Source organism: Protomyctophum parallelum (assembly GCF_964188405.1).
Source record: "Protomyctophum parallelum genome assembly, chromosome: 16".
NCBI classification, from domain to species: Eukaryota; Metazoa; Chordata; class Actinopteri; order Myctophiformes; family Myctophidae; genus Protomyctophum; species Protomyctophum parallelum.
The window spans coordinates 24,489,937-24,606,647 of record NC_139711.1 but is presented as its reverse complement, the minus strand read 5'-3'; the positions used below and the strand labels follow the sequence as shown (position 1 = coordinate 24,606,647).

Sequence of the window (116,711 nt, the reverse complement as noted above, 5' to 3'; positions counted from 1 at the left end):
AAAGTGTGTACCAATATATTGTCAATTATTTGCATGAGACGAGGCAAGGTGGTGGAGTTTATCTACTATCTACTAATCTAATAAAACGTAAGGTTTTATTTAAAAAAATTGCATGAACCTTTTGCCAATTATTTGGGTGCCCACTTGCTGTATATGGACAGTATGGTCATTCCTCCAACCGGGCCCACAGGTGGAGAAACACCACAGTGAGGTGTAAAAGGTGACCATGCAGAACATGGACGCTGTGCTTCATTAGTCCAGAGAGAATGTGAGTCCAGTTTGGCGGAACCTCTGTTGACCGAACGGGAAGGTTTCGGTCTCTCAGTCTGTGTCCTTATAAACCTTGTAAACTAGTCAGCTGTGTGTGTGTGTGTGTGTGTGTGTGTGTGTGTGTGTGTGTGTGTGTGTGTGTGTGTGTGTGTGTGTGTGTCGTGTGTGTGTGTGTGTGTGTGTGTGTGTGTGTGGCCCCCCAGCAGTAAAGAGTATTTTATTGGAGTTAACGCTGAGGTCAAATAAAGTAGATTTATTTCTAGGGGTTACTAGCACTCTGCTAGCCAGTCTATAAAACAGAAACCAATCACTTCTCTCTCTCTCTCTCTCTCCCCCCCCTCTCTCATGGTCTGTCTGTCTGTCTGTCTGTCTGTCTGTCTGTCTGTCTGTCTGTCTGTCTGTCTGTCACACACACACACACACTGTGGAGAACAGATATCATTCCTATATTGTGTTGAAAGAGCGTATATTCTAAGAATAAGATGATACACTCAACCATTTCACAGCCAACAAGGCCTTTAAAACTGTCTCCAAGAGCCTTGGATTTTCCACCCAAAATCACATGTGGGCATTTTCCTCGTCTGTCCCCACAAAACCAGAGGTTTCACACAGTTTAAGTTAGAACACTTGTTTCCCAAATACTGGGTCGAGACCCATATGTCGGTCGTGGACACATTTTTATGGATTGTGAGTAAATAGTAAATACCCCTTTATCTTTTAGTTCACTACATTTTGTTACCATAATTACAGGGGCTTTGTTTTTGGAAGTAGTGAAAATAGCAGATCTACAAGTTCACAACACGTCACATCGCGACGTGTTGTGCAATGTGCATAGATCTATTGTCACTATAGTTTGGGTGCCGGGGAGACATAACATTTATGCGTCTCGAGGAGTCGAGTAGTGTTGATTTCGTCGACTAAAACTAAGACGAAAATTGTTCGTAGACTACCTTTTTCCACTGACGAAAACTAAATGGAAACTAAATGAAAACTAAGCTATGGTGAATAAAATATGACTAAATATACTGACAATTTCGTCAACAAATAAAAACTAGACTAAAATGTTAGGAAGGGACTAGTGGACATTACAAGAGATCCAGTATAAGTCATTTTACAAATAGTTGCATGCTGAAAATAGACAATCTAGTGTGTGTGAAACAAACAGTCATGACGACGGCATCAAGGCCCGCCAAAATACATTGTGTTCGACTAAATCAACTGTAGATTTAGTCAACTAAAATCTTATGATATTTAGTCGACTGAAACTAGACTAACATTAAAACATTCCAGGTGACTAAAATGTGAAAAATATTCAAGAGACTATGACTAAAACTAAAAGTTTGGAAACTACTGGTTTGGAAGAGTTTGGATCCCAAGACAATACACGCTTCAAACAATTTACGTCAAAAGTGCTCTAAACAAACATTAAAGTCCATAGACTTGGCTGGCTCTAAAGTGTTCTAACCCATTCTGACCTGACATCAGATTCATACGAGGTTTCCGCCGGACACACACTGGTCTGATGAACCCATTCTGACCTGAGATCAGATTCTAAAAATGTCAGTCACTCTTCGATTTTTCAAAAATAGCAGACCTACAAGCTCGTATCGCGCCACTCGGTGGCGCGATATGAGCTTGTAGATCTGCTATTTTTAAATAGCTAAAGCATAACATGATGCTGACACCAAAATGGGTGCCCGGTCAGAATGGGCTAATCTAAACAAACATTGTAATATCCTCAAAATCCATAAACTTGGCTGGCAAAGAAAACATAAAAAAGTGCTCTAAAAGAGCAGTGGTTCTCACCATTTTCAGGCCGTAACCCCCCAAAATAATCATATTTGAACTGCAGGGGACCCCATTTTGTTCGACTCAGTTCCACAGATAATTGGACACCAAACATAGCCGATCTATAAGCTCAACTTGTAGCTTGACCTTTTTTAAACAGCAAAATTATAACAAGGCAGTTAAGCAACTTCTTTTTTTCTAAACTTGGTTGATCTTTCAGTGCAAATAAAATCATCGATCTGTAGCCTATGAATGAGGCATGCAGGCGTCACCAAAATAAAAGATTAAACTAAATTGCGTGAACTGGGGGTCTGTTGCCTAATACGGGGTCTTGAATTAAAAGGTTTGAGAATCACTGCTCAATAGGTCTATGAGAATTCAAGCCCGGGAGGGGAAATTATTGGTTTGTTGATTAACCAATTAAAAACCAGCACAATCGCATCTGTGTGGTTTAAACCTCACCGATTGGCCGCTGTAATGTCTTGCTTCGTCAGGAGCATGACAGCTCATAAATATTGATCCATTGGTAAACTGTGTGTGACTGTGTGTGTGACTGTGTGTGTGACTGTGTGTGCGTGTGCGTGTGTGTGCGTGCGCGTGCATGTGCGTGTGCGTGTGTGTGCGTGTGCGTGTGTGTGTGTGTGTGTAGAGGGGAGAATCCTCAGATTAAGTCTCATATAACTTCAATAGTTGTACACAAGTTGTTATAAGGCAGGCTCACAATAGAGATCAGATGGTTCGTTTGTTTGAGGGTTTGCCACATTTTCTGCTGTTAAAACTCAATGTAAAAGTTGTTGCAGAGATGTTTAAAATAAATGTAGAGCGAAACATTTAAAACACTAGTATAGAGCCCTGAGGGACTCCGCTTAAGAACATAATTATGGGGTTCAAGTGGTTAACTGCTGTGTCAGCATGCAGGCTGAACCTCTCTAGACAAAGAGGTCTTCCACTGCAACCCTGAGATCCCTTATCGTGTGTGTGTGTGTGTGTGTGTGTGTGTGTGTGTGTGTGATGGAGAGGCTGTGTAATGGCACAGGAAGTCTTAACACACTGGGTCCCTCCCTTGTTCAGAACCATGAGTGTTAATTTAACTCACACGCGCGCGCGCGCGCGCGCGCGCACGCACGCACGCACGCACGCACGCACGCACGCACGCACGCACGCACGCACGCACGCACGCACACACACACACACACACACACACACACACACACACACACACACACACACACACACACACACACACACACACACACACACACACACACACACACACACACACACACACACACACACACACACACACACACACACACACACACACACACACGTCATAATAGTCTTTGGAGACATCAGATTTAAGCGCCCCAGAGAATACACTCGCCACTACTGTATGTTTACTCTGCTCTGTGTGGTGGTGAGATAGATACAGTGTAAAGTTACAGTATACCACTAATCAACTCAGAAATTACATATATACATACATAGACATATGAGCATATGACGTGATGAAGATATGTACCAATGCCAGGTATAATTGCTTATCGATTGTGACTTAACAATGACATGTTTCAGTGTCGGGTGGACTAAATGTAATACCCCTATGTATACATGTATGTAATACGACGCCACTGCCATAACAGGCATAAGTAATCATTACGTCATATGCTGGCACGGGACATACGGAAGCAGACCGTGCAGGTATGTTTTCCGTCATGCTACGAAGCGTATGTCCCATGACGTGATGAAGATATGTACCAATGCCAGGGTATAATTGGTTTACGATGGTGACGTAATGATGATATGTTTCAGTGGCGGGTGGATTAAAGGAAAGGCCTCTATGTCGAGGTACTGTATGTAATTTGTGAGTTGATTAGTGGTATACTGTGGTTACTCGGGCGGTTTGATGCGTATGTCCCTTTAATCCACCCGACACTGAAACATATCAAGATGGAAGTATAAACACCTTCATGTCCGGATTAGGCATTAAACAATTAATCACAAATCCAACTACAGATTACGGAAGTATTTTAGATCATGTATATTTAAATAAATATGAAGATTATCATTACAAACATTGAAGTTAGAGACACCTATTACTCAGACCATGATTTAGTATTGATATCACTAAAGTGTAAGATTAAGAACATTTTAAGCAATGTTATTGAGAGTTTAAAAAAATATATATTATACTGCATACGTGACAACATATATTTTTTCGAATAATATACTTTTTTTTTCATCCGATATCCATTTTTTTAGAAACTACAAGTGGATCCTGGACACTTGTAGTTTCAAAACGATGGGACAGTATTTCCTTTGTAGATAGATTTTACCATACTTCTTACAATACTATACCATACCTCCAAAAGCAAATAGCTAAACCTAATAATTCAATATGTTCTTTCACAGAGAGGATGAGATTTGAAAGTTTGTAGCGGTCTACATACAGTACTTGCACGCTCTGCTTGCGCACTAGTAGTGTGCAACAAGCAAGTAGTGCACTCGACAGAGTGCAGTTCTAGTTGTGTCTGTGGTTTGATAAATATTTAACAACTACGGTAAATAACTACATTGGATCCATTGAAACAACAAACAAAGGTATGATTTTGGGCATACTTTAGTTTTCCACTGAACAGTGACAATATAAAAATGCATATAATGGACATTAGTGATGCTACCATGTGAAAGCTGTGTGTTGTCCCAATGTCCCCAACTACACCCACACACTGCCTCACGTTGCTTATTGATGTTTAACCTCTTATAGAATGACATAAAAGAGTGCAGTGTCTGTTATCACATATAACACTTAATGAGACTCACTCTCTCTCTCTCTCAGTTCCGTTTATTTTCATGGTTTCAAATTTAGAACCCCTCCTCCACATTCACATACTCGTTTCAGCAGTAAGAACCCTCCCACATTCTAACGCACGCACGCGCGCGTGTGCGCACGCACACACGAGCGCACGCACACACACAACCACAGATCCTATCTGACCCGAGGAATTAATTAATTATAGCCCCCCAAATATCATAGATTATTAAAAATAGCATAACTAATAGTGTAATATCTCAAACTGTCGTCTTTAATAGTCAACATTGTGTGTGTGGGCCTTATCTCGCGCCGACAGACGCGGTCGCTATTGATTCCTGTTCATTTTAGCTGTCAGGGGAGCGGGCCACCTTTTTACCACTAGCAGCTCATTTGGAATCGTTAAACTCAACTGCCTGCCTGCCTGCACTCTGTCTCTACTCATCTCTATCTGTCGCTCTATCTCTATATGTCTCTCTGTCTCTCTCTCTCTCTCTCTCTCTCTCCTGTTTCACAGCCTTTAAACCGCTCATCTTCTCACTCTTTCGCTCTCCATCCCTCCCCGCCTCGTAACCACATCATATAATTTGTCTCGCCAGAGAAATTACAAGAAGCTGACACCCCCACTATCTCTCTCTCTCTCTCTCTCTCTCTCTCTGTGAACTAGTGGCCTTCTCCATCAAAGCTGTTACCTGCATGGTGTTTGACTCATTCACTATAAAACAGTGTGGTTCTCAAACATTTCCGTGTCAGGGAGGGACCCCGATATTGATATGTAGGCCTATTTGGTTCGCATTCGTTGTTTTTTTTTTGTGTCAGATCTTCCTATGAGAGAAGATCTGTGTTGTCCTCATTTTTTTTAGATTCTTCTAAATAAAAAACTAAAAACCAAATAGGCCTCATTTTGGTGGGGACCGCTTGGAACCCCCTCTCAAGGACCCCTATGGGCCACCGGATGCCACTTCTAGAAGCACTGCTATATAAATGCACCAGCTCCTCTTGACTATTGTATTGAGTGTAATGAAGCGATGCTAGAGAGACACTGGCAGGATGGAGATACATGGACCCCCACAGATCAACGACGTCTTTGTCTGTGTGGCTGGTCGCATTGTGTGTGTGTGTGTGTGTGTGTGTGTGTGTGTGTGTGTGTGTGTGTGTGTGTGTGTGTGTGTGCGTGTGTGTGTGTGTGTGTGTGTGTGTGTGTGTGTGTGTGTGTGTGTGTGGAGGATGGAAACCTTGGGGTCAGGCAGATAACAAGAAAACAAATGGAAAGTACTGGTGGTCACACCTGCTCTGAAAAATGGCCAACAGCAAACATGGATCACGGACATGTGCTCTTGTACTGTACCTGTCTTATCTAGTTTTAATTCCGCCACAGTACAGCCAAACATCCTTACTTACAGTAACGTACATGTGTACAGTACATTTAATTTAAGTTTGTTATGTTATGTATAATTATATTTTATTTTGTGCCATATCATTTATTTATTATTTTCAATTATGTCCTTTTTTAATTTCTTAAATTGCGTTTGATTCATCCTAGCCATTTTACGACACAATTGTCTGAATGAGCTCAGTAAGGCAGCTTTTATTATTATTTTTACTAGGGATGTACCGAAAGGGACATTATTGTCCGAAACCAAATACCGAATATAGGAAACAGTTGGCCGAAAACCGAATATGATTACCATTATATATCATTATTTGTTTTAACCAGCTATTGTAACATTGCTGGATTGCTGCCATAGTACAATAAGGTAACCCCTTCAGACTATTCAGCTTCGGCTCTAAAATCAGCCAAACCGAATACCGGATGTGCATTTTCTGCCACTATCCGGCCGAATAGTTTCGGTGGCCGTATTGGTGCATCCCTAGTTTTTGAGTGGTGCAACCACTCCTACATCCAGCAATGTCCGTGCACCTAGGTAGGTAGGTACCTGTATGTGTACCTGTATGTATGTATAAGTGAGCACGAGTATGTTACTAATTTATACCAGTAGGGGGCACCAGAGTACAGAGAAGAAATTGGAACGATACAGAGAAGAAATTGGAACGATACAGAGAAGAAATTGGAAAGATACAGAGAAGAAACTGGAACGATACAAATTGGAATGATACAGAGAACCAATAGACGGGAGTTGCACCACTCGGTTCACACTGGTGTGATTTTTACATGAAGGCATCGTATCCTAGGGCTGCCGGTAACACCAGTTTCATCAAGATGAACTATTTATTGCAATGATGTCGCGTAACATTTAGCGGCGTGACTGTGACTCAGATATCACAGATTATCTGCGCAGGCATGACACAGAATCTGAGATCACAAACATCCCTGAAGCAGAGCCTGCATTACATGATATACACACGGATATAACATGATTGCAATCCACAGAAATACATACAAGTAACATAATGACACATTGAAGGCCTATAATGCCACAGGGAGGAGTCTGGGGGTTTGATCAAGCATGCAGAAGAGGTGCTGTGAGTTATGCTCAGTGTAGCCTCGAAGCTTACTCATCTGCGAAGGTAAAGCCTGGTCACAACCTACGGCAGAGACGGTATCGGTGGAAGTGTCGGCCGGAACATCCGTCAGATGCATTTCCCGCGGATACGATATTCCTTCGACCAATCACAACACTTGTTTCATACACAAAGAATGTAAACTGATTTGTAAAGCGTCGACGTCATTTCCTTGAGCGGTACTTCAAAGGAATCGGCCATTCAAAGACCCTCCCTGGACCTGACGGTATTCCTGCCATGGAAACATCCTCATGTTCTATGGAAGCATAAAGCTGCCAAAATTTGAATGAAATGGCAAATAAATCTAAAATGCAATAGCATTTACATTTAATCTACAGATGTGCTCATTCTATGACACAATTAAAATTATAAATAAATGATTTGATTTTCAATTTTCAAAACATGCCACGCTAATTAGTGGACAATATAAAAATGAAAATGCAATTTAGAAAAATGCTTTTTAACCTTCAGATAATGAGCGCATTTAAGTGAATATATAATGCAATAGCATTTACATTTCATCTTCAGGTGTGCTCATTCTATGACAGAATGCAAAGCAAAAGCAAATAATAATTGCATTGAGAATGCAATGTGACTTGCTTTTGCTTTTTCATTCTGTCCTATAGAATGAGCACACTTGGAGATGAAGCAAATGCAAATCACATTGCATTTTCAAATCGGATTAGAAAATGAAACATTTTCAAAAGCATTTTTCAAACTGCTCAAAATGGTGGAAACAAGTGCCATGAATTTTGGCCAAACAAAGCATGAGTTATGACTCTTCAAAGATTTCTGTTGGAGCCAAATTGCCTTCCTATTTCATTTCATTTTGTTTATTTAAATGAATGTTGTGAAATAGCTAATTAATGACATCATGTCACTCATGTGTCAGTCAGAGGGTGGGTGGTTACCTGGGTAACCATTATTACCTGTCAGTTGGGTGATGGCACGCAGGTGTGCAATAGGTGAAGCCAAACAGTTTTCGACCGTGACACTATATGCTGTATGTTGTTGGTGGCGTTCATGTCCTGTTACATCAAGTGAGTTTATCTATGGCTTTATGTAAATAAATCGAAAAACTGTAGAACTCTCTGGACATTGAATCTTTATGTGCACATGTCAAACTTAAGCCAATACTATTGCCCCTCGCTGTAGGACCTATTGGTGAGGCTCTATAGTTTCATTTAAAAAGAATTGGAGTAAGACTGCTTTCAGTGCTATTTGGCATGACCCTATAGTACTGTACTGTAAAGTGACATAAGCATATGACGCTGCATGTATGTGTTATAGGCAGAAGAAGAATTTTCACAAACCAGCGATTTTCAGTGGCTCACAAAAGTCAGAACACGAAAGTTGTTCGGCATGAGGAGACACATGTGTATCAAAGTGTCATTGCCAACGTTCAAACGGTTCATGAGCTATGTACGTTCAGAGTTTGCATTTTCAATTGAGTGCTAAAGCGCCACCCTTTGGCCAATGGTCATGGGCTTTGCACAGTCACCGTTTGGCATGGCCCTCTACCGTGTTGCCACGTTTAGCGAAACCCGACTGCACGGTTCAGCCAGAACAGCTATTTTTGGCGGAAGGTGGAGGAGAAGGGAAAAAAAACACGAAAACAATAAGTGACCAAAGTCAGAAGGAAAAAAAAACACTTTGTGTGACAAAAAGTCACTTTGTGTGACCCTAAAAGAAAGAAAGAAAGAAGGAAAGAAAAGGCCTACAATTCTTTGCCACTATGCCAGTCATGAACCAATACAGCCACACTGTCACAATATCGAACCTCAGCAACCACAACAACACAACACAACACATGACCTGTTAATCAGTCTTCAATTGAGAATTTACATTTTGGAATTGTTGGCTGTAATGTCAAAGCCCAAAGCCTAGCTCGAACCAAAAGGAAATAGAAAATTCACTCATAGGATTAGGCGGCTATTGAAGTGATCAAGAGCCACATATACTGACCTCAATGGCAGAATGGGCAGATACACAACAAAAACTGTAGATTCACATCAGCATTCAATTCCAGAGCCACAAACAGTTACTGAACAACATGTTATCTTGCCACCCAGTCATTTGGTACCAAAATAACAGTACACCACCTTGAATCACACTAGTATAGCAGCAGCAGCAAAGAAGCAAAAAACAAAGTTATTACCTTGAGCCGTTTTCTACGTGACTTCCTCATCTTCATCCCCAACATCTTCTCACTCAGACTTGGATGTTTAGTACTGCACATAGCATTCTGGTAGTGCAATGGTCAGGGATTCAGGGCATGCTCTAGGAGGAGGCCAGCATTCACAGCATGTCACAGGAGAATGGACTCAGGGCTGAGAAGAAGCTTAGCTTGGGGGACGGTCTGCGGTCAGTGGTCATCACCCTGTCTCGTGTACCTGTGGAGCAGGTTGAGAGAGACACCATAAGCTTTGAGTATAAGTAAGTATATGGCAGAAAGACAGAAAGTGAGCTGACCAAGAGCCACATACTGTACTGCAGTGGTTCCCAAAGTGGGGTCCGGGGACCCCCAGGGGTCCTTGAGGGAGTTCCAGGGGGTCCCCAGCTAAATGATAGTTTGGATCCAAATGGACCCTTTATGGGTCTGTAACAAGTGTACAAATGAAACCGTCCATTTGGTTCCATTTGTACACTCTCAAGAGTTAAATTAACATTGATTTAAAAGAAATTACACTATAAATTTGGGTCGCAGGATAGAAATGCCATTAAATGGCAAAATGGGGGTCGGTAGACAAATATGCATGTCAAATTCAGGGTCCTTGAAATTAAACGGGTTGAGAATCAATCTTCTCTTCCTTCCGTCCCCTTGGCATATCATTTCAAATGGGGGTCCGCGGGCTAATGAGTATCAATTTGGGGGTCCTTGCATGAAAACAGCAGACAAACTATACATGATGTAGCCTATTACATCCCGTCACAACTCACAACATACAGCCGAGTAGTATACGTAGGTACTGTACGTATACGTAATGTTTAAATCAGATAAATAATACATTTTAGGAAGGAAGCTGTGGAAACTTTGGACATGCCTGGACTAGGGTAGCCTATGCCTTGAAATAAATTGAGAGAAAGAAATGTGTGTAACCCTCGTTACGAACTAGTAATAGAGAACAGGTAGGAGTGATCAACAGAGTGTTTGTCTATACCTGGACTAGCATCAGTGCAATGCACATCAATAATGACACAGACAACAATGAATTTAATTTGTTATGTGGCCACTTGTTATTATTGCCAATTATGCACATAGGAAATATTACAACAACTGCAGTATATGAAAAATAACAAACAAAAAGAAAAGCCTGCAAAATATGAAACCCTATATAGTTCCCAAAGTTTTTGCTTGGTTTGTTCGTTGGGGCCCTTTACTCTGTATTCATAGTGTTCTGATTGGTCCTACGACACGATCAGTGAGGGAGGGGAGAACACCTCCAGCATCCAGACTGGGATCTGTAGCTCGCCACCCAGTATGCACTGGGAATCTGGGGAATCGTTGCTGTTGGAGACTATGGAGTCTCACATGCACCTGGGTCCATCAGTGAATGGGAAGGGATGCGTTGTCCTCTTCTCCACGTGACACTCCAGGGGATGAGGATGGGAATATGAATCACCCAATCTATAAAAACCTGACCTATAGTAGATAAGACAAGATCCAATGGCATGTGTTATTCACACACACACCGTGTAAACCATGTTTTTATATTCCCATGAATTAGTATACATTAATCACTTTTTTAACTTGCATTAATTAACTTAATCATGTTCTCATCTCTTTCATTTTCATGTATGTAAAATACATTGAAAACATTCAAAATGTTCAAAGCGCTTATTTTCTTTTACAGTTTAAATTATTGAATGAACCGTTTTCTTTCTTTACAACAAATAAAAATAAATGAAATGCTCCTTTATTCATCACAAATGAAATGAGGTTGTGCAATTTACCTCATGCACTCTCAGTAACCTACAGGGTGTTTTGTGCTGTAACTTCGAGGTATGTATGGCTCAAACGTGCTTAGTATCTCTCCCTGGCTAGCAACAGGTAAGAGATGCACTAAAAATGTACCTTCAATTACTAATAACACAAAATACTCATGTACATAAATTATATATCCTTCAGTAACAACAAAATAAAATCAGTGTTTCAAAATGTGTGTTTTATGTACACACAATGACTAGTTGGCACCTTGTGGCTAAACTAACCATCCACTGTTATACATTCTCACTGCAATCACCTGGCTGGTCGGTGATTGGCAACATTCGGTCAATACTGCTCTACAAAAGTTAAAATGACACAATATACAGATCAAAAGCTGTCCAACAACATTTAGAATGTGGAATGTTGGTTTGGAAGATTATTCTGTAATCTTACCAAGCGGATTGCAAAGGATTCTCTCTCTGTGTTTGTGTACTACAGCATAGGAAGGAAGAACCACCATGTGTTTCATTGAACAGGAAAAGGAAGTTTTCCTGATTAAGTACTGACAGGAAGTAGCATCACTGGTAGGCTGGACATAAACTCTTACAGGCTCACTGATTGGCCAACTAGGGTGGCAGTCACAGAGCCTTTTGCTGAAATATGCTAGACACCCTGGTTTGTATGTTTTGTCCTTTCATGTATATAGCTTGTTTTACATTTTAAACAGACTTGCAGAGCAACATTGTAGATGTAATTGTATAACTTAAATGTGTGTTATTTCAAAGCATTTTAGATTGTTTCTAACACTTTTAAATCAACTGAAAATGAACTTATTTATTCATCCATCCCATTAATTATTTTAAATACAGGCTGCTGATTCCAAGTATGTGCAATATACTTAGGGTTTCATACAAGGATTTGGTGCTCCTCCAGTCCTCCCTCCCTCTCTCTCTCGCACGCACGTTTTTTATTTTTTATTTTATCCCACGATTTTGTAACCCAGTTTTCTTTTCACCCAGTGCCAATTATCTAATGTAATCCTGGGCGCTACACTTCCTCTGCCAACCTGGGGGGGGCAGCGGACTGACCTCATCCCTCCTTCTATGCATGAGGAGTCCAAGCTGCTTCTTTTCACCTGACAGAGGGGAATTTCCCCGGCCGGACGTAGCGCGTGGAAGGGACACGTTATTCCGACCAGTTCCTTTCCCCTCCATCAGGCGCCCCGGCTGGCCAGGGGGAGGTAGTTTTAGAGACCAGGATTACTGCATGTTTTTGTGAGGGTATCTACCCTAGGGGACACGGGGAGAACATGCAAACTCCACACAGAAAGGCCCTATCGCCAACCCCTGCCTCGGGTATGGGCACTGATGATGCACCAGTGCCCACAGCGTCCCCAGCGGGAATCGAACCCAGGACCTTCTAGCTGTGAAGGTCACACACGCACACGTTAATGATTACTGCTTAGCATAGGTAGCTATTGCTAACTCACCTGCAGAATTAAAAAAAACGACGAATATTAATTAACTACTTTTTCTAACTGGCACACACTTGTGACTGAGCGGTTTTCACTTCCTAACAACCCAGGCTACTGTAGTCCACTCAAGGTCCATGAGGTGTACTGTAAAGTAAAGTTACAGTATACGAGTTGTTTATTATTTCACTCATTGCGAGTGTCTGTTTTTGGAGGCGGAGGGGCGGAGGGGCGTGGCTACCGGAGGATTTTAAAGAGCCTGCCTGAAGCCTGTTCAGGGAGTGTCTACCGGTGACCAATCCTCCAATTCACTGTAGCCAGATTCCCAGAATCTCGGCCGAGCGGTCTGGTAGCCTACACTCGATCACTCCAGCATGGCAAAATATGGTGAAATTGGTGACCTTCCAAAATATGTGATCAATGATCATCTTGTGGACTTCACACAACTTGGAAGTCTTTAAATACTGCTAAGGTTAAACTCTGCCAATGAACAAACTGCAACAATTTACATTCGACATTAACATTATGTGATTGTCTACATACACGATTGTCACATATTTCAGCAGGTCACCAATTTCATCGTAACAACACCATGCTGGAGTGACCGTGTGAGTCAGCGAGTGGCCGAGATTTGGGGTATTTTAATTTGGCTCGTGTCTTTCTTTCTTGCACCCTGATATCCTCCCTTTTTACCTTTTTGTAATGCTCGGATCACCCCTCTTCTTTCTTGATAAGAGTCCATTTTGGTCAACAACTCTCCTGGTCTCTCCATCATTTAAATTTAAACTGCTGACCACCTGGAACCGCCCCCGGACCACTGGTTGACTTGTCACCACCACTAGCATAAAGTAGGCCTATTGAAACATGGACCTAGTCAAATAAAGAAAGAGGAGCTCAAAATTGTACTTGGATAAATGTACTTAGTTACTTTCCACCTCTGCAGACTGCAGTCTACTGATGTATGGGGCCAGCCATGCAGCAAGTCAGCAACAGAGCATTACAGCAGGCAGTTAAGTGGTTAATTATAGTAATTATGATTCAATACAACTGGAGATTAATTTAATAATGCACAGACTGGACAGAGCTCATTAACCTTCATTAGAGTCATTATTGACACTCTCTCCCTGTCTCCCTGTGTCTCTCTCTCACACTCCCTGCCTGTCACACAACACTTGTTTCGTACACAAAGAATGTAAACTGATTTGTAAAGCGTCGACGTCATTTCCTTGAGCGGTACTTCAAAGGAATCGGCCATTCAAAGACCCTCCCTGGACCTGACGGTATTCCTGCCATGGAAACATCCTCATGTTCTATGGAAGCATAAAGCTGCCAAAATTTGAATGAAATGGCAAATAAATCTAAAATGCAATAGCATTTACATTTAATCTACAGATGTGCTCATTCTATGACACAATTTAAATTATAAATAAATGATTTGATTTTCAATTTTCAAAACATGCCACGCTAATTAGTGGACAATATAAAAATGAAAATGCAATTTAGAAAAATGCTTTTTAACCTTCAGATAATGAGCGCATTTAAGTGAATATATAATGCAATAGCATTTACATTTCATCTTCAGGTGTGCTCATTCTATGACAGAATGCAAAGCAAAAGCAAATAATTGCATTGAGAATGCAATGTGACTTGCTTTTGCTTTTTCATTCTGTCCTATAGAATGAGCACACTTGGAGATGAAGCAAATGCAAATCATATTGCATTTTCATTTTCAAAAGCATTTTTCAAACTGCTCAAAATGGTGGAAACAAGTGCCATGAATTTTGGCCAAACAAAGATGAGTTATGACTCTTCAAAGATTTCTGTTGGAGCCAAATTGCCTTCCTATTTCATTTTGTTTTGTTTATTTAAATTAATGTTGTGAAATAGCTAATTAATGACATCATGTCACTCATGTGTCAGTCAGAGGGTGGGTGGTTACCTGGGTAACCATTATTACCTGTCAGTTGGGTGATGGCACTCAGGTGTGCAACAGGTGAAGCCAAACTGTTTTCGACCGTGACACTATATGCTGTATGTTGTTGGTGGCGTTCATGTCCTGTTACATCAAGTGAGTTTATCTATGGCTTTATGTAAATAAATGGAAAAAAACACTTTGTGTGACAAAAAGTCACTTTGTGTGACCCTAAAAGAAAGAAAGAAAGAAGGAAAGAAAAGGCCTACAATTCTTTGCCACTATGCCAGTCATGAACCAATACAGCCACACTGTCACAATATCGAACCTCAGCAACCACAACAACACAACACAACACATGACCTGTTAATCAGTCTTCAATTGAGAATTTACATTTTGGAATTGTTGGCTGTAATGTCAAAGCCCAAAGCCTAGCTCGAACCAAAAGGAAATAGAAAATTCACTCATAGGATTAGGCGGCTATTGAAGTGATCAAGAGCCACATATACTGACCTCAATGGCAGAATGGGCAGATACACAACAAAAACTGTAGATTCACATCAGCATTCAATTCCAGAGCCACAAACAGTTACTGAACAACATGTTATCTTGCCACCCAGTCATTTGGTACCAAAATAACAGTACACCACCTTGAATCACACTAGTATAGCAGCAGCAGCAAAGAAGCAAAAAACAAAGTTATTACCTTGAGCCGTTTTCTACGTGACTTCCTCATCTTCATCCCCAACATCTTCTCACTCAGACTTGGATGTTTAGTACTGCACATAGCATTCTGGTAGTGCAATGGTCAGGGATTCAGGGCATGCTCTAGGAGGAGGCCAGCATTCACAGCATGTCACAGGAGAATGGACTCAGGGCTGAGAAGAAGCTTAGCTTGGGGGACGGTCTGCGGTCAGTGGTCATCACCCTGTCTCGTGTACCTGTGGAGCAGGTTGAGAGAGACACCATAAGCTTTGAGTATAAGTAAGTATATGGCAGAAAGACAGAAAGTGAGCTGACCAAGAGCCACATACTGTACTGCAGTGGTTCCCAAAGTGGGGTCCGGGGACCCCCAGGGGTCCTTGAGGGAGTTCCAGGGGGTCCCCAGCTAAATGATAGTTTGGATCCAAATGGACCCTTTATGGGTCTGTAACAAGTGTACAAATGAAACCGTCCATTTGGTTCCATTTGTACACTCTCAAGAGTTAAATTAACATTGATTTAAAAGAAATTACACTATAAATTTGGGTCGCAGGATAGAAATGCCATTAAATGGCAAAATGGGGGTCGGTAGACAAATATGCATGTCAAATTCAGGGTCCTTGAAATTAAACGGGTTGAGAATCAATCTTCTCTTCCTTCCGTCCCCTTGGCATATCATTTCAAATGGGGGTCCGCGGGCTAATGAGTATCAATTTGGGGGTCCTTGCATGAAAACAGCAGACAAACTATACATGATGTAGCCTATTACATCCCGTCACAACTCACAACATACAGCCGAGTAGTATACGTAGGTACTGTACGTATACGTAATGTTTAAATCAGATAAATAATACATTTTAGGAAGGAAGCTGTGGAAACTTTGGACATGCCTGGACTAGGGTAGCCTATGCCTTGAAATAAATTGAGAGAAAGAAATGTGTGTAACCCTCGTTACGAACTAGTAATAGAGAACAGGTAGGAGTGATCAACAGAGTGTTTGTCTATACCTGGACTAGCATCAGTGCAATGCACATCAATAATGACACAGACAACAATGAATTTAATTTGTTATGTGGCCACTTGTTATTATTGCCAATTATGCACATAGGAAATATTACAACAACTGCAGTATATGAAAAATAACAAACAAAAAGAAAAGCCTGCAAAATATGAAACCCTATATAGTTCCCAAAGTTTTTGCTTGGTTTGTTCGTTGGGGCCCTTTACTCTGTATTCATAGTGTTCTGATTGGTCCTACGACACGATCAGTGAGGGAGGGGAGAACACCTCCAGCATCCAGACTGGGATCTGTAGCTCGCCACCCAGTATGCACTGGGAATCTGGGGAATCGTTGCTGTTGGAGACTATGGAGTCTCACATGCACCTGGGTCCATCAGTGAATGGGAAGGGATGCGTTGTCCTCTTCTCCACGTGACACTCCAGGGGATGAGGATGGGAATATGAATCACCCAATCTATAAAAACCTGACCTATAGTAGATAAGACAAGATCCAATGGCATGTGTTATTCACACACACACCGTGTAAACCATGTTTTTATATTCCCATGAATTAGTATACATTAATCACTTTTTTAACTTGCATTAATTAACTTAATCATGTTCTCATCTCTTTCATTTTCATGTATGTAAAATACATTGAAAACATTCAAAATGTTCAAAGCGCTTATTTTCTTTTACAGTTTAAATTATTGAATGAACCGTTTTCTTTCTTTACAACAAATAAAAATAAATGAAATGCTCCTTTATTCATCACAAATGAAATGAGGTTGTGCAATTTACCTCATGCACTCTCAGTAACCTACAGGGTGTTTTGTGCTGTAACTTCGAGGTATGTATGGCTCAAACGTGCTTAGTATCTCTCCCTGGCTAGCAACAGGTAAGAGATGCACTAAAAATGTACCTTCAATTACTAATAACACAAAATACTCATGTACATAAATTATATATCCTTCAGTAACAACAAAATAAAATCAGTGTTTCAAAATGTGTGTTTTATGTACACACAATGACTAGTTGGCACCTTGTGGCTAAACTAACCATCCACTGTTATACATTCTCACTGCAATCACCTGGCTGGTCGGTGATTGGCAACATTCGGTCAATACTGCTCTACAAAAGTTAAAATGACACAATATACAGATCAAAAGCTGTCCAACAACATTTAGAATGTGGAATGTTGGTTTGGAAGATTATTCTGTAATCTTACCAAGCGGATTGCAAAGGATTCTCTCTCTGTGTTTGTGTACTACAGCATAGGAAGGAAGAACCACCATGTGTTTCATTGAACAGGAAAAGGAAGTTTTCCTGATTAAGTACTGACAGGAAGTAGCATCACTGGTAGGCTGGACATAAACTCTTACAGGCTCACTGATTGGCCAACTAGGGTGGCAGTCACAGAGCCTTTTGCTGAAATATGCTAGACACCCTGGTTTGTATGTTTTGTCCTTTCATGTATATAGCTTGTTTTACATTTTAAACAGACTTGCAGAGCAACATTGTAGATGTAATTGTATAACTTAAATGTGTGTTATTTCAAAGCATTTTAGATTGTTTCTAACACTTTTAAATCAACTGAAAATGAACTTATTTATTCATCCATCCCATTAATTATTTTAAATACAGGCTGCTGATTCCAAGTATGTGCAATATACTTAGGGTTTCATACAAGGATTTGGTGCTCCTCCAGTCCTCCCTCCCTCTCTCTCTCGCACGCACGTTTTTTATTTTTTATTTTATCCCACGATTTTGTAACCCAGTTTTCTTTTCACCCAGTGCCAATTATCTAATGTAATCCTGGGCGCTACACTTCCTCTGCCAACCTGGGGGGGGCAGCGGACTGACCTCATCCCTCCTTCTATGCATGAGGAGTCCAAGCTGCTTCTTTTCACCTGACAGAGGGGAATTTCCCCGGCCGGACGTAGCGCGTGGAAGGGACACGTTATTCCGACCAGTTCCTTTCCCCTCCATCAGGCGCCCCGGCTGGCCAGGGGGAGGTAGTTTTAGAGACCAGGATTACTGCATGTTTTTGTGAGGGTATCTACCCTAGGGGACACGGGGAGAACATGCAAACTCCACACAGAAAGGCCCTATCGCCAACCCCTGCCTCGGGTATGGGCACTGATGATGCACCAGTGCCCACAGCGTCCCCAGCGGGAATCGAACCCAGGACCTTCTAGCTGTGAAGGTCACACACGCACACGTTAATGATTACTGCTTAGCATAGGTAGCTATTGCTAACTCACCTGCAGAATTAAAAAAAACGACGAATATTAATTAACTACTTTTTCTAACTGGCACACACTTGTGACTGAGCGGTTTTCACTTCCTAACAACCCAGGCTACTGTAGTCCACTCAAGGTCCATGAGGTGTACTGTAAAGTAAAGTTACAGTATACGAGTTGTTTATTATTTCACTCATTGCGAGTGTCTGTTTTTGGAGGCGGAGGGGCGGAGGGGCGTGGCTACCGGAGGATTTTAAAGAGCCTGCCTGAAGCCTGTTCAGGGAGTGTCTACCGGTGACCAATCCTCCAATTCACTGTAGCCAGATTCCCAGAATCTCGGCCGAGCGGTCTGGTAGCCTACACTCGATCACTCCAGCATGGCAAAATATGGTGAAATTGGTGACCTTCCAAAATATGTGATCAATGATCATCTTGTGGACTTCACACAACTTGGAAGTCTTTAAATACTGCTAAGGTTAAACTCTGCCAATGAACAAACTGCAACAATTTACATTCGACATTAACATTATGTGATTGTCTACATACACGATTGTCACATATTTCAGCAGGTCACCAATTTCATCGTAACAACACCATGCTGGAGTGACCGTGTGAGTCAGCGAGTGGCCGAGATTTGGGGTATTTTAATTTGGCTCGTGTCTTTCTTTCTTGCACCCTGATATCCTCCCTTTTTACCTTTTTGTAATGCTCGGATCACCCCTCTTCTTTCTTGATAAGAGTCCATTTTGGTCAACAACTCTCCTGGTCTCTCCATCATTTAAATTTAAACTGCTGACCACCTGGAACCGCCCCCGGACCACTGGTTGACTTGTCACCACCACTAGCATAAAGTAGGCCTATTGAAACATGGACCTAGTCAAATAAAGAAAGAGGAGCTCAAAATTGTACTTGGATAAATGTACTTAGTTACTTTCCACCTCTGCAGACTGCAGTCTACTGATGTATGGGGCCAGCCATGCAGCAAGTCAGCAACAGAGCATTACAGCAGGCAGTTAAGTGGTTAATTATAGTAATTATGATTCAATACAACTGGAGATTAATTTAATAATGCACAGACTGGACAGAGCTCATTAACCTTCATTAGAGTCATTATTGACACTCTCTCCCTGTCTCCCTGTGTCTCTCTCTCACACTCCCTGCCTGTCTGTCTGTTTGTCGGTCTGTCGCTCTCTCTCTCTCTCTCTCTCTCTCTCTCTCTCTCTCTCTCTCTCTCTCTCTCTCACACACACACACACACACACACACACACACACACACACGTGAGAGAGAGATTGTGTGTGGAATCGTGGAAGTGTATTATACGGGTTCATATGTACATTTACTCATTAAGAATAAGTATGATGGCCCAGGCCGTAGCGTAACGGTCTGGGCACCGGACTGGTGATCCAGTCGCGGTGTGCCGCGGGTTCGACTCCCGAACCCGACACGGCCTTTACCGCATGTCATCCCCCCATCTCTCTCCCGTTTCCTGTCAGCCTACTATCTGTCCCTTTAAAAAATCAATAAAAGGCGTAAGCCGCAAAAAAATCTAAAAAAAAAAAATAATAATAAGTATGATAATGACTTTCTCCTGTCTCCGCAACTATCGATTATTCTTTGTGATTGTTCTATTGATTACTTTTTCAGTTAATTGAATAATTGAGAAGCACATTGTTTCAACGCGCACGCACATACACACACACACACGCATCTTCATACGCATACACATACACACACAAACATACATACACTGACAACACAAAATGTCAATATAAGTATTTAACACCGATTCAAACCCTGCCTCAGTGCCTGGTCTACTGCACGGGAAACGGTCCCCATTCCCATGCCAAAGTCAACATTGTATCCACTAGCCTAAAAAGGAACCCCCTTGGGGAGGTATTAGGCTTTTTGGTCTTCAGGCGGAGGCTCTGAACCATCTACATATGGATAAAAGCCCTTTTGACAATATGTTTCTTAATCAAAGTGAAACAGTTCATATTTTACACTTTATATTTATCTCACTTTACATGGTCTGTCACTGAGGAGTTTGAAGGAACATATTTTTAAAATATTTGGAATTTGTGATTTAATTACCAGCCATGCTTGGGGTAAAATGACCAGTGTTTGGAGTGTGGTTGTTCCAACTAGCCGACACATGCAATCAAACAAATGAATAGAAAGAGAAGATCGAGGCTTCTCTTATGTTGAAAGTCTACATGTAGTGTTTCTTGACATGGGGTCTGACTCTGAGGTCCACCCAATTACTCTGGGGGTCCATTTTGGTTCCATTTGTGCACTCTCAAAGTTAAATTGGTAGAGGTTCCACACGTAGCAAATGGTATCAAACGGGGGGCCTAATGCTTATCAAACTGTGGGTCATTGAAATGAAAAGGGCTCAAAAATACTGTCCTCGTGGACACATGGTTAAACACCCAGGATGTGGGTGCAGGTCAGAATGTGGGTGCAGGTTAGGTTACAGAGCTGTACATTTTATTAAAGACACAGAGAGGGGCAGGGGATAGACAGAGAGAGAGAGAGAGAGAGAGAGAGCAGAAAGGGTGAAATTGTAATTATTCCTCCCCCTCCCTGCCAGCTGCCAGAGGGACAGCAGTGGCGCTCAAACATGGTGCAGGTTAATTAATTTCTGCCACAAGGGAATATTAGCGTAAACAGATAACTATTATGATCATTATTATTATCAGTGGCCGTTGAGATTAAAATAGACAAGGTTGTGTCGGCTCTTAATAATCTGATCTAATGTTATCGGCTCGCTGGGCCGACAGCCCACTGGGACTATAAAAAATGTCATTATAATGTCACTATTATTATCACGTCTGGAGTTCAAATGTAAAACAAAGCCTATAGGTTGATTTTAACGTGAACCCTATAGCGTGCCTATTTTGAGGTACACGTTTGAATAATAGATCTGCAAGCTCACAACGTGTCCCAGCATGATGTATTGTGAGATTGCAGATCGGTTATTTTAGGTGAAAAGAACCTTGGGGGACTCCATTCAACAAAGTATAAAGGGTTTAAGTGGTTAAGTTTGAAGGCTTATACTGTAGATGAATCAGGCTAAATAAGGAAACGTATTTGCAACAAATCACCAATCATTCTATTAAGTAACATGAAGACTGACCATGTTAGAGGGTGTGGAGGGCAGACATGCCAGTTGGAATGGAATCTGACAAACCTCCAAATCTGATGATCACAAGAAAACTCCAGAGATGATGTGTGCCAAGTGTGAGTTTTGTACACAATATTGGGCTGTATTTTGCGTGTCTTAAGTTACGTAGCAGGTCTTATTCCCTAACTTGAGTAAACTAAAGACCTGGAGGCGTGATCAATGCCATTTGGCTATTCTGAGTGGCCAAAGAGCATTGATCACGCCTCCAGGTCTTTAGTTTACTCAAGTTAAGGGAATAAGTACTTAAGACTGGTACTGGTACTTAAGACACGCAAAATACAGCCCATTGAATCTGTGTAGGAGTAGTAGCAGAAAGTAGTCAAATCATTCTTCCATTGCTCAATGGCCTTATGGTTTGAGTTTGAGTATCCTGAGACTGAGTTTGATTCCCCATGGCAGTCACACCAAACACTATAAAAATTGGACCCAATGCCTCCCTGCTTGGCAAGCATTGGGGGCATCAAGGGGTGGATTGTGGTATTAAGTGACAAGTCCCTGTGACATACTAGCGTCATGTGCAGGGGTTGTACTTGCACATCAAGTTGCGTCACGCTACAGAAACAGGAGATAGGTTATTGCCGTATGCGGGCCTCATGGCTCGGCAAGGCACCTCTTCCGTGCAACGTTTCACACATAGTTGGTCCATTGACGGAGATTAGCTGCTCACAAACACACACACGGACGGACAGGATTGAAACCAGTCTATATACGGCATTCGGCCATCCAGCACTGGCGGAGACAAAAAGGCTTGTATGAGATTATGATCTAACAAATAAGAGTCAACCTGTTTATTATGTGGAGGGGGAAATGCAGATTTGTTGGAGCCGCATTCTCCACAGATTTCCAATTTTCTAGATTTCCAAATGTCCTTCCTTTTTATAGTCACTATAGTGGCGTGTGTTGGCCGTTTAATGCTTTCTTCCGACATCGTTAATATGCAAATGTTTGCAGAGGTGAATGGAGAAAATGTGACCGCTGAAACGATATTTCATGAATGTAATGTTTTTAAACATAATAAGCCATAAAGCAGCCCCTCTTCCATTATTGTGGGAGGAGCATCAGTTCCGGCCTCGCGCCTGCACGGCGGAAGTACGGAATAGATCATGGAGATGCAATAAGGCTCGCGCTCCCCTGGGCTCAACTCTGATTGGATAATCACATGCAGGGCGGCAAAAACGACCGCTCATTATTCCAGCCATTATTTTTTCCACAACTTTTAATTTCTTGCTTCTAAAGGATCATTGACCAGGCTAATTATATGGAGCTGACCTTGTGTACAAGAGAAAATATGTCCCATCACTTTCTTCTCTCTAATATATATATATATATATATATATATATATATATATATATATATATATATATATATAGTGCATGGCGTCGATTCCTCTCTGTGAGTAAAATTTAGAGTCAATGGAATATTAAGTCCCCCAGATTAGAATAAACACGTCGCATGTTAAATCAAAATCCAATTCTTTGGTCTATTATTTTCTGGCATAGTAATGACTGCCAAGTATTAGGAATCAATATTTCACTGCGGCGGGCGGGGGCATTACCGAGTTTATTCAGCCAGTAATTGAGTTTTGGAAGGAGAGGGAGTCCTGCCCCTGTCATTTGCATTACAGATAAGAGGGGAGGTAGCCATGGAGTGATCTGGGTTTTTATCAAGCAGATGTATTGCAGAGTTAATGTTTGCAGGGGACAGAGCTATATGAATAAATCGCATCCAGTTACATATTAATCTGTTGTTGGGCAGAAACCTCCTATTTCAACTTTTTAACCTCCCCCTCCCTGTAAGTTTATATAGGCTATAGCCTACTTTGTCTTATTACAGTGTCACACAACAGCTACATTAGCTAATCTATACATACAAACTCACAATACATTGTACATTGTACTATACATCTAGATTTTTTTGCTATTTTTGAATTTGTTTTAAAATGAAAGTTAAAGTGTGTTTTTTATTCTATGAATGTATAGCGTTTTTTAAATTAGTTCCTCGAATAAGAACCTTGAAGTTGAAATTGTAAAATGATAGTGATGAACTTGATACATGCATCCAGATAGCCATTGTGAATAAGATAACAAAAAAAAGTGCTAAGCATGGGAATTATTTTATGGTGTAGGTTGGAACACTAAAGGAGGAGTGTGTGTGTGTGTGTGTGTGTGTGTGTGTGTGTGTGTGTGTGTGTGTGTGTGTGTGTGTGTGTGTGTGTGTGTGTGTGTGTGTGTGTGTGTGTGTGTGTGTGCCTGCGTGCGTGCGTGCGTGTGCGTGTCGCAGCAGACGACAGATAATAGGCTATTACCAGAAGTGGGATTAATTTGTAGCCAATTACACTCTGGAGTGGCGAATAGGAATGAATGCATAAATAAAGTGAGCAAGTTTAGAAAGAGAGAGTGTGTGTGTGTGTGTGTGTGTGTGTGTGTGTGTGTGTGTGTGTGTGTGTGTGTGTGTGTGTGTGTGTGTGTGTGTGTGTGTGTGTGTGTGTGTGTGTGTGTGTGTGTGTGTGTGTGTGTGTGTGTGTGTGTGTGTGTGTGTGTGAGAGAGAGAGAGAGAGAGAGAGAGAGAGAGAGAGATTACGGGAGAAAGAGAAAATAAAGAAAGGGAGAGAAAAGAGACAGCATAGCAGAGCAGAGCAGAGGGAGAGAATATAGCGAGCGTGCGCGTGAGAACTCGAGTGGTCCGTGAAACCCAGAAATGGAGTTGTGGGCTTGTGCAGAGTGGCGCTAAAACAGAGGAGGAGATAGAGGGGGATAAACACAGAGAGAGAGAGCGAGAGAGAGAGAGAGAGGCTGACCGGAGGAGCAGAGCAGGCAGCGCTGCACGAGAAGAGTCGACAGGACACTGACCGTCCGCATGCACGGCACGGCGCGCGCTGTCCGACGATGACAACCTTCCCCGTTCATGGAAACACCGACTGTGGTCCTTGTTGTTATTATTATTTTATAAACGCATAACAGGACAAAAAACTAATAGCTAACCTATAAACAACGAGACGAGACGAGACGAGAGGAGAGGAGAGGAGAGGAGAGGAAATAGCGGCACGAGACTTGGAAAAAAGAGGAGAAAGTTATACGCTAGACAGTCTGGACACAAACCCCACCGTGATCTGATCTGACCTGACCTGCCTGGCGGGACGCTCCGACTCAACTACACAAGAAAGCAACAACTAAACAATAACAACAACTAAACATCAACAGCAACAACAACAGCAATTGGACTGACGCGAGATTTTTGCGAAAAGTGCAAAAGTTTATACGCATAATTATCTAATGGAGCATCCTCCTAGTGAGTTTTGCTGTGACACTGGAGTTTGAAATGACACAAACGAACAAATGGGACTGTAAAAATCGTTTAATCTACTACTAACCAAATATATATATAAATTATTTTTTAATCAATTTGATATAGTAGTATATTAATTGGAACTGTGTAGTACAATTCAATATATGGGAGATCATATGTCTGGTGTAATTTGACGCTATGAGCCGAGATTTGAAGGGTGACAGTGTGGCTCAATCTACGGCCACGGTGATCGTGGTCGGGCCGGACAGTGGAGACATGCTGGACGGGACCACAGCTGTGGACAAACAGCGGGGCTTCTCCTGTCCGGTGGCCGCCTCCAGAGAGCCTCAGCCCGGCGGCAACCATACCGACAGCCCGCCGACCCGAGCGGACCTCCTGGCTCCATCACAGCAGGTACGGGACCAAATAAATAAATAATAATAATAATACAAACAGAAAAAAAAAAAAAAAACAGAACGTCACTCCCAGATTATAAACAAAGTGTAACTAAATGGACCCATTTGGTTACACTTTGTACTCTGGGAGTTACAAATCAATATATTTCGTCTAACATCATCACGTGTATTTGCATAGGCTACATTTGTGATTTATAATAGGCCTGCACCTGCGGGTCCATTTGGGTTACATTTTATACACTGGCTTTATAACTTATAAATCGATATATTCGTAACTTGTATACTGTAAATGCATTTGTAATCTACAATGCACGCGTTTAGGCTACATTAGGCCTATTGGTAAATACTTGTGTATTTGTACATTCTGGGATTTAGCACCGAGGAATTAGTGCTGTGTTATTGATGTTTCGATTTGTTGAATTTCGTCTTATCGAATAATAGGGCAGGGTAAAACATGAAAAATGATTCAAATGCACAACATTATACGACATTTTCATTATACGAAAAAGAATCACAACAAAATGTTATAAAAGTATATGGCCTAATTTAAGTAAATGTTGCAACATGTAAAAGTACAGTCCGACTTAGAAGTATAGGGCAGGCCTATAGCTTGTAAAATGATGATCACTTTGAAGGGGGGAAAACTGCATGGTGAATTTTTTTTAATACAAATTGCATGCGATTCCTTCCAACACAACCATTGTACATCAATACAATTATCCCATTTCTATTGTTTCCGTGAGATTCGGTAATATAAAAGAAATCAACTTACATTATTAAATAACTATCCATTGAAAGCTGCTTCATTCGGTGTCAAACTGTTTATAAACTATTATACCAACTATTATTCAAATGCTTGCTGCATTCATGAGGATTGTGCCTCTCAAGTTGTTTATGGCTGTATGTTAGCCAGGCTATATTATTTATTGGTAGTCTTATGATTATTTCTGTAAATTATACAGTAGGTCCATACAGGACGCCAGAGAAGAGAAGGCACTGAAAAGACTTGTTTTCACCGCCAGTATATTATGGGATTCATTCAAATGGGATATCAACAGAATTATTGGAGGTTATTCCAGTAATAGGCTAAATTGTCAACAATGACTCCGATTTTGCTTGATGTAGTAGGCCTATATTTTGTATAGCCTAATACTCGCCTATTACTAATAATTATAATACTTATAATTATACACAGGGGTCTAGTGGACACAGAACAACCTCCTTCTCGGTTCTGGACATTTTGGATCCCAACAAGTTCACGAGCAGCCGAAGACATCACGCACACGCGCCGGGATCACGCACGGAGCACCGGGACACGCACGAGGAGGACCTGCACGAGCCGCCGGACACCTGCGGGGACGGCAGCGCGTGCACGAAAATTAGTAAGTTTACAATCAATTCGTTTTTTTTTACTAAGGTCACGCGTGTCTAAAATAATAAATGTATTCTTAATTTTGTAATCGTAATTTAGTATAAAGAAATGTACTGTGATATCAAATGGACTTTAATTTGTCTAGCCTATATATAACTTTAGTGTTGCAAGTCTTTCTACGCTTTTCTAAATTAAAATCTGTATATCAATTATCTAAATTTCTGGGTTCTCAACTTGGGGTTCGGGGACCATCAGGTGGTCCAAATGTGACCCAAATGAAGAGTTTGGGATCCCAGAGAAGGGTCCAATAGCTTATCAGTGATATCAAACTGGGGTCATTTAAATCCTCCCTCCGTCTCTTCGGAAGAATAAAGAAATAACAAACTTACCGGCAGTTCTGTCTGTCTGTGCTATACCTTTTAAAGTTGATAAAAGTATGTTTTGGCCTTTCTATATGGCGCTAATATGCTCTCTTTGTCCCATTTCGCTGTAGTCAATATATAGCCAACATTTTTCATTTTGTGCACCATATTTGACTCGATCCGCACAGCGAGCCCAATTATTAATCGCGAGGTGTCATAACTGTAAATGCATTCAATGGGCCTTTATAACCTAATAGGCCACCGGATAAAGATCCAACTCATTCCTAAAGAAAAACAATTAAAACCATTCGATGTGAGTTTTAATTGAACCCTAAACGAGAGTGCGTGCGTGTGCGTGAGACAGACAGACAGACAGACAGACAGACAGACAGACAGACAGACAGACAGACAGACAGACAGAGAGCGATCGATCGATATTCCATTATTGAACGGTGAATATCTGTTCCAGCCAGCTGCTACAGCGGGCAGTCAGCTATCGTCGCTGGAAACCTTGTATGTCCTATGCTATACTTTTCATTAAATGGGGAAGAGAACCCGTGTTCCAATGGACTTACAATTGTTTAGTCACAGAGGCTCTTGTTAATACTTTTCATTGGTTCAATAAAACACTTAAACTTTCAAAGTCAAAGATAGACAATAGCATCACAAAATCGGATCCCTAAGCTCAGCTCAGTGCATTGCAAGAAAAGTTACAAAATGGAGATAGGAGGTTTTTGCCGGATTATACCGACGCTATGTTGATAATGACAGCCCATTATACAGCCGTTTTAACTCACCAAATTTAATGTCTTCACAACTAATCATTATATAATGTATTATTTAAATTAATCTTACGATTTATTTCTATATGTATGCATGCATGTTCAAGCCTGTTGTGGAATGTTGGCTATCTATGCCACTTATATTGTTATAGTGAGCAGGTGGGTCACGATTACACACGGATTAAGGCGGATTTGGACGGACATAAATTAGACCTTCTCTCTATGCTCATCCAGAGGACATTCCGTTCGCAACTTCGCAAGGCAAACAAAAAGACAAATATATAGGCTACTATATAGGCCAGTCTATTTCATATATAATGTCCATAAACTTAAATAAACTAAAATAATAGAATATAAAACATTCTGCCCGCTATTAGCCAATACTGCTAACATGCACGCATTTTTAGGCTTATTAGTTGGCTTGGCTATAGCTATACATGTTGACCAACGGATGTAAAATGATCATTTTCAGGTTAGGAGTCAATAGAGATGCTGATAATGAGGCCATTGATAGCATTAAATATTGACACTTTTGGACGATTTGATTTGACTTGTAGTTCCTTCCATGTCACAGAAAATGTCATTATTCGATATAGTTGTCAAATCGTTCAACAAATTGCAGTGGCAGTTCAAACTTATCCGAAATTGAATGGATTTCTTATATTTTCTCTACCAAAAAAAACCGTACGGCCGGTAATTACTAGCCTAATATTAATAATAATAATAATAATAATACTACTACTACTACTACTACTACTAATAATAATAATACATTATTATTATCATTATTAAACAATTGATTAGTTGAACATCAGAAGTCAAATAATATGTATTTATAGGGTTTGCATATTTTTTGATATTTTGACGATGGTTTGCAGACCCTCGTGAATCCTTAATTCTGAGTGTATCATGGATACAAAAAGTATGTATTAAATTACACAATCTAATCTTTATAGAATAACTGAGATTTTACACTGTAGATCGAGGACCAAGAAAAAAAGGGGTATAGGCTATACTATAATAGCCTAATTTATATCACAACTGGGAGTCATTGAACTGAAAAAAGTTTGAGAATAGTTGATTAGAAATGTCCATTGTTTTCAAACAATCAACGCGTCATTTCACGGCACAACGGCATTCATTAAAGTGGTTTAATTAAACAATTCCATTTCACGTGTAGGCTCTATAGCATGATGTCATGTCACTTGTCAGTATAGGCTAAAATGTTGAAAACCTAAGCAAAACGCGGCAAATAATATACGCTAGCCCATGTGAATAAAACTTGTCAGGGCAGGCCATATAGGCTATACTTCGCCAAAACTAAAACGCAAATATACCGTTATCTGCCGCAGTGTCACGTATAGATGAGATAGGCCTATATTAAAATATTACATTTAATACCGATTTATTGTCACCGAGTTTATAGGAGCACAGACAGACAGACAGACAGACAGACAGACAGACAGACAGGGCCATGTGCGGTCACTCACGGAATTTGGATTAAATTTTATTATTAAATCAACAGTGTGCAGCAAAACTCCTCACTGTTAATTGATTTTTTTTGTAAACGGCCAGGTCCAATTGACATTTGTAAATTGTAGCCTATACTATACCTCAGATTTAACCACTTATAGCCTATTATGCCGGAGCCCCACCCCATAAGGCTCTTTGTACTCGGACATTGCATTGCATTTTATTTTATTTGAACGGTCATTGCTGCTTTTAAAACTACAACAATTTCCCCCCCTTTATTTAGAGGATATTTTTTATATCACCTATACGCACAACATGAAAATCTAAATATTTACATTACACATTAATTTATTAGGCCTAGTAAGCTTTACCTAAAACATCTCTAATCTTATTTATACACTTCATTTTATTATGTAATTTAAAATAATTTCCAGCCTTTGTAGCCTTATATACTCTATTTCCCTACAATGATAACCAGTTTTAAAAGGTTGACAAATAGAGAAAATACAAAGTACACTAAGTGTAATATTTGTAATATTTCTTCTTACGAGTAACAAGGGTCCGTGGACCATGCAGAGGTCCAAATGGACCCTTACGTCTGTAAATCTGTCAAATGGAACCACTCTCAGAGTTAAATAAACACTTTCTGTTTAAGGATGTAGGAGGAGTGAATTTGTATGGAAGTGGGGGGGTCCTTGAAATGAAAAGGCTGAATCAGGGGTCTAATGAGGGGGCGTGGCGCTCAGTGTCCTAATGACAGGAATGTCACCTAAAGATGACATGCCAATAATCATTACATTTCAGTGATGGACAAATCACTAAAGTAAATACTAAAATAATTATTCAATTATTTATTTTTAATATCAACATTTTGTTTTAAAGCACGTACTTGATTAATTTATACTTTACTCTTGCATATAGCCACTATATGCTACAACAATTTCACAATCTCTGAATGCTTTGCATGCTAAAACTTGAGAGGATACAGTAGTCGTTTCCATTACGACAGATTGAAAATAACTTAATACTTAATTGACATAACCACTTGAACCCCAGCATCCCTAAAATCCACCAAAAATAGCAAATCTACAAGCTCACAACGCAACACAATGTTGGCACGTAGTGAGCTTGTGGATCGGCTATTTTATCTAAGTAGGGTCTCAGTCAGGGGTATTCAACTGACAGTCTATACGGGCCAAATGCCCCCCCCCAAAAAAAAAAAAACCCACTTTGTTTTAATGCACGTACACTTGATTAATATAACTTGAGTACAAATTAAAAAGGAGCAACTTTCACTTAGATAGTAATATTTGACCAGCTAGAGTTATACTTTACCCCCTGAATGCCCATTCCGGAAGCTGTCTGTTCGTCATTTCCGTCCCATTTTCTTTTAATTAATTTTGAATTTCCATTTCTGATAAGCAAGTTACTGCAAAGAAATGGAAGTGGGGACGAGGCTCCCGCATGGTTTTCAGCGCTTCCTTTGCACAGACATTTGAAAATTGTGAGAGTCAATGGTCTGGCTGTAGAGTGAGTCTATCTCTGTACCTTAACTCAAGTACTGACCACTTTGATCACCACTATGCTGTGATGAGACCAGGCAGGTGGTTGGACTACCTCCAAACAGACATGCCACCCCACCACCCCACCTCCCCCTCCCCGTGATCTTTGGCGTCCCCCCAGTGTAGGAGAAACACTGGTCTGATCAACAGATGATAACAAGATCAAACTTGATTGATCTCGAGAGACATTTGGACACCCGTTAAACAGAGATATACAAAAGGAGAGAGGTTCATATTTAGCATAATAGAAGCACATACAAACCTAACACACATGAGAGCAGAAGTTCTGAAATTACTGTAGTCCATGTATTTGGGCCGCGGACTCGCATGTGAAAATAGTTGGTGCCGTGCAGAAACCGCCACAAGATTTGTGTTTTGTGGGGACCCTCCAGAACCCCTGCATTAGAGTGGAAGAAGTACTCTGATTATTTGAAATGAATAAAAGTAGCAAAACCACAATGTAGAAATAGCATTATTGGTTTCAAAATATACAGTACTGTATGAAATATAAACATACTCATTATGCAGAATGTACCACTTCACAATCACGTTATTGGATTGAAATTACTACATTAATGTATCACTATAATGCTGCCACTAAAGATGGGCTGATTCTAATCACTTATGTGCTGCTGGGATTACACTGTATAGACCTACAATACAAAATGTAGTCATCATGTATCACTTAATGTAAGTTTTGTATTAATCATCTAAATCTGAAAGGTAGTAATTAAAGATGTCAAATATTTATTATGGAGCAAAAAGTTGAGGAGAAGTACAAAGTATAAAACAATGGAAATAAAGTAAAGTTTAATTGTAATCAAGAACAAAACTTGAGTACCGGTAAATGTATACTGTACTTAGTTTATAATGTATACTAGTACTTAGTTTCTGCCACAGAGTATGGGTAACGTTCTGCTTTAGGATTATACCTAATCGAGCATTTCCACAACAATCGTAGAGACACAACCAAAGAAAAATGTCCTGATAGAATTGAAGTTGCAATGCGAAAATGGAAGCCATCGTTCTCACGATAATGAAAATCGGAGGACGGTTTCTAAACTGCCCACAGCTCTCCTATGAGACACAGACTGAGTAGAAAACAATTGTGCCATTTTATCATGATTATTAGTGAGGACCTATTATATGAAGATAGGTTGAAAAGTGGTGAAGTGTTCTTTCAAGTTCTCACAAGTGGATGAATGGACACATATAATTTCATGGTGTGTGCGTCACATGCCATCTCTGCATGTGGGGTACAACTGTAAAACAACAGCTTAGTGCTTAGTGCGCACGAGGACTCCACATTTGCAAAGCAATTCGTCACAAAAAAAGTGTGTCTGCCGTCATTTTATGTGAGATGATGAGATACTACCATTTATATCCATAACATTTGGTAGTCTGATTTTTTTTGTCTAGCTTGCACAGAAAATATTGGAATAAAGATTTCGACACAATGGTGTCTCCAATCCATGTGCTTCGCAAATGTTTTTGTCTCAGGTCACCCCTGTAAATAACATTTTCATTAGTTACTTTATAGAACCTTACATTTACTCAAGGAAAACTTGAGAGAATGCGGTAGTGTTTCCCATTACGACGGATTGAAAATAATTTATACTTGACATAACCATGAACCCCAGCATCCCTATTCTGGGTAGAACATTCACCAAAAATAGCAGATCTACAAGCTCACAACGCGACACAACGTTGGCACGATGTGAGCTTGTGGATCGGCTATTTTTGGCGAGGAGGTTTAGTGGTCCTTCTCACTATATAGAGGGTATAGAGCTATAGACTATAGATAGAGGGGCTCGGTCAGGGGTATTCAACTGACAGCCCGCGGGCCAAATGCCCCTGGAACAATTAACCCATTCTGACCGGGCACCCATTTTGGTGTTGGCATCATGTTATGCTTTAGCTATTGAAAAATAGCAGATCTACAAGCTCATATCGCGCCACCGAGTGGCGCGATACGAGCTTGTAGGTCTGCTATTTTTGAAAAATCGAAGACACTTTTAGAATCTGATCTCAGGTCAGAATGGGTTAATAATGAAACTGTCAGGATGTAATAGACATTTTTAGAATCTGATCTCAGGTCAGAATGGGTTAAAAAATAATTAATAATAATAATAAAACAAAACATTTTTTGCTGGCTAATGAAAGTTACAGGTATAGTGTGTGATATGAATTGATGATATTCACGTGTGTGTGTGTGTGTGTGTGTTTCCCTAGAGGAGGGCTACATGTACAGGGGCTCTGAGGACGGTGGATTCCACCGTGCGCCGTTGACTCCAGACTCAGAGGCCGTGGACGAGCCGTACAGCAGCGAGGAGAGCAGCTCGGCTCTGGTCGGCAGCGGAGACGGAGACGGCAGCATGAGCCACCACGAGGACCCCGACAGGGACAGCAAGAGCCCCTCCGGAGGAGGGGGGGGGTCCAGCCTCCAGTCCGGAGGCAGCCAGTCGGGCGGCGGCAACAAGCCCAAGCGGAAGCGCTCCGGCTCGGACTCCAAGTCGGGGAAGCCGCGGCGGGCCCGGACCGCCTTCACCTACGAGCAGCTGGTGGCGCTAGAGAACAAGTTCAAGTCCACGCGCTACCTGTCCGTGTGCGAGCGCCTCAACCTGGCCCTGTCGCTGTCGCTCACCGAGACCCAGGTCAAGATCTGGTTCCAGAACCGCCGGACCAAGTGGAAGAAGCAGAACCCGGGCGCCGACACCAGCGCCCCCACGGGGGGCGGGGGGGGAGGAGGCCTCGGCGGCTTGAGCCCGCTGAGTCCCTCGCCCCCCATGGGCGGACACTTGATGCACACGGGCTACGCGAGCCACCACCATCCCTCGGGAGGTCTGGTCCAGCTGCCGTTCCTGACGCCCGGCCACGCCGCCGTGCTCTCGCCCTTCATGCTGGGCTCTCAAACCTACGGCGCCCCGACGTTCTACACCACACACCTGTAGTGTGTGGGCTGGACACTCCTGCTTTTGTACCGAGGACTGACTCACGTGTGCAGAAGGCCCCGCTTTTTATACGTTATGATGAAAACACTATACCGTACACTGAAATGTCTACCCATGATACCACATGCTACTCATGTAAGACTGGACACACAGCCAACAGCCATGCGAGTGCACACATACCCCCCACCCCCACTCCCCACACACACACACACACACACACACACACACACACACACACACACAAACAATATATATACTGTAGCAAAACATCATCGACCCATGATGCCACATTTATGTATAGGAGTGGACTCACACCAGCACATACTGTACTGGCAAGAACATGACAGGCGAAGTATGTGCGTGCGTGCACGTAGATACAGTCAAATACAAATAACAAAAAAGTTGGACTCATTCATAGTTTCAAAGGCCTCAGTTCAGTTGATTTTATATTGACCTGTATTTCAGTTCAGTTGAGCAACCAACCAGCTTACTGTCAGCAGTGTTGCTTTAAGTACCTCTCTTCTCATAAACTGGACAAACTCTGGAGTCTTGAGGTAAAAAAGGTGCAGTTTCTTTTGTTTTATATGCTTTGTTGCATATAAACATTGCAGTGATTTCAACTTATTTTGATAGAATGTGAATATTTGCCAAACTCGGTGGTCAAATGTATATAGAAATGCTGGCATAAATCTATGTTCTAGCTTTGAATTCTGAATGCAGTTTGAAATGAAATAAAGAGACCCTGTAAGTTGATTTCTTTTAAAGTCTGTATAGAAACCGATCGTTCATTTACAACTTCTGGAATGGCTTGAACTATTGTAAGAACTGTGGAACTGCAACTGTAAATGTTTTTTATTTCTCTCTCATTATTTATTGAATTTGTTGCCATAAAGTTATTTAATGTATTGAGTCCTGATCATACACCTCTTTTGATATTTCAATAAGACGATAGTAAAATAGTAAGAAACACAAAAGACTATCATAGTGCAGACTTATTATCTTAATTAGAATATTGAAAAGTCTTTTTTTATCAATCGGAATTATAATTTTATTGTTTTCCGATTAAAACAACGTTTGGGAACTGAATATTCATGGGCTGTTCATTTGTTCATTCAAATACTTTTGCAGCATTCTCAGATCTTTATAGAAATGTTTTGTTGCTATAGTGACATTTATACTAGATTCTGTCCCAAGGTTAGCACACAGTGAGCAATACATAATATTCATCATTATACTGTAGGTTATTATCTCCGCCAGGCCGGAAGGCAGAGACGTAGAGATAAACTTTCACAATATAATTAGACTATTTTATGTAGACATAACCCTAGATTACTAGGATGCGTGATTTGTTTTAGCCTACAGGACCTATTGACCACTTTAAACCTGGCTACCCTATTTTGAGTCTCCCCAAATGTCCAATTAGTAGATCAACAACCTCATCAACAACAAGCAACACATTATGAGCGTGTAGAGCTTCTATTCTCACTATTCTGGAAATAGGGCTTAAGTGGTTAGTGGCTGACCTGATTTTGTCCTAAAATATCTGATATTGATGTCAACAATTCCCTCAGCACAGCTAGAGCCTTGTTGTGCTTTGTACATTTAAATTCCATTTCATTGTATATAGGCTATTATCCATTATCTGCCGCAAACCTGTATTTCTGGCGGTGGGTCAATTCTTATCAGCTGGAAACCTTCCAGATGGGATTTGATTGATTTCAGATTTATTGATGAAGACAATCGGCAAAAGAGAGCTCAGTTTATCGATTGTTGTCCCTGCCCGGATAATTGAAAACATCAACTTGTTACACCATACCGTCATTTAAAACCCTTTGCTTTGTCTGACTGTCTTTCTCTTGACAGGATGTGTTTTTGTTGCTTTTTCAATCCAACTAATGGCTTATATTTTCCCCCGTGACATTGTTCAAACTAGAGAGGCTTTAAACCACTTAAATCCTATATTTAGTTGAGCGGATTGTCAAGGGTGCTGTACTCAGTTGACCGGATTCTGAAGGACTCCATGTTAAACATGTTTGCGGAAAATCATGCATTTTCAAAACCTTGAAATTAAAAAACATTTAGAATCACCATCTAGAGTTTAACATATCAAACAAGAATATGAAATAATAATGATAATAACCACACTCAAAACCCACCTTTTCAGACTCAAATTCGCAACATAAATCCCAGATCCCTTTTGTTGACTAGTATTTCCTAATAAAGTTGTTGTAATTGTCCTACAAAACGACTTTGAATACATAGAAAAGCGATGTATAAATTGCATGTATTATTATTAAAACAGTAGCTGAAAGATGTTAGTTTAAATGTTAGTTTTGGTGGAATTGATTGGTTGTAATTTGACTGAATTAGCATCTGATCCTTAAAATCCTTATTACTAGTCCAAGTATTAACAGACTTCGTGTTATGTGCTGTACAGCAACAGTCTCAAACCTTTTTGGCCCAAAGGACCCATTGCAATATTTTCAATAGGATTACATTACCAACCACCCACAATGTAGGCGTCAAATTGTGTGTTGACGAAACAAAGTATATTGTACTTTATAGTTGCCTAATTATGGAGATATGGAATGAGTAATGTGACTGCATCTCATCTCGTTGAGACTTTGATGAGACAGGGGTTATGAGTTGGTGTCACATTAGCTCTGTGTAGAATTACTGGTCTATGAGTTAAGCCAGGCCAGGTTATCTCATTTCATCAGCTCGTTTACTCCGTGACATTGTGTCTAACGTTGGGTTTGAACCTCCAGCATTAGTGTTATTATTATAGTGTGTGCAGTCGAAAGTATTCATAGACTTTGGTTTATCACAGTAGCCCAGTGAAAGTTTGGGAGACCTATTTTAACACAGGGAAAGCACACACACAGGGAAAGCACGCACACACACACACACACACACACACACACACACACACACACACACACACACACACACACACACACACACACACACACTAACACACACACACTTGCCGCTAACCTGTCAGCCAGGTCTGCACTCTGCGACGGCAATAGTATAACTCTACGCATGCGCAGTTTGATATCCCATAGCTTGTGGGGCTGTAACCATGGAAACAATAGGTCCCATAGTCCAAACTCTGGGATATAAAAACTAGGGCTGTCAAAGTTAACGCACTATTAACTAGTTAACTCACAATCCTTTTAACGGCACTATTTTTTTTAACGCACAATTAACGCACTGTAAAGTTTGACAGAATGGTTGAGAGACACATGGCAATTTTACACTGAAGAGTTGAATAATTGTTAAACAGCTGCATTACTTAAGTTAATTTAAGTCTACACAATTAGAAAACTTAGAAAACATGTTATTTTGATCAACATGGCCTGTTATCTCTCGTAATGGTACCATTGGCCAACATCAATACTGTTCTTTAGTTTGGGTCTGGAAGGCTAAATGTCATCAAATGGTGGTCCGTGGCTCAAATGCAGAATAAATAATGGACCTTGATATGAAAAATCTTGAAAACCACTGATTTAAGGTATATTTAGAACGGATAAAAAAATATGCGATTAATTTGCGATTAATCACAGTTAACTATGGACAATCATGCGATTAATCAGATTAAATATTTTAATCGATTGACAGCCCTAATAAAAACACATAAAAGCTGAAAAGCACACAAACAACTTACTTTTTGAGAAAGTCAAATTATTACGCGCGTCATTATTTGGTGTATGCTAATGGTCGATGCCTGTTCGATGCCTGTTCAGATAAATTGCTCCAGCCACTGAGGAGAAGCGGGCAGAACAGACAGGGTTTTGAGGACAGGGTTTGAGGACAGAGGTTTCCACTATTATACTATATAGGCTATTTGTATATAGGATACCGGTATGTAGGATGTATCGTAGTTACGGCGGGACCCAGCAGACTATATGGATTTAGTTTCTGATATTGTTATCAAATTCTACTAAAATGTTTTAAATTACAATTTACAATTTAGGCATTTAGCAGACACTCTTGATCCAGAGCGACTTACATTTAAGCAAAAACAAAAGCATGTCATACATCACATAATAAAAAGTAGTTATCATGAATCGTGTATAAACTAAGAACGTAATAGTGGAGTAACTATGTCAACTATACATACTATACTATATTATACAATATGTGTACTATAAAGTGCTATGACTACATGAAATGCAATTCTAGAGCTGTCTACATAACGAGCTATAAGTCTGTCCAAAATACTATCTAAGTCGACATAAAATGCTATCTAAGGAGCTAGGCTAGGGCAAGTGCCATGGTGGAGTCTGAAGAGGTGGGTTTTCAGACTACTGGCGGAAGATTGGGAGTGAGGCTGCAGTTCTGACTGTGATGGGAAGTGCATTCCATAGTTTTGGAGCCATGGCTGTGATGGATTTGCATCTTCAAGAGCGTATCTACCTTGTAGGAGATGGCAGCAGGACACTGATTATAATGTAATGTAAATGTTGCAATACTCACCAAAACAAAGACTGTTGAACATCTACTCTCTGTGGTGGAAACACTCTCAGCCTCCCACATTCTGTGTAAAATACACCTTTTGACCAGAAAAGAAAATATTCCACGGCATGGAATTTTTTTTTAGTTACTCCACTGGTTTACTTTAAATTCTGTCACATTAAACTGCTAAAATCAAGAAAAAGAGAAAGAAAAAAAACTAAAGAACAAAACAGCCTTAGGAATTCACAATTAATTTATCATCAAACACAATTTTAGTCAAAACACTGCTCAAATATAAATACACTTATCTCATTCTCCACAAAGGGAGAATGACAAAACAGGACAAAACATCCACAATCTCAAATCTTAACAATAAAAGGATATTGACTAAATCAAGTGAAGATTCACACGCGTAGCCAGACAACTATTCCACAATCTCAGAAAATATCGAAAATATATCTTAAAATAAAATAATGTCCATGTCCGCTAAGCAGCAATCTATATTATGCTAAGATGATTTTGATTTATATTCGGATACACTAAAGATGACACGGAAGTGGGAAGGAGGATGTCAAATCCTCTATATGGCTTGATCATTTTCAGAGCTGTATGACGGAAGCATTTGAAAATTGTGGGAGGCAACAGTCTGCCTCGATAAAGGCACCCACACAAAACTACAATCTCATGTTGTTGAGATTGTAATGTAGATGTGCTATTTTCACTATTTTTGAAGGATTTCAAACATTTTGGAACAATTTCACCTATAATGACACTCCCACAATAAACCAAGTGGTTTAGTGTGTTTTCATAAATATTGAACCAATGAAAAGTATTAAGGGTATTAAAGGTTATTTCTTTTCTCCATTTCCTGAAAAGCAAGTCTTGGATATAAGTACATACTTCCACATTAAAGCGACAACATACACATGCATGAAGAGTCTTGCTGCTGTGGCCACAAGTTGGCACGGAACAGCATTTTGAGGGGGTTCCCAGCTACAATTTCTAATATACCGTGAGAATCAGTTAAACCACTTTAACCCTAAATTCATCGATATTTGAAAATAGCTGATTTACAAGCTCCATGATCTGCTATATATATATATATTCTTTTTAAATGACAAAAATGTTGGAAAATGTGAATACTTTTTGAAACAACACATATTTTGAAACGCCACAATGGTGCTTGTACTGTATGGGGCTCCCTGGAACAAACTCTTTTCAGATGAGGTGTCCACTGTGGGGTCCGTGGCATGAAAAAGTTTGAAAAGCACTGATCTTGGTTGTGACTGACGTGAAGGGATGGTGTGTCACTGACGTGAAGGGACGGTGTGTCACTGACGTGAAGGGACGGTGTGTCACTGACGTGAAGGGACGGTGTGTCACTGACGTGAAGGGATGGTGTGTCACTGACGTGAAGGGACGGTGTGTCACTGACGTGAAGGGATGGTGTGTCACTGACGTGAAGGGATGGTGTGTCACTGACGTGAAGGGACGGTGTGTCACTGACGTGAAGGGATGGTGTGTCACTGACGTGAAGGGATGGTGTGTCACTGACGTGAAGGGACGGTGTGTCACTGACGTGAAGGGACGGTGTGTCACTTGAGAGCATAGTTGAACTGGTTGGAAAACTTGTCATGCTTCCTGCTGTCAATTTGGGTCATTACTGCTGTGACCCTCCTCATGGAGCTCCTGAGATAGAGAGAGAGCGAGAGCACTTTTGAAATAGGGCTTAAGTGGTTAATTCACAACATTTTGTTTGGCTCCCGGGAAGACACAAAATTAGGGATGCTAATTGACATTAACCGATGGCAGTAGCCGATATTTATCTGTTGTTGATAAGCCTACATTTAGCATTGGCTATGTTGGTGTGTTGGTTATCTGTAGCCTACCAAAATGTAGATTTGGAACAGTTGTTGTATTGAAGATGTCATTTGTTTCCCTGGCACAAAAGGGGGAAATAAAAACAACAAAAACGAATCGCTATCGGCCAAGAATTTCCATATCGGTGCAACCCTACAAAAAATGCATCATTTGTGGATCTCTGTGTTAAACCTTCCAGACAACTATACACAACACACACATTACACTACATACTATATACCCGCAAAGGAGAAAGTCTGCAATGTAACATACTTCTAAAAAGCTTCTGTCTAAAAAGTAACATACTTGTTAAAAACTTTTTTCTCCAGGCGTGAGCGACTGGTGTTGGCACTCTGTTTTAGATCACTGAGGTTCGGGTACTTCTTCTTCTTCTTTCCTTTGCCTTTGCCCCGCCCCTTCCCTCGGCCAAAGACCCTATCGGAGCCCAGGTCCTCCCCGGTCGCCGCCTCAATGTCTCGCATCAGCTCAGGGTCGCGCCAATCTGAAAGAGACACGTGAAACATCAGCTCAGGGTCGGCCAATCTGAAAGAGACACGTGAAACAAAGCACTGCTGAGTTGCGGTAGAGAACAGCCTAGCTTGAGGAATGCCAAGCAAGGATCTTTTCCTTTGGGCTGTTCCCTTCAGGCGTCGCCACAGCCAATCATGATCTGCCTCCATCTCACCCCGTCCTTTGCCGCATCTTCTTTCACACCAACTAACTTTATGTCCATATGATCCATAAATCTCCTCTTTGGACTTTCTCTACGTCCAAACCATCTCAGTGTCTCCGGATTTATCATTTATCATTTAACATACATAACATGCGCTGTAGTTCTGACTCGTTCCTGATCCTATCCATCCTTGTTACTTCCAGAGAGAACCTCAACAATTTAGTCTCTGCTACCTGCAGCTCTTTCTTTTCCTCTGGAATATTGACCACAAGTACTTAAAATCACATGTCTCCGCCAGGTCAGGTAGGTTAATGTGGGCCAGCAATGTTCAGAATTCAGTCATTATAGAGGTGAGTGGAATCTGTAGAATTTGAAGATTAATGTTGATGAAGTTATTGCACAGACATTCAAACTTTAGATGCCAATCTTAGCCAATCAGGATGGAATAAGAAAAATCGAAAAAAAAACTGTCTTGATCACATGACTATAGTGATAATGTGTACCGATTTGCATGATGTTTTGACGAAATATGTGGAAGTAATATCAAAAATCACAACCGTGTGAAGTGAGGGGCGCTAATATATTAAAGTCTAAATCATGTTGATTAGGTGATGTAATGGTGATGTAAAACAAACGGTGCCAACACAAACATTAAACGCCATTAACAATAAAGAGACAATATGACGTAATGAGTTACATTATGATTTTCCAGTCATTGTCAATGGCGTTTACAAAACAAACATTGAACTAAAGACAAACATTAGACCTGTGTATAGGCTAATGTGAAAAGGGTGTGCATTTCTTCCTCTGCCTAGTCACGGGAATGTTCAAAGTTCCAAGGCTATCGCCGCCTTCCTGATTTGAGCAATTATGTTCAAGATGGCAATTCTTGGAGGAGGGAATATAAACAATCAGACAGATCCGTCTTGATCACATGACTATAGAAATAATGTGTTACAATTTGCGTGATGTTCTGTAGGAGGAATACAGATTTTTTTTTTTTTTTTAAGATCGGCCTCCTGGTGGCGTTATAAAAGGAATATGTGAAAAATGCAGGGCAGAGGTTTTTCTTTGGCCTCTAGGGAGTGTACAGTAGTGCAAAGTTTCACACCAATCCGTCCAGTTACAGGTAAAAACACTAATCTGCCCATTATAGCACCACCATGAGGCTGAAGACAGCTTTTTCTGTAAATGGCCCAACTTCGTGGAATGAACTCCAAAACTCTTTAAAACTGAGCTCCCTGCCATCCTTCGGTCAGTTCAAAGGAATGCTCTAGAACATTTTTCACCATGATTGCTCCTGCTTCAATTTATCTATTTTACTGATGGTTGTTCTGGATAAAGTTCCTTTGTAATTTATCCTGATTTATAATGTTTATGTATTGTTTTCTTTTACTGTATTTTGTGTATTGTAAACCTCGGCTACATTGGAAATGAGGGCTTGCCCTCAACTGTATTCCGAGTATAAATAAAGATGATGATGATGATTGAAATGGGATTTCTTACTTGGCATTTTGTTCAAAACAGACCACTACTGCAAACTTTTGAAGCCAATCTTGGCTAGTGGAATATGGAATATGAAAAATCCCACAGATCCGTCTTGATCACATAACTATAGAGATCATGTGTACCGATTTGCGTGATGTTTGTACAAAATCTGTAGGAGTAATGTTTTGCAAATATTGGCCTGCTGGTGGCGCTATAAGGAGTAATGTTTTGCAAATATTGGCCTGCTGGTGGCGCTATAACAGACGATGTGAGATATGTGGGCAACTGGTTCTGCTCTGTCATCTAGGGAGTGTCTTTGCACAGTTTAGTGGCGGTTGGTTTGGTCCAACGGTGACACACACACACACACACACACACACACACACACACACACACACACACACACACACACACACACACACACACACACACACACACACACACACACACACACACACACACACACACACACACACACACACACACACACACACACACACACACAGAAACATGCACGTTAATATTTTGACGCTAACAGAAAGATGTCATACCATAAGCCATGGTAATAAAGCATAGGATTAGGTAATGCAGAGTAATTACGACCTAAATGAAAAGACAATTCCCGGTAATGACGCTGTATTGCATTTAATTACAGATAAAGTGCTTGTAATGCAGAGCAATTAGGATGTAATTAGGATGTAAATGAAAAGGCCAGTTGTCTGCTGGCTCTCTTCCACTACTGTCTAAACAATGGCTCAGGGTCAATAACATGATGACAGATTTGCAGGCTCTGTGCTGTGCGTGTGTGTGTCAGAGAGGTTATTAATCAGCTATTTTGACTCTGTGTGTCCCTGGACCTTCAATTGTCTTCATCTCGCGCGCACACACACACACACACACACACACACACACACACACACACACACACACACACACACACACACACACACACACACACACACACACACACACACACACACACACACACACACACACACACACACACACACACACACACACACACACACACACACACACACGCAGCGGTTAAGCAGCTGTTGTGTTTAGGACAATCATTACGGACTAAAGAGGTGCACGCACACGCGCACGCACGCACACACACACACACACACACGCGTCGCACACACACAGCAGTCAAGCAGCTGTTCTGTTTAGGACAATCATTACTAACTAAAGAGGTGCCGCTCAACTCACGCACACACGCACAGTGTATGCGTGTGCATGTGTCCTCCATTATGTGGCCTCTGTAATCTTAGAGTGGCTTAAGTCGTCTCATTTGTCTGCTCTCATTCTCAAAGCCAGAAAGAGAGAGAGAGAGAGAGAGAGAGAGAGAGAGACAGAGACAGAGACAGAGACAGAGACAGAGACAGAGACAGAGACAGAGACAGAGACACAGACAGAGACACAGACAGACAGACAGACAGACAGACAGACAGACAGACAGACAGACAGACAGACAGACAGACAGACAGACAGACAGACAGACAGACAGACAGACAGACAGACAGACAGACAGACAGACAGACAGACAGACAGACAGACAGACAGACAGACAGACAGAGCGAGTCTTATGAAGTTAATCAGTGCTACAGCAGCGCTCTTCATTCTGTCAACACCTCTGAGCTGTTCCAGCTGGAGCCACACACACCACATCACGCGCACACGCACACGCACACACACACACACACACACACACACACACACACACACACACACACACACACACACACACACACACGTCATTCAGAACTCGTTCTCGGGCAGTGCCTGTCAGAACATTGTTCGACTGTTCTTGCACCTCCGAGATGTTCTGACTATAGCCGAAGAAAGTTTGGATGGTGTGAGTGGTCAGAACTTGAGTTATTTCCGTTTCCGCATTTAATCAGACCAGTGTGTGTCCAGTGGAAACCTCGTGTGAATCTGATCTCAGGTCAGAATGGGTTAAACAAATGTTGGACAGTGGGTTCTCAAAGCGGGGTCCAGGGACCACCTGGGTTCCTTGATGGGGTTCCAAATGGACTCGTATAGGTCTGCAACTCTGAGTGTATGGCATGGGGGTCCTGGACTCTGAGTGTTTGGGGGTCCTGGAAATTGCATTAACCCATTCTGACCTGAGATCAGATTCATACGAGGTTTCCACTGGACACACACTGGTCTGATTAACCCATTCTGACCTGAGATCAGGTTGATTTTTCAAAAATAGCAGACCTACAAGCTCGTAGCGCGCCACTCGGTGGCGCGCTATGAGCTTGTAGATCTGCTATTTTTCAATAGCTAAAGCATAACATGATGCTAACACCAAAATGGGTTCCCGTTCAGAATGGGTTAATAATTGCTAATGTGTAGGCCTACAGAAGGTCCTTGTTGACTGCCGTGTTTTTTCCGCATATTCCAGTGTTTTTCTTTTACCCTTTTTCCAAAATAATGGACCTTGAAAACAGTCGTGCCACATCAACTGAAGCAATTAAAATATGACTGTAAATGAAATATCCTCACGTGATAAATTACGTGATATCGGAATGGCATAGACTGGCATATACCAGCATTTTATGCGCCATTAACGGCAGCTTTTCCGATACTCGCTAGGAGGTACTAAGTAAGTAAGTAGCCTAAGTCAGAGAGGCTTATTGTCGGTATCAGCTAGGGTGTTTTCCCCGTTTCAATGCGCTAGAGTCTAGCGCTAGACCAATGGGAGATGGAATGCTGAGGTGGAGCACAACACCTACCATCAGCTCCCAGCACTTACTGTCCCTTTTTGGGGGGCATGTCATAATAGGTGCTATTTTTTGGTGTGTGAAACCGGTGTGCAAGCAAGTATAAATCTCTATGAGACAGTGAATATAAATACTGAAACAGAGAATGTGTCTCAAATCTAAAGGGTCCATCAACCAACCAGAGTCCATCTCTCCCTCTCACCGTGACATTGATTCTCCAAAACACACACACACACACACACACACACACACACACACACACAGAGGTGCTATTGTGGACAGTAAATGTGGATGGGTGTGTGTGTAGGTGTGATAGATGGACTGCTGGATCGATAGTGTAGTTAGTAACAAAAGATGCTATTTCACAATTCACTGGACAGCTCGCCATGGCCGCACGCACGCGCACGCGCGTGCGCACACACACACACACACACACACACACACACACACACACACACACAGACACACACACACACACACACACACACACACACACACACACACACACACACACACACACACACACACACACACACGTTAACAAGACACTGCAGGCAGCCAGTGGACATCCTGCAGATTGCTGAATCTCTTCTGAAGAGATTCGCACGTGCGAGCTGCACACACACGCACAATGCGCGCGCACACACACACACACACACACACACACACACGCACACACGCACTCACACAAACAGAAATATGATTGTTGTCCAGATGGGTGCAGAACAGACTATTACCAGATGGGTGCAGAACGGACTATTTTGAAGTATAACCAGGTAGGTTGCTGTTTTGTTACACAGTGACCTTTGTAGGGGTTTTTATGATTAATTTCAAACCTTTAATGGTGGAAACCATGGGGGCATGATAAGGTCATGTATGAATAGAAAAGAATGGTGCTGCTACCTAATTTGTGGTGGCGCTACCAACTGAAAAGGTAGGTGGCACCAGTTGGTGGTAAAAGGTAGGTGGCACCAGTTGGTGGTAAAAGGTAGGTGGCACCAGTTGGTGGTAAAAGGTAGGTGGCACCAGTTGGTGGTAAAAGGTAGGTGGCACCAGTTGGTGGTAAAAGGTAGGTGGCACCAGTTGGTGGTAAAAGGTAGGTGGCACCAGTGCTACCTGAGAAAAAGTTAGTCTGGAATCTTTTTTTAGATTTGTTTTGGGGCTTTTATGCCTTTATTGATAGTGAACAGTACAAAGGGGGAGAGAGAGAGATGGGGAGTGACACGCTGCGAAGGCCGTCAGGCTCGGCTCGGGAGTCGAACCCGCGGCATGCCGTCCGGCTGGCTTGGCAGCCGAGGTGCCCAGACAGTTGGGCTAACCGTCCGGGCCACAATGCCTCATACGTGCGTGTCCATGCTTTTTCTGATCCATCCGAGGTTCGGATGCAATTTGTGTTTTTGTCTCGCATCGCTCCCGCCATGTTAACGTTTCTGGTAAGGCGATCGTTACAATGGCGGCCTCCAGGTTCAGGTCCAGCTCCACAGTGAGAACCACAGTCAAAATGTAATCTCGCCTCATGGCGGCACGCTTAGATATTGTTCTTGCATTTGTTCATGCTTTACTGTAAATACCTCTGGATTAAGAGTGTCTGCTAAATGCCTAAATTGTACTTGAGCGGTGCCAGGCCTACTTGGAACGATGCAAGTTGGAAATGGATGCCCCACCCAGTTACTATGTCTGTGTCCCTTTTATACGCATATATGGAGTTCTTTGTCATGCATGCCCAAATATGGAGTCTATGCAGATGTCAGAATGATGTCAGAACAGGTCAACTCCATATCTGGAGATATAGGGGTGTCCAGAGCCTGCATGGGCAGAGGCTTTTGTGCTGGTTCTGGACAACCGGCTATCCGACGGACTCGACACCGGGCACTGCACTCCCTGAGGTGGTGTGTCGAATTTGAAGTCGGTGGGGCAAACGGCTCTCGAGTTACGTCGATTACACACACACGTACGTACAGACAGAGACTTGGTGCATTTATAGATAGATAGAAGATAGATAGATAGATGTACATAAACATCATGAATAAAGGTTCCTTTTCAGGAAATGGAAAACTGAACCTGCGTGCGAGCACACATTATGTGTGTGCGTGTGTGGGTTTCTTACCAGGCTGCTCCTCTCTCTTCCTTCTCTCCTCCCGTACTCTGTCCTCCGCTCTGATTGGTCGACCCTGGGCGTCACGAGGGATGATCACCCCATGAAAAGGACACTGGTTGGACAGACAGACAGACAGACAGACAGACAGACAGACAGACAGACAGACCGCCAATCAATCCCAATTCAAAATTCAGTGGAAGGAAGTGAAGCCGAATCAAATGTCAGTCCTGGCAGGAAACCCTGAGGTCTCGAGCTAAAAAGTTTGGGAACTGTGTGTGTGTGTGTGTGTGTGTGTGTGTGTGCGTGTGTGTGTGTGTGTGCGTGTGCCCCGGTACCTTCAGGCGGTCCTGCCTCTGACACAGCGTGCCGTTGGGCAGGGGTGCGTGGCAGTAGTGTCCGACGGGGGTGAACCTCCCGGGGAAGGAGATGAACCTGCTCCTGCTCTCGGCCTCCAGCTCCTCGTTCACCACCTCCTGGCCCTCCTCCTCACACGGCACCCAGAACTGATGCTGAGCTGCTGACCTGGAATTGCATCAGCACAATCATGTTGTCTAACTGTTGTCTTTAACCCAATCTGGGCAGGAACCCATTTTGGTGTTTTAAGGGGATTGTGACATAAAAAAAAAGGTTTTGGAATTGTTCTTATTTCTTTTATGTTTTCTAATCTCAATTGCACCCAAAAAACATGAACTTTTAACATTCAGTAGATTTTCTGTGATCTGGGGTTTTCTGGCTCAAACAGGTGCTCTGATTTGCCGGCAGATTGTGATGTAAGATCCTGCAAATCCCATATATGTCAATGGGATTTGCCAGCAGATGTCACTGTTTTCACTGTTTTGCCTGTTTTCATTGTAGCTCAAAAGGCTTCCAAACCCCAAAGAAAACTTCAGACCACAGAAAATCCACTGAATGTTCAAAGTTCAGGTTTTTTGGGTGTAATTGAGGTCATAAAACCTAAAAGAAAAAAGAAAAAGAAAAATAAATGAAAATGAATGTCATAAAACCTTTAAGCATTATGTTATGCTTTAGCTGTTGAAAAATAGCAGATCTACAAGCTCATAGCCAATGTTTCCCGTAAGGTGCGCCCGTGCGTGCAGCCGTGCACATGGCCAAATGCTCTCGCGCGCACAGACACCGACGCTGGTGTAAAAAAAAAAAGTTCTTCACAGTTTATTTAGATTACACAGGCGAGGCGACAGACAGGTCTCCTCCCCTCCTTTTTTGACTCTTTGGTCTCCTCTCCTCTCCTCCTGTGTATGACTGCACCGTCTGCACGGCGAGTGAGGACCTTAGGTGGAGACACAGGAGCAGGCAGCACTGCAGTCAGTGTGAAACCACAAGAACCAGATGAGATTGCGTTGCCTGGAGCCTTGGACCCGTGCGTTGATAGAACCAGATGAGATTGCGTTGCCTGGAGCCTTGGACCCGTGCGTTGATAGAACCAGATGAGATTGCGTTGCCTGGAGCCTTGGACCCGTGCGTTGATAGAACCAGATGAGATTGCGTTGCCTGGAGCCTTGGACCCGTGCGTTGATAGAACCAGATGAGATTGCGTTGCTTGGAGCCTTGGACCCGTGCGTTGATAGAACCAGATGAGATTGCGTTGCTTGGAGCCTTGGACCCGTGCGTTGATAGAACCAGATGAGATGGCGTTGCTTGGAGCCTTGGACCCGTGCGTTGATAGAACCAGATGAGATGGCGTTGCTTGGAGCCTTGGACCCGTGCGTTGATAGAACCAGATGAGATTGCGTTGCCTGGAGCCTTGGACCCGTGCGTTGATGGGACATTAGATTTAAAAAGCGAATGGATGGAAGGGGGGGGGGGGCTGCTGACGTTCGACAATCTGAGAAACTAGGAGTTCAAAGACACACCAACAAACTCGTCTTAGTGTGTGTGTGTGTGTGTGTGTGTGTGTGTGTGTGTGTGTGTGTGTCTTTACGTTTTCTCATGCCCCCCATGTAATGCACAATTGAGTATTCATATACCAGTCGTTCTCAACCTGTGGGTCCCCACATGATTTGGGGGTGGAGGGAGGACCCCCAGATGACAGTTTAAGACTTTTATAATACCTCAAAGGCTCTAAAAGAAAAAATACCATTACTGCATCAAAAGTAATCAGCAAACCATGCTATAAAAACTGGTCAAACATTGGCCAGATTATTAAATGATAAAGAAAGAGGCAACAATTGTGAAAATAGCCGATCTACAAGTTCACAACGAGCTTGTAGATCGTCTATTTTCACAATATTTATCTGTGGAGCCATTCTGTTGCTTGTCTGGGTGGGGGGTCCCCAGTTCAAATATGATTACTTTGGGGGGTCACAGCCTGAAAAGGTTGAGAACCACTGATATAGACTAACTGAATATTCCTAAAATTGCTAGCCTACCACCTTGATATAAAATAAAAATGTTGTAACTTGCGTAACCTTATGTAACTATTCATTGATTCACTCATATACCAAAATCCATTTGGAAAAAATAAAAATAAATCACACCTGTGTGACCTGTTCACATTAGTTGCTGATGTCTGCTCAGGAGGTTTGAGTGTTTGCTCATAGCGCTGCACCGAGTGCCGCCCTATGAACTTGTAGGTCTGCTATTTTTGAAAGATCGTGAAAATGTGGCGCAAATCTTTGAATACATATTCTTTCAGAGCGAACGTTTTTAAATCTTTGCTTCTGGGGGGGTCCCTGGATTTGAAGATTTTCAGAAACCTTAGGTTAGGCTTTAGAAGGTGTTTTTAGAATCGGCCTCAGGCCTAAATGGGGTGAAGTAGTGAACAAATATGATTAAAGGTCTTCATGAAAGAATATTTTTGAATGAAATTCACAATGTGTTCTGGTTAGATCTACAATATAAAACATGGTGTACAGTATGTCCCATGTTGACTATTGGTTGTCATTCTGTTTCGCCCTCTAGTGGTCAAGCACCCACATACAAATGACTCAACTGCCTCCTTTGTGTCTGCTGAGTGTGTGTGTGTGTGTGTGTGTGTGTGTGTGTGTGTGTGTGTGTGTGTGTGTGTGCAAGAAGTACCTGATGATCTTCCCAGCACTGGGTTGCTCCGCCCCCCAGTAGAACAGGTCCAAACCGAATGGGACGACTGGAGCGTCGGGGACGTCCTGCCTGGACGCTGCGCTGGGAGGACAAGACTCACCTCTGACCTCCTCTGATGTGCTACTGGAGAGAGAGAGAGAGAGAGAGAGAGAGAGAGAGAGAGAGAGAGAGAGAGAGAGAGATTTCGGGCTATTGACACTTTTTTGTTGCAATATCACAGCACAGGCAGTTGGTTGTGTTTGCCATCTACTTCTAGATCCAATTGTTGCAAGTAGTGCAGTAGTGGACTCTAGCCAACCTGTCTGTCTGTCTGTACCTCCAATGTCACTTATGGTGGAGTACCACACAAAGCTTAGATTGTAACTCCAACTCTGGTTGTTTTTGTTTCTTTATTATCGATTTTTCCTTTAGGTTTTTTGACCCAAAAGTTAACCATGTCTTCAGGGCAGCCTTCTGATCATTACAGCAATACTATTGCTATTATTATTAATCGTTACACAGCTTGGTTGAATGATTGATTCTGATTGGTTCACTGGTGTGTTATTCCTCAAAAACAGTTAATTACTTTTGTCCACTTTTATCCAGATCAGATTCATAACCTTCAAGTCTGAGTACATACTTTAAGAGCTACATTTCTTTCCCTTTTTTTCGGTCTATAGAATGACCACATGAAGTAGCGTAATTCAATCAGCTCCATCTTCATTAGCTGCAACAGTAATTCGGTTAACCCTTCATTTTTGTGTTATCCTTTTATCATAAACTTTGACGGAACTACCATTAACATTGTTAAGAAAGTATTCAATCAATCGATCAATCAATCAAATCACAGTGGCAAAGAGCCCTTTCTTTGGGACAGCAGGGACAGGAGTGTACCTTGGCTCTGCCTCCTGTGGGAGGCGCTGTCGTAGGAGGCGCAGGGTGGCGGCGGCGCGTGTAGGGTCCTGCTCCTCCTCCAGAACCCTCTTCAACTTCCTGTGAAGGGCGGGGCCAGAGGAGGAGGGAGGAAGGGCAGGTTTCCTTTTGGCGGTTGGTGCAGTGGAGGTGGACGGACTGGGCTCCAGACCTGGTATAGGAATACATAGGATTTGTTTCATGCATGTTGTCGACTTAAAAGAAAAATTTCGTCGACTGCCTTAAAAAAAAAAAAAAAAAAAAGCTATGACGACTAAGACTAAATCAATATATTGACAATTTTGTCAAGTAAAATATAGACTAAAATGTTAGGGAGGGACTAGTAGAAAGATACCCTGTATACACTTATACTGGTTACTAGGGCTGTCAAAAGAAATCGATTCGAGTTAGAATCGCGATTCTAATGCCGTCCGATTCAGAATCGATTCTCATTTTCCAAAAAAAAAGATTTGCACAGGTACTACCTGTGCATGCAATGCATTATGGCCTGGGTTTCTGCATAGTGCATTTACTACCAGCTAAGCTAAGCCTGCCAATTGTATTTATTTTACACCTGTTTTAATACTAATGTATTGTTCTGGTATTGAGTGAGAAGAGATTTTGTAACTTTTGTACTGGTTCAAATTTGTGCAAGCTAAATAAATGAGACATGTTCTTACTCTTGGATTTAAACTTTGTGTGTTTAAATCATTCAGTTGATAAAACCTTTACAATTATACAAGCTTTTTACTAAATGTACTCTGCTTTCATGCCAGAAGACTGGAGTAGATCATGCTAAAATTCTATTTAATTGTTTTTAATAAAAATAAAAAACTGCTTTAGAATCAGAAAAAAAATCTTTTTTGAATCGAGAATCGGAAAAATCGAAAAGATCGTTTTTTAATCGAATCGTCACCCCAAGAATCGGAATCGAATGGTGGGACACCTAAAGATTCGCAGCCCTACTGGTTACTGTTGAGTGAGGCCTCATACACATGTATCAAATGGATGTTCTGTGCTCTGTCTGTGACAGATCACCCAAGATCATTTGGTGTCCCGACCCCCAGTTTGGGAACAACTTGTCTGTACTAAGCCCCCTCCAAACATAGATGATCAACAAGCTGACAGCGTGTCACATTGCAACGTGACAGCTTTTTAAAACATGCTTCTCGATTATCCGAAAAATTGACGCCAATAAGATTATGGATAGCTGCGGCCCTACTCCCTATACCCTACTGCCTATCTCTCCTCTTTCCGCCTCCTCTCTACAGGTGAAAGCTGCGGCCCTACTCCCTATCTCTCCTCTTTCCTCCTCCTCTCTACAGGTGAAATACGAGCAAATCCTCTCTACTGGCTTCAAATGGATCTAACATGGCAGAGATTTGTCTGCAGCCCAGGAGGCTGCAGATGTTAAGGCCTACAGATCAATGGACACAAATAGAGGGGGAGGGAGGGCGAGAGACAGAGAGAGAGAGAGAGAGAGAGAGAGAAATGGGACACGGAAATGGCGTTTGTGAGAGAGAAAGGGACAGATTGAGACGGAGACGGGGAATGAGAGAGAAAGAGGGAGAGAGTGAAATATTGATTTGTCCAGGCTTGAGCAGAAGCCTGTAATTAAAATGTTAATTTGAGAAAAGGAGAGATAGTGTCCTGACAGCAGAGAGAGGGATAAGAGGACAGATAGAGTATCTATCGGAATGACAGCAGAGAATGGAGAAGGTGGAGAGAGAGAGAGAGAGAGGAGAGAGAGGGAGAGAGAGAGAGAGAGCACTTGTAATGAAATGATTTTGCTAGTGGAAAGAAATGTAGGAAAGAGGAAGTGCCTGTGGCTGTTGAAGATAAACACGCTTTTGACATGTTGATGCATTATAGTTCATTACTGATACTTATCATAGAATATAATTACTGTCAACCTTTTTCATTTCAGGGACCCCCAGTTTGATATGCATTAGGCCACGGACATTTTCTGTCTCTGAGGGGACCCCTTTAAAATCCTCAGTGTTTATTTAACCCTGAGAGTGTACAAAATATACAGTACACTTGTAAATTGTACATTTGTCCAATCTTAGTTAAAGACCCTTAAGGGTACACTTGGTTCCTAACTATAAATCATTTAGCTGATTTACCCCCTACAACAACCCCTGGGAGTCCCAACAACAATAATTACCATAAAGTTCACCCAGTCATTTGTTTCAGGAAGTTGCAGTATTCCTACATTTCCCCATGGTGCATTATTTCCCTGGGGGAAGAACTGGCCTGGCCCACTTTGCTTGGCTGGGATGGCTCAAGGTTTAAGACGGACACTGTTCCTCTGAATATTTTGTGTACTGTACTCTCTATGTAACGACTTCTCTAGTCAGAGATGCCCATGGAGGGAGCTTCTCTGACCTTGTTCCACCTGGATTCACAGAATGTCCGATACTCCATCCAAATATAAAATGGTCCAAAAAGAATGCCTGTCCTCAAAATACAATTGAGAATATTATCCCCTACTAGCTTAGCTTTCCGCCAGAGAGTCAAACAAAGAACTAACTCCCTCAGCAAGCTCCACGGAAGGAGCTGCGAAAGTGTTACAGCATGTGGTCAGATGGGTGGGCCGCATGCATGTTTATTTCAATGATCAATCAATAGATTGTGTTCCTGCTTTGGGGTCAACGGAACCAACGTGGTTGCTATGTATTGGCGTCACGATGAAAACACATTTTTCAAGTTTTTAAAGACAAACATTATATGTATTTTCTTTTTTTACATTCACGTTTTATTTATTTTAATTTACATACCGGTATTAACCCATTCTGACCGGGCACCCATTTTGGTGTTGGCATCATGTTATGCTTTAGCTATTGAAAAATAGCAGATCTACAAGCTCATATCGCGCCACCGAGTGGCGCGATACGAGCTTGTAGGTCTGCTATTTTTTTTTAAATCGAAGAACGACTGACATTTTTTAAATCTGATCTCAGGTCAGAATGGGTTAATCAGACCAGTGTGTGTCCAGTGGAAACATCGTATGAATCTGATCTCAGGTCAGAATGGGTCAATGTTATAATTGTAGTGTTCTGACAATTACTTAGGGGCCGACTGTTGCAAGTCGGCCCTGGTATTCACGTGCATAAAGTGAGTCGAGTGGCAAAGTGATAACGCTGTTAAATCAGCAATCGGAGCTTTCTGTTTGGATGTTATGGGCTGTCAACGCCAGAAAGTAGTTTTTTTGCCACTCAGTAGGCATGCCCGCATAACTTCCGGGTACGTGCAATTGCGCATACCCTCTACGCTAGGTTGGGAATAGCCCAACTGGTTTTGCCTCTCCAAGTTGAGACACGACATGACTTGAGACACGAAACGTAAATGATGGCAGTGAAAAGAGCCAGAGTTCTGCTTCTAATGAATCTACTTCTGCTTATGATGTTTCAATGGTAGAGAAATCAAGGCCCTGAATTAGACATTTCAGTACAAACGCTGTGTGTGTGTGTGTGTGTGTGTGTGTGTGTGTGTGTGTGTGTGTGTGTGTGAGAGAGCTGGGGTGCGCGCGTGTGTGTGTGTGTGTGTGGGGTGTAAATCTGGTCTCAGGGCTAATGTGCAGCGATAATGGGAGCTCATTAAGGAGGTTGCATTGTTAATTTGGCATGGCCCCTGAAAATCATTACCTAGCCCACTAATCACCCTGACACACACACACACACACACACACACACACACACACACACACACACACACACACACACACACACACACACACACACACACACACACACACACACACACACACACACACACACACACACACACACACACACCACGTCTGTTTTGGGAGCATCAGATACCATCTAATTACATTAGCGTAGAATTGATTCCTAACAGAAAGGAGGTGGGAGGAGGAAATAAGAATAGCGCAGCGCTAACAAGTAGAAAAGGTTCCTCAATCTATCAACACAGACTTGTGCTTCTGAACAGAGCTCCGTGTGCCTGCTTGGCGGCAGGTCAAAGGTCACCGCCACAGCGACACTCAAACATGGCTGACCCAGCAAAGCAATTAGGGCACTGGTTCTCAACGTGGGGTCCGGGGACCACCAGCGGTCCAAATTGAATGGACTCTTACAGGTCCAACCCTGCAACCCTTCCCGCTCACTCAGATCGGCCAACACAGGAAAGCTGTCTGAACCATCCCTAAAACGCCCGGGACAACGCTCCACAAGTTCTGTTCTGGCTCCCAAACTGTAGAACAAACTCCCCATTGTAGTCAGAACTGCACACTTGCTTCCAATTTTCCGCCTTAATCTGAAGACTCACCTCAACCTCACCCCCTAGTACTCACCTCGTCAGACTCCACTTCTGTCCCTAGCACTTCACTCTCCCTGTACCCGTCCCTGCCTGTACTACGACTGATGTTGACCAAGATACGGTATGTCTCTACCATGCAGACATGTGTTGGTCACTCGCTCTCATGTTTTTGTTATTACTTTTTTGTTTTCTTGACCACAATGTTAAGAATGCAATTTAGATAGCATGTTATTTAATCAGATGCGTTCATTGTTTATCTGGTATCCTACAGTTTCAATGTACAGATTGTTATTTTGATAGCATAATATTGTTTATTGGTTTACCTGGGATCCTAGTTTCTTAAGGCTCTACACCTTCTCTCTCTCTGCATTCTATTTCTATGTATGTGATTACCTTATACTTATTGTAAGTTGCACCAGATAAGAGCGTCTGCTAAATACCTAAATTGTAAATTGTATGTGGGGAATATGGCTGACTTAGCAATAACCAAACTAATGTCCTTCATGGCGAGGGCAGATGGGAGCGGTGGTGCGCTGTTGCCCGGAGCACTGCACTGCAGGCCGGCTCCACAGCGACACAGACAACATTTCTAATGACAATGTGTCAATAGGAGATAAACAGGCTGCACTGTGCAGGACACACAGTAATAACACAGCCAATAGGCTGGTTAATGACGAGAACATTTGACCTGTGACCTAATCCCTACCGCCTGAAGGCTACGATGTGCAAAGCTAGCATACATTGGAGGAATTCAGAGCTATTACAATACCCATTTATTATACGTATAGCCTAGAACTACCATAAGGTGCACGCACAGAAGGAAAGAAATACATCTGTAGTCGTCATTTAACTCCAAGAGTGTACAAATGTTACCAAATGGACCCACAGGACCACATTAACCATTTTCAACCTGTATTTTCAAATAATTGGTCTTCACAAATGCTCATTAGTGGTGGGTGGAGATCTTATATCTCCAAAACCGTTACTTTTCAGGTAATGTAAAAAAGTGCGTTTCAATGGATCCAATGCAGTTATTATTTAGTCACAAGCTCTTGTTCATACTTTTCATTGGTTCAATATTTATAAACCCAAATATACCCAAATTTGGAGATACAAGGTTCCTGTCAGACAGTAACGCTATGCTGTTAAACCACACATACAGTACAGGGAAACTGGAACAGGGTGAAGTTCACACACAGACATGAAAATGCTCAGATTGTCTCCATTTAAGACTGAGGGCAATATATTGAATTCTCAAATGTGATAGAATGAGTGTTACGACAAATTCAATATCACTGGGGGAAAATAAATACATCTCCTCATCTCATCTTCCAACAGCGTAAAGGAACGCTTATTTTATGTCTCGCCATAGTCTAATCTAAGGAAACAGTAAAGCTGCAAAAAAAAATAAAGACATAAAATAGAGAGTAAGAAAATGACTTGGGCGTTCTGGAGAAGAAAGAGTCTCCGTTTTTCTCTGTCTGCTTCACCTCAGCGTTGGTGGATTCTTGTTGCACAAACCAGCTAGCACCGCACCGTGTGCAGGCACACGTACGCACAACACACCCATGACTAATTAAAAGACCCATGTGTGCCTTGCGCCTTATAGCACGTGGCCATTCTTTATTTTCATAGGTTAAAGTTCAAACAATTTAACGGTTGCTAACTCCTGGCCAAGAGCATTCAAATAAATAATTTGGATCATGCATGTCTGTATAAACACGCGCGCGCGCGCACACACACACACACACACACACACACACACACACACACACACACACACACACACACACACACACACACACACACACACACACACACACACACACACACACACACACACACACACACACACACACACACACACACACACACACACACACACACACACACACACACACACACACACACACACACACACACACACACACGATGAGCAGGGATAGAAGAGAGGTTTTAAATAGTTTAGCATAGGTTTATTTAGACAAGCACTGATGAGGCTGTGTGTGTGTGTGTGCACGCGTGTTTGAAGTTGATCTCAGGGTTTTAGGGGATTAAGTGTGCAGTGGGCTTTTATTAGTATTTATACACGTGTCTTTGTATTTGAAGTGTGTGTGTATTCACGTGTGCCTTGTGAGTGTTTGTGTGTGTGTGTGTGTGTGTGTGTGTGTGTGTGTGCACGTGTATGCGTTTGTTTACATATATCTATGTTTCAAGTGGCTCTTTGTCTTTGAACTGAGAGTGTGTATGCCTGTGCATATGTGTGGGGCATGCGTGCATGTGCGAGCGCGCGAGCGTGTGTGTGGTCACACTGACCGTACTCCTCTCTGAGGTGTTCAGGAATGTGAGGTTCAAATCCCTCTTTTTCAGGAACCTCTTCAAAGTCATCATCCTCTTCATCATCATCCTCATCATCATCACCCTCTACGGCAGAGGCCTTCATCTGAGGAAGAGGAGGCAGAATATGGTGGAAGATCTTAGTGATCAAATACACATGGATGGATATGGTCATCTCTGACAGATATAACCCATTCTGGGCGTGCACCCATTTTGGTGTTGGCATCATGTCATGCTTTAGCTATTGAAAAATAGCAGATCTACAAGCTCATAGCGCGCCACCGAGTGGCGCGCTACGAGCTTGTAGGTCTGCTATTTTTGTAAAAATCGAAGAACGACTGACATTTTTAGAATCTGATCTCAGGTCAGAAGGGGGTAATCAGACCAGTGTGTGTCCAGTGGAAACCTCGTATGAATCTGATCTCAGGTCAGAATGGGTTAATAAATAAAAAAACTTAGATTTAGTTGACCGGGGTATCCCAGTGCACTATTCTAGGTCCACCTTTTTCCCCCCTCCATAACAAATCTGATCTACAACTTATTACGTGTGGCATGGTGTTACATTGCGGGGCGACTGTGGCTCAAGAGGTAGAGCAGGTCATCCAATGATCCATGGGTCGGCGGTTCGAATCCCGGCTCCTCCTGTCTACATGTCGAAGTGTCCTTGGGCAAGACACTAAACCCCCAATTGCTCCCGATGTGCTGGTTGGTACCTTGCATGGCTTCCGCCGCAATCGGTGTATGAATGGGTGAATGTAATGCACAATCTATGTAAAGCGAAATGCACCATTTACCATTTATTTCAATTAGGGGTTAGCCAATGTGCAAACTTCCCAACTGCCCACACCAGTTTGCATGTATTAGCTTGAGACTGGTGGTTCTCAAAAGTTGGGGTCCAGGGACGCCCAGGTGTCCCTCGGACCCCACTTGTGTCAACGATATAGACACACATATCGTTGCTATCGGGCAGAAACGTTGTATCTCCATATTTCAACTTTTCAAGTTTTCTTTCCGTAAATGAATGCCCTACTTCGTCACACTACAGACTACAGTGTCACACAAAACAGTGTTGTAAAGTAACTAAGTACATTTACTCAAGTACTGTACTTAAGCACAATTTTGAGGTACTTTTACTTCACTGGAGTATCTCCCATTTCCAATACTTTTACTTCCACTGCACTACACCTCAGAGACAAATATTCTACTTTTTACTCCACTACAATCATTTGAAAACTTTAGTTACTAGTTTTTCTGTAGATTTTAATTATTACAAAAACATAAATTACACACTTCCGCCATATATAGATTTGAAAATAGCGGATCTACAAGCTCACCATGTGTCGCAATGCGACTCATCGTGAGCTTGTAATGTAGATTTTGATGAATTGAACAATGTGGACCCTGTTGTAAACAAGTGTAATGCTTAATTGGGTCGTCCACTCACAGTTAACAGTCTTTGTATTGAGTTTGTGCTTGAAATGTACTGTAATTCTGCAAACTGTTAATAAATATTTCAATCAATCAATCAAAGATCTGCTATATTCAAAAGTTGTAAAACATTTGAAAACTTGTGAAATGAGATATTCATAAGTACTTTCTACTTTTTACTCAATTAAATTTAGAATTAAAAAAAAAAAAAAAAAATCTACAGTATTTCTACATTGCAGTGTTGATACTTTTACTTAAGTAAAATGCATTAGTACTTTTTCCACCACTACACGAAAGTAGCAAAGATTACAGATCTATGATGCGAATTGTTGTGACATCTGACATCGGTCGGGCTCTAGACACACCGTCACGTCCATATCCTCATCTCTCTCTATCTCTTTCTCTCCATTCTCAGTGGTGTGGTGTCATCCTTTCTGCTCAGGGGAGAGCACCATGTGTGTATTGGCGGGTCTGCAATCAGGCGCACACGCGTGCGTGTGTGTGTGAGTGCATGTGCAGGCGCGCGTGATGAGCTGCTATCAGCACTAAGCAGAATTTATGGTTTTTAATTTTCTGGTGAGGTAGTTAACCATTGGTTGGGCTACAATGCAGAACACAATACTCCTATACACACAGGGGTCATTTTCAGTGTGTGTGCTCGCGTGTGCGCGTTTGCACTGCTATGTCCTTCATTGCAGAGGGCATACAGCTAGTACCGATACACACACACCACACACACACACACACACACACACACACAGTTGCACGCGCGTGCATGCTCAAGCTATTTTTCCTGCTAGATGGAATGGACTTGTTCCATAGGAATCCTCCTCAGTGCTCTATAGCAGTGTAATCATCACACTGATTAGCTTTATGAGCGGCTGTAAAACCAACGCTAAGCCCTCACTGCTCACCGCCGCTTTTTCATTAACATATAAGACCATTGAGTGTGCGTGTGCATGTGTGCGTGTGCGTGTGCGTGTGTGCGTGTGTGTGTGTACTGAGAAATACACATTGTGAGGACCATTTTCAAGGTCCTGCTCTGTGTTTTAGATATATTGAATTAGGAAATTATTAATGGTTTGGATTAGACATTTAGACCACAGGATAGAGTATTCCCTACCTTATACATAGGTTAGGGTTAGTGCTGCGATGTGACACACCGGAACATAGCAGTACTACAAGCATCTGATATGCTATTTTTCCAATGCGGTCCTAAAATGTTGATGTCGTCAAGTATAGTAATACAAACCTGTGTGTGTGTGTGTGCTTGATTGTGTGCGTAAACTACAGCATCGCTGATACAGGACACTAGAATTGTATAATTAGTGTAAATTACAGATTAGAGGTATGGCTCTCACTGACAAATGCTCTCACTCTCACTCACACTCACGCGCACACACACACACACACACACACACACACACATGCTCTCTCTCGCTCACACACACACACAGACAGACACACACACAAAAGCTGGGGTGGGATGGTAATGAAGTCAGAGTGTAAAATCAGTCACCCGTGTCACAACCCTGCATTGCTAGACGGACAGCAAGACACACACACACACACACGCACACACACACACACACACACACACACACACACACACACACACACACACACACACACACACACACACACACACACACACACACACACACACACACACACACCCACACACCCACACACCCACACATCCACCCACACATCCACCCACCCACCCACCCACCCACTCTCTCTCTCTCTCTCTCTCTCTCCATTGAGCACACATATAGGACAATTAGTTCATAGTACAATCTTCTCTATTAAATTAACGCGCAATTAAACGGTTTAAGCTCGCTGCAGCAAAATCATGAGTGTTAATTTAACTCTTGGGGCTGGGCTGGTACTGTGGTCAGGAGGCAGAGCAGGTCGTCCAATGATCCATGGGTCGGCGGTTCGAAACCCGGCTCCTCTTGTCTACATGTCGAAGTGTCCTTGGGCAAGACACTGAACCCCAAATTGCTCCCGATGTGCTGGTTGGTACCTTGCATGGCTTCCGCCGCAATCCGAGTATGAATGGGTGAATGTAATGCACAACCTATGTAAAGCGCCTTGGATAAAGGCGCTATATAAATGCACCATTTACCATTTATTTCCCTATTTTTGGCAAGTTATGCTAAAAACTATTATCAAAATGTAGGGATGTCCCGATCACGTTTTTTGGCTCCTGATCCGATTCCGATCATTTGATTTTGAGCATCTGCCAATACCGATTTTTCCCGATCCGATATTTATATTTTATATAACACGTTTATGCCATATCACAATAGTATAATATCCCAAATCACAGACAATATCCAGTCTAATATCATGATATGGATATAATATGATACTAGGGATGTCCCGATCACGTTTTTTGGCTCCCAATCCGATTCTGATCATTTGAAAATGACGTGATCGGCCCCGATTTCTGATCACCCGATCCGAGATTGGGAGAACCCTATCAAAATATATCATATCAAATTGTTCACAATTTCTCACACACACACACACACACACACACACACACACACACACACACACACACACACACACACACACACACACACACACACACACACACACACACACACACACACACACACACACACACACACAGTGCGCCGGGTGTTACGTTCCAGAGCGATAGCAGGTGTTAATATATGGAGGTAACCCTATTTTGGACTCATTTTAAATATATGAAGGTATTGCGGGCAGGGATTTTTACAAAAAAGCCCCCCCTTTTAAAATACATACACACATACATACCTACATACATACCAGAAGTTTTAGCAGTTTTTAAGGACCCACTTTTAGGCCAGTGCACCAGAGCAAACTCTTGCCTTTTTTTAAACCCTACCCATTTTTACCAAATACATACATACATACATACATAATTGCTAATTTAATCAGATCAACAATGAGTGGAATAAGAGAAGTTTTAAAAAATGACCGTATGCGAACAGGGCAAGGCTATCTGCAAGAGAACCTCCACATATTGAGGTAAGATTGCTGCAATGGGAAGCTGTAAAAAAACAAACAAAGCCGCTATCTCTACAAATTCTCCTTCTAATGTAAAGAGATTTTTACAAATAGCCTCGCTGAACACAGGAGCCCACTGCTTTAGAGGAGCGTATCGGTTTCATAGGAAGGAAAGCAGAGTGCGTGATGGTAAATGAAACCAGATTTACTAGGTTTAAACACCTTCCAAACCCTCTCCATTACTCTGCGTTGCTAAGGCTCCTACACTTATTTCACAGTCTCACACACACACGCACGCACGCACGTCGCACACACACACACACACACACACACACACACACACACACACACACACACACACACACACACACACACACACACACACACACACACACACACACACACACACACACACACAGAGAGAGATAGTCTGTTTAGTTTTTCTTCGTTGTCTATTGTAATCCCAGGGCCAGTTTTATTTGGTTCTGATCAACGACCTACGACTCAGGACTGATCGCCCTGCGGTGCAAAAAACCTGCCCTAACGTCATCGCTTTTCGCCCCCGCTCACCCACTTTTGTCTCTAATTCACCTTAATTCAGCCTCGATAACATCAAGGCCTGTCGGTGCAGCCTGGCAGAGCTGTAAGTCTCACCGTACCGGGGCAGAATTAACTTTCCCCCAGAAACATTTTGCTGACAGAGCGCGCGGCTAAAATATGGCCCCCATTCTGCTGCCGAGTTGTGTCTGCGGGCCTACTTTGCATTTAAACACAACTTTGGTTTATTCTCCAGGGGGGAGATCCTTCCTTCCATACGCAGTAACAGAGTTCCCCTGAGGAGATAAAAAACGGGTTCTTTAACAGAAACTAAAGGAATGGAGAGTGCAAGATAAATTAGAAGCAGTGGTTTAAGTAAAGCAGTGGCTATGTGTTATTGTAACGAGGTAAAAAACACACGGCCAAAGATAAATAGGACATATTTGAACAGAAATAAAACAAACTAAGGGATACAGCAGTTCTTCAACAGAAAATAGAGTGACAAAGACAATAGCGTTGTTTCCATAAAGCAAGTCCATGTGCCACTTTCTGTGATAGCTATCTTAGCTCTATTACATCCTAACCTGTGTACGGAAAACTGATTCACCGATTAATTAAAAAAAAAGAAAAGTCTATTGAAAAGGAAAATCGTGAAGAACAGAGATAAGTACCTCTTTAAACAGTAAAACAACGACAAAGATTCAAAAAGGTTTTTCACTTAAGAGAGTTAACTCTGTTAAGGTAGCTAAAGTTCAACTTTTCTTGTTTGGATTTTACTATTTTACCTTTTCTATATAGTTCCAATTATTTTATCTGTGGAACTTAATTGAATAAGTGATATTATACATTTTGTGGTTAATTAATACAAAAAGTAGTGTCTCCCCGTCTCTCCCGAAAATTTCATTTTCGGGTTGTCAATTGCATCCAATCAAGATAGTAGGCTATAGGTAGTAATTTATCATTTATCAGCATCAATTATAGTGTCCCAGATTGTTTCCATTTTATTGTTTTCCATTTCTTTGTTCATTAACACGTTAAAAACTTGTCAATAAGTTATTGTAACACAGTGAGAGAATGTGTAAGAATGACTGTTAAGCTGAGTTACTCTCTCTCTCTCTCTCTCTCTCCACTTTCATCTCTCTACCTACAGAACAGACAGTTGTACCTTATATCTTGTCAAGACATTGTTAAATCAAACTCCCACCCTGGAACCCTTTCACGGACCCCTGGGTACCCCTGTACCCCACTTTGAGAACCACTGATCTGAACACTATTTTGGACAGAGAAGGGGAAGATATACGACTAAGGTCTTGGGCCAGATTCAAACCTAGAGCCCACATTTACACCAACATTAAAGAGCTATCTCCATCTCATTATGCTGTATGGATAAGGAGGCCTCATTTATATGAGTTCTAGTTATCTTGCATTGTGTACATGGTGATCTGACCTCATTTTTCACACACACGCACTATACGCAAAACAGGTCTACTAAGGTGAAGCAGTGGCAAGATAGTGTATAATAATTAGGCCTGCCACAATTATTACAAAATAATCCGCTGATTGCAATTATTTGAGATAATATAAAGATATTACATAATCGCCAGACTTTTTTCCGTTCACCTGTAAAAATGAATGTGTTGGGAAAAAAATGCTGACAATATCAGCATTGTAACCATTTTTTTAAGTTTAAAATGATTAAATGCATGTCCTGTGGCCATAGCAGCCATTAGTCATTAGTGGTACTGTACCAGTCGTCATCAGTAATGTATTTGTATATTCAAGTTATTTGTCATATCTGCCCTGTGCAGTTTACAAAGCCTAAAAGGCAAACACAAATGTCATGTTGCTTTATATGTTGCAATGTCCAATGCCAAAAACACAATGAAATATCTAATTGCAATTACACTGCAATTAATAGTCAACTACAATTTGATGACGGTGACAACCCTACTGTATGACAACAAAAAACGATATGGCAGGTGAAAGGTTAAGGTTAATTTCCCGTGGTTATTTAATCCATTAAATCATAGCGCCCAATCGATTTATAGCAACAGAGCACTTTTACCGATGGACCGGAAGTAATACGGGATGTGGCTGTAGCAGCTAAATGTAGCCAAAACACTCTAAAGGTGATCGACAACAACGGGAGGCATGATTAAATCTAACGCGACTAGCGACTGGACAGCGGGGGCCGTCTATCACAGGATCTTTTCTTAGAATTGGACGGGATGATTTAGATCGCGAGTTATTAACGTTTTAAGATTTTCAACGACGTCCCACTGCAACATCGATGATTGCGCAACAGGCGCTCCTAGGCTGTGGAGTGATGCGATCGGTTTTCATATCAATAAATTTCGTCTTTTGGATAAAACTTCGTCCTGGGCGCTGGGTGTTACTAATAGAAAGGACAGTGAACTTCGTCCTGGGCGATTGCATAGCCAGCAGTTACATTTTGTAACTTTGTCATCTTCCATCATTATGGTGTATATAGTAGATTATCGCTGTCGGGCAGAAATAAACCGTATATGCCGAGACCTGGACACTCACTCACAGCACAGCGGGGAAAGACCCTCTACACAAGAATGGTACGGACGACACTCGATGTCATACCGATTCTGATGTCACATAGGCGGAGCACATCAGAAACGTGGACCTCTGCGGAGGCCTCCCGCGGGTCTCGGACAAGGTCAGAGAGAGAGAGAGAGAGGAGGATGAGGCTAGCAGGGCACTGCGTCAGACACCCGGAAGTGGCAGCGAGCAAGCTGACACTGTGCGAGCCAACCCAACAGGGGAAAGAGGGAACATGCTAAGAATGTTGCTTGGGAAATCTTCTGTCATGGGGGAACTACGGCAAAAATGGGGGCCAACGTAAAAGGACTCTCCAAAATCAGTGTCCAAAACCATGGCATCCGTCGAGGGCCGAGGCTCCAGTGAGCACTTTCACTACAATACCATCAATGGGCACAAGGTTGATAATGCAAAAAATCGCTTCCTATTACAGCGTAATTACAGCGTGCTCAGCGTGCTGTGAGAGTCCAAGTAGAGCTTATATCACTGCTCGCTCTGTGTTGTCTCCAGTCATACCCCAATCCCCCCCACCCATCCCGTCATTGGCTCCCCCTCCCATCCTGCCCCTTGGCTTCACAGCTTAACTAAGTCTCTTATCCCTTTAAAAAATGATTCGGGGGGGCAGCGCCCCGGACAAGTGGTCTCTGACTTCATTTGTCTCTTGGCAAGTTTGATGGCCGTGCGTTTAAAAACCCATTCAATCTTATAAACCAAAAATTAAATGTAGTCGGCTGTGATGGGCGCGCGCTGCATCTGCTATTTATATGCTAATGTACTCGCTGCGCTGCCAAGGTCTGGCAAATTATTACTGCACACCCATAAGTCAGGTGTGTGTGCGTGTGCGTGTGTGTGTGTGTGTGTGTGTGTGTGTAGGATTAACCATCACGCACTAAGAGGAAGAGAGAGGACATTAAAGCGCAGGAGAGAGAGCAGGATGTGAGACGAAGAGGAGAGAAGAGGTGAGGAGAGGAGGAGAGATGACAAGGAGGTGAAAAGGCTTTAGAATTGTCTCTGTTCGTAACTTAATACACCTCTGCACCTGACCAAACACACGCACACACGGACACACGTGCGCACACACACACACAGTCACACACACGCGTGCATGCACCCACACATCCCTTCATTCTAAGTGACAACAGTCGATCATTTCATTCCATTGTGAATGCTATAATGCAGCCATTATGTAAAGAAGTGTAGCTACTAGGCCAGAGGAAGACACCCACCCACATAGGAACACAGAACAGTGTCTAACTTAATGAATACATTACACACGCACGCACGCACACACACGCACACACAGAGTGTATTGGATACTGCAAAGCTCTAAAATGATATGAATTTAGATAAAAACTAGTACTTGCGCGCTCTGCTTGCGCAAGTAACTAGAAATGACTGGGACGCCTGCTGGCCTAGTGGTCCAGGCGCATGCCACATAGGCTCTGGCCTGACGGCATGTTGCGTGTTCGAGTCCCGTTCATGACGACCTTTGCTGCATCTCTCCCCTTCTCTCTCTCTCTCTCTCTCCCTCTTTCCTGTCAGTCTTCACTTGAAACTATCAATGAAGGCAGAAAAGCCACAAACAAATTTAAAAAAAGAAAGTTCAGCAATAGCATAGATGGTACTCAAATAATACAATGAGTCGATCTGTTCAGATGATGTGACATGTCCTTATAAGGATCCCTGGCTAATAAGACGTATATGCCTGAAAAACATTATACTTGGGGCTGGTCAAGGTCTCAGGTTCCAACTCCGATATTTTTGATTTTCCCTCCTGGACCCCCCCTGGGGTTTAACTAACATTTAAAAAAGAAAATCACACCCGTGTGAAGTGAGGGGCGCTCTTATCATCGTATATCATCATGATGATTATGCCCATTTGCACATATGACGTAAATTCTCCATTCATTGTCAATGGGAATTGAATGTTTGTGTAAGACGAAAATCTAATAGCTGAATATAGGACACCTTAAATATTTTAAATGTCGGTCTTATGACTATGTTGTCCGTCGGCCAATGAGGAATTGGCTGATGTCGTAACTAAGGTATGTTTGGTGATCGGCTATGTATGTATGTATGTCGGGGTAATAATGGTGGTCCCTTATTGGCTGTTGATGGTGATGTAACTAAGGTACGTTTCAAGGTTGGTATAAGGTCAATAACGGGCCTAAAGGAGTTAGAACAGCAGTTGTAATAAACATTAGTTAGTAACAGTACTTGCACGCTCTGCTTGCGCACAAGTAGGCCATGTATGGCCTACTTATGCGCCTACTACCCTAGCCTGAATGTAGCCTGAATCAGATCTGTGTCACTTAAAGATAGAAATCCGATTTACTTGAATAAGTCTAAATGCAGACAGGTCACATGGAATACGATTTTTTCAAATGTGACTTGAGTCACATCCAGAGGTGGTTTCAAATCTGATTTAAATCCGATCTGAGGAGATCTGGCTCAGTCTGAATGCAACGACCACATGAAGTGACCCGAGTCACATGTCAAACTGTCCAAACGTCACTTGCAGCGCGACCCGAGCAAACAAGAGAGAGAGAGAGAGAGAGAGAGAGAGAGAGAGAGAGAGAGAGAGAGAGAGAGAGAGAGAGAGAGAAAAACACCCAAACGAGAGCAAAAGAAAGAAAACAGACAGATCGGATCTGGTCACTTGCAATCGGTAGTGTGAATGACCGGGCCAAAAGATCGGATTTGAGAAAAGAAATCGGATTTGAATCGGATTTGACTTGATGTGACTGCAGTGTAAAGCTAAGTGACTCTCTCTCTCTCTACACAGTGTATGTATGTATGTATATATATATATATATATATATATAGCGAGAGAGAGATATTAAGTATATTCCATATAACCCTATAAATATATTCCATTCCTGGTGTCTCAGTGTGTCTCTAGGGAGCAGTCAGGTTGGATGACACTCTAAGTGACATCTCTATTGTACTAACATAGCCTGGCAGCTCTATTAGCTAGCCACACGTCTCTGTCGCCCTTTCAATCAACTGAACTATCATTGTCCGTCTGCGGCTGATGCCACATCCACACATCATCCGTACAACCACAGCCTCAGTTACACTTAGCTGTGTGCCGCACTTGTGCTCAGTAAATGAATAGCAGATCTATAGGCTCACAACGTGTCACGGATGTGACGGACTATGAGCTTGTATATCTGCTATTTATGGCATGCAACACCAACGTGCAACTAAGTATAAATCACGCTTACTACTAGGGCTGGATTTGCAGGGATGATGTTAGCGCGGAGGCAGGGTAGCTTAAGGATATGTAGGCTGCCTGCTCTGTTTGATATTTATTTATTTCATTTAGAAATGTATTAAAAAACAAAACAAAAAAGTTAAACCCAGAGTAATTTGGGGCAAATCCTCAAAATGTTTAGAACATATAAACAACATTTAAACAAAATCCTACACTTTTTTAAATAAAAAAATAAAGGGGAAAACATGCCATAAGTTTATGTGACCTTGTAGATGTTTTTTTTTTTCGCTATATCGTATGACAAAGTAAATAGGGCTGTGGTTAAGTGGTTAAGAAAATTCAACCCTGAAAACTAGAATGGAGAAAAGGGAGTCCCATTTAAATCAACTGTCTTCTGCTCCAATTCTGCCAAACTGGGAGCCAGTCAGTGCCTGATCCCCACAGAGAACAAATGGATCCAAACGGCAGTCTTATTCAAATCAGGCCATTGGCTCCGTTGTGTGACCTTATTGCTTTAGAGTGGAATGAGAGAAGAGTAGCGTTGCCACTTTCTAAAACACTGCCACAACAATTCCTGATGTGAGTTACCGGACATTTGTCAAAACTGATAATTACCACCAAAGACTGGCCTATAACCAAATAATTGAGAATGAATAGAATTTTATAATCGACTAAATCGTTTAGTCTGATTAACCACTTAACACTGTATAATACTTTGTTGTACAATGGTGGTGTAGAAAAAATACTAACAAACGTGTCTATCTTAGCCCATACCTTATGTATAACCTACTGTTTCCCCAACTGGTTTGTTGTTCTTATTTTGCTCAACTCTCGTGACCTCCTTCTGGGTCCGGACCCACTAGTTGAGAAATGACAAAGCGATTTTCAAATCAGGTTACAGTATGAGCCCAAAATGAAGTTATGGGTTTTTCATGTAAAGACTGATATGGAACGCTGTCTGTCCTCCTTAGACATAAACATATTGACTTAGAGGTAGTTTATTGTATGTGAAAATGTTTGGTTAAAACAAAATGAGACTTCTCTAATCACTATTAAACACATATTTGTGAGTGTGGGAGGCCGACACTGGAAATGCATTTATTTTGTATCTGACGAAGTGTGGTTGCTTTACCAAAGGTGCTAGGAAGACCCTTCAGCATTCTTTTTTCCCCCCAACATTCCTTCCTTCCGTACAGAAAAACTCTATTATTACAGCAGAGCTTCAACGGGTGTCGCTAAAATAGACTTACAAAAAAAAATGTTTTACACAGTACGACTTTAAGTTTTTATGTGAAGGCGCTGATATGGCCCGCTGTCTGCCCCCATTAGATCTAAACATATTAACAGCCATTCTAGATGAAGACATCTCATTCTCTGTCTCATTAGGTGGCATTTAAAGCTTTAATATGTGGTTACTTAGCCAGCTCTGCTCTCCCCTCCTCCTAATGAAATCAGACTTTGGCTGTCTCTAATGACGCCGCGTTCGCTGGTGGACGGCCGGTCACAGGCGGGATTTTCTATACGCACAAAACGTCGGTTTTCTAATCGTTTGTGGCACTTGTCTTATCGTCTCCTTGCCGTCAGGAACCGTGCGGGCGTCTGATCTTAACCCTCTGTGGCACCGATCGGATCGTACAGTGACCGCGCAGCCGGAGATTCCAATAAAAAAAACATTGGTCTGGGCTTTTTTCTTCCCCACTCCGGTGAGGGCATCTTGTGTTGTCTGCAATCTGTAAGATTGTTACTACTGCTAAAAGGTCTTCAACACATGGAAAGATTCTCTGCGTTAATGCAACTCTGAGACTGTACAAAATGGAATCAAAACAACCGTTTTGATGACATTTCTTTCAGTCTCAGAGTTAAATCGACGTTCAGGATTTGATAGTGCGTGTGCTCAGTGAGTGGGGCTCTCCCTTAATGACACGGGACGGCCCCTGACAGAGTGTGTTGTCATTAATGGCTTCTTGATCCGTGTGTGTGCTGTGATTGAGACGTCACCTCCGCTCCGCTGCCCCGCGTCCCTCTGTCATAATGGGACTTGACTCGAGCACTTCTGTGGCTTAGCGTCAAGCAGGCGAAAAAGCCGCTGAGGCTGTGCTGCTCATCCGTACATCTCCTCTCATCCCTTCTGCCCCTATATACAGTATGCTTTGGAATTTCAGTATCATTAAAGGTAGGAGGAGTGATTTTTGTAGTTGTTGTAGGTTAAAACAAAGATGATTTAGTGAAATGGTTAACGCTCTATATTCAGAACAGTAAATTCCTCTTCTTTCGATCTTTCGATCTCTTTAACAAATAGAAAACAGTGGGTTGCCAATTTCATCCAATCAGGAGAGAGTACCATTTATCAGCTTAAATGTTGTAATGTTCAAGTAAAAAATGTGTCTGCTTCTTTGCGTCATCACTTACTATTTAACTTACTACTGTACCTTTAACAGCAGATACATTTGGCCCTAGACAAACAATAGAAAAGCAAGACACACCATCTCCGCTTTCCTTCCCGATTCTGTATGACGTGAACTCTTTTGGAGACCAGAAGTAGGTGAGTTTCTCAATTCCAATGGGAGAAATGAACGTGAACACAGCCTCCGACCCATGCTTTAGCCCCATGGTCAGTGGTCACTGAACTAAATATCGCCATTCACAGATTTGTACTACGTATATACGGGTTTAAGTTTGTGTATAACTCCAAAAAAAAAGTGTTGAACTATCTGAGAGTCAGTGTTAAAACATTTGCCTGCTGGGCTTGGGGGAGAAATCACATGCTGTGGGTTGTCGTACGAGTTATGCTTTGCCATCTGTGGTGATTGCGCAGGGCAGCACACATAAACCTAACCTTAACCCTTAACGCACCCCTCACCAACCTTTATCCGGTCGTCTTAACGCAACCGAGACCAACCTTAATCAGGTAGTTTTAACGCACCCCTCACCAACCTTTATCCGGTCGTCTTAACGCAACCGAGACCAACCTTAATCCGGTAGTTTTAATGCACCCCTCACCAACCTTAATCCAGTCTGACCAATGCCATGTCTAACCAATGCTATGTCTAACCAAAGGATGCCTCCCGTTCTCTGGGTATTTGTGCATGTCCCCTTTAACAACTTAAACCCCGTACTCAAGGGGTCTCCACCCGTTTTTATTTATCAAATCTCTTTGCCGAAAACAGCCAATCTGCAAGCTTGCAGATCGGTTCGCATATTACGACATGCTGAGCCATAAGGGTCCATGTGGTTAATTGTTATTATCAACAAAAAAAAGGAATCCTCTGCTGAAGCTTTGAGGTAATGTGCTAGTTAGTGAACTGGGAGCGCTGAAGAGAACAGAGGGAGACAGATAAACTATCTGCACTCATCTTTAATCTCTTCCCTCTCTGGATAGATTATCCAGGCGGAGGGTGGGGGGGGGGCTCCCTGTGGTGTGAACATGATAATGACGTCTAGGGGGGGTTACATTAGTAACTCATGGCTGGTCTACAATGACTGATTATCTGGCTGCTCTGGAAGCCCATGACACACATTCAGGAAGACAAATTAGCCATGTGAAGACATGCTCAGGGATTAAAGCGAAAACAACTCTCACGACTGAACATTTTTGTTAGGCCAACCGAGTCCCAATCTGTGATCTGTGAAATGCAGTGAAAGGAGAGCTTCACACTAGTGCTGTGCTTCCTAAACAATATGTAGAATGTTCAAGTTCAGGCGAAGCAGATGAAGAACTTGCAGATTGAGGGTTTTTATGGAAGATGTTTCTGAACATCAATTTAAGCTATAGAACATGTATTATATTGGCAGTTTGGCCCATTCTTTGACAACCCAAATCCATGCATGTTTTTTCTTTGCATCCTCCTCTTATTTCTTCATTAACTCACACTTTTCTTTTCTATTCTTCTTGTGTCACTGTTGTCAGTGACACATATTTTCTAGAAGGAAGCGAGGTGGAGGCGAGATTGAACCAAGCATGCCACCAAACACGATGGGAAGACTCGGAGAACGAGAAAGGTAACAAATAGACAAATTCCTTTAAAATTAAAAAAAAATAATAATAATACCATGAGAGAGGAAATAGAAACGGCCAACGACAAATGCACAAAAGAGAAGAAGGGAATGAGAGAGGGAGAGAAATAGAGGTAGAGTCTCTCTGTGTTTATCTCCAATGAGAAAAACAGGCAGCCACATCCATTGTGCGCTGATAAGATTCCTTATCAGCGGTAAACAAGACCCAAGCCTGTATGAATGGAGCCCAGAATGAGTGAACACATACTTAAAAACTCAGGATACATCCCTAACTAAACGCATACAGATGTGTCAGGCGGGAGAATTAGAAAGATGGCTTGCTCTTAATACATGCCCCTATCATTTTAACTTATCTGTATGTGGTCTGTTGGAGAACTAGACCACGACTGACAACATGGGTTCTGGTGTCTTGTGGTAATCACGTTTTGGTACACCAAGTATGCCAAGATGTTTTCCGTAGATTTCTTCAGTGGCAACAAAGCCTGCCGTTGCTATTCTATGTGATAAGGAGGGTAACATTTGGTGAAAACAGAGGAACATTTAATGAAGCTTGGATATTTGGGAAAAAATAAGACAAGCAACCTCTGTCTGATTTTGGCAAAAAATAGAGCCACATAACCACATCATTTGATAAAGATTGGGGAACGTTTGGCAGAAACGCCAATACGTAAGGAAAACCAAATAAATGAAACCGATGAACAAGGAAAGCAATGTTATTGAATTTAAAATAAATAATATTATACTGTATACGTAACATATTTTTTTTCAATTAATATATTTTTTCATCTGATATCCATGACTTATTTTTCTTTGAGAAACTACAAGTCGATCCTGGACACTTCTAAAACGATGGGACTGTATTTCCTTTATAGATAGAAGATTTTACCATACTTCAAAATGCTACTCGGGTCTCTCAACATCATATAATACCCTTCGCTCAGGTGACCCAGCCGGGGGTGATCAAGTCCCATTAGGGAAAGACAGGGCCACACAATCCCATGCTCCGGAACTACTCTGCAGGAACTGGCGCGTGGGTGGACTAGGCTCTGTGTGTTGACTCCTGTCCGGGCCCCTCCTACGACTCACCAGGTCCATTCCTGCACTCACCAGGTCCAGGACCTGTGCGTTGCACCAGTCTCCCAGCACCATGCACGTCATTCAGGAGCGGTGGATTCTCGAGCCGCAATGGTTCTGCATGGAGCATGCTGCTCCCGGGTGCCGTCTCTACATTCCGGCTGTCACCCGTTTCTCCGGTGGTCACCAGACTATTCCTGGTTGTCACGTAGTTCTCAGAAACTGAAGCTCACACTCATTCGTCAAAAGACCTCTGACCTTTACATCCGTCCGACTCTGGTTACGGGACTACAGCGTTGACAGACAACCCCTTCAGCCTAATCCAAAAAAACTGACGTCATCTCCAGTCTACCCGCTCCATGTCAACCCCACACGAATGAGCTGGTTTGAGCTGAGCTAGGGCTTGAGTAGAATAATTAAAACCCACATGGGCAAGCCGAATTATGGTGTTTGGATGTCGCATAAAATTACCTAGTTCGGGCACAGTAAATGCGCACATAGAACCAATTTAACACCCACATGAGTAAGCGACTCATTGTGTGTATTGTGTATATATAGATATTTTCTCTTTGGGCTTGACCCCATCTTATAGCTGCTTTCAGCTATATGTATTATTATTATTAACACCCTGAGGTCTCCGTCCTATCAAATAGTAACGCTCGACACTCCGTCCATCCGATGTGTCCACACGTCATAGGGAATCCAATCGACGGATGCATTGGACGTGTGTAGTACTTTGTACACGTCCTAGCCACCGCGTGGCGCGCTATGAACTTGTAGGTCTGCTATTTTTGAAAAATCGTTAAAATGTGCCTCAAATCCTCAGCATATGGTCATGATTTAGAAAACTTTTTTCTTTTTAATTTCGACGTCAGGCCTGAATGGAGGGGTGTGTGAAGTGAGGGGTGCTCTAATCATCATCATACATCAACTCATTCCGTCTAATCAGAATTTGCATCCTCACCTTCGTCATCAATGTTTGTGTTACACAATGTTTAAACACTCAAAGACACACACACACAAAAATGGTATCAAATGAGGGATCCATGGCTTGATGCATATCAAAGCGGGGGTCTTTGAAGTGGAAAGGTTGACAATCACTGCACTCCAGGGCTACACTCATTACTCAACTTTATTTTCTCTCTCCTTCTCCCTCTCTACATGTATCCCTCGCTTTCTACTTTCCACTCTCAGTCTCTCTACTGCTCTCCCGCTTCTCCCTCCTCTCTCAATATCACTCCCTCTCTCCCCCATGCTCTCCCCCTCTCCCCCTCCCTCCCTAACCTGCCTCCTGTCCTCCTCGGCTCCTCCCCACCCTTCTCTCTCTCCCTCTCTCTCTCACTTTCTCTCTCTTCCACCTCTCCACCCCTCCCTCTTTCTATCTCTCTGATCTCCCCCTCTCTCCCCCTTGTCTCCCCCCCTCACACACCCACACAGGGCCGTGTCGAGGGGGGGGGGGGGGGGGGGGATTGAGAGAGAAGCCAATCGCGTTGGTATGTCATGGGGCTTATAGAGAGGCGATCCAGTAATGGAAGGCCTTTTAAGGCTAAAAAGGAAAAGCTAATTATGATAAAGGGGCTCTAAGTTGTGTCGTTATCGCGGTGCAGGGCTGCTGGCGCAGGGGACCCCGTCCTGACAGTGATAACCAGGCAGAGAGGGATGCACAGCACTCTGTCACTGTCACACACACGCTCTCTCTCTCTCTGTGTCTCTCTCTACTGTGTCGGTGTGTGTGTGTGTGTGTGTGTGCGTGTGTGTGTGTGTGTGTGTCTCTCCACTAGACCACTTTGATGCCTCTTTATTTCTTTCTCTATTCCTGTCTTTCTTTGAACAACAACACGTTGGTGCTTCTGTTCCTTCAACCACTTAAACCCTATAGTACGTCGTTACAAGGAATAGCACAAATTATTTTTAGAAGGGGTCTGTGGCCAAATATAAACTCCTCATGGAAAGTTCGGAAACTTAACTTTGGTTGATTATTTCTTCCCTTTAATAATACAAATTGTTGGTATTGTATTTTAAATAGTTTTTATCGTTGATTAGTCACCTTTACAGCTTGTAAGGACTAGGCATTTGTGGAATGAGCAACACAGCTAAACATGTACTGTAGGCTGTAGCACCCCCATAACATTTGCCAAAATGGCAAATGGATGGTATTCACCCTTGCTTTGAGTTGCTTAGTGGATTGGATTGAATTGGTGTTAGGGAACTCAGTAGTGTGTGGAAGATCCATACGCAGCAACAGCTCAGAGTCAGCCGATTGCTTAACCGTTCGCAAACTTCTGGTTAAGACAGGTCATTTTTGTCCCTTGAATAAGGCACCTCACTGAAAGGACCTTTGGCAGGGAAGGGACACAGACTGAAATATATGGCAGTCAGGGAGTAACAGGGAAGAAATAAATCGACAAAAGTTATGTTTCCAAATGTTTTGTGAGGAGTATATATACATCTGAGGGTCCTTGACGTGTAAATGTTGAGAACCACTCAATTATGTCTATGGAGTCCTAGTCTCGTGTAGCCAGACAACTATTCCACATATTTTATTCTATTATATTCCACTATATAACATTCTCCGAATGCTATATAGAGTCTGGAACTACATCTCCCGAAATCTGAGTAAGGAAGCTGCCATTTCCGTCCACGAAAATATATTTTAAAATATCTTTACATTTTATTTATTTTATTTCCCTTTCTGCTAAGCAACAAGCTATTATATGCTTAGATAATTTCTATTGGGATATTATTTGGGTGACTGTAAAGATGAAATGGAAGTGGGGAGGAGTCTCCAACTCTCCACTTCTCCACTGCAGTGGTGAATCAACATGTCTCATACACACACACACGCACACGCGCACACACACACACACACACACACACACACACACACACCTGTTCAGTCATTCACTCGCCTGCTACAACTGCTGCCTGTGATTTCTAATGCATCGCAATGCTTCCCCCTGGTGGAGGAGTTATATTGTGTCTTGCTCAAGGACACTTCGACACTACCTCTGGGGGAGCCTGGGATCGAACTGGCCGTTGTACCTCCTGAGCCACTGCCGCCCCAGCAGCAGGTTTGCACAGCAGCAGCAGCCTACCTTGAGAAACGGACGCGCTTCGGCACGTAGGCCTTCCTCAGCGTTTAAAACTAAAATGCATCACATAGCTATACAGCTGTGTCTCATTAGTGAATATAATTTACAATACAATCATATTTACATGTAAACTGTAAAGCATCATAAAGAGTACCTGACTGTATTTTACAGTTCCCACAACCATAACATTTATTCGAAATTTGGCATAATAAATGGGTCATCTTGTGATCATATGGCAATTGCTAGTCTTAACTGTAGTTATTTTAAACTGCTTATAGATAGAAAATTAATTAAAAAGTCCCAATTCTTAGGTCGAATTTTGGAGAGTCCTAGTCCTGATTACCAGAGTTTCCACGCATAAAATAAGAAAGAAAGAATTATAAAAATCTTGAAATCAATCTGAAGAACTTTGATTTGATAAAAGTCTATATGTTTTAGCTTTGAAGTGAGCTCGAGCAAGACAGCGAAGCCATGACCCCTCCTTATGGGTCCATTTGGTGTCATTTGTACAGCGCATACACACTTCAGAAGAGGAAGCCATGACCCCTCCTTATGGGTCCATTTGGTGTCATTTGTACAGTGCATACACACTTCAGAAGAGTGTGCCAAGAGCATGCTTACCAATGTATGGTAAACTGCTGCCACCTGCTGACCAGGGTCTGTCAGAGCAGGAAGTGAGTTGAAAGATGATGCGACCTACTACCCAACTAATTCACTAATCTCTCAAGACAGATTCAGAGCTCTGCAGCTGAATCAGTCGGCCATTACAATGTGTAGTTTGTTGTTAGTAGAAATTAAAACAAACACGCACCACCGGAAGGAGAGGGCTGAAGGAGAGTGAACATCCGGTATTGTTATATATTTTCACAACTTACAGAAATTGTAAGCCAACCACATCATGTCCTTTAAGTGGATGGCTCAGATAAGCTATGAATAAGAACATTGTAGTATTTTCATTTCCATTACAGTATCTAGACGTGGCGGTGCCCCCAGATTTCTTTCTTGTTATTTTTTTTGCCGATGGGTTCCCAGATTGCATATTTACTAACCCCACCCTAAACTGCTAGGATGGATTTTTAACAAAACATTTACTATGTTGTTCATATCGAAGCCAAAGTAAAACCTTTAAGCTATTCTGCACTAAAGAGATGTGTTTGGTGTGTTGAGGGACTCAGCCCCATCTGTGTGTGTGTGTGTGTGTGTGTGTGTGTGTGTGTGTGTGTGTGTGTGTGTGTGTGTGTGTGTGTGTGTGTGTGTGTGTGTGTGGGGGGGGGGGGGGGGGACTCACCACTCTGCGTCGTCTCTTCTTATACTCGATGTGCAGCTCTTTGTGCTTCCGTAGAGCAGCTTCCAGACACTTCTTCAGCTCTAACACTTGCCTTAACAGCTGCTGCTCCAGACCTGACTTACTCAGCACCTGCAGAGCATATTTATTCATTCATTACAATTCAGTCATTAGCCCAGAGCGAATTGCAGTAAGCAATGTAAACACGAGGTAAGACATAAAATGCATAGAAATATGCATAGGTAAACCAAGAGAATCTATCATCATGCTAATAAAATAAATACATAACTCATCTGGACAATTGAAACTATACACACTATAGGGACTCATAGGTATTCTGGGTTATTTGGAGGGCCTCAGTAAAGTTTTTGTGTGATTTAAATGTTTATATATTTTTCAAAGTGGTACAAAATGCAACCCCGGTACAATGCAGCACAACCAAACCATATCATAAAGCAGCCAGTCCAAGAAACAAAAGTAAAGAGAAAAGGAATCCCCCCCCAAAAAAGCACTGAAGTGATTACATACAGAAGCTCTCAAATTGTCCGGTTTTCATATGACTGATGTCTGGTGAAGGAGCTGGGCTAATGCGCGTGCACGTGTGCGTGCGAGCGTGAACACTAACCTGAACCCAGCTCTGTACAGCTGGTAAGTGTTTGGCTGTGATGAGTCGATGGAGGTCTATCACCGTGGAAACCACTGCCTCATTGTCCTCTGTCTCTTTAACATGGATTTCTGAGAGGAGAGGAGAGGAGAGGAGAGGAGAGGAGAGGAGAGGAGAGGAGAGGAGAGGAGAGGAGAGGAGAGGAGAGGAGAGGAGAGGAGAGGAGAGGAGAGGAGAGGAGAGGAGAGGAGAGGAGAGGAGAGGAGAGGAGAGGAGAGGAGAGGAGAGGAGAGGAGAGGAGAGGAGAGGAGAGGAGAGGAGAGGAGAGGTGAAAGCCACAAGAGTTTAAAAAAAAAGAAAAAAGTTTGAAGAAAACAACAGAGGCCTGGCTCCAGCCCTGAATCGCTACCATTAAAAGAATATGTCCTGGCGATAAGTGAAATTAAATTAAAATTCAGACTGAGTGTCAGGCTAACAAAGGACAGGACACGATCAGATATTTTAAATAAAGCTTGTTAACATTGTATTTAAATGGCATGCAGTATACCATATTCTCTTACAGATTATTCTCACATTATTCTCTTACAGAACATCACTTGGTTGAGCAGTGTGTTGCGCATGGACAATAGATCTACAAGCTCATAACACGTGGCAGAAATAAGCATAAAGCATCCTGGAGTGAGACTACAACCTCTCTGGGAGTACAAATGTGATTATGGGACAATAAAGTCAAAGTGGGCCCAGGCCGTAGCGTAACGGTCTGGGCACCGGACTGGTAATCCAGTCGCAGTGTGCCGCGGGTTCGACTCCCGGACCCGACACGGCCTTTACTGCATGTCATCCCCCCATCTCTCTCCCGTTTCCTGTCAGCCTACTGTCTGTCCCTTCAAAAATCAATAAAAGGCGTAAGCCGCAAAAAAATAATAATAAATAAATAAAAATAAATAAAGTCAAAGTGGAGTAATTTGCTTCACTATAGAAGTGGCATGGCGTGAGGGAAGAGCAAAATGGCTGTTGTGTGTCTACAGACCGTTTCTCAAAGTGGGGTACAGGGACCTGACCACCAGGGGTCCAAATGAACCCATATGGGTCTGTAACTCTCAAAGTGGGGTACAGGGACCTGACCACCAGGGGTCCAAATGAACCCATATAGGTCTGTAACTCTCAAAGTGGGGTACAGGGACCTGACCACCAGGGGTCCAAATGAACCCATATGGGTCTGTAACTCTCAAAGTGGGGTACAGGGACCTGACCACCAGGGGTCCAAATGAACCCATATGGGTCTGTAACTCTCAAAGTGGGGTACAGGGACCTGACCACCAGGGGTCCAAATGAACCCATATGGGTCTGTAACTCTCAAAGTGGGGTACAGGGACCTGACCACCAGGCGTCCAAATGAACCCATATGGGTCTGTAACTCTTGACAGTTGGTTACATTTGTACACTTTGAATTAAATTAAGGATCACACAGTGTAGATTGCGTTCCCAGAGCTATAAAATAAGTTATCAAATTGGGGTGTTGGCTAATGTATATCAAATTGGAGTTTTATGAATATCAAAATGTTGAGAGTCACTGTTCTAGTGTGTCTGTGCGTGCGTGCGTGCTACCCACCAGGCACCAGGTTAATGTCCAGACTGTAACAGTGAGAGATGAGTCCGGAACTACGAATAAACGACACCTCATCGGCGACCTCCTGCGTCTGCATCGCTCCATCCATTCTCCTTTCCTCCTCGTCCTCCTCGTCCTCCTCCTCCTCTCCCTCCACAGCTGTGTGTTTCTCTCCACCTTTCTCCACTTCCTTCCCTTTCTTGCTTTTGTCTCCTCGCCTGCCGTTTCTCCTGTCAGGGCCGTTCACCAGCATGACATTTCAGTTAACCATTGTCATACAATGATTTAGTTGTCTCTTTGATACTGAACTGAACATAGCGTTTACGATTCTTATTATTCCTCTTCTTATTATTACTATACTACTACTACAACTACTAGACCGGTGCCCGGCTGTAGAGCACAGAGAACAGGCCAGCTCCATATATGGAGCCTGGGCAGGGGCCCTGTTCAGAGCCTGGGCAGAGAACTTTTGTGGCGGTTCTGGACAACCGTTGGTTCGACCAACTCGACAGCGGGCACTGCACTCCCTGTAGGGGGGTGGAACACGTGTCGAATTTGATGTCTGTGGGGCGAACGGTTCTTGAGTTACGTGTATTACAGCCGTACACACAGTCAGAGACATGGTGCATATAAATAGAAGATTAATGGCACATGTGATGTATTGTGAACTTGCATATCGAGCTTGCAGGCACAAAGTGACACATTTTGAGCTTGTCGATCTGCTACTTTTGCTACTTTTGATTTTGAAAAGTAACAGTTTTGGCCATATGACGTTTCACCGACAGAGACGAATAATGATGAAAAACGTGCCTGTCTCTCCTGGCGTTAGGATCGATCGACGGCATCGCTGTGGTGTCACCGGCGTTGAGCGATCGCTGACTGCTGTCGGGGGTCTGCCGGTGCCGGGGGCTCCCATCGGTCACTTGGAGGTCAGAGGGGTCGAACGAGTCGGCGAGGAGCAGCTTCATGCAAGAGTCCATTTCCGTCAGAGTTTCCTCGATCTCCTGGCGCGACTCTGTCGATAAAAGGTCACTTCATCATGTTTAGAAGTGCAGTAAGTAAGTAATATTTCTGGTTACAATACACATTACATATCTCTAAACAGAAAAAGCATTTTCAGGTGGGTAACCATTTTCATCCAGTCAGGAGAGAGCACCCACTTATCCCAGTTTTTTTCTTTTCGTCTGCTCATTTCTTTGTCTCATCACTTCCAATTTGACTTGTTATCTCAATCCCCTGATTGGATCATATTGGCATCCAAACCTGAAAATGTGTTTTATGTTTGCTAAAGAACTAAACCTTTTCACACACAAAATAAACTTTTCGTTTGACTGGTTGTTGGAGGGGGTTTGGAACTTAGGATTCCTACACTACTACTGCCCATGGAATGCTGGGTGACATGACATGCTTGCTGTATCGTGACTGAGGACATATACCTTGATTTTGTGTGTGTGTGTGTGTGTGTGTGTGTGTGTGTGTGTGTGTGTGTGTGTGTGTGTGTGTGTGTGTGTGTGTGTGAGCGCACGCTCGCCTCGTGCACGCATTCTATGTTTATTAATGGTTATTATTTTAACCTTCCATCTCTTTGGCAACTTTCTCCACTCTCTCTCCATAGATCCTCTCCATCTTCTGCTGTCTTTCCTCTTCTCTCCTCCTCTCTGCCAGGGTCCGGGCCTCCACGTCATGGAAGTCCACCTGACAGACACAGACAGACAGAATGGTGGGGTGATTTTATAATCAGCAGTAGTACCCGACCGATATATCAGTTTGGCCGATATACAGTATATCTGAATCAGAATAATCTTTCAGGAAAGAAAATACGCGCTTTGTGGGTCCTTAAGATGTAGAAAACTGTAAGCAGGTGCTCTTTGTAGAGAGTTTTATAGATTCAGGACAAGAATTCTGTAAAAGTTCTATACCTTTGTTTGTACAAAATCACAGTGGAAGGACAAATTATGGTGGTGAACTTTAACCCATTCAGGACTGACGTCGGAATTTTAAAAATAAATCTTCTAAATCATGACAATTTTCAGAAAGTTTTGAGGCACATTTTAATGATTTTTCAAAAATAGCAGATCTACAAGCTTAAATTTAAAAAAGCAAGGTTAAAAAAAGTTGTTGACCTACGCGTTTCGGCCTTCATCAGAACTACATTCCCTCACCTTCTTGACCTGCTTGAGGAAGTGATAGCCCAGTGCTAGCTTCTTGTAGGCTGATCCGTAGGAGGTCTGCCACGATTGGACAGTCTGTACAGCCAATGACTTCAATTTCTTTGCAACCTCTTTAGGAGGAGGGAGGGGCTGGTCCGAGTCTGTCTCCACTGTCAACTCTAAAAACTCCTGGAAGAGACGTATATCGCCTTTATAATCCATCACACAATTGTGCCGCTTGCCTAAAACTGTGATTATCACTTGCAAAAGAGGTTGCAAGGACCTCCATTTTGGTAAACATTTTGCCACAGAAGTTTCTTCAGGAACATCTCTACTTCTAAGGTGACATTTATAAACTTGTGTCACAGTACCTGGAAGTTATCCACCAGTAGTGTTCTGAAATGGTGTGATCTGGAGAAGAGCTCTGTGGCAATCTGGAAGGCAGACAGTCTGATCTCTGCATGCTCCTGGTTGAGCTGGGACATGAGAGAGCGGTACACATGTTCTATGTAGTCGTTGGAACCTCTGGGAGAGAGAAGAAAGGGCATGTTTGCAGATATTAACCAGTTTGTTCTGTTTGTAGATATTAACCCCTTATACATCGTTGTACGACAAATTGTGTCACAGAAATTGGTCCAGTTTCACGTGAAGAACATTCTATGTATTCTTGTTTACACAATATTTGAATGGCTGACACATTGCATAAGTGCACTTTGTGTTCGTGCTATGGTGTATAAAACAAAACTGTTGAAATTTTAAATTCACTTAATTTTGTCAGTTGACACTATATTGATTTCAGTGTACTCTGCTGATACCATATTGACACTGTGAAAGTGTGTATTTGTTTCTATGCATATTGTATTGCTAATAGTGTTTAATTTAATATTTCTATTGGCTGTATCTACCGTGCTTATGTATGTAGGACTGTATCTGTCCTCTAACTGCTGTGCTTCCTCTGAAGCGTGAATTTCCCATGCGGGATCAATACAGGTCTATCTACACATAGATATCTGGTCTGGTGATGATTTCTGATGACCAGTAAAGGTCCACACGCTTTGAATGTTATCAACCGATAATCACCAGTAGGTAACTTATCAAGACGATCTTATCGACCTACTGCATCATGCATGTACTGCATGTATCGCAGCCTACTGGCTGTGATTAGGAAACACGGAAGTGAAACTGACTTACATCATGGCCAGTTAAGACTGAGGTAACGTTAGGGTTAGATTTAGTCGGACAACGCGACCGACGCCACGTCAGACATCTCCTAATCGCAGGCAATAGGCTCCCAGTATACATGCAGTAGGTCACCAGGTCCATAAGATCGGTTTATTTTCATTAGAATCCGCTAACAGGTCTGTAGTACTCGGTCTGCATCGTTATGGAGCTAGTTTATCCTGGTGCTTAGAAACTCTGTTGGTACAAACCCTCCATAAGGGTTCACAGCTTGATTTATTTGTCTGCGTGCATGGCCTGCGTGCGTGTTTGTGCGGGCACATACTTGCAAATCTTCTTGACTTCCTTCATCTTGTCCTGGCTGAGCTGCGGTTCTCCTGATGTGGTCAACTCCTCCACCAGCTCTGACAGTCTGTCCCTCTGCGCCAGATCCATTATCTATCACATACACACACCTATACAGAAACACAACATTAGACCTACATCCATTATCCATTCAAAACCGTCTTATTATTATTACCGTATTAGATACATACATCCATCCACCACTAGCCGCAATTTGCAACACTAGATTTTCTTTAATGGGTTAACTTGAATCTAGAGAAATTTCCGATCTGCTTGTATTAAACAACGTTAAAGTCACCAACATTGCAGCTGTAGGGCAAGCTTGAATTATCCTCTTCAATCTGAAACGCGTTCCTTTCATAAAAATCCACCATGTAGACATGTTATGAGCTACTTTCTGGTTCTCGTTTTCATTAATGCATCGTGCTGCTGCCTCCTATGTGCAAATTCGAAACGGGTGGTACGCAGGGCCACTCAATGACTTCAGACGAGCGCTTCCAAACTCCAACACTCAGAAACAAATTATCACGGCACAGAATTTCTTAGCAGAAAGTTGCTCATAACATGTCTACGGTGGATTTTTATTAAACAAATGCTTTGCAGATTGAAAGAGGATAATTCAAGCTTGCCCTACAGCTGCAATGTTGGTGAGTTTAATGTTGTTTAAAACAAGCAGATCGGAAATTTCCATTTGGATCAATGGGCTGTCAATGGAGGGTATTGAAAGTCTATCTAGATTAAATTATTTAAACTAAAAATGCACTCCGTCAAGCTGCCAACTTACGCCTTGCACACAAGTAGGCCTACCATGAGGTGCGCTCACCACTGCTGGTACGACTGCTGCTCTGAGTCCTAAAGCTCTCTGCTGCTGTCTGGGTACGACTGCTTCTCTGAGACCTAGAGCTCTCTGCTGTCTGGGTATCACTGCTACTCTGAGTCCTAGAGCTCTCTGCTGTCTGGGTATGACTGCTACTCTGAGACCTAGAGCTCTCTGCTGTCTGGGTATGACTGCTACTCTGAGTCCTAGAGCTCTCTGCTGTCTGGGTATGACTGCTAGAGCTCTCTGCTGTCTGGGTATGACTGCTACTCTGAGTCCTAGAGCTCTCCGTTATTCTAAATCCTTTAGACCCGTTATTGACCTTATATATATATACCAGTTGAAACGTACCTTAGTTACGTCTCCAATAATGGTGGTCCCTTATTGGCTGTTGGAGGACACGACAGACATACCCTCACTTTTATCTTCAATATGTACTTTGCTCAGCCAATCAAATCATCACTATGGGGTGATCAGCCAATCACAAGAAATGTTTGTGTTTACACAAGCTGGGCATAGGAGGCAAATTGCAGCTAATCCATCACAACCCCATAGACAAACATAACAACATCCATCATCTATTAACCACCACATCTAAACATGAACAGGGTGAATAAATAGTCAAAGAGTGAAAAAGAGAATACACAAATGCAGTGCCTTAAAGAATTATAGGATACAGGTAAACATCAAACCAACCACACAATAATGATGTATAACATGCTATCTAAATAACATTCTTATATGTGTTATTTGTGGTAAATTGCTACAGGCCAGTGTTATAATATATATGATTTGATATTTTTTCTTTATTAAAGTGTCATGCTTCCAAGGAAGCCCAGCTCATATGGACAGTCCATTTTTACAGTGGCCACAGCAGTGTTTGCAGTACGCAGTGTTTACATTTTGAGTTATATCAGCAGCACTGCTGTTACTGCTGTAGCATTCATCTCATCGCCTGCGAATAGCTGAGAAAAAAATATATAAATGAAAAGCTAAAAACTCATTCATGGAAAAGATTCATAAACAAGCATAAAGGAAAACAATGTATCCAGCTGAACCATAGACTGTAGAAAAAGAGCTGAACCCAATTAATAGACATAAACAGGATCTAGCCCTGTACCTCTCATGTAAGGCTACTCGTCGTTTTTATTCTCAGTATTTTTGCATTTCTATATAGTCATTACGTGTAAAACATTGTATGTATAAGTGTATATATGCATACCATAACGATAATTAGATAATTGTCTCTTTCCCAGTCGTATATTCCGTTTGTTTTGGAAAATGCAGGCTGAGGCTACTTCGGCAGCGTCTAGTGAGCTAATCTAGTGAGCTAATTTAAGACTTCCGGTGGACGATCTCTTCAAAATAAGAGTACCCTCTAGAGTATTGAAAAAAAGTTTAATTTGCACATTAAAACTACAAATTAAGCATTTAAATGATGCTATATGATGCTATAAGACACACATTATGTTTCTGTGTAAGAATAAGTAATTAAATCCTTATAATAATAATAATAAAGTTATCTAAATGGATAAATGCTATTCACTGGAGTGCATGGACTTTATAAAGTGGACACTGGACAAAAGACGGCTCCGCAAGGCAACTATCTGGACATACCCACGCGTTCGGGGAGATGTCCTATACCACACCCCACTCTCCGCTAAGCGGGAGAGGTGTAAAATTCACAGCAGCAGACCTTCTACTGGGGTCAAGGCTGACAAAAAGTACTGTTTCCGGACCCAGAATGGACACTGGACAAAAGACGGCTCCGCGAGGCAACTATCTGGACATACCCACGCGTTCGGGGAGATGTCCTGTACCACACCCCACTCTCCGCTAAGCGGGAGAGGTGTAAAATTCACAGCAGCAGACCTTCTACTGTGGTCAACGCTGAAAAAAGTACCGTTTCCGGACCCAGAATGGACACTGGACAAAGAGGCCTCCGCGAGGCAACTATCTGGACATACCCACACGTTCGGGGAGATGTCCTCTACCACACCACACTCTCCGCTAAGCGGGAGAGGTGTAAAATTCACAGCAGCAGACCTTCTACTGGGGTCAATGCTGACAAAAAGTACCGTTTCCGGACCCAGAATGGACACTGGACAAAAGACGGCTCCGCGAGGCAACTATCTGGACATACCCACGCGTTCGGGGAGATGTCCTGTACCACACCCCACTCTCCGCTAAGCGGGAGAGGTGTAAAATTCACAGCAGCTGACCTTCTACTGTGGTCAACGCTGAAAAAAGTACCGTTTCCGGACCCAGAATGGACACTGGACAAAGAGGCCTCCGCGAGGCAACTATCTGGACATACCCACACGTTCGGGGAGATGTCCTCTACCACACCACACTCTCCGCTAAGCGGGAGAGGTGTAAAATTCACAGCAGCAGACCTTCTACTGGGGTCAATGCTGACAAAAAGTACCGTTTCCGGACCCAGAATGGACACTGGACAAAGAGGCCTCCGCGAGGCAACTATCTGGACATACCCACACGTTCGGGGAGATGTCCTCTACCACACCACACTCTCCGCTAAGCGGGAGAGGTGTAAAATTCACAGCAGCAGACCTTCTACTGGGGTCAATGCTGACAAAAAGTACCGTTTCCGGACCCAGAATGGACACTGGACAAAGAGGCCTCCGCGAGGCAACTATCTGGACATACCCACACGTTCGGGGAGATGTCCTCTACCACACCACACTCTCCGCTAAGCGGGAGAGGTGTAAAATTCACAGTAGCAGACCTTCTACTGGGGTCAAGGCTGACAAAAAGTACCGTTTCCGGACCCAGAATGGACACTGGACAAAAGACGGCTCCGCGAGGCAACTATCTGGACATACCCACGCGTTCGGGGAGATGTCCTGTACCACACCCCACTCTCCGCTAAGCGGGAGAGGTGTAAAATTCACAGCAGCAGACCTTCTACTGGGGTCAATGCTGACAAAAAGTACCGTTTCCGGACCCAGAATGGACACTGGACAAAGAGGCCTCCGCGAGGCAACTATCTGGACATACCCACACGTTCGGGGAGATGTCCTCTACCACACCACACTCTCCGCTAAGCGGGAGAGGTGTAAAATTCACAGCAGCAGACCTTCTACTGGGGTCAAGGCTGACAAAAAGTACCGTTTCCGGACCCAGAATGGACACTGGACAAAAGACGGCTCCGCGAGGCAACTATCTGGACATACCCACGCGTTCGGGGAGATGTCCTGTACCACACCCCACTCTCCGCTAAGCGGGAGAGGTGTAAAATTCACAGCAGCAGACCTTCTACTGTGGTCAACGCTGAAAAAAGTACCGTTTCCGGACCCAGAATGGACACTGGACAAAGAGGCCTCCGCGAGGCAACTATCTGGACATACCCACACGTTCGGGGAGATGTCCTCTACCACACCACACTCTCCGCTAAGCGGGAGAGGTGTAAAATTCACAGCAGCAGACCTTCTACTGGGGTCAATGCTGACAAAAAGTACCGTTTCCGGACCCAGAATGGACACTGGACAAAGAGGCCTCCGCGAGGCAACTATCTGGACATACCCACACGTTCGGGGAGATGTCCTCTACCACACCACACTCTCCGCTAAGCGGGAGAGGTGTAAAATTCACAGCAGCAGACCTTCTACTGGGGTCAAGGCTGACAAAAAGTACCGTTTCCGGACCCAGAATGGACACTGGACAAAAGACGGCTCCGCGAGGCAACTATCTGGACATACCCACGCGTTCGGGGAGATGTCCTGTACCACACCCCACTCTCCGCTAAGCGGGAGAGGTGTAAAATTCACAGCAGCAGACCTTCTACTGTGGTCAACGCTGAAAAAAGTACCGTTTCCGGACCCAGAATGGACACTGGACAAAGAGGCCTCCGCGAGGCAACTATCTGGACATACCCACGCGTTCGGGGAGATGTCCTCTACCACACCACACTCTCCGCTAAGCGGGAGAGGTGTAAAATTCACAGCAGCAGACCTTCTACTGGGGTCAACGCTCAAAAAAGTGCTGTGCCTTGGGGCATTGACAATTATTTAATTAACGAATTAAATAACCTTATTTTATTCTGAAGGCAACCGGATGTCTTAAATTAGCTAGCTCTCAGACAGGAAATTCTAAATTAGCTCATAAGACGGAGCCAAATATCTGTCTGAGAGTGGAGCCTGCCTGGCAAATTACATGGGGGGTCCTTTTTGTGGGCTTGGCCGAAAGTGGGCGTTACCAAAAGGTGGGCGTGGCCATGGCCGCCAGAAGTCTGTCAGATTTTGACAGCTTCAAATTAGTGTTAAACATAATATAACCCAATTGACTCCAGTCCTCTCTGTTTAATATATCTATAATGAAACTATATAAACTATGCATAGGCTATACCATGAAGTGCTATGACTACTAGCTCTGGTCCATAGCTCTAATGCGTTTCATTTAGAGCTATGTTACTCTAAACTTCCCCGCTCGCATGAATGCAGACCAGCCTCTACTCTTTGGCGTAAATAAAAAGAACGTTTTTGCTACACATAAAAACAAAGGCGAGTTGTGTCATTAGAAAGCCTACTTTGGTAATTGGTTCTAGTTCTAGTGAACAGAAATAATAAATAAATAGACTTGGTAACCTAACTGTAGGGAGTGCAAACACATTAAAGAACCTGGGGGTTATCATCTATGAAAAGGCAACACAATGAGCAGAAAATAAAAATGAACCATGTAAATACAACAAATTGAGCAGAGCACTGCAGGGAGTTGAACCCCATTCCGGTAAACCAGAAGTACCACAACCAGTGCCTTGGTTTTTGTTTTGTTTTACGAGGTCCATTCGTTGAAATGTAAATGTTGCATTGCAACGGTAAAGTAATTTCACAATTGACATTGTAGGCAATAATTAATAACGGTATGGCACCAGGCCAAAGCCATGGGGATAGAGTATGTTTTGCACTCTGAGTGAGTGTGTGTGTGTGTGTGTGTCCGTCAGTTTGTTAACAGCTAATCTCCAGCACCATTAACCCGGTCGATGCCAAATTTTGCACACACACTCCCTGGATGCCAACGATGAACCTCTGTCCCAAATTTTCCAGAACGGCCTGTATAGCACCACACATTTTTGTATGCCCTCCGAGACTATGGACTATAGCCTTTCGCTTTTCCGCGATTTAACCTTTTTTCAAATCGTGAACAATGATGAAGAATCGCGCACTATAGCATGCCACTTAATGACCTTGGGGTCATCAAGGTCATTGATATTGATCAATAACCTTGAGCAGTATAAATGACCTTCAATAAGACTAGTAAATGACCTTGACCAGTATAAATGACCTTGACAAGTACAAATGACCTTGACCAGTATAAATGACCGTGACCAGTATATGACTGACCAGTATAAATTACCTTCATGAGACTAGTAAATGACCTTGACCAGTATAAATGACCTTCATAAGACTAGTAAATTATCTTCACCAGTATGAATTACCTTGACCAGTATGCGGTCCGTGACCATGGACTATAGCCTTTCGCTTTTCCTTGATTTTCACCTTTTTTTTAAATCCTCAACAATGATGAAGAATCGCACACAATAGCGCGCCGCTCAATGACCTGAGACCATGGACCAATGAACCATGTAAATATAACACATTGAGCAGGGCACTGCAGGGAGTTGAACCCCGTTCCGGTAAACCAGAAGTCCGACACCAGTGCCTTAGTTTTTGTGTTGTTGTTCATTTACAGGTCCAGGTGTGCATACGCATGTGCGCCTGTGCGTGTGTAGGTGCATTTGTGCATGTCTGTGCACGCTTCAATGACCACTGTTGGACCCCATGGGGATCAAGGACCTCAGGGAGCCACCCATAATTCACAACGGTCACAGCGAACTCTGTTGCATCACAACTGGTGGCCAACAGTCGTAACCAACACCGCCACCGACCCACATAGAATACCATCGCACAGTGGTATCAGACCAACCACAATCAGCCAGCCCTCAAACCAAACCCTTCGACCTAGAAGAACTCTAAACTGCAATGGGAAAGTTGAAACCCGGAAAAGCAGCAGGGATTGATGACATACTGGCAGAAATTATACAGCACCTGGAACCTAACGCAAAGACCTGGCTCGTAGGGATGCTGAATACATGCATGGCACAGAAAACCATCCCTTCTGTCTGGAGAACGGCCAAAGTGGTTGCAATCCCTAAACCTGGCAAAGACCCATCATCCCCAAAGAGCTACCGACCCATTTCCCTCCTCTGCATCACCTACAAGAGAGGCTGCTACTCCAACGCCTCATGCCACTCATAGACACCAAACTGACTAAAGACCAAGCTGGTTTCCGTCCCGGCCGCTCCTGTGCTGGACAGAGCTCAACCTCACCCAACACATTGAGGATGGGTTTGAGGGAAAACAAATAACTGGAGCAGCAACTGGAGGGCGAAGCAAGCACGCAGGCAGCTTGTGCCTGCCTGCCTGCGTGCGTGCCTGCCTGCCTTCCTCATGTGGAAGCTGCGTAGTTGAGTTTGTGTGTGTCTTTCTTTTTCTGTCTTTCTTTCTTAGGACGAAGATCAAGGTAGACGCCGTTGGAAGGCTCAACACAAGCCGATGCCCCTAGAGATCCATCCCAAAGCTTCCCTCAGGGAGTCCAGCAAGCCAGCTAGCCAGCAAGCCCGCCCAGTCAGCCAACGCAGCCAGCCAGCTCCGCCAGTCAGCCAGTGTAGAAAGTCAGGCTGCCAAGCCAGCGCACATCAGCCCTTGCAGTCAACCATTGTAGCCATACCAGCCTTGCTCAGTCAGCTCAGCCAGGCCTCTCTCGAGGCCTGGCTCTCTGTCTGCCTGGCCCGGTCTGCCCCGCCCTGCCTTGCAGCAACAGAACCAGCCTTGCTGGCAAGCCAGCCAGCTCAGAATACGAGCTCAGCAAGCCAGCGCAGCTGGCAAGCACGCAGTTAGTCTAAACCAGTTTCAGACTGGCAGGCCAAGGCAGACAGACAGGAAGACCGAGGCGCCTAGGCAGGCAGACAGGCCAGGAAGGCAACAAAGTGCAGGCAGGGGGACTGTCCGGCCTAAGGCTGCGCTGCAAGGGTTGGAGCCTGGCCAGCTCCTGCTGGTCTAGACTGAGTGGCTGTGGCTGCACAGTAAGGCTGCGGTAACCTAGTCTGGGCTTGCTGCTGCACTGGCTTGCTCAGCTCGCATTCTGAGCTGGCTGGCTTTCCAGAAAGGCTGGTTCTGTTGCTGCAAGGCAGGGCAGGGCAGACCGGGCCAGGCAGACAGAGAGCCAGGCCTCAAGAGAGGCCTGGCTGAGCTGACTGAGCAAGGCTGGTATGGCTGCAATGGCTGACTGCAAGGGCTGATATGCTCTGGCTTGGCAGCCTGACTTTCTACACTGGCTGACTGGCGGAGCTGACTGGCTGCGTTGGCTGACTGGGCAGGCTTGCTGGCTAGCTGGCTTGCTGTGCTCCCTGAGGGAAGCTTTGGGATGGATCTCTAGGGGCATCGGCTAGTGTTGAGCCTTCCTATGGCGTCTACCTTGATCTCCGTCCTAAGAAAGAAAGACAGAAAAAGAAAGACACACACAAACCCAACTATGCAGCTTCCACCTGAGGAACCGAGACGCAAGAAAAGAACTGAGCGTCACTTGGGATGGTCACAAACTCTCCAAACATACCCACCCCATGTATCTTGGAGTTACACTGGACAGGACACTCTTCTTCAAAAAAAACACCTGGAGAACACAAAAGCCACGGTCAACACCCACAATAACATCCTGTGAAAACTAGTGAACTCCCAAGTGGGGCGCAGACCCACAAACAATCCGTGCAACTGCCATGGCCCTGTCTTTCTCTACAGCAGAGTATTCCTGCTCAAGCTGGAGCCGATCACGTCACACCAAATTGGTCGACACAGCCCTAAATGACACCTGTCGCATCATCACGGGATGGGTCAAGAAAACACCTGTCCCGTCCGTGCCTTTATGCGCTAGCCGGCACCTCCCCCCGCACATCAGACGACTGTGTAACGCTCAAGATGAATGGAAAACACAGGAGATAGACAGTGAAGTCTGGAATGAAATGATAGAGAACACCTCACACACACAGTTTCCTTTCGTGGCTGTTTACATTCGAGGGTCGCCGGTCCTCTCAAACGGAACAGTTTAACGTCATGCCCAGGACGAAAAGATATAGAGAACACCATAATGACAAATGACAAATAACAGCAGGAAGGCATGGGCCACAATCCACCGTCTTGGCAAAGACCACACCACCCATAATTCACAACGGTCACAGCAAATTCTGTTGCATCACAACTAGTGTAGGTATTGGATGGAGCCCGCACACCACAGGTATAAGAAAGACGTGATGCAGAGGAGGGAAATGGGTCGGTAGCTCTTCAGGGATAATGGGTCTTTGCCAGGTTTAGGGATTGCAACCACTTTGGCCTTTTTCCAGACAGAAGGGGTGGTTTTCTGTGCTGTGCATGTGTTCAGCATCCCCACAAGCCAGGGCCTTGAGTTAGGTCCCAGGTGCTGTATCGTTTCTGCCAGTAGGTCATCAATCCCTGCTGCTTTTCCGGGTTTCAACTTTCCCATTGCAGTTTCAAGTTCTTCTAGGTCGAAGGGTTTGGTTTGAGTGATGGCTGATTATGGTTGGTCTGATACCACTGTGCGATGGTATTCTATGTGGGTCGGTGGCGGTGTTGGTTACAACTGTTGGCCACCAGTTGTGACCAAGACCGCCACCAACCCACAGGAGAATACCATTGCACAGTGGTATCAGACCAACCACAATCAGCCAGCCTTCAAACCAAACCCTTCGACCTAGAAGAACGTGAAACTGCAATGGGAAAGTTGAAACCCGGAAAAGCAGCAGGGATTGATGACCTACTAGCAGAAATGATACAGCACCTGGGACCTAACGGAAAGACCTGGCTTGTGGGGATGCTGAACACATGCATAGCACAGAAAACCATCCCTTCTGCCTGGAAAAAGGCCAAAGTGGTTGCAATCCCTAAACCTGGCAAAGACCCATTATCCCCAAAGAGCTACCGACCCATTTCCCTCCTCTGCATCACCTACAAGCCTATCCCGTCACACCAAATTGGTCGACACAGCCCTAAATGACACCTGTGGCATCATCATAGGATGCATCAAGACAACACCTGACCCTGTCCCAACACCTGTTTACATTCGAGGGTCGCCGGTCCTCTCGAACGGAACAGTTTAACGTCATGCCCAGGACGAAAAGATATAGAACACCAACATGACAAATAACAGCAGGAAGGCATGGGCCACAATCCACCGTCTTGGCAAAGACCACACCACCCATAATTCCCAACGGTCACAGCAAACTCTATTGCATCACAACTGGTGTAGTTATTGGATGGAGCCCGCACACCACCAAAAAAAAGAAAAACAACATACTATAGTATGCCCTCCGTGACCATGGACTTTAGCCTTTCGCTTTTCTGCAATTTAACCTTTTTTCAAATCCTCAACAATGATGAAGAATCGCGCACTATAGCGTGCCACTTAATGACCTTGACCAATATCAATGACCTTGAGCAGTATAAATTACCTTCAATAAGACTAGTAAATGACCTTGACCAGTATAAATGACCTTGACAAGTACAAATGACCTTGACCAGTATAAATGACCTTCACCAGTAGAAATGACCGTGACCAGTATATGACTGTGACCAGTATAAATTACCTTCATGAGACTAGTAATTGACCTTGACCAGTATAAATGACCTTTAGAAGACTAGTAAATGATCTTCACCAGTATAAATGACCTTTAGAAGACTAGTAAATGATCTTCACCAGTATAAATTACCTTGACCAGTATGCGGTCCGTGACCATGGACTATAGCCTTTTGCTTTTCCTTGATTTTCACCTTTAAAAAATCCTCAACAATGATGAAGAATCGCACACTATAGCGCGCCGCTCAATGACCTGAGACCATGGACCAATGAATGAAATACAACACATTGAGCAGGGCACTGCAGGGAGTTGAACCCCGTTCCGGTAAACCAGAAGTCTGACACCAGTGCCTTAGTTTTTGTGTTGTTGTTCATTTAAAGGTCCAGGTGTGCATACGCATGTGCCCCTGTGTGTGTAGGTGCATGTGTGCATGTGTGTGCACGCTTCAATGACCACTGTTGGACCCAATGGCGATCAAGGACCTCAGGGAGCCACCCATAATTCACAACAGTCACAGCGAACTCTGTTGCATCACAACTGGTGGCCAACAGTCGTAACCAACACCGCCACGACCCACAGGAGAATACCATCGCACAGTGGTATCAGACCAACCACAATCAGCCAGCCCTCAAACCAAACCCTTCGACCTAGAAGAACTCAAAACTGCAATGGGAAAGTTGAAACCCGGAAAAGCAGCAGGGATTGATGACATACTGGCAGAAATTATACAGCACCTGGAACCTAACGCAAAGACCTGGCTCGTGGGGATGCTGAACACATGCATGGCACAGAAAACCATCCCTTCTGTCTGGAGAAAAGCCAAAGTGGTTGCAATCCCCAAACCTGGCAAAGACCCATCATCCTCAAAGAGCTACCGACCCATTTCCCTCCTCTGCATCACCTACAAGAGAGGCTGCTACTCCAACGCCTCATACCACTCATAGACACCAAGCTGACTAAAGACCAAGCTGGTTTCCGTCCCGTCCTGTGCTGGACAGAGCTCAACCTCACCCAACACATTGAGGATGGGTTTGAGGGAAAACAAATAACTGGAGCAGCAACTGGAGGGCGAAGCAAGCACGCAGGCAGCTTGTGCCTGCCTGCGTGCCTGCCTGCCTTCCTCATGTGGAAGCTGCATAGTTGAGTTTGTGTGTGTGTTTCTTTTTCTGTCTTTCTTTCTTAGGACGAAGATCAAGGTAGACGCCGTTGGAAGGCTCAACACAAGCCGATGCCCCTAGAGATCCATCCCAAAGCTTCCCTCAGGGAGTCCAGCAAGCCAGCTAGCCAGCAAGCCCGCCCAGTCAGCCAACGCAGCCAGCCAGCTCCGCCAGTCAGCCAGTGTAGAAAGTCAGGCTGCCAAGCCAGCGCACATCAGCCCTTGCAGTCAACCATTGTAGCCATACCAGCCTTGCTCAGTCAGCTCAGCCAGGCCTCTCTCGAGGCCTGGCTCTCTGTCTGCCTGGCCCGGTCTGCCCCGCCCTGCCTTGCAGCAACAGAACCAGCCTTGCTGGCAAGCCAGCCAGCTCAGAATACGAGCTCAGCAAGCCAGCGCAGCTGGCAAGCACGCAGTTAGTCTAAACCAGTTTCAGACTGGCAGGCCAAGGCAGACAGACAGGAAGACCGAGGCGCCTAGGCAGGCAGACAGGCCAGGAAGGCAACAAAGTGCAGGCAGGGGGACTGTCCGGCCTAAGGCTGCGCTGCAAGGGTTGGAGCCTGGCCAGCTCCTGCTGGTCTAGACTGAGTGGCTGTGGCTGCACAGTAAGGCTGCGGTAACCTAGTCTGGGCTTGCTGCTGCACTGGCTTGCTCAGCTCGCATTCTGAGCTGGCTGGCTTTCCAGAAAGGCTGGTTCTGTTGCTGCAAGGCAGGGCAGGGCAGACCGGGCCAGGCAGACAGAGAGCCAGGCCTCAAGAGAGGCCTGGCTGAGCTGACTGAGCAAGGCTGGTATGGCTGCAATGGCTGACTGCAAGGGCTGATATGCTCTGGCTTGGCAGCCTGACTTTCTACACTGGCTGACTGGCGGAGCTGACTGGCTGCGTTGGCTGACTGGGCAGGCTTGCTGGCTAGCTGGCTTGCTGTGCTCCCTGAGGGAAGCTTTGGGATGGATCTCTAGGGGCATCGGCTAGTGTTGAGCCTTCCTATGGCGTCTACCTTGATCTCCGTCCTAAGAAAGAAAGACAGAAAAAGAAAGACACACACAAACCCAACTATGCAGCTTCCACCTGAGGAACCGAGACGCGAGAAAAGAACTGAGCGTCACTTGGGATGGTCACAAACTCTCCAACCATACCCACCCCATGTATCTTGGAGTTACACTGGACAGGACACTCTTCTTCAAAAAAACACCTGGAGAACACAAAAGCCACGGTCAACACCCACAATAACATCCTGTGAAAACTAGTGAACTCCCAAGTGGGGCGCAGACCCACAAACAATCCGTGCAACTGCCATGGCCCTGTCTTTCTCTACAGCAGAGTATGCCTGCTCAAGCTGGAGCCGATCACGTCACACCAAATTGGTCGACACAGCCCTAAATGACACCTGTCGCATCATCACGGGATGGGTCAAGACAACACCTGTCCCGTCCGTGCCTTTATGCGCTAGCCGGCACCTCCCCCCGCACATCAGACGACTGTGTAACGCTCAAGATGAATGGAAAACACAGGAGATAGACAGTGAAGTCTGGAATGAAATGATAGAGAACACCTCACACACACAGTTTCCTTTCGTGGCCGTTTACATTCGAGGGTCGCCGGTCCTCTCGAACGGAACAGTTTAACGTCATGCCCAGGACGAAAAGATATAGAGAACACCATAATGACAAATAACAGCAGGAAGGCATGGGCCACAATCCACCGTCTTGGCAAAGACCACACCACCCATAATTCACAACGGTCACAGCAAACTCTGTTGCATCACAACTGGTGTAGGTATTGAATGGAGCCCGCACACCACAGGTATAAGAAAGACGTGATGCAGAGGAGGGAAATGGGTCGGTAGCTCTTCAGGGATAATGGGTCTTTGCCAGGTTTAGGGATTGCAACTACTCCAGCCTTTTTCCAAACAGAAGGGATGGTTTTCTGTGCTATGCATGTGTTCAGCATCCCCACAAGCCAGGTCCTTGCGATAGGTCCCAGGTGCTGTATCATTTCTGTCAGTATGCCATCAATCCCTGCTGCTTTTCCGGGTTTCAACTTTCCCATTGCAGTTTCACGTTCTTCTAAGTCGAAGGGTTTGGTTTGAGGGCTGGCTGATTGTGGTTGGTCTGATACCACTGTGCGATGGTATTCTATGTGGGTCGGTGGCGGTGTTGGTTACAACTGTTGGCCACCAGTTGTGACCAAGACCGCCACCGACCCACAGGAGAATACCATCGCACAGTGGTATCAGACCAACCACAATCAGCCAGCCCTCAAACCAAACCCTTCGACCTAGAAGAACTTGAAACTGCAATGGGAAAGTTGAAACCCGGAAAAGCAGCAGGGATTGATGACCTACTGGCAGAAATGTTACAGCACCTGGGACCCAACGCAAAGACCTGGCTTGTGGGGATGCTGAACACATGCATAGCACAGAAAACCATCCCTTCTGTCTGGGAAAAGGCCAAAGTGGTTGCAATCCCTAAACCTGGCAAAGACCCATTATCCACAAAGAGCTACCGACCCATTTCCCTCTGCATCACCTACAAGGCTATATGAGAAGCTGCTACTCCAACGCCTTGTTGCCACTCATAGATACCAAGCTGACTAAAGACCAAGCTGGTTTCCGTCCCAGCCGCTCCTGTGCTGGACAGAGCTCAACCTCACCCAACACATTGAGGATGGGTTTGAGGGGAAACAAATAACTGGAGCAGCATTCAGAGATCTCTCTGCTGCCTACGACACTGTCCAACACCGCACAATGGTCAGGAAAAGCCTCCTCAACAACAGGCGCTTCTATGTCCAGTTAAATGACCAGAGGAGTAAATGGAAAGCCCAAAAGAACGGCCTCCAACAAGGTAGCGTGCTCGCCCCCCTCCTTTTCAATATCTACACAAACGACCAGCCACTACCCAATGCCTAATGCCAGCGTTTCATCTACGCCGACAACCTCTGCATTACGACCCAACAAGCAGACTTCCAGAAGATTGAGTCTGTCCTTGAAAGTGCCCTCCAAGAAATGTCAAGCTACTACAATACAACCACCTGAAACCCAACCTATAGAGAACACCTCACACACACATAATTTCCTTTCGTGGCCGTTTACATTCGAGGGTCGCTGGTCCTCTCGAACGGAACAGTTTAACGTCATGCCCAGGACGAAAAGATATAGAGAACACCAACATGTCAAATAACAGCAGGAAGGCATGGGCCACAATCCACCGTCTTGGCAAATACCACACCACCCATAATTCACAACGGTCACAGCAAACTCTGTTGCATCACAACTGGTGTAGGTATTGGATGGAGCCCGCACACCACAGGTATAAGAAAGACGTTCTTTGTTGAAATACTGACAGCGTTTCGATCCATTTGATCTTCATCAGGTCATGTGTACACAAAACATACACTTTTATACTAAGGGAGTGCCCCCATTAAACAATCAAAATACCACATTTTGGTGCCCCTCCCATCACTGCAGGTGTGACACGTCAACCCTGAGTGAGTAGGTGGGGACCCAGACATATTGATGTAAATATAGTCTGTTCAGAAATTGTAGTGCCTCTCATAGAGCTTGTAGGTGATGCAGAGGAGGGAAATGGGTCGGTAGCTCTTCGGGGATAATGGGTCTTTGCCAGGTTTAGGGATTGCAACTACTCCAGCCTTTTTCCAAACAGAAGGGATGGTTTTCTGTGCTATGCATGTGTTCAGCATCCCCACAAGCCAGGTCCTTGCGATAGGTCCCAGGTGCTGTATCATTTCTGCCAGTATGCCATCAATCCCTGCTGCTTTTCCGGGTTTCAACTTTCCCATTGCAGTTTCACGTTCTTCTAAGTCGAAGGGTTTGGTTTGAGGGCTGGCTGATTGTGGTTGGTCTGATACCACTGTGCGATGGTATTCTATGTGGGTCGGTGGCGGTGTTGGTTACAACTGTTGGCCACCAGTTGTGACCAAGACCGCCACCGACCCACAGGAGAATACCATCGCACAGTGGTATCAGACCAACCACAATCAGCCAGCCCTCAAACCAAACCCTTCGACCTAGAAGAACTTGAAACTGCAATGGGAAAGTTGAAACCCGGAAAAGCAGCAGGGATTGATGACCTACTGGCAGAAATGTTACAGCACCTGGGACCCAACGCAAAGACCTGGCTTGTCGGGATGCTGAACACATGCATAGCACAGAAAACCATCCCTTCTGTCTGGGAAAAGGCCAAAGTGGTTGCAATCCCTAAACCTGGCAAAGACCCATTATCCACAAAGAGCTACCGACCCATTTCCCTCTGCATCACCTACAAGGCTATATGAGAAGCTGCTACTCCAACGCCTTGTTGCCACTCATAGATACCAAGCTGACTAAAGACCAAGCTGGTTTCCGTCCCAGCCGCTCCTGTGCTGGACAGAGCTCAACCTCACCCAACACATTGAGGATGGGTTTGAGGGGAAACAAATAACTGGAGCAGCATTCAGAGATCTCTCTGCTGCCTACGACACTGTCCAACACCGCACAATGGTCAGGAAAAGCCTCCTCAACAACAGGCGCTTCTATGTTCAGTTAAATGACCAGAGGAGTAAATGGAAAGCCGAAAAGAACGGCCTCCCACAAGGTAGCGCGCTCGCCCCCCTCCTTTTCAATATCTAAACAAACGACCAGCCACTTGAAACCCAACCCATCAAAAACCCAACTATGCAGCTTCCACCTGAGGAACCGAGACGCAAAAAAAGAACTGAGCATCACAAACTCTCAAACCATACCCACCCCATGTAACTTGGAGTTACACTGGACAGTTTAACGTCATGCCCAGGACGAAAAGTTATAGAGAACACCAACATGACAAACCCTACACTTAAACCCTCTATATTTAATAAAAAACAATTCTGGACAGGAATCCTGTATTGCAGGGGTGCCCAAAAGGTACATCGTGATCTACCAGTAATCACAAAGGCTGTGCAGGTAGACCATATGGCATGCCCCTGTATATAATCTATCACTTGAATTAAGGTGACTTGACACCAGCTCAAATGTTGCACACAAACATCAGTAGCAAAAGTACAAAGTTATTGTGACAGTAATAATTGCTATAGTGTGTGTTCAGTAACAGGAATATTCCTGTCTCTCCAGCTCTTTAATAAATAGAAAAGGGTTTAATCAGGAGTTGTAGTAGCCACAGGATAATCTAAGCGGTGGATATTGCTCTTGTCTTCATGTCTTTATGTATGTAAATTGTCTTGTTGTTTGTGTCAAATGCGTGTATATGTGTTCTGCATATACTTGGCTGCTGTGTTGCAAGATAATGGGAGTTACTGATACTATGGGAGTGAATGGGAGTGAAAGGGAGGTACTGTTACTATGGGACTGATACTATGGGAGTGCATGGGAGTGGATGGGAGTGAATGGGAGGTATTGTTACTATGGGACTGATACTATTTGAGTGAATGGGAGTGAATGGGAGGTACTGTTACTATGGGACTGATACGATGAGAGTGAATGGGACTGAATGGGGTGTACTGTTACTATGTGACTGAATGGGAGTGAATAAAAGTGAATGGGAGTGAATGGGACTGAATGAGAGGTACCGTTACTATGGGACTGTGTTTAACAAAAAACTGGTGACCGGGAGACCTCTGTTACTGAACAAACACTATAGCAATGATTTTGTCACAATATAGAGCTATTTAACACTGTTACTGAACACACACTATAGCAATGATTACTGTCACACTATAGAGCTATTTAACACTGTTACTGAACACACACTATAGCAATGATTACTGTCACACTATAGAGCTATTTAACACTGTTACTGAACACACACTATAGCAATGATTACTGTCACACTATAGAGCTATTTAACACTGTTACTGAACACACACTATAGCAATGATTACTGTCACACTATAGAGCTATTTAACACTGTTACTGAACACACACTATAGCAATGATTACTGTCACACTATAGAGCTATTTAACACTGTTACTGAACACACACTCTATAGCAATGATTACTGTCACAATACAGAGCAATTTAATTTAGGTAACCAAATTGACCCCAATAGTAGATCTTTACACTCTCAATAGTTCAATTGTTGTTAAGCATCTGCTTAATTTCCAAAAAACTACACAATTAGAGAATGTAGAAGATTGCTACTTTTGATCCTTGGATTTTATAATGCTGATTGTAGCATAGCGATAGTGGTTAGTGACTGAGCTTTGTTAACATGAGTGCCCGGGATCGTTTCCCACCAATTTCAAAGAATGTTTGTTGCTTCGTGCCAATTTTCACAGAATGTTTGTCCTTTTACCTACCAGACAATACTCTTCTCACCTCTAGTCGATTATTTATTCAGCGTTTGAGCCACGGACCAACATTTGAGGCCATCTAGTCTCTCAGACCCATTTGAGCCACTGACCACCATTGTGAGAGTCTATTAATGTGAAATGGTGGTCCGTGGCTCAAACATGTTATCACTTTTGAAGTTACTTGTTGTGTTTAGATATGTAAATACTACTCTTTAAAGCCGTGTTTCGGTAGTCGAGTGGGTACTGTCGACAGTTAGTAAACATTGAGGCCGGGCATAGTTGTTTATAAACCTTCGACACTAACCATTCAGCTACTGAAACACTGTTTTACAGTTTCGTACAAACATCATATATAAACATCATAACAAGTAACTTCAAGTGATAGACGTTTGAACACACAAACAACAACAGCGTTAAGTATTAAATAACATTTATCACTTACTTGCTCCGAAGACCGATGGTGACGTGGCACTTCCAAACAAACACTGACCAAACCTACCTCCACGCGTCTCTTCCGTATTTGAGGGCGGCGGCACTTTCTTCCGGTGTGAGGCCACGCCCGCGAGATTTAACCGCGAATCTATTGTAGCCATATTGTAGTCATATTGCCCCTACGTTACATCCGGGTCCCTTGGTCCCATCCGCTTCTAATGCAAAATAGCTACATATGAACGCGTGAATCTTTTTTTTTTTTTTACAATAACGTTATTTGTCAGAAAGGAAGCCATTGAGGGTTAAAATGGGTCTTAATGCTTCCAACTCATATAACTGTCACCAACAACACTTTTAATGATATTACATGAAGCAGACAGCCCTGTGATGAAACCTTTAGCATTACACTGTGGTTAATACGTTTTTATTCACAATGGAATGTTATTGTACTCTTAATATATCATGGTGTAGCACAGCACAGTAGATTCATATTTCAATCGATCTGGGATGTTAAAATTGTGCAAAACTCTGTTCAATGAATGGCCTCTTCTGCTACATTAAAATTACTAAACATTAAACGTTACTTATACCTGTTATTGAGACTCCTATAGAGCATGTTGACATGGATAGCTTAAGTATCTCTGTTAGTTAATGCAGTTTGATTGATTCAATTAATAGCCTATTTTATTAGACAAAAATGTAGAACAGTAGTGTCATAGAGTGGAAAATGCCATTTGGTTTAATGTCACAGAATGCAGTGCCACGTAGAGCAGCATGATAAATGGTTAACTTTATAGTGTGTTCAAAAATGGCAGATCTGCAAGTTCAGTGTCTTGAATGAGATGTGCTGTGAGTTTGCATATCTGCTATTGTCCAGCATAGGACCGTTGCACAGTGAAGTATAGACAAGGCTTTAGGATATATAAGTCGTTTTTAGAATATTCACTCCAGTGAATAGCATTTATCCATTTAGATAACTTTTTGATGTTATTTAATTACTTATTTTTTACACAGAAACATGTGTGTCTTTACAATAACTGTAATGTAATAATAATACTAATAATGTAATGTAATAATTATTAATTAAATAACCTTATTTTATTCTGAAGGCAACCGGATGTCTTAAATTAGCTAGCTCTCAGACAGGAAGTTCTAAATTAGCTCAAAAGACGGAGCCGGCTACTTCCTACTTCCCCTCTAGGTGCGTCATCAGCGCCATTGCAGGCTACAGCAGAACCGGAAAAAGATTTGTTCCTTCAAAGTAAAGGGCATACTAGCACACCTCTAGGCAATCTTTTTTTTTTACTCCCTTACAGTTTTTTGTATTGCGTTGTGCTTGAAATGTTCTGTAATTCGGCAAACTGTTAAAAAAAAACAGCTAATTTTAATTGAAATTGCATAAAGGATATGCTTTTATTTTATTTTTTTGACGGCCAAAAGTCAAGTTCCGGTAAAACCCGAGTGGTTTAGTACGAGAGTGGCGACACTAGCATTGACTCCCATTGGAACAATGGAATGCGGACGTACTCATTCTATCTCAATGGGATAGTTCCAATGTTTGGGACGAGATCAAAGTGTCGCCACTCTTACTAGATTACTCTGGGTGGGATGGGAATAAGGTTTTCAAATTGATCGGCGCGCAGTGGATCGAGTGTGGATTTAGTAGTTTGTATTGCAGTAAAAGGTAGGTTCACATGAAGCTATTATGTCTTGGTTTCTTAATAGTTAGTGCGTGTTTGTTTAATTTATAAATATAGTCTGTACTCGTGTCACGTATAATTATAAACTATAATAAGTGTCACGTAGAAGCCTAGCTAGCTAGTAGCCCAAACATTGGTTTAGAGTAGAGGAATCGAAAAATACCTCTACGAGAGTCTAAAATGTAGGCTAGGCTACAGTGTGTGTAGCCTTGACTGACTATACTGTGTCTTACAACGGTGTCGCTTGGCAATCGATAAATAAATCTACGAGTCTAAATCTTAGGATATGTATGATACATATCCTAAGATTTAGACTCGTAGATTTATTTATCGATTCCGAGTCTTTCCGACTCTCGTAGATGCATTTATCGATTCGATCAATAAATCTACGAGAGTCTAAATCTTAGGCTATTATCTACACACGATATTTCTCTTCTGCCGCGGAAGTGCCGCCCCGGTTCTGCTAAAGTGAAAGTGGTCTTTTTCTATGTAACCCTAACCCCGCTAATAAATATTTGAGACCGGACTAAAGCATATAGGGTACAAAATGGCAAATAGTTTATTTAATAGAAAAAATATGACTTTATTTGCATATAAAAATGTTTAAGTGTCAAGAGATTGAAAGGAACAAAATACCACACAAGGAAGAATAAAAGATTACATAATGCACCACCATACGCTCTATAAAATGTCACAGGCAATAACTAAATATAGGGGAATAAATTATTGCTTTACCAGATAACTCTCAATGGCTACACACAGGCAGTCGCCTCAATGGCTACATGCACACATCTACACAGGCAAAATAGGCCTCCACCTGTAGCTGTGGTAACAATGGCATGATAGTTACAACTTACACAATACACTTGCAGGTCAAATACAACAGAATATATATCAACCCGTTTTTGTTCAGTTTAGCACACGCATGGTATAATACTCATTACTCACATTAATCCAGTTTAAATGCCTACATGTTACTGGGGAGGCCACTCCCCAAACAATTCAGGACAGGTAAACATCCACATAACAGCACCAAAAGTGCCACTGCAAACTTAATATAAAAATATTATCATTGTAGACCATACAAGATAGCAGTATAAAACGAAGATGCAATACATCCAGCAAACAGGCTTACCAATTAACAGGTTGGCACTCAAACATCAGCCCTCTCAACATGCTACCAGCAATGTTGTGAGGCCCCACAGATTTCAGACTGTTACCTGCCTGTTCAGAAAGGCTTTAAATACTCTGGTCACTGATGTAATTTTACCTCTGCCTCTCTAGAGTCTAGGGGCTACATCTAGAACAACTAATTTCCACAGTAGGCAGTAGCTACCTTCTGTCATGATACATAGCTTTCCTTTCAATTATATTCTTCCATGAGCATTGCTCCATCTGTTCCCTTTAATATTGCGTACATCTAGGCAAGGGTATGTTATGTGCGTGACATCATCATACTCGGAAGTTACTGCTTACTGAGTGGTATCCATCCACAAATATAAATACTCAAGTAAAATGCAGATACGAAAACGGCACATAAATGTACTTTATTACTTCCACCACTGCAGATGAGTGAGTCAACAGAGGATGAGGTCCAGCGGTTGAGAAGCCAGCTGAAGGATAAAGATGACCAGCTGCAAACAGCTGGTCGGGCTGGCCTGGACCTCATCGAGCACCAGACGGCACTAGAGACTCAAATGGAGGGACAGCGAGTGGAGATGACCAATGCTATGGAGGTATGATGACTCTGAAGTGACCAATATACTACTGATTTCTGTCAAAGTTACGTTTGCATTATGCCAAATGTCAAAATGCCAATCGGAGCACAAATGACAAACTTTAGACCAGTGATTCCTAAACAATGTTTTTTCTCTTATTTTCACTAGTTTTAAAATGCTTAAAGGACAACTTTTTTTTTTTTTTTCAACCAAGGTTCATGTTTTAGGTTTTTGGAGAAAGTAAAAGATGAGTGTTCTTTTTTTATCATTTGCTACTTTCTTTCGTTTTAGCGATTTTTGCTATTTTTGACAGGGCGGGCGGGGGCATTCGAACATAGCACTAAATATGTATTTATTTTATAGCGATGATTTACTATAGTGTGTGTATATATAGGGGTCTAGTAGGACTATAGTAAATGACAAAAAAAAATACATACAGTATTTAGCCACTTGTCCATCCATCTTCAACCGCTTATTCATAGTCGGGTCGCGAGGGCAACAGCTCCACCAGAGTGCTCCAGACTTCCCTCTCCAGAGCAACATTAGTGACTTCTTCCTGGGGGATCCTGAGATGTTCCATGGCCAGTGAGTCTGCGTTTCCTCCAACTGCGCCTTGGTCTTCCCCGGGGTCTCCTCCCAATGGGACGTGCATCAAGGACCTCCCTAGGGAGACGGCCGAGAGGAATCCTAACTAGATGCCCGAACCACCTAAGGTGGCTCCTTTCCAGGCGAAGAAGCCAACAAAAGGGGGGGAAAAATACATATTTAGCCACTTGTTCGAATGCCCCTGCCCCCCTGTCAAAAATGTCTAAAAACGCTAAAACGAAAGAAAGCAGCAAATAAATAAAAATGTAACACTCACCTTTTACTTTCACTAATAACTTAAAACATGAACCTTGGTTGAAAACTAAAGTTGTCCTTTAAGTGGGTAATTCTTAACCCAATCGGGGCCCATGACGTAAATCAAGTGCACGGTCATGTGCCCGAGACGGAGATTGATAATCTCCGTCAAATTAGTGCTATGAAAACTGATCTCTACAGCCTAGAGGTGCTGACGATGGGCACATTTTATTAATGGATTAAATAGGCCCGGGCCCTCAAGGTGTTAATGTGTTTTTGTAAGTTTGGGTTTCAGGGAGACACCAAATTTCACTTTTGGGTCTCACGCTGATATGTTTGTGAAACCCTTGTTGTACCTCTATTTCTCTTGGATTATTACAGATATTGTAATCTTGTGTCTTTTAGGCTTTGGAGCAGGATAAATATTCTCTGAAGCGGGAGCTGGAGTTGAAAATCCAGATTCTGGAGTCCTTGTCTTCAGACTATAAATCTATTAAAAGCCAACAGAGACAACAGCTGCAGCAACAAGAAGAACAGTTGGAGAGGAAACATAGCATTGTGCTGGCTGAACTCAAGGAAAAGGTACTAGTGGGGGCAGTTAATCAAAACTAATCGATTTAGTTGATCTAATTTAATAAAATAATCAATCCCTATTTTGAGGCTGTCTGTTCATTGAGATGTTGTGGTCAGTTCATTGAATGTGTCTGTCTGCTCATTCAGGTGGAGAGGATGCAGTCAGACTTGGAGGAATCGCAGCTGAATGAGAAACAGCTCAGACATAAACTGGACGTCCAGACTGTGACTCTGAGCAACAAGATAGAGGAACTACGAGCTTTGACCGAACACGCCCAGGACACCATGTCCTCCGAGATGCTGGAACTGCAGACTAAGAACATGGAGCTGGAGGAAGTTAAGGTAAAGATGTTAAAGAACACTAGAGTTCAACTACTGAAGCCCTACCTGCAAACTTTGTTGACTAGGGTCTGTACTTGGTCCATTCCCTTTCCCTGTGCACCAAATCTCTTCACTGAAAATAGGCAATCAGCAGTAATGCATTTCACCCATCAAATATTTGTTTGACAGTTTAAAAACAACATACAAGTCTTAATCCCGCAAAACGTTAGTGGGATTAAGACTGGTATGTTGTTTTTTTGCCTACTGACTGTGAACGATATTTGCACTTGTATCATGCCTAACATCAATTAAAATATTCAATGAAACAACGTCTTTGGTCAACATATAGTATAATACATTTATATTTTAATATGTGGACAATCTAATCCTACCACCGTCTGCATTTCCAAAAGTAATTTAATTGTTGCTTGTCTTCATCCCTAGATGGAACTGGAGCAATCATTACAGGAAGCTCAGTACAAAGAGCAGCAGATGCTACTGACAAATTGCAATCTGCAGCGTCAACTCCAGCGAATTACAGACGACAAAGAGGAGAGAGAGAAAGAGGCAGTTTCCTGGTTCAATGCACTAGAGGTAAACCATGACATCATTACCATCACTGTATTTTATTTCAGTGGTTCTCAAAGGTTGGTCTGGGGAACCCTCAGGGGTTCCAGGGGATCCCCAGCTAAATTAAGTATTACAGCTTCAAAATCTGTTTAAACACTAACCCTATACTTAAGCTATTCAGAAATAGCCAGTCTACAAGCCCACAACACAATGTGATGTGTTGTGAGCTTGTAGATCGGCTGCTCCCTGTCACAGATTGGGAGGGGGGGGGGGGGGGGGGGGGGGACCTGAAAATGTGTGAAAACCACTGTTTGTCCTCACAATACAACATTATGGTAAGACAGAAATTAAGTGCTACACAAAACACAAACCATAATGGGTCAGTTCTTGCAGCTAATTTTATATTTTGTTCTCGTATTGGGTAAGTTTAGTTGTCTGGAATGGAATTAGGAATGTTAATAGTTAATTGATTAATCGCCGTTAAGAAATTAGTCAATTAAACGTAACAGTTAATAACTAATTGAATTAATCGAAATGTCTCTGCTTTTGCATGTGATGTGACAGACAAGACACTTAATTATTAAGTGTCTTAAGTGCACTTAATTTCATTCTATTTCTCATACAAAGATGCCTTTGCCTGGCCCTGTATCGCAAATGGTCAAATAATTTGATCAAGGAATATAATATGCCTTTTCTTTCTGTATATCAGCAAAGTGTAGATTTATTTTAAAGTTAGACATTGAGGGAAATAGAGATTCTCATATTTTTATTGTAACGCCGCTCATCAACTAACCGGTTGATCGACGATAAGCTTATCAAAACGTATCAACTTTAATCAATAATTCCCATCCCTAAATGGAATGCTTGGTTTTTATGTGTCAAGTCATCCCCGTCTTCCATTCTTGTAGAAATCCCGTGAAGCCAACCAAGACCTACAGATTCAGCTGGAACAGCTTCTACAACAGGCACAAGACCCCAACAGCAAGGGAAACTCCCTCTTCGCTGAGGTAAAATAAAATGTATCTGCCAGGGGGATTCCTGTTTCTGCTTTTGATATCCCCCTCTGATCGTCGCTATTATGATAATGGAAATAAGAAAGTGTTCCCCCATTTATTTTATTTTTATATATTCTTTGTTGACCTGTTGTAGTGCCAACTTCTATTGAGAGTCCTAATGGTGATCTAAGCAGATTTCACAGTCCCAAGATGTGCACAATGAAACTTTCTCACATGCTTGCAAGCATCTGTTTTAATAAAAAATATTTACATTAAGTAACATGTTTATGCAACATCTTACAAAATAATATTTTAATCCAGCTAGTGTGTCACTATGAAGTGTAGCTACAAAAGCATATTTATCTGAAATCCTAAGCTAATGTGTTCATGAAAATGGCACCTCAAAAACAAATACATTTGTTATGCTGGTGGTGACCAATATTTCTTTTCATCATAGTTGGAGGACAAGCGTGCTGACATGGAAAGAAAACTCATTAGTATGAAGGTCCAGTACAAGTCTCTACAGACACAACATGCCTTCACCAAGCAACAGCTACACCGCATGAAGGTAACACACACACACACACACACACACACACAAATGCGTACTAATGAACTCAACTAGCATTTGATTAGGACACGATCACATATTGCACACAGAAACTAATACAAATATAAATCTGACGGTGTACAAATGGAACCAAATGACTAATTTGGTTCCATTTGTACACTCACTTAAAGACCTCTGTAAGGGTCGATTTAGAATCCTGTCGATGAATCATGGGAGTCCCTGGACCGACTTTGAGAACCACTGTGGGCATCATTAAAAAATGATCAATTCCTGTTCCTGGAAGATACGTTTTGCGATACCACATTTCTTTTATTCCATTTGAACAAAAAGAAGATTATGAGTATGTAATCATGGATGTATGTTATGTCAATCATACGAGTATGTATGTATCATGTGTGTTAGGTCCAGGTGGCCACTCTGATGCAGCTCCATGGCTCCCGGGCTGATCCAGCTCAGATGGAGAGGCTCCAGTCCATGTTGTCTGACAAAAACTCAGAGATCCAGAGCCTTGTAAGCAAACTCCAGAAACTGGAGAAAGTGGAGGTAAAATAATGAATCCCTTATTTTGAATATTTAAATGTCTTCCACTTACTTGACTGGGGGAAGGGAACGTCAGAGTTAGGGATGGGAATCCTCTGCTGTCTTACAACCATATTCTTTTTTCGCAAACAAACTTGAACCTTCATAGATGGAAATGGAAAAGAGGTCACAGCACTAGCATGTAAAAACGTCCATAAAACATTCCGATCTTGTTTTCCTCCCAGTGTGAAGGAAGGAGGATTAAGATGTTTAATGTGATCGCCCCTCTTATGTATGTCTACATATCTTATGCATCTATCAATTGTTGCAAGAGAATCATTGTTGGAAGTTACATATTGTGTCTGTGTGTTTGGATTGCAGATGATGTTTAAGTCGCAGCAGCCAGTGTGTCCTCCTCCAGCAGACAGTGAAAATCCGGATGAAACCTACTACACTGACCTGCTCCTAATGAAGCTAAACAACTCTACGTGAGTTTGACTCTTTATGTATTTGGTCTGTCATTTGCTCAGTTTGTCCCACTAATTGTTTTTTTTTTAGTAATTTAGTAATCATTTAAATACCGGTAACTTAAAACATTGCATGGATGCACCTGGGATGTATCCTCAGTGATCCCAAGGTTCTCCCAACATCATACGCTCACTCAGGTGACCCAGCCAGGGTGATCAAGTCCCGACGTACGTCCCAGTAGCTACCCTCGATCAGTCCCATTAGGGAAAAACCAGGGCCACACAATCCGTTCCTCCTGAACTACTCTGCCGGGACTGGGAGGTACTATTCTGATGTGTGGAAGGACTAGGCTCTGTGGGTTGACTCCTGTCCGGGCCCTTCCTACGTCTCACCAGGTCCAGTCCTGCTCTCACCAGGTCCAGCCCCTGTGCGTTGCACCAGACTCCCAGCACCAGGCACTTTATTCAGGAATGGTGGATTCTCGAGCCGCAATGGTTCTGCAGGCTCCACCTGGCCCATGATAGTGCCGCAGGCTCCGCTTGCGGCTTGAATGGCCCTCCTATAGGCCTCACCGTGGGTTTGTTGGGCTTCTTCCTCATGGAAGACACAGGGCTGGGATGCCAACCCATACTGCTCCTGGGTGCCGTCTACATTGCGGCGGCCACCCGTCTCTCCGGTGGCCACCAGACTATTCCTGGTTGTCACGTAGTATTTTCCTATGAGTCACTATTCACTAAGAAGTGTTAAGGACTGTGTGGCCTAAATGACTTAACACAGGGCCACTTTTATTTTAGTTAGTTTGGTGCTCTGTAAAGAATTATAAAGGTAAAATGTGCCTTCGTACAGGGATGTAGGGAAAGACACATGGTTGTACATGGTTCAGTGTGAGAACCTACACTTTTTTTTTTGTACACGATCCTTCCTGCCTTAGGATGTTAATGTGTGTTTATGTCTCCAGTAAGGATGCAGAACGTATGGGGGATGAACTGTCTCGTCAGAGAATGAAGGCTCTGTCAGAAAGCCAGAGATGTCTGGAGCTGGAGAGGAAACTCTTCGCAGCTGAACGACTGGTCAAGCAGGTCAGCTCTTCTTCCACATGGTTTCATTAAGTCTATAGTATTAAACACGTCACTTCAATATACTGTATGAAAAGAACATTTAACTTGAACCCATTTAGACCTGAGGCTGATTTAAAAAAAAACTCATAATAACTAATCATATCAGGTTTTTGGAATTAATGCAGTAACCTTTGCAGCATTGCTTCATTCTCAACAGGGACAAAGTGACAAGCTCAAACTACAGCTGCGAGTTGAGGATCTCCAACATCAGTATGAACCCAACGGTATGTACAGTACACGTACGTACATACATACTTACACCTAATCATCCGAGGTGGTGTATATGGGGGGGGGGGGTATGCCCTCTGAAAAAACCTAGACTACAGCACTTGGCACCCAAACATTACGTTATTTCAGATCGTCACTGCAAGAACCTGTTCCAGTGGATCAAATGTAGTTATTGTTTAGTCACAACAAGCTCTTCTTAATACTTCCCATTGGTTCAATGTTTATAAAACCCACAGACAAAAAAGCAAATCTACAAACTCATAATGTGTTGCTATGTGGTGGCCATCTTACCTCGGGGCAGCATAACATTGTGTCTATGGGGCAGTACTTTTTAAATAACCATAACCATAACTTTCAACCGATTTTCAAACGGTTTGGTTTGTTATAAACGTCAAAGACGTCTGCATACTTATACGACGTTCATATAAAAAACATATACATTTAGAAGATAAGCGTCCCGAATCATAGCCACGTTGACAACGTTTGTAATAAACCAACCCGTTTGTAAATCCGTCAAGATGAGGGAGTTATGACTATTTTTGTTTGAGCTGCCATTGAACATACTGTACTGTAGCCCCTCAGCAAGATGGTTACCGGGTGAACTAGGTCAGAGACTCCGCCTTGAGCCATCTAGCCTTTATATATGTCTATGGGGGGAACCAGCAATAGGACCACAACATAACATCATGCCTTTTGATCTGCAGAGGTGAACAAGCACGCCATCCAGAGGAGAAGAAAGGAAAAGATTCCTGTCGACATTATCCCTCATTCTGCCATCGAGGTGGATTTTACCTTATCTGTATACAATATTTGTTATATGTGATGTGATTAGTATCATTATGCTGCTGCTATTTTCTGTTTTAACCGCATGTGTATAATCTGCTACTATATAAGGTGGAGGCTGCTGCTTGTGGGATGAAGTCCAATAAACCAGTTGAAAACAAGCCCAGAGCCCAGCGCCTCACTGACACTCATGTCCTCAAACAAGGTATCTACATTTCATGGCTCTTTCCACTACAAGAACTAAGTGAACCATGTATGTAACGTATTTCACAGGTTCTGGATTTGACCTAATTTGGGACCTGCTCCGGAGGTGGTACCTCATGTTTTTTTTTGTTGCTTTGTTTCGTGGTTTACTGATTGAAGTCTCAGTAACAAGGAAGAAACAAAGACATATCGACAAATTTACATAATCTAGTACCAAAGTACAAATTTCTGAACCTTTTGTTAAATGTTTTAGTTCCAGACTCGGACCAACCGCCAGCCAAGTGTGTGAGAATCTCAGAGGAGCCTCCAGGCACAATTATCGACGTCCTTAGGTCAGTATACAAGCATCACAGTTTCTTGTCTCATTGGCTATTATGAAGAGAAATGAACAGAACTATTATCCCAAAACAGATTTAATATGTGTGTTTTGGTTTGTGCTATGCGCATGGACATAGTGAGGAATTCCACACCTGAAGTTCCACATGGTCATGTCATTTTGTTTTACTTGCCCTGTGTGAGGGGCAAAGGTATAATGTTATTTTCTTCTTCTTTACCCAAGCTCTTCTCAGACTGACTGCAAGGAAAAGAATGAAAAGGAGACGGAGACGGAGACACAAGAGAAAACAAACTGCCAGGGAAAGACAGCCTGGGCAGATGAGAGGAGGAAGAGACAGCACGCAGTTGAAGTTATCCATGTCGGCTCTAAGGAGACCATGGAAGAACAGTGTGCTCAGCAGTAGTGTAGTACTGAGAAATGATGGACTTATGTTGGGTGGGAATTTTTTTAATGTGTTAACCCTGCGGTTTAAATAAAGGCATAGATCGTCTGAGTGTGCTTGACGTTTTGCCTGTTGATAGGACTTACTGTACATCTATGATTTTGTTTTGACTTTGAGCACCTTCTTCACCTGGACTGGAGTCTTCACCTCTTAAACCTCTTCAGTTTGTCATGGAGGGAGCTCAAAGGACTGGATTTGTCGTACAAAATGACTGTCTTTCAAGCTCCTGGTCCGGAAGTGCTGGCAGTCATCTAGTTGCTGGAAGGGATGCTTGGCCAGATTGACAAAAATGTTTCTGTCGCGACATCATAGGCTTGCCAGGTCCACCAAGCTGAATTCTTACCCTTTCCATGAATAGGCCTAAAAGCTCAAGGAATAGAGATTAACCTGTTTTTATTTGGGGGTTTTTCTATTCACTTGGTCCACAGAATGAGAGGTCTGCTCTGACCAAATTAATAGAAAAAATCACACCCGTGTGAAGTGAGGGGCGCTAATTAACGTCTAACTCGTGTTGATTATGTGTTGCAAAACAAACATTACATTCTCTTTATTAATGGCATTTAATGTTTGTTAGGGACAAGATGATGTAAATTTTCCCTTTTTCAATGGTGTTTTTAAAACAAACATTGAACTAAAAACAATAACCTGTATATAGGAGGGACTAGCGCCCCTCAAAAACACATGTGTCATGACATATGTCCTCTCAAATTGTGGGTGACTGGCTCCCCGGCTATAAAGGCAGATGTGTCACAACTGGAATATGCGTGAAACAGGGCAGGGCTCGAGATTTGGGTTCCCCTAGTCTTTTGAAGTCTACCAAGCGGGTATCTGGGCCACCAGCACACAAAGCCATCAAGTGATTTCTTCTCCACAGAACTATGGGTGGGTTAAGGAAGAAGGGTCATGGGTGCCAGTTTGGCTGACTATTCCAGAGGTTTCCAGAGCTTGCTGATCAGATGCACCTGTTGTACCTGCAAATGCAGCAATGCAAATTTGAACTGTCCCCCACTTCGCAAATGCAATTGTGACAGCTAGGCAGAAAGCACAGCTCTATAACATGTTTCACACTATGATGCATATCTTACTATAATGGAAAGGGGGAGCAAACCAATATGCCCGTTTATCTGTTGGGCTTCTCCTACGAAACCACTCCTATAGCACACATCTCTCCATGCACAAAGAAATTCTGCATGCCACAGGAATCCATCTGCACTACATTGCATCCACACATTTATTGTACAAATATTGCTTGTGTGTGCCATACTGTTATTGCGCAACATTTTGCTGTGATGCAAATTACATCACAATTTCCACATTCACAGATCCCTCCCCTTTTCACTGCACACACACAGTACACTACAGTCCATACAGCACGGTATGGTACAGCACAGAACTCTACACTACAGTATGGTACAGTACAGTATCTACAGTACCGCACCCAAATAGTCTGACTGAGCAAGTGGGCACACTGCACAAGTGGCCACCTGGAAAACTGGCCACCAACTGGCCACCTGGATGAGTGGGCACCCGGACAACTGGCCACCTGGATGGCGTGGCGCGAGAGTTCTAGTTCATTTGTATTCTTCATTGCAATAAAGGTGTTATTGATGATATTTCATGACTTTAATAATGTCAATAAGTCCTTTATCACATTTGGAAATAATCTGATCATTTTATGATGTATATAGTCTGAAAAATATATATTTGACACAGGCTCCTAGGCTAAAAATGTAAACTAAGCCACCGGACTAGGCTATGTCCCATGTAGGCCTACCTTAGTTTCTAATGATCTCTCTTTTTCCCCTGTCTCTCTTCAACTGCTTTTCTAGGCATATTGGAGAGGCTCGAGCCTCGAACCCAAGTCCATGGTCTATACACTATACTGTACTGAGTGTACTTGGTCTATTTGTTGTTGTCATGCATAAAAATACATGACAACCAGGGGTTGTGCGCTCAAAGGCAGTGGTGGAAATACTATTGTAAGTAAAATTCCTGAGCAGAGTGGCGCAGCGGAAGCGTGCTGGGCCCATAACCCAGAGGTCGATGGATCGAAACCATCCTCTGCTATTTTAACATTTCCTCATGAACGTGCTGACTTGGCACTGTGTTGATTTGATGATGCAGCTCGACTACTGCATGGCAAATCCCTAATGTATTTTTTTGCCGGGTGTTAAACCTTGCCTACAGTCACTAGAGTGGTTCTAGTTTGTAGTCTATAATGTGGTGCACAATCTAAAAGCCATGTAATTTCTGCTGTGAGTAGTCAGTTCAAACACTATCCTTTGTCAAACAGACATGACCATTAAAGGACACAAAAGAGGAATTTGTGGGTAGTGTGGCCGAGTGGTCTAAGGTGCTGGATTTAGGCTCCAGTCTCTATGGAGGCGTGGGTTCAAATCCCACCACTGCCATCAATTTATTTTAATTCCATTGCTCCATCCTATTTATTGAGCAAATCCACTGGCTGTCAAACAAAACATAAAAAGTCAGAAAATATACATTACATACTCAACACTGAGACTTTTACAGTGTAGTTAGTCACACTGTGACTGTCACCCAAAATGTTTCTCAAAAACGGGCAAGGCTATATGAAAAGTATTTACTGATGGTGAGCACCTTTGCCGATTTCATTTATGAGGAAATACCAAAATAAGAATACAAAATATAACAGAAGATGCATGCAGTCCATGCGTAGGCTATAAAATGTTCTGAATGCCTTAAGACAAATGGACACGACATAGAAATATCCTATGTATTCAATTAAAATGAGAGAAAACATGTTTATTTGTTTACATTGACAATGCTTTCTTTGGCAATGTAAACTAATTAGGGGAAGTATTGTGTTGATATTAACAGATTGAAGAATTACAGTACATTTCAAGCACAACTCAATACAAAACTGTTAACTGTGGATGACGACACCATGCATGCACTTGTTTACAATA

At 43.0% G+C, this 116,711-nt stretch overlaps 3 protein-coding genes across 3 annotated transcripts; 2 read left to right on the top strand and 1 right to left on the bottom strand.

The window, feature by feature from the left end:
• Positions 1-25,319: 25,319 nt before the first annotated feature.
• Positions 25,320-34,039, top strand: nkx1.2lb (NK1 transcription factor related 2-like,b; the record flags this gene model as incomplete). The annotated part of the gene is made up of 3 exons (XM_083786241.1): positions 25,320-25,535; positions 26,733-26,919; positions 33,321-34,039. 3 exons carry the CDS (start codon positions 25,320-25,322, stop codon positions 34,037-34,039), a joined length of 1,122 nt encoding a protein of 373 aa, XP_083642367.1.
• Positions 34,040-39,978: 5,939 nt separating this feature from the next.
• On the bottom strand, positions 39,979-86,146 carry uvssa (UV-stimulated scaffold protein A). The gene is made up of 16 exons (XM_083786240.1): positions 86,068-86,146; positions 84,009-84,138; positions 82,876-83,029; positions 82,517-82,693; positions 81,929-82,049; positions 81,165-81,369; positions 80,358-80,584; positions 78,767-78,876; positions 78,145-78,273; positions 57,900-58,026; positions 51,285-51,474; positions 50,391-50,534; positions 47,690-47,876; positions 47,364-47,466; positions 40,667-40,862; positions 39,979-40,189 (listed from the first exon to the last, which is right to left on the bottom strand). Exons 2-16 carry the CDS (start codon positions 84,116-84,118, stop codon positions 40,096-40,098), a joined length of 2,274 nt encoding a protein of 757 aa, XP_083642366.1. The 5' UTR covers positions 84,119-84,138; positions 86,068-86,146; the 3' UTR covers positions 39,979-40,095.
• Positions 86,147-103,989: 17,843 nt separating this feature from the next.
• On the top strand, positions 103,990-113,760 carry spdl1 (spindle apparatus coiled-coil protein 1). Its single transcript, XM_083785393.1, has 15 exons — positions 103,990-104,063; positions 105,648-105,815; positions 107,043-107,219; positions 107,358-107,552; positions 107,976-108,125; positions 109,010-109,108; positions 109,554-109,664; positions 110,070-110,210; positions 110,568-110,674; positions 111,613-111,733; positions 111,930-111,996; positions 112,705-112,781; positions 112,895-112,988; positions 113,241-113,319; positions 113,547-113,760. The coding sequence occupies exons 2-15, from the start codon at positions 105,648-105,650 to the stop codon at positions 113,725-113,727; spliced, it is 1,767 nt and encodes a 588-aa protein (XP_083641519.1). The 5' UTR covers positions 103,990-104,063; the 3' UTR covers positions 113,728-113,760.
• Positions 113,761-116,711: the final 2,951 nt, after the last annotated feature.

Coding starts and splice junctions, on each gene's coding strand:
- uvssa (XM_083786240.1), bottom strand. CDS start 84,118: ATGGATCTGGCGCAGAGGGACAGACTGTCAGAGCTGGTGGAGGAGTTG. Junction 78,877..80,357: donor GGACATTAACCTGGTGCCTG/GTGGGTAGCACG, acceptor CTCTCCTCTCAG/AAATCCATGTTAAAGAGACA. Junction 47,467..47,689: donor AGAGGCAGGACCGCCTGAAG/GTACCGGGGCAC, acceptor CTGTCCAACCAG/TGTCCTTTTCATGGGGTGAT.
- spdl1 (XM_083785393.1), top strand. CDS start 105,648: ATGAGTGAGTCAACAGAGGATGAGGTCCAGCGGTTGAGAAGCCAGCTG. Junction 110,211..110,567: donor AGAAACTGGAGAAAGTGGAG/GTAAAATAATGA, acceptor TTTGGATTGCAG/ATGATGTTTAAGTCGCAGCA. Junction 112,782..112,894: donor TCCCTCATTCTGCCATCGAG/GTGGATTTTACC, acceptor CTACTATATAAG/GTGGAGGCTGCTGCTTGTGG.